Here is a 107,676-nt window from a genome sequence, read left to right as displayed (position 1 = left end):
TCACGAGGTCCACGCCATTCACCTCCCTTCATCACGCATTTTATCATCTCATATCCTCACAGGAAGGGTGGGTACAGTGCCATACGGTATTTTGAGAGGGAGAGAGAGGACACATTCACATCTCTTTTATTACAATATATTGTTATAGTTGTTCTATTATAAGTTATTGTGAATTTCCTACTGTGCCTAATTTATAAATTGGACTTTCTCATGTATTCTGGGAAAAGGCATAGTAAAACTCAGAGTATATAGGGTTTGGTACTATCCGCAGTTTTAGGCACCCACTGCGGGGGGGTCTTGGGATGTATCCCCCACCCATAAGCGGGGGGATAATTGTACTTAAAAAACAATAAACCCTGGGGTGCCTGAGTGGCTCAGTCAGTTAAGCGTCCTTCAGCTCGGGTCATGATCTCACGGTTCGTGGGTTCGAGCCCTGTGTCAGGCTCTGTGCTGACAGCTCAGAGCCTGGAGCCTGCTTCGGATTCTGTGTTTCCCTCTGTCCCTCCCCTGCTTGCTCTCTCGCTCTGTCTCTCAAAAATAAATAAAAAACATTAAACAACAACAACAACAAACCCTGAAGAAAGCCTCTGTGCACACAAGCTGTGGCACAGGACATTCCTGGGAGTGCAAAGCATTCAGTGTTCAGACCCTGAAGGATCTAGCCAAACTGCATTCTGGAAGGACGTGGGTCAGCAGGCCATAAAACTGGCCCAGAGCACCGAGCTGACACCGGCCGGCCGGGCAGGAAGGGCAAGTGTCTGCGTCAGGGAGGCAGAAGCCCGGGGCCCACGCCCACGCCTCTGCCCCATCTTGGCGGCTCCCAACCTCCTTCTAGCAGACTTCACGACTTGGGAGATTCACGCTCCCACCAGCCGTGCCGGCTGTCTGTGGCTCTCGACACCTACCTGTACCGCGCCGAGAAGCTGTCACTTCAGTGTCAGCTGAGGGGCCACCTGGTTCCTTCACGAGCCAGAATCTACCTCGAGAATTGCCTCTGAGCTAGCTTACGAGGCACGCGAGGAAGGCACTTCTCGAACTTTGGTGACAAAGGGCCCTTCCCCTTCAGATTTATGTGGCTGGCGGGGCCCAAAAGGGCGCTGGGGCCCAGGGGTGGGGGCTGGAGCTGCCCACCCAGCAGCCTGTAGGCCAAGGCCACTGCTCCACCTCCGGCCTGTTCACCCTAAAACGGAGGCCTTCAACCTGGCACATCGCATATGTCTTACGCATTTACATTTTTCAGAAGTCAATTTTTCTTTTGTAATCAGAAAAAGTTATTAAAAAAAAAAAAAAACAAGCAAACCCCAGCAACACGACCATTTGATTGCACTCGCTTTGTTGAGGACGCTAAGGCTGTAGCGGACGAAGCCCACATTGTACCCCAAAGACGGGCTCCCGGGACGCTGTTTTGCGTCCTTTCTGCACTCCTGCCAATTTCCTGGGACAGCACAGTCCATCGGGCCGCGCCTTCAGGCCGGTGGGAAGGCCAGACTCTCCAGCTCCTTCAGTCGTGACCTCGCAACCCGGAGCCCCGCTCCCCCACCATGAACACGGCAGTCTGAGGCGGGGACGGGGTGCACACATCTGACCCCGGAAGGGACGGCCGGGGGGGGGGGGGGAAGAGTGGTACCACCTGGCGCGCTCGCTGAACCTGCACCACTTTGTATTCTAGTCCCGGGAACTCGAACACCACGCGCGATTCCCGGGGTCTGAGCAGCTGACGTGTTCCTGGGAGGAGCGTGGGCTGTGATTCACCCCAAAGGGCTGCAGCGTCTCCTGCCGCTGTCCCAGGAGCTGGTGCCCAGTGTGCCCGGCACGCGTGGAGCGGCGGGGGGCAGGGAAGGGGACTCATCTGTAGTTTCCAGCTGCTCTAAGACCAGGAAGCTTCAGAGATGGATTCTGTGAGCCCGGGGCAGGCAGACCAGCTGACGGGGAGGTGTGCGCGGCACCAGCCAGGCTTCCTCTCCTCCGAGGGGCGGCAGGCGGCTCGCCCCGCAGCGTGGAGAACAGTGTGGACTCTCCCAGAGCTCGGAGGTGCAGGCATGGCAGCCGACTTCAACTCCTGCTTGACAGCTTCTAGGGGTAAGCAGGTCCCCATCCGGGGAGATCCGCGATCTCCACCATCAGCCGGGCAGCAGCCGCTGCCTTGCAGGGAGGCTGGGAAGCCGATTAACACGGCGCGTGATCCGCCTGGCCTAAGTGCTCAGCTGCAACCGGGACTCAGCGAGCTGGGGTGGTCTTCGCCTCGGCCCTGCACCGCACAAGCTGTGCGTGGGGGTCCACACGGGGGTCCAAACCTTTCCAGTCACCATTAGAGGGGGACAGATCAATTTCTTGTTGCCTGAACGCTGCCAGCCTGAGCAGGCCATCAAGGGACCTGGAAAACTCCCCCGCGGGTTCTGTCGGTGACGTTCTCACTGCAGCCAGTCAGGCCTGGCTCTGACCTCCCGCCAAAGAGCCCCCAGGTGCGTACCATCACCCTGTTACGGACGAGGCCTCTCTGGCTCAGCAGTTAGGGCACAAGTCCGGGGAGGCAGCGCAGGCTGGTGGAGAGTCAGCACCCCAGCCAGGTCTGACCCGGGGACAGTCCAACCCGGTAGTGGCACACACGGGAGTTACCTGTGGGAAGATTAAAATCCGCAGATACGCACGTAAAATCTAGAACCTATAAAGAACTCTTACGCAACAACAACAAGACACAGCACACGAAAAGATGTGCGACGTCGACGGCCGTTCGGAAAATGCGCGTCAAAACCACAGGAACACTTCACACCCATTAGGATGGGTAATAAAATAATTATCCAAAGGAGGAAAATACGTGCTGGCGAGGATGCGGAGAACTCCCTTGTGCGCTGTTGGCGGGAACGTAAAATGGGGCAGCTGCTGTGGAAAACCGCTGGGCGGTTGCACAGAATTACCCGGAGAGCTGGCAGGTCCAGTCCCAGGTGTGCACACCAAAGAATTGAGAACAGGGGGTCGTGTCTTTTTTTTTTTTTTTTTTTAGGTAGGCTTCATGCGCGGAGCGGAGCCTAAAGTGGGGCTCAAACTCGTGACCCCGAGATCAGGACCTGACCTGACATCCAGAGTTGGATGCTTAACCAACGGAGCCACCCAGGCACCCCACGATGTTCAAATCTTGTACCTGAGCGTATAGTAACGCCATTGATGAGAGCCAAAATGTGGAAACGGATCAAATGTCCGTCAACTTCTGCCCGGAGGGACATAGTGTGGTTCACCCACATGACGGAATATCACTCGGTCACGAGTACTGACGCGCGCTTGTGGATGAACCTGGAAGACGACGCGCTAAGTCGGAAGAAGCCACAGAAAGTCGCATGCTCTGTGATTCCGTTTATAAGAAATGTTCAGGACAGGGAAAACCGTCAAGACGGAAAGTAGACTGGTGTTGCCGAGGGCTGGGGGGAGGGGAATAAAACACAACAGCAGGGCCGTGACCCACCCCGCCGCCCGGACGCGCCACGAGCAACTCTGGGCCACCCGCTGCTCTTAAAAAACGCTGCCCACTGCCATCCAGGCAGGGAACGGAGCTGTCGGTCAAACCGAACGGTACAGGGCCAGGAGTCCAAAACCCAAGGGCAGTTCACTTCGTCACCTACTAGCATTGCAACTCCGGGCAACTCACACCCCGTTTCTGCTTCTCTTCTAACCAGTGAAAGAAACCACACGGTTATGTATCATTCAGAGGGTTTTGTAAAGACAGACCAGGGACACGGACACCTCTGCGAAGCGTGGAAGCATCCGGAATCTCGTATCGTGTCTCTGCTCTGTGGGGCAAGCCGTTTGTGGGGCTGGGAGCGCTTAGGCTCGCTGCCTGCCGTGTGGACAGGGAGGACGGGCAGGGGCCGGGAAGAGAGGCGCAAGGGGCCAGAGACAGGCGAGAGGTCCCCCCGAGCACTGGCTGGCATCTGTGGCTGTCGTTCCCGCCACCGTTCACCGGACACTGCACCACACCCACCAGAAGAGAGGGATGGAATTCTTTATTAAGGCACACAAGCTGTGGGAGCCGCTCCCACGGACACAATTCTAGAACAAGAGCCGCTCCCATCCCCTTCTCAGAATGTCTGTGGGCGAAGCCCCTTCCAGGCTGCCTGGAGCCACAGCGCGGGATGCACCAACCCCGCTGGTAAATGCTTTGCGGCGCCAGCAGCAAGAAGCCCAGGCGGGGAGCCACCGTCCACCAGAGACGGACTTCTCGAGACAGCGGTCCGGATCCAGACTCCCGAGCACGACAGGCGGCGAGACTCCAAAAGCCACCACTTTCCGCAAAGCCTCCAGGGCAGCGCAGGGCAGCCTGGTCCCGGTGAAAACAGCTTATTCCTGAGACGGAAGGGGCAGGGGCAGCTGTGAGGACGTGGCCCTCTCTCCCCTCCCCTGCCTCATGTGTTCTGAGGACAGAAGGGACGGGTGTGTCCAGGCTGGTGGCAAACGCTGCATTTCCGGGGCTTCTTGGCCGTGGAGCCCGTGTCTGAGGAAGTGGCCCGGGCTCTTTTGCTTCTGGCCTCTGGCCCCTGGATTCTGCCCCTGCCTCTTGGCCAGGTCTGGACTCCAAGACTCCCTGTGGGAAGAGTCAGGGGAAGGCTGACTTTGGAACAGACACACAGAAGTGGCCAGAAATACAGGTCCCAGCACTGGGCGGAGGGCGTCCCTCCGGCCTTTGTATGGTCACGTCCGCCCACAGGCCAGGCTCCCTTCCCTCCTCGCCGCACACGGTGTGTCCCCCCCTTCCATTGCCCCGACACCACTCCCTAAAGGACCCTGTGTCCTTGAAGGCCTTGGCCCACCATCACTATCCTGACAAGGAGGGCACTATTGTCACTTCACACAGGCCTTCTTTACAGAAGCAACATCCTGCCAACTGGCCTGAGGCCACACGGAGAAGCAGCAAAACCCAGCAGGCCTGTGACCAACAACCTGCTCCCCACTGTCCGTGCCAGGAAACGGGAGTTCTGGATTCCTCCAGCCCTCAAATGGCCCTCTTAGTTTGGACCGCCCTGTGTCACCCGGGACAACTGATCAGCTGGCCTGGACGTCAGACACCACTTCCTGGACCACCTCTCACACACTGCAAACCGAGTCTGTCGTGGCAGTGGCTGCCTCCAGCCCCCTCGGGCACTGGTAGCCAGCCCTGTGCCTTCCCCAGCCTTCTGGGTTCTTCCTGTACAAGCAGAGCGGGCAATGTGTGTTAGAATCACCGTCTGAGACTTAACTAAACTCTTCTGAGACAGGAACCCTAAGGAAGGTAGGCAAGTGCCCAGCTCACCGAGGAAACTGAGGCGGTGAGGCCGGGCCCTTTGTTCAAGGTTCTATAGCTAGACTTTGGGACCAGCTCTGTCCGACAACAGGCCTTTTGGCTATTCTCAGGTACCAACTAAGCTTCTGCTGCGCACTGGGGTGGGCGGGGACCGCTTCCAAGTGCCTCCGGGCGCGTGATCTGCCTTGCTCCAACGTCTGGGTGGTGGTTCTCACCAGACCCAGTTACCGGGCCCAAACCATGTAACTCTGGGCAGGTTCCTAGACATCCCCAGGGCCAGGCTCCGCAGCTGAAGACAAGGACCTTGCGAGCCTACCGAGGCTAGAGGAGCGCAGAGCCGAGCGGTCCGGCTGACCTCGGGCTGTGCTGCGGTGCGACCCCCGGCGGAGGCGGTTCGCTGGGACTCAGCTGCCCCGTTTGTACAACTGTGAGCACGTGCTGAGCTGATGGGGGCGGAAGACGCACAGATAGCGTGTCTAGCGTAGTGCCGGGTGCGCAGTGGGCAGCTCTGTGGGCCTTGAATTTGGCATGAAGACCACGCGCGCACCTGCCGGCCCCACCGCTGCCCCGCCCTCCCTTCAGGGGCCGCCCTTGCTCTAGGAGGTGGACGCCATGCGAACCGCAGCAGAGCCCCGGCCCTGGCTACACACGTCCCGTCTCACCTGGGGCCACGTTCTCGTCCGCCCACTGGAAGAAGCCGCACTGCTGCTCTCTTGGCTTGGCGCATGTGTGGAACTGGCGCCCCTTGTTGGGCCCGTCCTTCTGCACCGTCCGGGTGACGGTGGGCTGGCTGCACAGGCACGACGTGCCCCCTCCGCTGTCATCGCCAGGTCTGCCGAACCCACCCCGGCGATGCCCCGGGTCAGGCGGGCGTCCTGCCGAGCCCCCTGAGGGTCTTGGTGCCGAGGGGGGGGGCCCCCCTGCATCCGGGGGGCTGCTGTCGGCCCACAGGAAGAAGTTGCAGCCGCCACCGTTGCACTTATAAAATTGCCGGCCCTGGTTGGGACCCTCTTTCCGGACGGTGAGCAGCACGGCCTCCTGGCCACAGTTGCAGGTCACAGAGTCACTTTCACCAGTGGCGGCGGGTGGTGGCAGGGCCCGGGGGGCGCTGTCGATTCTGTTCAGGGACTGGCTAGCCTGCAGGTGGTTAGAGGGCTGGCTGGCTGGCTGGCTGGCTCTGGGGGCGCCCCGTGAGAGTCTTAGGTCCAGGAGCTCCATCAGGGTCTCATCACATCCTCCGACGCAGCCCACAAACTCCAGAGGCATGGTTGGGGGAAGGCTGCCACGTTTAAACTTGAACTTCAACCTAGTGAGGCCAGAAGGTGAGTGGAAGCATAAACCACCAGCTGTAAGTCTTCTGGTCCGAAAAGGGCTGCGCCCACCCTGGGCCTCCCCTCGGTGCCCCAGGAGCCCACGCCAGCCACCTGCCAACCGCTAGCCCGTCCAGCTGTCACGAGGGCAGAGGGGGAGGCAGGGGAAATCTAAGATCCCAATTAATCACCAAAATACAGAAGTCTCTGAAAGGTTCACTTCCTGTAACACCAGCGGCTCTCAGGCTCCTGGAGGCTCCCGGGCCCTTTCAAGGTATTTTGTTACAAGGCTAGGAAGTTACAGCGGTCATCCTTCCCTGCTGTAGGCATGCGACTCTGCCAAAGGCCACAGCCCATGCCACGGGCCCAGCACACTGCCTGGGAGCAGAGGCCGGAGTCCAACAGTCTCCTATCTAAAGCCAGACATTAGACTTAGAGAAATGGGAAACAATGCATTGTTTGGTTTGGTTTGGTTTGGTCTGCTTTGGAAGTAAGTAAAAACATGCCATTTATGTCAGTATGCAGTGTATGCATTATAAAATTAATACATATGTCTTTAAATGCCTCCACTTTAATTTAGATGGTTAATCTAAATCGATAAGCTTATCGATAAGCTTAACCTAAGTTAATTAGGTAAGTTGATTAATTAGATAAGTTAATCTAAATTGATAAGCTTATTGATGAGCTTAACCCACAACGAAAGCTCTTTGGGCTCCTCAATGATTTTTACCAGTGTAAGGGGTCCTATGGCCAAAAGGTCTGAGGACCGGTTCTACACGAGGGCTCTGGGCCTTTGGGAGGAGCCTGGAAGCCACGGCCGACACACAGATATTCTCTTCCCCATGCCCTACTTGGCAGCAATCTAGCTGGAAAGGGAAGGGACACAGACCGATTTAGGACTGCCAACCCAGCTGCTGCTGAGAGCACCGATTCGCCCCCGGCCACGCAGCGGTCTAGGAATGAAAGTCCCGGGAGATTCCCTCCCACCTGTGCTCTTCCTGCAGCCGACTCAGGGGCCAGCTCACCTGTAAACAGGGTGCGGCTGACAAACCGGACACACAGTCCCATCCCTGCTGGCCTCCAGCACAGAGTCAGGGAACCACATGGCCGATCGGCATTCTGGGAAACCGGTGCAGCTGAGGTAGAACCTGGAGGGCAGAGGGAGCGGGGTCAGGCAGGAGCCACCAGACTGCATGCAGGAAATAAACATTCCTAGACTGTCACCCATCTGGCAGGGAGACTTTTCCTCAGTTGATTAAGGGAGATCTTGATTTTTCCGAAGGACACGTAAATGGATACACAGTCGCTGGTACTGAATGAGAAAAACTAGCCTGCGTTTATCTCCCACCTTCCTGAAAAAAAGAAATACGTATTGCTGACTCTGCTTTCTTTAGAAGCACCAAACCAGGGTGCCTGGGGAGCTCCGTCAGTTAAGCTTCCGACTTGGTTTCAGCTCAGGTCTTGATCTCACAGTTCGGGGGGGGTCGAGCCCCGAGTTGAGCTCTGCACTGTCAGTACAGGGCCTGCTTGGGATTCTCTCTCCCCCTCCCCCATGCTCTTGCACACATGCCCGCGCTCTCTCTCTCAAAACAAATAAATAAAACAAAACCAAAAAACAACCCACTGACCAACCCGGGCCATAGCAAGGCCACGACCTGAGGGTTCTGCTCAGGTTCTGGGCTGTGTGCCCTCAGACCTTCCCCAACTTCTCCACACGACAATTCTGATGGAAACCGTTGACACTCTCAGTTTACAGTGGGGCAAACTGAGGTGGGGAACAGTCTGGAAACCTGCCCAAGGATGCACATGCGGTGAGTAAGAGAGCTGGGAATAGAACCCTATCTGTCTGATGAAAGGGCTTTTACTCAGGACACCTGCACCACATCATTCTGAGGTTTTTATCTATTTAAGTAATCTCTACACCCAATGTCAGGTTCAAACTCGCGACCCGGACATCAAGAGTTGTGCGCTCTTCCGACTGAGCCAGCCAGGTGCCCCTTGGCCAACAATTCCCTACAGCTTCCAGCCACGAAACTTTAGGGCTGGACTAGCCAACGTGAACACAGTTTACGATGTCCTTTGAGCATGCCTGGGTACGACCAGACCAGCTAATCCACTGAGAAACGGCAACTATCAGATAAGCCCTGGAGTGGTAAATTCCACAAGACAATCCCCAGAACCCCCCGCCTCCCCCCGGTGACTCAAGCACTCGGAGAACTTCAGAGTTCACAGCACAGCACTTACTAAGCCCTCGCATGTGGCAGTCCGCACTGGGCGAAGCCTGTACCAGCACCGGCTCGTATGTGTGCACCTGCTGCCCACTGCCAAGTTGGGCCCATTAACCTCTGGTTTCTGAGAGCCGGCCTGGCCTTCTCTTTGCCCAGGCCAGTGACGGGTCAGTAGTCGGGGATGCCACCTGCTCCCGTGGCAGCACAGAGGCGGCACACGGCTGCAGCCCAAAGGGGGCAAAGGAATGAAGGGCCGCGAAGACCTGGGATCAAATTCTGCCTTTCCCGCTCCCCAGGGCTGCCTGCTGTAGACAAGTCGCTTCGGCCCACGAAGCCTCAGCCTCCACTCCGTACGAAACTGAGGTAAAAACACCACCCTGCTGTGTGGTTATGGAGTCCAGAATGTACATCGAGGACCGTGCATCGTGCCCCCCATAGGGATGGCACGTGATAAATGACGGCCACCATCTCCATTCCCCACTCCTGCTGTGAACACCTGCCAGCGGCCAGGGGCCGGCTTGGGGAGCCTCGCAACAAACTGCCTACCCACTGCTGCACTAAGAGTGAGAAGGGATGTGGCTCGTCCAGGTCCAAATCAGCGCCAAAGCCGGAAGAAGACAAGCAGTGCCGCTGAGTATCTCTAACACGTCACGCCCTGCGCTACTAGACTTCTGACCCATGACGCCAAACCCTCACCCTTCCCAGAGTAGACCCCGCCGCCCCAGGTTTATGGAAAATTGGCGCTTAGTAGTTAAGTAACCTGCTCTGGGGCACAAAACTTGTGTGTGGCAGAAGTGAGATTTGAACTCAGACCCAACGGGGTCCTCAGCTCATGCTTCTCCACCATCCTCCACACGGTGAGTGGGCGGCGTCGGATCCACAAGGGACGCAAATCTGCCGTCATCTCCCACCTCCTCTGGATCCCAGGTCATGTCACGACTCCAAGGCCGGGTCCCTGTCAGCTAGCCTTCTACCTCCAATACCTAGTGCAGGGGCCAGCAGCAGCAGGCCTGCCTTTAAATAATGACACAGAGGGGCGGCTGGGTGCCTCAGTCGGTTAAGCGGCCAACTTCCAGCTTGGGTCATGATCTCGCGGCCTGTGGGTTCGAGCCCCGTGTCGGGCTCTGTGCTGACAGCTCAGAGCCTGGAGCCTGCTTTGGATTCTGTATCTCCATCTCTCTCTGCCCCTCCCTCACTAGTACTCGGTCTCTCTCTCTCTCTCTCAAAAATAAACATTAAAAAATAAATAAATAAATAAATAAATAAATAAATAAATAAATAAATACACAAACAAACAAAGACAGACACAGAAGTGAAATGACAGGGCCCTGCAGGGGGCTGTATGGCCAACCCAGCAAGTGCTGGGTGAGCACCGGCGGGGACAAGTCTGGCACTGACCCGCCACTCTTCTTGGTCTTGAGGACCATGTCCTTGTTGCACTGCGGGCACTTCTTGATGGGCTCTGGCATGGCTGGGTAGATGGCTTCTTGCTGGGCCACCTCTGCCCCTTCCCCAAAGTACTGGGATAAGGCCTCGTCCAATCTGAAGGAAGAGCAAAACATTTACGATATTCTTACATGCGCACAGCATGAGTGTGACCAGGGGAACCGGCGGGCTGCTCGCCGCAGGCCTGATGCGGAGAACGGAGGCAGACGGAGCTGTGTTGGCCAAGTGGCCCTGGCTCCTCTCTGGCTCCTGGCAGCTCCCGGGAGTGATCCAGCTAGAGGCAGGTACTTTTGCCTTGTCACCAGCCCCGCACCAAACAAAACTGCACAGGGTCCTAGCATGCACTCCAGAAGTGTCTGTCTGTCTGGATTTACATTTAAATGAGCTCGTCCTGGGACCCCTGGGTGGCTGAGTTGGTTGAGCGTCTGACTTCAGCTCAGGTCATGATCTCGCGGTCCTTGAGTTCGAGCCCTGCGTCGGGCTCTGTGCTGACAGCTCGGAGCCCGGAGCCTGCTTCGGATTCTGTGTCTCCCTCTCTCTCTGCCCCTCCCCCACGCATGCCCTGTCTCTCTTTCTCTGTCAAGAATAAATAAACATTAAAAATAAATAAACTAGCTCATCCATTTCTCTTTTTTTCTTTTAAGATTTTATTTTTAAGTAATCTCTACACCTAACACGGGGCTCGAACTCAACCCTGAGATCAAGAGTCACATGGTCTACCGACAGAGCCCGCCGGGTGCCCCGGCTCATCCGCTTCTTTGCCGAACTGGCATGGGGTAGAAAACAGGTTTGCATCTAACAACATGCACACGTGCCGCTTGCTGCGTGGCCACCTCCAAAAAATACTCCACAGAGCAAACGTGTCCTACACCAGGACTAGGTTTCCTGCCCCACGGCTGTGCTGCCTGTTAACTCAGGACAATTAAAATCAAGAGAATGGCATCTCTATCTGGCGCCAATAGCCTGGCATGACCGGACCAGATCTTTCCGATTACCGTTTGTATGCTGGCGAAGCTCTAGGGGAAGGGGAACCCTCGGGAGGAAAGCCCGAAGGGGTAGGAGCTGCATGGGGACGGCCCTGCCAGGCACACCGCTGGCTGTGATGAACTGGCCGGAGGACATCTAACCACCCGTGGCGCACACTTCACGAGGCGCGAGGAGCCGCGCCGCCCGGTTTCTGCTGAATCACCCCCACCCGCTCCCGCTGCCGCTGCCCAAGGAGAGGTTACGGCCCAGGAAGCAGAGCTAAATGATCCCATGTGCACACAAGTAGGATCCGGACTCACTTCTTTGCTTTGGCCACTGCTTCAGTGAAAACCTGTTTGTATTTCTGGACTTGCTGCCTCAGAACCACCAACTTGTCCTTCTTCCCCTCACAGATCAGCTTCAGATCAGCTTCCAGCTCAGCCCGGAGGTTGGGCTTGGACATCTCATAGCCCATGGAGTCATAGCCTGCAGGGGCAAGAGCGGTGTTCTACGTGGCCCTGGGTGACACCTTCGGGGACTTTGGTTACGCGGCTCCGCCGAAACCCCCGCAAGCTCCTCCTCCTTACCTTCCACAAGCCCCATGCCTAGATGCCCGGGCAGAAACCGCTTGTCCGGGGTGAGCCCGACGTACATCCGGGCTTTGATGGTCTCGATGTGCTCCGCATGAGTGGCATCAGTACCTGAAAGCCAGTCCTGGTTACTCGGGGTGATGCAGACCGTCCCCCCGCCCTGGTGTCCTGTGGGCACCTTCCTCTGCCTGGACTTCTTATTCTCGGTAAGACACCTCCCTTCACATCCGGCCCACGCAGAAACCACATTTCTCCCTCGCATCCACTTCCTCACTTAAGCTGTCAATGTCAGCTTCGCAACTCCTGCGTCTCTGTCCTCTGCTCCATGTGGCAGAGCCACGGCTGGAGCCCACGTCATGTCATCTGCATCAGTGCAATGTGCTCGGTCTCCTCCTTTCTGGCTGCTTCCTCCACCCACCCCTTCTTTATGCTGTGGCCAAAGGGTTCTCTGCAAATGTAGCTCTGGCATCAGAGAAATGCAAATCAAAACCACAGAGGTACCACTTCACGCCCACTTGAATGGGTATAACCAAAAAGCACCGATAGCCACAAATGTTGGCGAGGGCACGGAGAAACCTCAAGCCTCAAGCGTTGCTCCCAGAGCGTAAAACGGTGCAGCCGCCACAGCAAACAGTCCAGAACTTCCTTAAAAGGTAAACACAGAGTTACCTTAGGACCCAGACATTCTACTGCTAGGTTATCTACCCTAGAGAACTGAAAACTGTCCACACACAAACCTGGACACGAATGTGCACCGGGACAAATGGGAAGGACCCAAAAGTCCATCGACTGAGGAATGGATAAACAAACCGGGGTGTACCTGCACAACGGGACAGCACCAGCCAAGAGGGAAAGAAGTACTGATTCCCGCCACAGTGTGGATGACCCCTGAGAACACGCTAAGTGGAAGAAGCCGGTCACAAAAGGCCACACGCCATATCGTTCTAGTCAGAAAGATGAGTGGTTGCCCAGGACTGGAGGGACTGGAGAGAAGGGGGGATGGGGTGTGACGGCTAATGGGCACGGGGTTTCTTTCTGAGACAATGAAAACGTTCTAAGTTTAATTGTGGGGAGGGTTGCACACTTTTGTGAATATACTGGATGCTGATTTGTACGTCTTACATCAGTCAAGTGTGTGGTATGTGAATTATATCTCAATAAAGCTGGTAACATTTTTAGGTTTTTTTTTTTTTTTTTTTTTTAAAGCTGGTAACATATTTAAAAAAGTAGCTCTCTTGAGCGCCTGGGTGGCCGACTCTTGGTTTCGGCTCAGGTTGTGATCTCAAGTTTGTGAGATCGAGCCCCGCATCAGGCTCCCTACTGACAGTGTGGAGCCTGCTTGAGATTCTCTCCCTCCCTCTCTCTCTCTGCCCCTCCTTCACTCTCTCTCAAAAGAAATAAAAATAAAAAAATAAGTCTTTACTCTTTTCCTCAGAAATCTTAAACTGCGCTCTGCTAGCCACAGGCCAACACCCAAGCTCGTTAGGCAGGCACGCCGGCCCCGCAGTGAGGCTCAAGTCATCTTCCCAACCTCACCTTCCACGCACACCCCTGGCCACAGTGCCATGTGCTTCCCTGTGCCTCTGTCCTCCTACAGACTCGGCCGGTGCCTGGCTTGCCTTCACTCGCCAGGAATCCTTCCTATGAGGTTTAAGGCCCCTGCCCGCTCCCTGCCAGAGCCCATCGGGCTGGACTTAAGTGTTGCTTTGATTTCTTTCTCCCGCTGGATAAGCCCTTGGGGGAATGGAATGACCAGGCTTGATTCCTGTCTGTGTCTCCGGGGCCTAGACCAACATCTAGCTGTGGAAGCCTCAGATTTTTAATGAGTGAATCCTGATGGGTGAACTAACTTTAATTTTAGCGAACCCCGCAACTTTGCGGACAGTACAGCAATGGCCAGAGGACTCCAGGAGGACACTCCTTCCTAAGTCCCAGGACTACAAAACCCACTGTGTAGTGAGGCGGCTGTGCCCCAGGGCGGGCAGCTGTGCCCCAGGAATACGCCCAGGGAACTCCCACTTCCCCTCCATCCACTTCCCTCTCCATCGTGCCGCTGCCCCTCTGAACTAGGTTTGCCGGAGACCATGACAGAGCCGTGACGAAAACTGACGAGGGGTGGCAGATCTGTCCCGAGGGACCCACCTGTAAACCTTGGGCCACGGGGCTTACCGGGAAAGCCAATTCTGGCCCAGTTTCTTTTTAACCTAATTTCCAGTTCCCATACTGTTACGAGGAATGCTTTAAGGAACACCAAGGGCACGGCCGCGTGTGGCAGCAAACTCAGACTCCGCAGGGGCCTGGCAGGTAACGAGCGGAGAGCGGAGCCAAGTGTGAGCGTTGGGGAAGGGACAGCCACCACTCCAATTCAACTCCAATTCCATTTCTGGGCGCGAAGGGGCGGGCTGCCAGACCCGACGCCTCGCAAGACGAAGACACGGATTTTTTATGTGGAATCTCTCAGGCCTTAAATGTTGGTAACTTATTCAAAATAGAAGCAAATCCCTGTGTGGGCCAAATATCCTAAGTCCACGGACAGGACCTGGCCAGGGTGCTCCCAGCGCACTGCCCCCGAGTCCTGGGACACATCGATGTCCTCATTCGGCTGCTGTAAAGCAGTGGTTAAGAGCACCATGTGCGGACTTACTCAGACCAAGGTTCTTAACCTCTCTAAGCCTCACTTCAGCTACAAAGGGGGTGAAGAATATAATGGCCACGTTAGAGCTGTGGCAAAGACCAGAAGAGACACGGTGCCTGGCCCGTACGGAGTGTGCCAGAGCCGCCAGCTACCAGGACAGCAAGCTACTGACCAATGCCGTGCTTTTCCATGAGGGCGATGAGGTCGGCTTCGGTGAGCAGCTGGGGGGGACTGGTCTCTCCGTCCACCATCTCCACAGTGCTGGGCTGAAAGCGGGAGCCTCTCTCGTAGACGGGGAGGGTCTAGAGAGAGCAGCAGAAGCGTCACATCATTCCGCGTGGCACTTAGGCAAAAGACAACTTCCATTTCAAAGAATGTGGCCCCGCTCCATCAGACGGCACTGGGGTTGGGAACACGGCTGTCTTCCCCTTTCCCCGAGGCCCACGGGGTGAGACGTGGCCTCTGGCCTCTGACCGGGCCTGTGCTTTAGTACCTTCTCACTCCAGCGGTCATATGGGTACACATCCAGGTAGTTTCGGGCCAGAATCATGAGGCCATGGGCCACGAAGCGTTCCTGAGCGATATCGATCTCCACAGTGGTCTCCTGCCCCTGAGCATCCTGGGAGCAGCAAGCCAGGAAATGACGAACGATGAACTCATACAGTCGCTGCTCATCTCCCTAGGAAGAAAGAGAAAGGGTCTGAAAATCCCTCCAGAAGATAGCCTCTCAAGTATCGCAGCACCACCAGTAGTCTGACGTGGCCGAGGCCACCTTCCGGCCCAAAGTTCCACATGAAACAGGGCACGTGGCTCCCGTAGCCCCCGCAGCAGCACGGAGTGCTGGGCATACCCGCTGTGTGCTGTGGACTTAGACACAACCCTACTCAGGTGAGGATAAGCAAGGAAGGCATCCTACCTTCCAGACTGAGAGGTGCTTCTTTTGACATAAACCCCACCAAGGGAGGAGACAAGGTAAAAACATAATAAACTAATAAGGGATCCCTTGTATAGAAGACACAGTAAAGTTACAGCCAGCAGCCCTACACCATCACGTTCACAAGGTTCATGGAACTTTCTACCAGTGAAGTAATCAAGGACTGAGCGAGGCTCAATCTGTCAAAGCCCGTAAGATGCTCATACTCATAGCCAATAATTCTAAGAATGGATCCAAAGGAAACGAAAGGTCCACACAGATATTTACACAAAGGTCAATGGTTATTATGTCTCAGAAAGTTGAAAGCAATCTTAAAAAACAGGTTTTGCAGGGGTGCTTTCTGCAGGGGTGATTTTGCACCCTGCAGATGAGCAGGGTGGCTCAGTTGGCTGGCAATCCGACTTTGGCTCAGGTCATGACCTTGCGGTTTGTGGGTTCAAGCCCCATGTCGGGCTCTGCGCTAACAGCTTGAAACCTACTTCAGATTCTCTTTCTCTGTGCCCCTCTCCTGCTTGTGCACGTGTGCTCTCTCTCTCTCTCTCTCTCAAAAAAAATGAATAAATAAACAACAAAAAAATAGATTTGGCAAAAGAAATTATGGTACATCTATGCAATCATTAAATATCATACTTTAAAATATTTCAGGGGCACCTGGGTGGCTTAGTTGATTGAGCGTCTGACTTCAGCTCAGGTCATGATCTCACAGTTTGAGTTCGAGCCCCCCACTGGGCTCTCTGCTGTCAGCACAGAGCCGGCTTCAGATCCTCTGTTCCCCCTCTCTCTGCCCCTCCCTCGCTCAGACACTCTCTCTTAAAAATGAGCAAACATCTATTAAAAAAAAAAAAAATTCGGCATATGAGGAAATGGCAAATTTTTTTCTTCCTCATATTCTTTTGAATTTTCTAAATTAAAATGGACCTGTATTACATTTAGGGCCAGAGAACAATGTGTGTTAACAAAAAAAGGAAACAAGGACCAAATGTGGCTCAGCTCTGCAACGAGCCTGCATCTGTCAAACAAGCCTAACCAGCTTGGCCCTCAGGGCCCTCCTGGAGCTCATGCTCCAGCTGAGGAAGGACAATAGGCAAGACACATGGCAGGGCAGGGCTGTCCGAGAGCCCTGCAGCCACCAGACCAAAGACAAGAGGCCGGTGTCACAGCATCCAAGTGTCAGGATGGCGATGGAAACCCATCGAGTCTGGGGAGGATGGGGGCCGGATTCCTCCAGTTAACGAGGGGCCAAGAAGGCCAAGCGATTCTGTGGGAGGCTCTGTGGGGGTTGTGCAAGGGCACAGGGCAGGCGAACCTCCTAGTCCACGTGTGGGGGGCTTGGCAAAGCTGCAGGGGGTCTCACAGAGTGGGAAGTGGGCTGGACAGCAGAGCCTGCTCTGGGGGCGGGGATTCACGGACACCAAGCAGAACACTGAAGCAGCAGAATTCGGACACTGACATCTCTTTGCTAAAATGGAGAGATATTTCAAAATCACTCAGTTCCTCAAGTAAGAGCCCACAGAGTAAATTCAAGTGCCGCTAACCCTTCACTTCCCCCTGGGTTCTAGGAGGCAGTAGTTAGGGAAACCAACCTGCAAGCTGCTAGTGTATTTGGTGGGGTGGATGGGAGGGTGAGCTTGGTCAGACTTGTTCCCATTGCGTGGAGTAGGGCCGCCCTGTTCTAGAATGCTCTGGGCAAAGGCCCCCCAACGTGGATCCGGGGTCTGCTGCTCTACGAGCACCGTCAGGTTTAAGTCTTTGGGGAAGATGTTTGTCTCAGTTCGAGGATAGCTGATGTACCTAAAACAAAGGCAAACGAATAGAAAAAGAAATTGCTAGAATTGCTCTAGAAACAACCGAATTCGATTGAAAGCACCTGGTGGCACCTGCAATGTCCCATCTGAGCTAGCCAACGCAACTGAAGGCAACCTAGCTTACCTACGTTGACAAAAGTTCTCAGGTGGGACCCCCTGATGGGGTGAGAGACAGCAGGCTCTCTTGATGAGATGCCCCAAGAAGCCACAAGATAAACGACAGGGGAAGCACAGGCGGGGAACACAGTAGGCTCAGCCTGCCAGCCGTTGTGTGGCCAGGACACAGCCCTGGCCCGATCTATGAACGGTCTGCCAGTGACCCCCCCCCCCATGGCCTTGAGAGCAGCAACAGAGTGTGCTTCTACGAATTTTTTTCAGGTATAGAAAGCGTAATGCTGCCTAACAAACCATCATGTGGACCCCACATGTAATTTACCATTTTTTACTAGCCACTTAAACGGCATTAACGAGATCATTTACATCCTTTTGTTTCATACAAGTCTTCGAAACCCAGCGCATATTTTACACTTCCAGCATGTCCCAATTCGCACGACCCAAATCTCAAGTGCCTGACAGTCACCTGTGGCGAGTGGCTGCCACAGCGGTCCACAGCATGGACCACACCGTCACTGGATGGTGCTGGGATGTTCACAACCCCTGAAGCGTGATGATTTATGATGGCAAACGACTACTAAAGGTGTGGTCTGCCACCTGCCAAGGCCCTGGCGGTGGGGGGGGACTGTTGAGAGGTCAACACTGAGATGTGAATTCACTCAACGGGCTCTTTTCCTTATCAGAAAAGTCAATGTCAAAATTCTTCTACTTCAGAGCTCAGGTGATATCTAGACAGTCTGTATTTACCCATAAGCTCTAAAATATTTTCACCCTGGCTCAGTGGGTGGAGCATGTAACTCTTGATCTCAGATTGTGAGTTTGAGCCCCATGTTGGGTATACAGATTACTTAAAAATAGTATCTTTAAAAGAAAATGAAGCAAAATAAAATACTTCACCCTGACAAAGGTGCACCAAATTCTATTCCCAAATATTTACCCTTGAGTGTAGAGCTTTTCAGCAATCCTCATGGTTTCTTTAGCATTTATTCTCAACTTTCGAGAAGCCAGCTTCTCAAGCTCCTGTTAAATGTGTCAATAGGCAAGTTAGAGTGCAGTGTGGGAGTCAGAGGGCACAACACAGCCACACAACTCATCTTCACAAATGTCTGGCCACTGTCACTCCAGCGGCTGTCACGCAGAGGGAGAAAGACTGTAGCAAAGAAAGCTTTCTGGGCCTGCCAGGCAGAGGCAGATTCCAACCCAGTGGTTCTCAGGCTCTGATGGGCAGAAGCAAGAATCACTTAGGAAGAGAAAAGATTCCCGGGCCCGGAGCACTAGGGATTCTGACAGAAGAGGGCTGGGACAGAGGCCAGAAATCTGCACTTTTTTTTTTTTTTTTTTTTTTTTTTTAACCAGCAAGCCAATACACAGATTCTAATACAGGCAGTCTGGGAACCACACTTTGGGAAAACCACTGGAGCCCTACTAACTTCTGGATGATGAATACCATTCTTCAAAAACTCCTGGGAGATAATCGGCTGTCCTTCCCCCCTTGGTCACATTCCACCGATGTCAGCGGCTCTATGTCAAAGCCTATTTAACCAGTGAGGACCAATACACTTATGCCTGTCCTATGCAATGGGTCTGTAACTCTCCCCTTGTCATTCCTACAAATCACTCCCACGCGCGTGTGCGCGCGCGCACACACACACACACACACACACACACACACACACACACACACACTGGGCCACGCCCAAGGTAAAGACCACACTGCCCACCAATCCCCATGTGTTTCTTAGCCTGTTTGTTCTGTATGTTCAACCTCCAGGGTGAATCCTGACGGCAACTGTACCCTGAATTGTCCTGACTGGTGGTGACTGGGAAGGGGAACTCCTAAGGTAGTTAACTCCAACTCGTGTCCAGCAGGGTGGCTCTTCGTGGGTCTAAAAAGTTGAGAAACCTTGTCCTAAGGTAGGCTCTTAATACAGATTTTAAAAAACGTTTCCATAGATTAGGCACACGTTAAAGAAAAATGCTCGGGTGGAAAAAGACAAGCTATCCTAATCACAACAATGTAAAAATTACGTGTACGAGAAAAAACAGGAAGAGGAGATGCTCACATTGGATCAGAGATTACGTAAGGATGACGGGGGACGTGTCTTCCTCTTTTTGTTTGCCAAACCCCACACAAAGCAGCTACGTTGCATTTATTAACTTAAAAAAGCACAAAAAGACTAAGCAGCCTCTGTTTTGGGGTTTCTGTTCTCCCCAAGGGCTCTCCCGCTTGGCCTTGTGAAGGGTGATGCTTTGTGCCACCGGCCACCGTCTGCCGTAGAAACCTGGTCCCAGCACCAGGCAATCAGAGCGCCCGGTGCAGTCATCTGGAACATACCACAGTGTCCAATGCTTGAGGCCTCCACTTGCTCTTTGCCTTAGACTTGACCTCTACCACGGTTGCCCTGGGATCCTAGAGAGCCAGAAAAAGCAGAGGCCACGTTAACCTCTTTGCACACCTTCTCTAGCTGTCCTGCGGTAGCCTTTGCTCACCATTCTGGAGGACACTCACCACGAGCAGAGGCCCCTGCTCCAGCCACGACAGCACCTCGAGCGAGGTGGGCTCGAAGCCTGCGGTGTGGTGGAGACCTCACCACCTTCCCGCTCAAACCAAGACTTTGAGGGGCAACTTTACAAGCCCCAAGGTGCCTTCCAGGGCCTGCGAAACACGACAGCCTGTGCATCTCCTAAGCACTGTTTCCTACCTACACGTGCACGGTGTTACATTTTAAAACGTCAGGATGATACCAAGTTAGAAATAGGAGAAATCGTACACTACAAGCTGGAAAGCCCAATGTGGAGACCATCTTCACCGCACCCCAGCGAACAGGGGTGTTTCCTTCTCTCGAACAGGTAAATGTACAGTGTCAGAGACGTGCCAGGTAGTTCCGTGACCTCTAGGGTCAAAGGGCAGAGGCGTGGACAGAGTGACTCCTGGACGCAGGGTGGTCTCCGGAAGGAGCTGGAGAGTCAGGTACGCTAGAAGCTAGCTGTGCTGTGCCCCTTACCGGCTCTAGAGTGCGCACAAATTACTTCACTCTCTCCCACCTCATCTGTGAGGCAGGGACAGGATCGCCACCCTCACGGGCGCTATCAGGACTAAACAGGATAGTGTAACATAAAGCGTGTCTGGCACTGCAGCCGGTGCTCACTGGTCATCGTTCCCCCTTCACCAAATCAATTAATAAACCTGCCAGGCCGCTACAGCCGGGAGCACATGTGACTCATCAAAGTAGAGATCTCAGAGTTTCTCTCAGGCACCACTGTGTGCAGCCTCCAGGTTAGAGCCAGCAGTCAGGTACTGGCTGAAAAGCAGCAGCACCACAAGGTGGACGATCAGTATGAGGGTCGAAACTCGGCCACCGACTGGCCTGCGGTCCTCTGATGGGCCGCTCTCTCTACTTCTCTACTGACACGTGTTCTCTACCCACCCCCCCCCCCCCCGCCCCCCGGCCCCCTTGTGGCTGGCTGTCTCCTGCTAATCACTCTGGCCTTCACTCAGATGTGGCCCTGAGAGGCCTTCCGTGACCACCATGCCTAGAACGGTCCCCTTCCTGCCCCCCAGGCTGGTCTCTGTTCCTTCCCCCTACTTTTCCTTCCTGGCATTTGCCCCTGGATGAAGTTAACTTGCTCGTTTGTGACTTTCATCTTTCTAGATCTCATCTAACCGGGGGGAGAGGGAGCTGGACCAGATGCTGTCCAAACCCCTTCCAGCTCTAGGAGTCTACTGTTCCAGACAGGTCTAGAGGATCCTGAGTGACCTCTGCTAACAGCATTCTACTTTAGGGAGAGATTTCAGCTATGTATTTTTTAAAATTTCTGCCTTTATCTACAAGGTCTGCAGCTCCTGTGGTTTCACATCGTTTAGTACCATTTTCATGGAGTTCATCCTACAGGTTCCCTAAAAGTGAGGTCCTGAGATGCAAGCTGAAAGCTACAGTTCAGTGGGAAAAGGGAACAGGGTCACTTCTGCTAACACAGAAGGAGTGGCCTGGGAACTTCCAGAACAGTTTTCCTCGATCATTAAAATTCCAAATATCTCTTACCTCCATGCACAGCTGATAGAGGACAAGACAAGCTGTGTGGTTAAAGAGGCGATGCCTTTTCCAGTTGAATTCTACGACACCATCTTTGTGGTCATGAGTTACTGTATCGGGGACAAACAGGAAGGGCATGACTCAGAGAAGCCATATGATGGGACAGAGAGAAGAAAGCACATTGCACTGAAACTCCAAAGGAATAGGAAACATGGCTTTGGGATTATGGGTCATTCAGGAAACTAAGTGGATTCTGAGCATCGTAATGGGGTGGGACGAAGGGCAGCAAGACTAAAAAACTCACACATTTAATTAGTGCCATTTTTGCTCCTGGTTCTCCCCAGGCCCTTAGGTTCTACACCGTAAACAATTCCTCCGGCCATACCTTTAATTTTGTGGAAGATTTCTGGCACAAAAGCCTGAATGGCTTTGAACCTCTCTACCACGAACCCCAGGGTTGGGAACTGGCAGCTGCCGTAACTGATCAGCTGCTCCGCTAACACCTCGGGAAAAATCCTCTGCAGCCTCAGGGTCTGGAACCTAGTGAAGGCAGCTCCTAGGAGGTGAGGACGGAAGGAAGGAAGGAAGGAAGGAGAAAGCGGTGGACCGTAAGATCAAAGCCAGCTGCACATATCTACACACAAGCCTCATTCTTGGTTCATAACCCAACCCCCAATGTGCCACGCAGACCCCCAGAGGAGTTTGCCAGTGGCTCACCGATCCTCAGGTCCAGCTCCTGCCTCACGTCCACAGCATCGCTCACTCTCGGATCAGGCTCGGTCAGGTTCTCACAGGCCGTCTGGACGGCTCGGGGGGTGATCTCAGAGAAACGGGCCCTCAGCACTGGCAGACTGGGCTTCACTGTGGAACAGAGTCACCAAGATCAAAGTCAAACCACACTGCCTTCCCATCATAAAGGGCTCGCTTTTCTTAAACCACCTTGAATGAAAGATAAGCCATTTTGAGATGTTGTGAGGCACCCAATTTTCTGATTAGGTGAAATTAACAGTCTGCTAGCCACCTAAGAAGGAAACTTTGCTGTAACCGCTAAGCTTAGTTTTGTCAGAAGTAACAGTGGTGTGAATTTTAGCTATTTAAGTGAATTTCAGCTATTCTCCTTATGAGCCTCTCAAGATTCTAATCTCACTCATTCTTAGACGTTTGGGGAAAATAAAATGTTGTCAATTAGAAGGTCCTACAAGGGAATTTCATGTCCTGGCACGGAAATAACATAGGACATACACACTGTCCCTGAAAGTTAACGTACTTAAATTCCCAGCAGTCATTACAGCTTTCAACACAAAAACACTCAGGGAAAATAGAAACCGTCCACTCTCTGAAGCCTGAGAATGACCTGTGCATCACTTCCGCTAAGTTACCTGCAATCTATTAGCCCCGTTGAAGGCATTTAAATTCATCTCAGCGAGTATTTATTAATACTCAGGCAGCATACAAAGAATACGGCAGATGAACAACATTCTAGAATTACTCTTTGTACTGTCCGTACGGCATATGCATTCTCTTGCAAATACTCAATCTATACTTATAAAAGGTATGAGAAGTCCCTGCTCTCAAGCAGATGGCAATCTACTTGGACCTGACGCGAAACAAGCCCTGGGCTGCGGGATCTGTGCCACTCGGTAACTCTTTTAGTCCTCGTGCCACCCTAGGAACTGTGTCAGACTGGCCTGACTTTCCAGAAGGCTGAGGCTCCCATGGGTTCAGTAACTTGCTCTGGACACACTGCTGGTGAGGCCTGACGGATCCAGCGGGGAGAGTCTGTAAGGAGGAACTCAGCCTTGACCCACTCACACAGGGGAACCATCTACTTCTGTGGCCCCAGGGTGTGGAAACCCAGAAGCCACGTCACTTACCAGCCCTGCACACGTGGATAATCTCGAACCCGATATTTTCCCCTTCTCTATCGCAGTCGGTCCAGATCACCAGGGCCTGGCACTGCCGGGTCTCTCGTTCCAGAGTTTTCTGAAATTCCCAGCCAGGGAAGAGCGGTGAGAGCGCAGTCGCCATGAGGTGACACCTTTACGCTAAGGACGTGTGACCAAACCGAACATCAGTGATGTTATCGGGATGCGCCGCCTTGGTGACAGGGAGCGATCTGAGGAAACTGCTCCTACTACCTGTAAGGATGCCGAGGCTGCTACCACAACCCTCCAGCTTAGAATCACGGACCCGAAAGTGAGCTTCTAGAAGATGGAGGGTTTAATGCACCTGCCCTAGCGTGACAAGACCTAAACCTCAGCTCTGACACACACTTGTAACTCTCGTGGTTCTGATCACGTCCTGGTCAAAAACGAAACTGGTCCCTAATTGAGTTTCACCCCAAGAAGATTTCCCAGCTAGCAGACCACTGCTACAGGTGCCCTGAGCACTCATAACTCGCCTGTCACGTGACCATTTACACTTTGTTGTCTCTCCATGCTAATTTGGGATGGAAGCTAGGATTAATGTTTTTTAACTTGTTCAACGTTTCAAGTTTTTTTTACTTAGGTTCTAATTAGTTAACACATAGCGTCGTATTGGTTTCGGGAATAGAATTTAGTGATTCATCACATAGAATTAATCATTTAACAGTGTTATTCCTAGGATTTATTTAAATAACCACTACTAATAAAAAGGCTTATTTTTAGTACAGCTTGTGACTCCTGATCTTGGGGTTGTGACCTCTCCATTGGTGGAGACGTTATTTAAAACTAAAATCTTTGAAAATAAACAAATAAAATATAAGTGGCCTCATTTATACGATGAGTGGGAAGAATTTTTAAATGTTTATTTATTTATTTTGAGGGGGCAGGGAGGGGGAGAAACAGAGGGAGAGAGGAAGAAAGAGAATCCTAGGCAGGCTGTCTGTGCAGAACCTGACTTGGGGCTTGATCTCACCAACCATGAGACCACGACCTGAGCTGAAATCAAGAGTCAGATGCTTAACCGACTGAGCCACCCAGGTGCCCTGAGTAGGAATAATTTTTAAAATCATGGCACTAAGTTTGGTGGGAAACGTGATCTCTAAATTCTGATGCATTCAAAATACAGAAATCACAGTTCAATTATTTTGCACTCTGGAGTTGTTCAACTCCAGTGCTGTATGTCTTCCAAAAGATCCTACCTTGATGTCTACAAAATTCTCTGGGCAGTACTTTTCAATTTCTGCTTCAAAGAGGACAAGGGGATTGCAGCTGTGCCTAGAAAAGAGGATGAAAACACAAAACATCCAACCTCAGCACAGGATGGAAAGTCCTCCATTTTTACAAGAAAAAAATCGCTCAGTGAGCTCACGGATGGATCCCCAACACAAGTCCCACGTGAAAATGCCAGAGAATTAAAAGCAAGGCTATGACCCTCTGCACAAAGCACTTTCTGCTTTCTGTGACAGCAGCAGCTGCTAAGAAGAACTTCTGGAGCCCTTTCACGCACGCCTGCGATAGGATAAACGTAACACGGCGACTACATGAAATAGGTCTGGCTATTCTAAGGAAAATAACACTTCAAAGTGGTTGTTTGTTCTCAACACACGGTAAAAATTCACAACGGTTCAGTTAATCTTAGGTCACTGCCGTGGTCTCCATGGTGTTTGTCCCCTCAAAATTCACATGCTGGAATCTTAATACCAATGTGATGGTGTTAGAAGGCGGGGCCTCTGAATGGGATTAATGCTCTGATAAAAGAAGACGCACAGAGCTCCCTCGCTCCTTCCACCAGCTGAGGACATGGTGAGAGGTCAGCAGTCTACGTGTACCCTGATCTCCTGCTTCCAGCCTCCAGAACCAGGCAAAATCAATTTCTATGGTTTATTAGCTCCCCCACGGTTGATGACATTTTGTTAATACCAGCCCGAATGGACAAAGACAGTCATCTGGGTATTAGAAGTTATACAGTAAGATCAACATGCCTCAAAATCCCGGCAGCATTTCACAACTTACTGTAATAATCAGAAAGTTCTTCCCCCAGGCATTGTACTGACCATTTGCGGAACTGCATCTGGAAATCATGAGCCAGCAAATGTCCAGAAACTGAAGTCATTATCATGGTAACATTCTGAAGGATAACAAAATTCGAGTTAGTCTTTCGGCAATTATATTTTGCCACATCATTCAAATAAAAGGGAGGAACTTCTGTTAAAGAGAAAAAAGGGGTTGCCGAGGGTTGAGGGGAGGTGAGGAGGAAGGAAGAGATGGAGTGCAGAGGACTTTAAGGGCAGTGGGAATAGTCTGCATGATACTGTAATGACGGATGTACGTTCTACTTTTGTCCGAACCCATGGTACGCACAACACCAAGAGAGAACCCTAATGTAAACTAGGGACTTTGGGTGATTATGATGTGTCAGTGTAGGTACAATTGTGATGGTAAAGAATGCATTACTCTGGTGATCTGATGTTGATCATGGTGGGGGGGGGTGGATGTGTGGGGGCAGGGGTCTATTGGAAATCTCTGTACCCCCCTCTCAATTTTGCTCCAAAAACCTAAAATGGCTCTAAAAAAATTAAGCCTATAAACAAAACAAAACAAAACAAAACCTAGTTGGGGAGAAATGAACATAAATGCATCTCTTTGAAGCCAAATACCAAACTAACGACCGTTCTAATTCTAGCACCATGATGCCTTTTATAGGATTTAAAGTTTCCTCAAACTACTGTGTTTTAGTTTCTTTCTTGTTACAAAGAGAAGGGGCCATATTTCATTAAAAAGAGACCTCCTTATAAATTACAAAACACTCGTTTGTAACCAGAGATCTTTAGGTCTTAGCAATTATTCTTGAAAGATAGTGACTTCTTCTATGATGGCCAGGCTTGTTCTTCTTGATCAAATAACTTTTTTTTTTTAATGTTTATTTTCGAGAGAGACACACACACACACACACACACACAGTGTGGGTAGGGGAGGGGCAGAGAGGGAGACACAGAATCAAAGCAGGCTCCAGGCTCTGAGGTGTCAGCACAGAGGCCGACATGGGGCACGAACCCACCAACCACAAGATCATGACCTGAGCTGAAGTTGGACGTTTAATCGACTGAGCTACCCGAGCGCCCCTTGAAATAACTCTTAAGGTACAAGCAGTTCAGCGGCAACCTGTAGTTAGCAGCTTCTATTTTTACAGCCATAACTAAAAACTCGAGGAACATACACCAAAATGGCCCATGGATCTAACAGCACACTTCAGCTGCAGGACAGAAATATTATAGCACCTACCTGGCCGTACAGATGATAATCAAATTCATAGATCTTGTTGAATTTAGACAATCCTTCCCTCTATAACACAAAACAAGAATAAATAAGTTACATTGAAAACAAATGACTCCTCGGCCTAAAGATCAAGCAGAACCTTGATAAGTGGTCATACTGAAAAATAACAGTATTTCCTAAAGATAAAAACTAGGCTAAATTACTAAGGCCAGTTATCAAGAGGATCCTCAAAACAGTTACGAGCACATGCTTGGTACAGTCCATGGAGTTTTTATGCCAGAAGGTAACCCTGAGGTCAGCTAATATAACGACGAATAGATGAGCCTGGACGAGTCCAAGGTCACGTCACAAATTAGAGGCAGAGAAAGGATTAAGACAGAATTCTCTTGCCCACTTTCTCCCTCTTCCCCATATCCTTCTACTACTTTTTGGCTGTACAACCGCACCTGTAAAACTGCTGGGCACAGGCAAATCACTCGCCTTTCTGAACATCAATTTATTTTTGAATAAAGTTACCTCTAAGTGCTCCTCTGGCTCTAAAATCCAGTAACACTACAAGCCCCAGTCAGCACTGGAAGCCAGTCTATAAAGCAATTCTTTAGCTGCGAGCATGGACGAATCAGACCCTCTCTGAATAGATCCCACCGTCCTCCACAGCAGCATTAAAAGTACTTTTACAGGGGGGCGCCTGGGTGGCTCAGTTGGTTGGGCGGCCGACTTCGGCTCAGGTCATGATCTCACGGTCCGTGGGTTCGAGCCCCGCGTCGGGCTCTGTGCTGACAGCTCAGAGCCTGGAGCCTGTTTCAGATTCTGTGTCTCCCTCTCTCTGACCCTCCCCCGTTCATGTTCTGTCTCTTTCTGTCTCAAAAATAAATAAACGTTAAAAAAAAAAAAAGTACTTTTACAGGTGCGTTTCCCCAGTCCAGTCCCAAGTGACTCCTGAGGGGCACACCCATTGTCCCTTGTGTCTCTTGGGAACAGTCTAAAACCACCGTTCTGATCCTCTCCAGGTAAATAACTTGTCTGATAACATGTGTGTGATCCCACAACCAGAGCTCCAGCAGGCAGTCTCCTCTACCAGTGGTAGCCTCGAGGATGTGAAATGTCTTTCCTGACATTTCAAACTTGCGCCCCTGTAATTCCCATTTTGGGGTGGCACACAATTATGTGTGATCCCATGTGTGGGCGAGGTGCTCAGGGAAACTGGATACCCCAAACTTAGAGCAGTTTCGGAGTCTGGGGAAAGAAAAAACACCCGGTTGATAGATCAAGAATGTAGCTTTTGTGATCTCTCCTTCTCTTTTTATTTTAGAGAGAGAGCATGTGAGCGGGGGAGAGGGGCAGAGAGAGAGGGAGAGAGAAAGAATCCCAAGCAAGCTCCAGGCTCAGCGCAGGACCCTGACGCGGGGCTCGATCCCACGACCCTGGGATCATGACCTGAGCCAAAGAAATCAAGAGTCAGATGCTCAATCAACTGAGTTACCCAGGAGCCCCTGCTTTTGTGATCTTTTTTGCAGTGCTGTCCACTCTAAAAAAAAAAAAAAAAAAAAAATACAAGTCCCTTCTCTAAGTAATCTGTAGGAACTCCCATACTGCTGCCACTAAATCTACAGAATTCTTTAAGATGCATCTTTCTGAATATAAAAATAAAACCATGAAAAAAACTACCCAGATAAAGAAGGTCGCAGTTTCCAGTGTGCTTTTGAATGCTATTGTAAATGGAATTGTTTTTTTTTTTTTAATTTTCTTTCCAGATTGTTCATTGCTACTGATTTGTGTACGTTGATCTTGTATCCCATAACTTGGCTGAACATATTTATTAGCACCAATGGTTCTTTGTGGCTCCTTTAGGATTTCTATTCTGTAAGATCACGAAGGGGATTACATTTTTATCAAATGTTTGTTCTGCACCAATTGAGATAAGCAATGTGGGTTTTAAGTGGGAGATTACTGGAGTCACACTTGTGTTTTATAAAGTCACTTTGGCTGCCCAGAATTTGAATAGTGAAAGGTTAGGGAGAAAGCTATCAGAGTTCTCCCTGTGAGGGGCCAGAGGTCTGAACTCTACAGACACAACCTCAGCTCTTGCTCCCACTCTCCACGAGCTAGAAATGGAGGTCTAAGGACCTTGAGATCTTGAAAGAAGAAAAGAGCAGGGAACTTCTGCTTTCTGCCTCCAGAAAACCATTTCGCAATCCACTTTTATTTGACAGATTTTCCTGATCAGTTCTTATCATCTCCATGCCACCTGTTTTACAAATTCTTTTACCTTTCCCTTCCTTTGCACCTCCAGTGTGTCCAGAACAAATTTTCATCCCTTACTTGCCTGTCTCTCGGGAGTGACTTTGTACTAGTAGGAATAGGGCAGCTGTTCCCTCTAATCCCATAGCCTAGGTAGTACCGCCCTCTTAATACGCGTTTACAGACTGTAAAGCCAGTGGGGCCGCAGAACCCAGGGGATGCGCAGTTGATGGGGAGAGCCAGGTTAGCTGGGAATGCTGGGACAGGGCTTGACCGCCAAGTTAAAGTGCTGTGAACAGGGGTTCCCAATAACTTAAAATTTCAAATCACAGGGAATACTGTTAAGACACAGCCTTCCCTGGTCTCACCCCAAACCCACAGAATAGCCAGTGTCCCAGCTAGTACCGATTATCAGACTAGTTTGGGAACCGCGGCTGTGCGCAAGGAGGAGCCAAGGTTTTCAAGCACATGGGTGAAGCGTCTTCGCTTTTAAATGCCTACCAGTCCGAAAAGACAGGAAGCCACTGCAATGACCCAGCAGTGGGAGAAGCGGCCTCCGTCTGTATTCCCAGCGCTCGCCGCGCTGTCTCGCTGGGTGATAGGGACAGCTCCCTCACCCGCACAGCTGATCGGAAATACGCCTCCTTACCCGCCTCATGCGACCGTTGGACAGCAGGTCGGCGATCCCCTTGGCCGCGTCGTTCTTCTCGGCCACACACAGAATTTTCCGCACGCCTCGCAAGGCCACCTCCATGGCAGCGCGGGACAAGGTCCTGGCTCTCGGCCGTTGCAGCCAGCGGAGAGCGCAGCGGGCGACAGGGAAGATCATCCCTAGGCCCCGCGCCCGCTGCCGCCCGCCGGGTGCCCAAGCATGCTGGAAAAGCCAGAGGTGACGCCCACCTGGCGTCCACCCTAAGGGAACTGGGGCCCCCGAAAGCCTCCAGCGCCACCTGCCGCGTCCCGGCCACCACCCCGAAGCCCGCGGGGCTTCGGACCCACGGCTTCGACAGGGAATCCCGCACCTAGGCGTCCGGCTTCCGCCCGCCTTCTCGGGCTACATCCGCCCGGTGCGAGCGCCACGGGACGGCGAACTACAACTCCCAGACGACCCCGCGCTCGGGACCCCTTGTGCGTTTCCGCTCCTCCGCCCCACTTCCTTTCTTTCCCGACAGTGGTTGGTAAATCGATTGTCCTTGGGAGAGGCCGCTGGAAAGTTCCGCCCAGACCTGTCGTTCGCTCACAATCGTTTTCTCTCCCGCTCGGAAGTCTACGCGGACGCTTCCGGGTCACGCGGCGCAAGACACCGCGAGTCATGTGATGCCAAGATGGCGGCGCCGCGGTAGCCTGCTCCAGGTTGTGGCGTCCAAGGAGCCGCGACGGTTTCTGCCCTCGGGCCGTGGGGGCGGCAGGGCTTGACTGGCCCCTGCGGCGGCCCGTAGTCCCGCGTTAGGCACCGGTTCAGGGCTGGGCTGTTGCTGTCGCGGTGGGTTCGGGTGTGCGAGTGACCTCGCTGCAGGTGTCCTGCGCCGGACGCCCTCGCCGGAGGAGGAGGGTAACCCGCCTACCCGGTCTTCTGGACCTGCGGAGTTCATGAGGCCCCTCGGGGCTCTGGAAGAGTTAGCTGTATCTCTGACGGGATTGTGGGAGTTCGAGCCTTCGAGTGTGCGAGAGACAGCCTAGTACCCCTGAGGGCGCAAAGAAGACCGCAAGGACTTTGCTTCCTCTTCCAGAGGCATGGCTTCCCTGCATTGATTACCCCGCATTCTTTCTCACTTCTTCTCAATGTTCTCTCCATACATCTGGAAATATGATCAGCGCCCCTGACGTGGTGGCCTTCACCAAAGAGGAGGAGTACGAGGAGGAGCCTTACAATGAGCCCGCCTTGCCCGAGGAGTACTCGGTGCCACTCTTCCCCTTCGCCAGCCAAGGAGCCAACCCATGGTCCAGACTGTCTGGGGCCAAGTTCTCTCGGGACTTCATCCTTATTTCCGAGTTCTCCGAGCAGGTGGGACCCCAACCCTTGCTGACCATCCCCAATGACACCAAAGTTTTTGGTACTTTTGATCTCAATTACTTCTCCTTGCGGATCATGTCTGTGGATTACCAGGCCTCCTTTGTGGGCCATCCCCCGGGTTCTGCCTACCCCAAGCTGAACTTTGTGGAGGACTCCAAGGTGGTGCTGGGAGACTCCAAGGAGGGAGCCTTTGCGTACGTGCACCACCTTACCCTGTACGACCTGGAGGCCCGGGGCTTTGTGAGGCCCTTTTGCATGGCTTATATCTCAGCGGACCAGCACAAAATCATGCAGCAGTTTCAGGAGCTCTCAGCCGAGTTTTCCAAAGCTTCTGAGTGCTTGAAGACGGGCAACAGGAAGGCATTTGCGGGAGAACTTGAAAAAAAGCTGAAAGACTTGGATTACACCAGGACAGTGCTGCACACCGAAACGGAGATCCAGAAGAAGGCCAACGACAAGGGCTTTTACTCATCTCAGGCAATTGAGAAAGCCAACGAGCTGGCCAGTGTGGAGAAGTCCATAATTGAACATCAAGATCTGCTGAAGCAGATCCTCTCATACCCTCATCGGAAGTCGAAGGGGTCTGCCTTGTGTTCTGCGGAGACAGAGCACGTGCAGGATCAGGCCGACCAGGTAGCCACTACCTCTAACCCTGATGAGTCGGCTGACGCGGACCTTTACACCTGCAGACCTGCCTACACCCCCAAGCTCATCAAAGCAAAGTCCACCAAGTGTTTTGACAAGAAGTTGAAGACCTTGGAAGAGCTCTGTGACACGGAGTATTTCACCCAGACCCTGGCTCAGCTCAGCCACATAGAGCACATGTTCAGAGGAGACCTGTGCTACCTCCTGACCAGCCAGATTGACAGAGCGCTTCTGAAACAACAGCACATAACAAACTTCCTCTTTGAAGATTTTGTGGAGGTGGACGACCGGATGGTAGAGAGGCAAGAGAGCGCGCCCCCTAAGCGCAGTCCAGGCAGGCCGCCTTCCAGGTCTCTGGACGAGTGTCCGATTCCTCAAGTGTTCATTAGCGTTGGTTCTTACAAGTCCAGTGTGGAGTCTGTGCCGATCAAGATGGAGCAGGAACTTGGAGATGAGGAGTACAAGGAAGTGGAGGTGACAGAATTGAGCAGTTCTGACCCCCAGGAAAACTTGGACTGCCTGGATATGGATATGAAAGGGAGCATCAGCAGTGGCGAAAGCATCGAGGTTCTGGGCACGGAGAAGTCCACCTCTGTGCTGTCTAAGTCTGACAGCCAGGCCAGCCTCACGGTGCCATTGAGCCCCCAGGTGGTCCGGAGCAAAGCGGTCAGCCACAGGACCATCAGCGAGGACAGCATCGAAGTCCTCAGCACCTGCCCCTCTGAGGCCCTCATCCCTGATGACTTTAAGGCCAGCTACCCAAGTGCCATTAACGAAGAAGAGTCGTACGCAGATGACAGCGAGGGAGCCATCCACTTCCAGGCGAGCATCAGCCCGCCAGAGCTGGGTGAGGCAGAGGAGGGCAGCTTAGAAAACACCCTGTCCCAAACGGACTCCTCCTGCTGCATTGGGAAGGAGAGTGACAGTCTGCGGGTGCCCCTCTCCACCCCAGCCCACACACACTCTGACCCGGACGGAGTAGTGAGCAGCCCCCCGCAGCGCTACAGGCAGAAAGACCAGGGGTTCCATGTGGACTTTGCGGGGGAAAACGCCAGCCCTTCCCGAGACAACAGTTCTGAAGGCTTCCCTGCTTTTGAGCTGGACCCGAGCCGCCTGCTGGCTAGCCGGGATGTCAGTAAGACCAGCCTGGACAACTACTCGGACACTACCAGTAATATGAGCAGTATAGCCTCCACCAGCTCAGACAGGACTCCCTCCTCTGCTCATCCCACCGGGCCCTCTTCTGAGAGGCATAAAAAGAGGGCTGGCCAGAACGCCTTAAAATTCATCCGTCAGTACCCCTTTGCCCATCCAGCCATCTACTCCCTGCTCAGCGGGAGGACCCTTGTGGTCCTGGGGGAGGATGAGGCCATAGTGAGGAAGCTCGTGACGGCGCTGTCCATCTTTGTCCCCAACCACAGCCGTCACGCCAAACCGGTGAAGCACTGGGTCTCCTCTCCTTTGCACATCACAGATTTTCAGAAGTGGAAGCTGATCGGCCTGCAGAGGTAACTGTTTACCGGGGGTGGGGAAGGGCCCTGTCCAGTCAGAGACGAGGTTTTGAACGTCCATCCCTCTGGGTGAGGTTAACACGTCTGCGTGGTGGGGCCAGAATCGGGAGACCTGGCTTCCAGACCGGACCCCCAACACTCACTCTGTAACTTTAGGCACGTCCTTCCGTTTCTCTGGTCTTCTCTTTCCTTGTCCCTCCCATGAGGGGTTGCAGTTCCTAAGTGGTTGCCAGCTGAGGTCTGCAACCTGTCGGGTCAGAATTATTTAGGGGAATTTGTTTAGACCGTGAATTTCTGGGCCCTATCCCCCAAGAGATTCTGACTCAGTAGGACATGGAGTTCATCTGGTATACAGCAAGCGTTGGGGGACGGCTGACTTCCAGATCTCAGGCTCTTGGTGATCCTCAAATTCACACTATGGTATAAATGATTGAGAGACCTGCTTCTGAGAAAGGTCTGTGGTATTCCTAGAAGATGGCAGCCATCACTGGTGACAGGGACATCAGAGGGGTCCAGTGGCTTTTACTCCACTGTCCTGTTCACCCTAGAAGGCTGTTCCCCCCCGCCCCCCAACTTAGAAGTCTGTCTTAATGAGGAAACGCAAGGGGCACTTGGGTGGCTCAGTTGGTTAAGTGTCTGACTTTGCCTCAGGTCGTGATCTCATGGTGGTTCGAAAGTTCCTGCCCTGCTTCGGGCTCTGTGCTGACAGCTCAGAGCCTGGAGCCTTCTTCGGAGTCTGTGTCTCCCTCTACTCTCTGCCCCTCCCCTGCTCATGCGCGCTCTTTCTCTCTCTCTCTCTTTTTCTGTCTCTCAAAAATGAATAAACATTAAAAAAAATTTTTTTTTAAATAATAAGGAAATGCAAGGCCCAATTCCTACTTTCTCTGTTTGAATGCTCTTTCATTTCTCCAAGTTACTGGAGGTTTAGCAGACTCTCTTTTGTTTTTTTCCAAATACTGCTTGACAGGTTGTCTGGTTTAAGGGTCTCTTTCCCTCAGGGTGTGCCCTCATCCTCTTCCCAGCGGCCCACTTTGGACATCTGTAAAACAGAGGCGCTGACGCAGGCAGCCTGCACCTCCCATGTCACATGGAAAGAGCAAAAGGAATTTCTGCCCCGCTGCAGTCAGCAACCGTTTGTTCTGATTTTCCGTCTTGCCTTTTGCTGAGGTCCTCGGTATCAGTGAGGTCGCCGTGTCCCGAGTTGCCCTGTTCGCTCCTCTTGCAGAAGTTACCCGGCCCTCACTCTAACCCTTGCTGCGTTAGGCTTTCCCCAGGGTCGTGGTGCCGAGATTCAAGCAAGTGTTGTTTCCCCGTCTTGACTTGGCTCGTTGGCCACGCTGGCGGGTGCTGGGGTACCATCTGGGGGTACCTGAGCAAGGACGCTGCCCTGGAAGACTTCGTAGTTCAGGAGCAGAGACGGATGGCCAGAGCCTTGCTGAACAGGGAGGAGAGTTCCAACAGCAAGTGCATTGTGTGTTATAAGAAAACCAACGGGGCAGGTTAGTGAAGTGTGGGAAATGAGGGACAGAGGTGCTTGGGGAAGGCTTGAGGTGTTTGGCTTGAGTGACCAGGAGGGTGGGCTTGCCAGCGTGTCATGGGGACTTGGTATGACATGGCCAAGACACCTGGAACAGTCCCCTCCTTGGGCCACACAGGAAACCACCGAGTTGAGTCCTTGCTTGTGGATGCAGAATCAGGAGTTAGAGGGCTGCACTGGGTGCCCTTGTGGGCTTTGTCCTCCCTCTCGGGATCCCGTCCCTCGGCTGATGCCAGCCCTATGCTCGGGTTTAACCCATCTGTTGCAGGAAGGGAAGGACTTTTCATGGATTGTCTTTGCTACTTGTCTTGGTGGAATAACGCGTCGGTGTCCCTTAAACACACCTCTTCTCCAACTGACCCCTTCACCCCAACCTTTGACCTTTCCACTTATTCACCTCTAAAGATGGAGAATCTAAAACACACATCAATCTATTGACGGCCCGCTTATCCAGGGCCAGGTTCAGGACAGTGTCGTCCTTTCTGCTTTCCCTGAAATTCCCTCCTTAGAATGTGCCAGAACGGCAAAAGAAGTTCATCTCTTACACCAGCTCTGCTCTCTTGGGTACCTGGCTGGAGTGCTGTGTTGAGGATTCTGAGGCCTAGGCTGGTCTGCCTTGGAACACCTGCTATGATCCAGTAATGAAGTCTGTGGGTGCGAGAGAGTAGCTGGCGGACGGGCTCCCCGAGGTGCAAAGGGTTCGAGTTGGTCTGAGTCCCGGGCTGGCCCTACCAGTATTTAGCCACAGGTCACTCCACGCGAGGCTCTGTTCCCTCCTGAGCAAATGAGAGGGTTGGATCACTGAATGACCATTTGCCAAAAGTTTATAGGCGGCTATTAAATGCCGGCCACCCGGCCTGCTGCCAGAATTGTGAGTCAGCCATGGTGCATCCCCGTGATAGGACAGGCGCTGTCTTCATGGGGCCCCCCACGCCAGCCCCAGCTCTGTCACCACTCTGTCAGCCTGACCTCTGAGCCTGTTTGTATCTGCACACGGAGCTGACGAGACCTGCGTCGTGAGAGCAGGTGTGGAAGGGCTCATCGCATCTGGTCTGTACCTGATCACTGTGAGCCTTTCTCGGATAACCTCGCAGGGGCACGTACCGACTCACGGCAGGCGGGCCAAGGCAGCGGCCGCTGAGCGTGGCCCTCCCCGGCCAGGCTCTAGAGCCTTTCAGCATCCCTCTGTGAAGGCGAGGGACCCATCAGAAGTGACAGGCGAGAGCTTTGCAGACATTCCCTAGGGGGGAAGTGCCTCCCATTGCTCTGCTTCTCAGACCTTCTGGGCGTGCGCACACGCTGGGAATTGGCAGTGTCTGCCTCCAGAGGGTCCCGCTCTGGAACGAGATACGGTGGGCAGGGGTCGGAGGCCTTGTTCCCTAGGGGGCACGTCACGGGAGTGGGGACTGGTTTGGCCACCGCTCACCCAAAGAAACCCTGGGAGGTGAGCAGTCGACCCAGTATGAATTCCGAGCATGAAATTCTCATTCTCATTCTGAGATGAAAACCCGAGGAGTCGTGGTTCCTTGTGGTTAGGGAGGGACACAGTGGGCGCTGTGAGCTCAGGTCCTGACGCTGCCACTATCCGCCGTGGGAATTTGGGCCAGTCTTCTCGTTCGTTCGCAAAGCTTGTCGGACACGTCTGTGAGTGGGGCTTAAGATGTTTACCGTGTGCAGTTGTGGGGAAGGTGCACATCCGGAATGTCGCAGAGCCCCCGGGTGGAGCCTGTCCTTGGACACGCTCAGAGTTGCGGAGAGGTGGTGAGTCAGCCCAGCAGGCAGAAGCAGTCTTCAAACTGCGAGGCAGATTGAGGCCCGTCTGAGGGCCAGCATTCAAGAGGAGTAGTAGAAGAGTGGCCATGAAGTTCCTGCCCAGGGATGGGCTGCTCAGCAATGGCAGGGGTTGATCCCCCCCCCGTGCTGGGTTAATCTGGAATCCGAGAACTCTGACCCAGGAGGGTCTGTCCCCTCTCAGGTGCTTTGACTCCAGCCAAAATCAGCTCAGATGATAATCTGTTTTTAAAGACTCTCACCCCAAAACTGCCGGTTTCACTGCCCTTGGATTTTTTTTCCACTGAAGTAGGCTTTCTGCCTGGAAATGCTCATCTGTCAGATCTATCACACGTGGGTATGAGAGATGGGTAAATACTCATGGGTACCAACTCATGTTGGTTTCCCATTTGAAATCAAAATGAGGGATAATTGTATTGCTTCCAGGTAGCAGGAACAAGCGCTGGACTGTTTGAAAAACAGCTCAGTTCTCATGGGAGAGAGTGCTAGTTGTGGGGCGTGGAGGGGCGGGTAGAGGCCCTGGTTGCGTCCTGACTCAGCCACTTTCTAGCTGGGGGACCTTGCGTGAGCCACGGCCCCTCTCTGGGCTTCAGTGTCCACATGTGTCCAGAGGCTGCCTCCGGTGTTGGGATGGGCGGTAATGAACCTAAGACAGGTGTGGGAGGAGCAGAGGACCAAAGGCCTGGGGCTTGCCTCTTTCCGTGCTAGCTCGCCTCCTGACGAGCTTCGTGGCAAACAGGTGGAGGGAGAGTTAGAAGGAGCAGCATCTTCTGAAAAAGTGGTGCCTCTGTAGGTAGGGGTAGGTGGGGGGGTGTCAGAGCTCCTGGGAGTGGCAGGGCCGAGGCAGGGTGTTCCAGCAGGACAGGTGGCTGGAACGGAGGGACAGGAGGACGGGGCGAGGCCTGGCTTTTCTGCTGCGGCAGAACCTCGGGGGGCCGGATGTGCCATGGCTGAGGAGGCATTTGGCCTGCGGCCTGGGCCCCCTTCCGAGGGAGGTAAGGGTGCCTCAGGAGTGGACTGAGAAGGTGGTGTCCCCGAGAAGCCAGTGAGCCACCTGCAAGCCCTGCTTCTTCATCGCCTATGTGATGGGGTCCCCAGCCCACTGCTCTCCTCGTGGTTTTCACGACACATGGCCCATGTGGCTCTGTTTTCCCGTCTCTGTGGTCCTGTTCTTGTATGGTCTGGATGCCCCCTGAGGTTCTCGGAGCCCACCTTTCTTGTAAGGCCCAGCTCCGAGGCCGTTCTTCCAGGATTTTCCTGGCCCCGGGCCTCCCCGTGGAGACCCAGACCACATCTCTACTCAGTGTACCCACCATGTGCCTGTGCTTTCTTCCCAGCCTGACCAGGCTCATTCTTCGTTGCCTGTTCAGCCCCTAGGTCACTGCCTGGTATGTAGTAGATGCTGTTAACTACACGAGAAGATGACAGCACCCAGGAAGGAAAAAATAGGTTACCTTGGTCCCGAGTGATTGTCAGTCCTTTGTCCACAGTATCTCAGGTCTGGCACAAGCCCTGAATTCCAGAACTGTGTCCGCCTATGAAATTTCTGGTCAGCCAGACATTTGCCAGACTGCAGGGTGACTCTCTGGGAAAATTCAACTAGAGGATTTTTTTTTTTTTTTTTACATTTATTTATTTTTTGAGAGACACAGAGAGACAGAATACAAGTTGGGGAGGGGCAGAGAGAGAAGGAGACACAGAATCCAAAGCAGGCTCCAGGCTCCGAGCTGTCAGCACAGAGCCCGACGCAGGGCTCGAACTCACAAACTGTGAGATCATGAGCCAAAACCAAGAGTCGGATGCTTAATTGACTGAGCCCCCCAGGCGCCCCTGATCTAGAGGATTGTACAGAGCTACTAGGGTTGATCACTCTGACCCCTTCCCTCACTGAACAAGCCCTGCCTGCCTCTGATGTATGGGCACAGTAGTGGGCAGTGGGGCAGGAAGCCAAATCAGATGGTCCTGGGTCTGCAGAAGCCTTGTCCAGTGGGAGAGACTAGAGCTAAATGGCAGTCCCCACGCTGATCATTGCTGGGCTGGTAATACTGAGGGCCAGGCACTCTCCTAAGCACAACCCATTTTGTCTCTGCGGTGACCGCTTGAGGCAGGACCAGTGATCTCTGTTTTACAGAGGGGGCTCTGAAGGGCTAAGGAACTTGGCCAGGGTCACAAAGCAAAAAAAGCAGGGAAGCAGAGGAGGGGATCAGGGATGGCTGAGTAAGGCTTGAATTGCCATAAACCCAAGTACCAATGGAAGGGAAGGGCATTCTGGGCAGAGCACGAAGGCCGGTGATTTTGAGGCCCTTCTGAAAGCTTGGCGTGGCCACAAGGAAGTCGTGGATGTAACAGATGGGGCCTCAGAGGCCAACAGGAAGCAGGGCCTGTCGGCCATGCCAGGGCACTTGAACTCGGTCACGAGGGTGGCGAGGAGCCCTTTGAAGAGCATCATGACCAGATTTGCCTTCCAGAAAGAGCTAGTGAGTATTGGCCGGCGGAAGCCGGCCTGGAAACGGGAAGACTCCCCCGCCCCGCCCCGAGTCTTTCCTCCTGACGTTGGCCTGTGTGTTTCAGAGTGACGTCCCCAGCCGGCGCCGGCGCCCTCCACACCCTGAGCCGCTACAGCCGCTACACGAGCATCCTGGACCTGGACAGCAAAACCCTGCGCTGCCCCCTCTACAGAGGCGCCCTGGTGCCCCGGCTGGCCGACCACCGCACTCACATCAAGCGGGGCAGCACCTACTACCTGCACGTCCAGAGCGTGCTCACCCAGCTCTGCTCCAAGGCCTTCCTCTACACCTTCTGCCACCACCTGCACCTGCCTGCCCACGACAGGGAGACCGAGGAACTGCTGGCCAGCCGCCGGGCGAGCTTCCTGAAGCTGAACCTGGGTCTGGTGAACGAAGACATGAAGGTGGTCCAGTACCTGGCTGAGCTGCTGAAGCTGCACTACGTGCAGGAGCCTCCCGGGACCGGCCACCCCACGCTCAGGTTCGACTACGTCCCCAGCTTTTTGTACAAAATCTGAGGTCAGTCCCAGCCACTGTGACCAAGACCTGTGACTCAGGGTACGGGGAGGGGAGGGGTTGGCACGAGCAGGCGGCCCTCTGAGCCGTCTAGGCTGCTGGTGACCTGAGTGGCAAGGAAACCAAGGTGGCGGCGCTGGTTCCCACGTGGCTTCAGGCGGTTTGGGAGTCGGGACTCTGGCAGAGGCGGGCGCCTGGCTCTCCGAAGGCGTCAGTAAGGACGGTACTAGGTCTCTCGGCCCCCCTGGCGAGGAGGGGGCTGCTTGGCTCCCTGAGGACTGGTAGCCAGGCCAGAAGAGAGCCAGCGCCCTTTTGACGATGCGGGGGGTGAGGGTGGGGGGCGTGAGGGGTGGAAAGGTGAAGCCCACGCGGGAGGAGCAGGCTACGCATTCAGCTCCCAGACACATGGGCAGCAAAATGAAGGGAAGCGCCCCGTTAACTGAAATGGTTTGGTGGGAAACTGGACAACGGAACATCCATTGCCCCATTCAGACCCCGGCTAGGGTCTTTTACTCGGCCCCCTAGAGCCCATCATCCCAGAGAAAGCCCCTGAATGAGTGACATGGAGGGGAGGCAGCCGTGCCTCAGTTGGGTGGTGGCAGATGCGTGACCTGCGCCCCAAGGCTGCAGGCAGAGCGAGCAGCACCCTGTCTGGTCCTCGCTTCCCCACTAGGCACAGAAGTGCCTGGGGGAGTGGGGGGGGGGCTCGTACCTTGCTCCCCCGGGTCAGCAGGAGGGACTAGCGTTAGTCGCTAGTCCCTGCTTGTGAGTGAGAACTGCTCTCGCAGCTGGAGAGCCTGGGGCCACAGTGCCATCGCCCCCGTGCAAGTGACAAGAGCCGGCAGGCCTCTGGGGCCCAGCCCACCAGCCTTTCTGGGAGCGAGTCCATGCTGTCCTCTTGGGGAAGGTCTGCAGACATGCTGGCACTCGGCCGAGGTCACACCCCAGTCCCCCACCCACAGCAAACCTTTGCGACCACTTCACTACCTCTTGCGGGTCTTGTGGGCACGGTGACGGCGCGGTTCCACCCGGCTGCTTGGTCCGGGCGGGCAGCCCAGCTGGTGAGAACCCACGGGCAGGGTCTCCCCCAGGAAGGAGAGCCTCCTTGTGTGGCTGGCTGTCTTCGTGGATCTGTCCCCCGCGGGCCTGGAATACCCACACCTCACCGCTGTTCACTCCTGCCCCCACGCGGGCCCTCCAGATACACGCACCTCACCACTGTTCACTCCGTCCCGCGCGGGTCCCCCAGGTGTGCTTACCTCACCACAGCTCGCTCCCGTCCCCATGTGGGTCCCCCAAGTACATGCTCCTCACTGCGGCTCGCTCCCGCCCCCATGCGGGCCCCCGGAAGTACATTCACCTCTCGGCAGCTCACTCCCGTCCCGTGTGAGTCCTCCCTTCAGGGAAGGAGACAATCCCCGACTCACCCACCATGACCCCCCTGAGGCTCCTTACTCAGTTGCTGTTGGTTTCTTGATAGAGTTTCTTGCAACCTTGAAGTTTTTACACTTTTTTTTTTTTTTTGTATGGCTGCTTTTTTTTTTTTCTCCAACTAGGAAGAACTCTTAATATTTCTGCTTTTTAATTCGTTCCAAGAAAATTGTGATAAAACAGACCCGAACCAGCCACGGGCGGTTGCTCCTGAGCACACGTGTGTGCACCTGCCGGTGCCGTGTTCCAGGTAGTTGGGGTCTTGCTGTCGAGACTGGTCTGTCAGCTTTGTGGCCTACCGTCGAGGTCAGGTAGCGGAGGCGGGAACCCAAGGGGGGTTTGCGTCACATCCCTCCCGTGGCCCCTTCCTCGCCCGGGTCCTCCACACAAGGATGTGGCCCGTTGGCTCCTGGCCGCCGGCTTCCGGTCAGGGTCCACGTTCCTGGCAGAGGGTGTGTGATTTCGCTCCCGAGGCTGGGACTGAGGACCTTTTAAGGTAGACGGTCTGTCTACATCTCACGGGTGTTCTTTGTACCCGTGCCTGTTACTTTGTTCACGCACAGAAGAGTCGCCAGGAATGTTTTGGCAGCTTTTAAATGTCAAGCGTGTGTTTGCATGTGGGGAAGGCTGCGTAGGATGCCTGTTTCTCTCCATGGGCTCCCCTCTTCGTTGCCGCCTCCCGTGTCCCTCGTGTTCAAGATGCTGCTCTGTTTTCTAACTGGGTGGCTCACTGCTGTCTACTCAGGCCTCCAGGGACATGACCTTACGACACTTTATCTCCAAGGGAAAGAAGGGTCTGTGGGGTCCGTTTGACAAAGTTGAAAGCGATCGTTGGCACCACCATTGCTTTTCATCCTGTTCCACAGCATCACGGACTCTACAGTTAACATTGCTGTCACCTGGGAAACTGATCAAGGCAGAAGGTCAGTCACACCTGGCCTTCTAGAAGCTAAGGCCAGGCAACACGGTAGTCTGAAGTAGAAGTCACTTTGGAGGGTGTTTGCTTGGAAGCTCTGCCTCGAGGATGGTTCCAGAGGCCCCAGGATTCTGAGGCAAGAGACCAGTCGGGTGTGAACAGAACGGGTGTGCCCTGTCCTGGGGCCAGCCTCAGAAAGAGTGGGTGAGGAGCGTCTCCCTTGAGTCGTTCCTCCGTGAAAGAAAGCTGGCTTCCCTGACAAGTAGTTAGACTCCAGTTTTACATTTTGGTAAACACCTAGCTTTTCAGTGTGGCAGTTTCCGAGGATTGCTTGATGCCAAGAATGTTTCTTTCCAAAGGGATTTTAAAGTGGCCGAGGGACTGAGCCAGTGTGGGCAGGCACTTGAGACTGTGGGACTGCCCTTCTCAGATCCCCTCCACTTTGGAGAAGCAGAACCCGCTAGAAGTCCCGCGTCTGCAAATTTTAAGGCTGGGAGCTCTATGCGACAGGGCTGTCTCTTTAAAAATATTCGTTTCAGGTTTGCCTCAGATAAAACATCTTGAAAACACTTTGCAGAGAACAGAGGCCATCCGTGACCCTTGACTTTGTCAGTCCTGACTCATTTTGAAGGCCCAGGCACCAAAACTGGGTTTATTTCAACTTCACTTCCAATCCGTTACCGCTCCCCTGCCCCCAGCCACCCTTTCTCAAGCAGTCCAGGTTGAGAGCAGCCTGATAAGGTTAGCAGTTACGCAGTCGTGGTTTCTAGAGGCCCACGTGTGGCCCTTGGGACGCTCCAGCCTGAGCTGTTGCCTCACACCTCACCATTTCCCTAGGGACCTTGCTCCATTCGGTGGAATCTTGGGGTGTTAGAAATTGTGACTTTTCCATGATTAACTTGCAAGGGCTGAAGTTACACAGATTGCGCTGGAATTTGGAAATGAACCGCGACAGCCCACCTGTCATTTCCCATCTAGCTTTTTGCTTCTCCGTTGCTATAGTCAAGGTATTGTAGGTTTCAACCTCAAATGACATATCCCAGCTCAAATCCTAGGAAGTCCAACAGTTTCTACCCCAAGTGCCAGGGCTGCTACAGTTCAACGACATGTTTCTGGAGGCTGGGAGCGGCACGCACGGTGACCACCCACTTCCGCCAGTGCGAGACGCATGTCCCGACCTCCCCGGACCTGCTGTTGCAAGGCAGGTCAGCTTCTCCTCTGCGGTAACACTCAGCCGGCAGGGAACCCGTCGGGGAGTGTGGACGATCTTCCGAGGAGCTGATCTCCCAAGCCAGCAATCCGGTTTTACTTCCCATCTCCCTAGAAAGCTCGGAAGAAAGTGCCTTGGTTTGTGCTTTAGAAGCAAACCCACTGGCTTTCTGGCTTTTCCCCAGTACTGTGACAGAAAGTGACAAAACTGGAATCTTTAAAAGAGGTACAGTATTAGCAGACTGCAAAAAGGAGAAAGCATCAAATTGCTACTTCTGGCCGGAAATAAAACCAGTCTCAGCTGATAGGGCCTGAGACACCAAGTTTTCCTGAGCTCCCAAAGGAGAACGCTGTGAGCACTGACCTAATCTAGCCTCCTCTGTTCAGGTTTGGTATGACCATAGCGGGGAGGAGGAGGGATGGGGGGGGGGGGGGAACGAGCACTTTGCAGTGAATTAAGCCACTGGTGTGGAGCCCACGCCTCCTGGGAGTCCTTATCTAGCTCCAAAGTGGAGGCTACACAGGAGGGTCTTGGAGATGCCCTGGCCGGGGGAGGAGCCAGGCCCCCGAACGGAAGACTGTCCCGGCAGCATGATGGCTCCCAAACTGAGGCAGAGATATGGGGACTGCTGTGTCACCCACACCCTGTGGAGTCTGTGGCCGTTGTCCCCACCTGTGCTGGTATAGATGCCAGTAACGTGCTGGACCCTCGACCCCAGGGGCGCCTTCCGGGCAGGACCCACCGACTGCCCCACGCTGGCTGGCTACACAGGTTGGGTTAATATAAGCGCCACCTTTGAAGACTACGGTGAAAAGCATAGTCTGTGATGAATTCGTGTTTGTTATTTTGGGAAAGCTATTACCGCATGTCCCTCTGTCCACACGTGTGAACGTGAGTCCTCTACCACCACGTGAGCTGTGGTCGTCACCACGCGAGTACTTCAAACACGCGTGTGACGCCGGCTCTTGGGTCTGGCCGCACCAGAGTTTAACCGGAGTAAATGCCAAACAAATAGTATGAGAAGTGTACTTTTTAAGAAATTAATTTATTTGAGTTCAGATATTTTTGAAATATAAAAATTGGTTGTATTTTTTAAAGCTCTTATGATTCTTGTAGACATTCTGTGGTTACACATTCGATTGTGCTTATTCAAAATGGTCATCTATGTTTTGCACTTTGGCTCTGTGAAAAATAAAGTTTCTCTGGGAAGGTGACGCTTGGTCTCCTGATTACAGGGGGGAGTTGGTTATCTGGCACAGGGAAGGAAAGCCATCTCTCCTCAGCCAGTGCTTACACCTGATGGGCCCTGGTACCCTCCGGGGGTGGGGGGCGAACGAGACCGTTTCCATGACACCCTGAGTGCCACGGAGAAACTCCCACCATACTGGTAGTCCGGACCTAGCTTCAGGATTCGCCTTCTCATTTGTAACGGTCATCAGTCAGTGCTGCAGCAGCCCGCCGCGTAACAAGACATTAAGAAGAGGCAGCTTTTAGAAGCTCCGAACTTGGGTGTTTCTGTACTGCAGAGTCTGGAGGAAGCCCGGGAACTCAGAGAAGGGCGAGTGCAACTACTGGGGTCTTTCCACTCATCTGCCCTGGACCCAAGCTAAATAATTGCAATTTTCCAGAAGAACTGAGAGAAAGGATCAAATTTAAACTCCTCAATAACCTGTCCCAGAATTACTAACAATGGGTCTTAAACAAATTTTGATTTCTGGAGATAATGTGAGGAAAGTCCAAAAGAAACCCCCTCAGAGGGCATGAAGTTGACCCAGCCTGGTCCTGTGTGGCGCAGCTCTCCTGTCTCCCCACGAGGGCACCAGGTCCTCGAGCAAGCGGTCCCTGTGCAGTCCCGACAGTCGGGTGCTGGGCAGGTGCCCACGGGCAGGTGGGGGCTGGCAGCTCCTCTAAAAGGCAGGCAGGCCAGGCAGAGGGAAGAGAGCCGCGAAGCTCTCCACTTCCTCCCTGAGAGCCCTGATGGCCCTTTGGTGCTTCTCGTCCCCGGCCAGTTTCTCCTTGAACTCCTTCAGGGTGGCTCTGGCACCAACGTCGTCCTGAATCTGCAGAGTCAGTTCTATCCCTGCGCCCGCAAGAGACAGAATGGGTCCCCTGTGGGCTCACAGTGCCAGTGCGGCAGCCCCACTGGGCCCGGGAGACACTCCCGAGGCCCGGGGGCGTGACAGCCTTAGGTGTTCACGTCCCCCTCGGAAAGGATTCTCATGTGGCCCCCTTCCTTGGGCAGGACAAGTTACAAGCCTCTCAGACTAGATGGGCTGCTAAAGTGATCTTTGCCGTCTCTCGTCCCCAGCGCTCAGCCCTGCTCAGCCACAATCAGAAACTACACACACACACACACACACACACACACACAGTCTAAAGTGGCAAACCTCCAACCCTTTCTCCTTACCTCTGTGAATAAACTGGGCCACTTTTTGGAACTCTTTTTCCAAAAATCCGCGGGATGTCAGTGCCGGAGTCCCCAGACGCAGTCCGCTGGGCCGCAGTGCGCTTTTGTCACCTTCAAGACAAACGGGCTCTGTCCTTTGGCTGCACCCAACTCCCCACTGACCCCTGTGCATTTAAGAAGACAGCTGGCCAAAAAACTGGCCTGTGAGTGCCCACTGTATCTCGGAAGCAGAGCGCTGCTGATTTAAATGCCAGAGGTGGGCACAAAGGCACAGGAGATGGCCGCACATTGTGGCCACTGTGATGAAACAGCAAGGAGGTTGCCTTCAGTGGCATGACCTCCCAAAAGGGAGGCTAGCATCCTTGTGAGTCAGGGATGCATCACCCACATTCTTTTTACAACCCCCTGAGAAACCCAGCCTGTTCCAGAGGCCCCTGCTTCCCTTCTCCAAATGCCTGTAGCCCCTCCGAGCAGTCCACCTCAGTCCCTCCCCCTCTGTGCCTAGCAGGGTTAGAGCTGTGTCAGAAGGAGCAGGCCAGAAGAGAGCCAGGATTTAGCCCCATGTCATACGGTGTATGTGCCCCTTGAAAATCCCTTGATGTCTGTCCCCAGAGCCAAACTATCCTCGGCTACAACTCTGGCCAAAAGAAATCTAAGACAGGAGTGGTACAGAAGAGAAGACCAGCAAAGATTCTTACCTGGACAGGTGTTCTTGTTGCAGGCTATAGAGCAGGCTTCTAGTACCTTCTCGGCCCTGCCACCATCCGTGCCTTTGGAACGGAGATCCACGAGGATCAAATGGTTGTCAGAACCACCTGGAAACCAAGTTGGACATGTAGGAATGTGGAAAGCTGACTCCCAAGTGAAGGAATCTCTCTTCCTAAGAAATGAGGGTACGGATCAAGGAGGCTAAAGCAGATGTGATGAGGAAGGTGAGCACCCCCACCACGTGTCCTGAGAGACTTTAGTCCCATGCTAAACAAAAGATGCCCCAGGACCTAAGAGGTGATAGTTTACAAAGGGTACCTGGTGACTGGGAGCAGGTCCTTGAGCCCGAGGGGAACCAACGGTAGCTTTCCCAGCTTAGGCTGCCCAGCGCCCTGACCCAACACATGAGGATATCAAGGCCACTAGAACTTTCTGGAACTGGACCAAGGCCACCAGGGCTCTTCCAAGCACCTGGATCTTTCCACTTTGAAATCTCATTAATCCCGGGCCCTTCACTTGGACAACAGCAATGACTTCAAAGGTGCGGGATCCCACAGTCCAGAGATTAAGCCACGCCCCCACGCTTGCTGTGGCTTTAGGCAGCTCAGCATCTGGGGACCTCAGACACCCATTTGCAAAATAAGAGCAATGATTCACGAGGCTGTCGCGAAGTTTAAATAAGGTGCCACGTATGGCACTTTGCCCATACCAGGCACAAAGCAGATTATCACGAACGCTGGCTCCTGGGCTTACGGTCGCCACGATCTGCTTCGGCCATCTACACCATGTCCTCAGAGGAGAGTGAACTGGGGGTGAAGGCAGGCCTGGGAGCTCAGGAAAGTGGAGACCTCTCCCGAGATTGACGTGAGACTTTGGGCCTCGCTGGGCTAAGGGGCTGCCGTCTGCTGTCTGTAGCCACAGGGACATTGGTCTAACTCCTTGTAGTGCCAAGTGTGTGTTCCACGCCAGCTGGATGGAAATGCAGGACACCCCCCCACCCCCAACCAACCTAGACCTGCTGAGTCACAAGCTGTATCTTTTAAAAATTTTTTTTAAGTTTATTCATTTTTGAGAGACAGAGAGGGAGCAGGGGAGGAGCAGAGAGAGAGAGAGACACACACAGCATCCGAAGCAGGTTCCAGGCTCTGAGAGGTCAGCACAGAGCCCGACACAGGGCTCGAACCCACGAACCGCGAGATCATGACCTGAGCCGAAGTCGGACGCTTAACCAACTGAGCCACCCAGGCGCCCCTTCACAACCTGCATGTTAACAGGGTGCCTGCGGTATTGGTGTGCACATCCATGTCTGACAGAGTGACCTAAGGGACCCTGAAGGTCACAGCCCACACTGAGATTTCTAGGGCTTTCTAACTGAAAGAGGCAGAGGATGAAGGAGAAAGAAAGGGAAGAGGAAGTGAAGTGAAACGGAAAACGGGTGCTCCCGAGACCTGCTGAGGAGACAGCGTTTGTCCCAGCTCTGCTGCTCACGAGTAGTCTGGTGGGGAGCCCACTCCTCAGGCCGGGGCCTGAAATCCCCGTAAAGGGCCGCGGGCAGGGAGTAGGCACCTGAGTCAGTGGCCTACCAGGACCCGCTTCCCTAGTCCACCCCACTGGCAGCATCCACAGCGGCCTTGTGAGCAGAAGTCTGCCAGAAAAATGCCATCCTAGCCGTGAAACCCGCGGTGAAAGAAGCGACCGCACCCCCCCAAGCGGGCCCTCACCCGGAAGGTCCATCTCATGGGGGTTTACTCAGCACCACCAGCTTTTGTATTCAAGCAGACATGGATATAATACTGCCATGAACTCCTACTGGGAACGCCTGTTGTACCCGGGCCCTCAGGGGTGAGTGGAGACACCCCCATGGGATGGCGTGGGGCATCGCCGGGGAGACTGCTCTGGGAGCCTGCTGTGTTCCAAGCTGTGACTGTGCCTTCCACCAGCCGTGTGACCACTGGTACCAAACCTTTCCCAGTCGAGCCTCAGGTAGGCCTTTCACAAAGGTCTCCTGAGGACCCGTCGCATCACATGCCAGTGACAGATGATGCACAGCCGTGGCTGCAGCGCCCAGGCCTAGGTGCGAGGTTTAAAGTGCCACCCCAAGGAGCAGGGGCATCCCCGTCCCGGGGTCGGTGGGGGGGCCATCCAGCACTTTCTGTTGGTACCTGTTACCACTTTGTAGCCCAGCTCCATCAAGGTCTCAGCCAGAGCCCTGCAGTTGGCCACCACCTGGCGCTGGTACACCCGGAATTCCGGAGTCATGGCTTGTTTCAGGGCCACGGCGACCCCTGGCGGGAAGAGAGAAGGGGTCAGGAAGGCAGGAGGGGACCAAGAGACCGACCAGGAGTCCAAGAACACCGCTTGCTTCCACTCAGGCCTCCTTGCTTTTCAGTATCACCAAAGAGGGGGTTCACAGTCCCCACCTCCACCAGATGGTATGTAGTTTTTTAATGCTACAATTACCTGGCTGAACCCACAGGCCTCTCCTCTTTGAGGAGGTGCTTTTGAGGTAGCCTTTCTCCAGGCCTGGGAGTCTTGTGCTAGTAAGATCACCACAGGAAAGCAGCTCTTAAGCAAGATGGGTTTTACGGTCCTTTGCGAACATGAAAACTCAGCTGCCCCAAAAAGCTTTTGCTCTGATGCCAGATCACGCAGATCCGAAAGATCAGAGGCCCGGTGAGAGGTGCAGGCCTGTTTGCCTGCACGTGCAGACTCCTCCGGCACCTTGGTCAATCCCAAGGGCTGTTCAAGGGGGCACAGAAGGTGAAGGAGAAGGCAAAAGACGTGTGCCTGAGCGCTGGCGCAGAAGCCTCTAATCGGTGTTGGCGGAAACGACAGGAAGGGCCCCGGAACGCCTGCAGGGTGGGTCATCCCATCACCCAAGAGTTGAAGAGACCACGGACGTGGAGAGGTGTAAAGGGAGAAGGGAAGACACCAGTGGAGACCCACCCCCTCCCTACTCCCAGGGGCCTAAAACTCTGATCATCACACATTTCCTAAGCTGTCTGTACAGGAACGGAATGGCTCGATGACAGCCTGCTGGGTGACCGTGCCATCGGACCCAGGCGTTTCCCATGCGGCCTCAAGGCCAGCAGTGCAAGGGTCAGGATGTCAGCAGACAGGCAACGTGCCCTTGCCCGGTTTGGGTGCTAATCGCCCACTCCTTTTGCCGTGCCTTCTTCTCGTTGCTAAATCCCCTCCCCGTTGTTTTTTTTTTTTTTTTTTTTAACATTTATTTATTTTTGAGACAGAGAGAGACAGAGCATGAACAGGGGAGGGTCAGAGAGAGAGAGGGAGACCCAGAATCTGAAACAGGCTCCAGACTCTGAGCTGTCAGGAGAGAGCCTGACGCGGGGCTCGAACTCACGGACCGCGAGATCATAACCTGAGCCGAAGTCGGACGCCCAACCCACCGAGCCACCCAGGGGCCCCTCCCCGTTATTTCTTAAAGCGGGCCGCACCCACTGTACAGAAGCTCACCCAACACGGTTCTGCCTACGGGTGGCCGTACGTGTGGAGTGGTCATCGCTCGCTCCCCTTGTCCCTGACTGACACCCGTCGCCAGTTTCCCTTTTCTCGCTCGTTAGCATCTCCTGGACAGAGATGTTCTAGTTTCTCCCCGATGTGCAAGTCCTGGTACACACTTTGGGTGGACAGGTGAGGTGGGAACTAGGGGCCACGGAAGAGCAAAGTTAGGAGGACCCCTAGCTTGCGTGGGGCTGCCATGGATGAGGGCGCAGCCCCAGGTGCCATCCAAGGGCTCCGGGTGGGGTTTGGTGGCATTTTACCAGCAATGGCGTGGTTGTGGGGACCTCCCTGCAGGCCCGGGAACACGGCAGAGTTGATGAGCGACTCCAGGTTGTACAGCGTCTCTTTGCCGGTCTTGGGATCCACACTGCGCACTCCTGAAGAAAAACAACAGAATGGGAACGTGAGACGGGCTGTCCCCTCTGTCTTCTCCCTACCGGGACTCAAACCCAGAGTGCGCTAAGCACAAGCCTGGCCTCTAGTGCTGGATGGTACAGAGCAGAGGGGCCCCTTGCTTCCGGAGCGGGGGCAGACCACCCTCTGTACATGAAATCAAAGGACAGAAACTTCCCTCCACAAAGGGGTGCCAGGCTGGCTCAGCCAGTACAGCATACGGCTCTTGATCTAAGGGTCCTGAGTGCAAGCCCCATGTTGGGCGTGGAGCTTTACTTAATTAAAAAAAAAAAAAAAAAAAAAAAGAACTGTTAAGGATCGAACTCCCATCATTCCTCTGGCATCTGGGTGACTCAGTCGGTTAAGTGTCTGACTTAGCTCAGGTCATGATCTCACAGCTCGTGAGTTCTAGCCCCGCGTCCGTCTCTGTGCTGACAGCTCAGAGCCTGGAGCCTGCTTCTGAGTCTGTGTCTCCCTCTTTCCCTGCCCCTCCGCGGCTCATGCTCTGTTTCTCAGTCTCTCAAAAATAAACATTAAAAAAAAATACAATTAAAAAAAAAAAAAAGGAAATTTCCCTACACTGAGATCTTAATGAAGAATGTGCCTTGGGCGTATTTCCTCAAGTGTCCAAGAGAGCAGTCTTCCGAGACGACTATGTTGAAGGACAGAAGACTCGTTTATATAATGATATATATTATATGATAATGGCTCTAATGAGGAATAGGATTCCTTTCTGAAACAAAGTTAATCATCAGTTGTAGGAACTACTGTCTCTACAGAGCTGCTTGTGAGCCAGGAACCGTGCGAGGCACTTTACATTAAGGTTAATTCATGTGCTCCTCCCAAAGGTAGTCTGAAGGGACGGGTGCTACTATTAGGATCCCCTCTCTGGAGGTGAGGAAACGAGGCACAGAGAGGCTGCACAAGCAGCCCGGGATCACAGAGGGCGTCCGTGGCAGATTCAGGAGTTGTTCAAGGTGCAGCAAATCACATCAGTGCTCAGTGGGAAGAAAGGAACAGTTTCTAGGCAGGTGGGATTGGCCACCTGCCTTGAACTGTGGGTACAATCGAAGAAGGTCCTGAGACAGCAGGACCTGAGAACGCTAGCAGGCATATGGGTGTGTCCAGTCCTGGCCAGGGGGCTAGGCAAGGAGGCCGCAGGGGAGAGAGACCCAGTCACCCAGGGGCTGGTTTCTCTGCAGGTGCGTGAGGATCCGGTCTCATCATGGGCCAGATGATCTGATCACAGATCTGGTTTTCCCAAGCACGGGGATCGCCAAATAAAAGGAGTGCTTACATGTGGGTTGGAGGCAGTCAACAGAAATTCCTAACTAAAAGGACTAAAGTGGTAACTATGGTTTATACATCAGTGTCTCGTGCTTTGATTACTGTGAGTCCTTCTCTGGGATAGGCGTCCTGGACCACAGCGAGGTCACCAGAATAACGCTGCACCACGAGGCCTTCTGGTAGCCCCTGGCCAGCCTCGCACATCTTGTTTTTGCTACGGCGCCTGCCCCTTGTGGGTAAGACTAGTCGACCCACGGCACAATACCTTTCCTCCTTTTCCAGGACCCAGATGCCCAAGGAACGAAGCAAGAGCCGTGCTTAGGGCTTCTTTCCAGATCTTTTCTGCAGACTGATCGCCCCCTCCTTAAGTAGTTTTTTTTGTTTGTTTAAGTTGATTTATTTTGAGAGAGAGAGGTGGGGACGGACAGGAAGAGAAAGGGGGAGAGAGAGAATCCCAAGCAGGCTCTATGCGATTAGCGCAGAGCCCAACGTGGGGCTCGATCTCATGAACTGTGGGATCGTGACCCAAGCTGGAACCAAGAGTCAGACGCTTGACCGACTGAGCCACCCAGGTGCCCCCTAACTAGCTCTTTAAGGGACCCTTCAAGGGACCCTGGGTTTTCCTAGCTTCCCGAACCGAGCGTGCACCCCAGAGGAGAAAGGCCAACGCCAGCAGCCCGCCAGTACCCCACGCCCCGGAGCACACCTCTCCTGTAGAAGATCATGCCGGCGCGGCAGCCTCGCAGGGTTTTGTGGGTGGTGGTGGACACCACGTGGCAGTGCTCAAAGGGGGAAGGCACCACGCCGGCAGCCACCAGCCCGCTGATGTGCGCCATGTCGGCCATGAGATAGGCCCCGTTGTCGTCTGCGATCCTCCTCAGTCGAGCGTAATCCAGGTTTCGGGAGTAGCAGCTGGTCCCTGAGACGGCAAAGGTACAAAGTCGAGTCAGATACCCACGGCCAGATATCCTGGAGCGCAAGCCTGCATGTGGGCCTCGCCATGGGCATATTCGAAAGCTTAGAGATTTCTCCCTCCAAAACCCTGAGAACGGAAATGAAAAACACCCTCAAAAAACATCCTTGTGGGGGTGCCTGGGTGGCCAAGTCGGTTAAGAATCCGACTCCGGCCCAGGTCACGATCTCACGGTCCGTGGGTTCGAGCCCCGCGTCCGTCTCGGTGCTGACAGCTCAGAGCCTGGAGCCTCTTTCGTATTCTGTGTCTCCCTCTCTGTCTGCCCCTCCCCTGCTCACACTCTGTTTGTCTCAAAAATAAATAAACATTAACAAAAAAATAAAAACAAAAAACATCCTTATGTGCCGAAGGCAACCACTCTGACCTGCCTCTTCAGGTCATGTGCCTCTTCACGGTGGTTGGGATGGCCCCTAACTATTATTATTTCCTCCATCAGTTAGTCAGGGATTCACATTTCTAAAGTTTTTATTCATTTAAGTAATCTCTACAACCCAACACGGGGCTCGAACTCACGACCCTGAGATCATGAGCCACGTACTCTAACTGAGCTAGCCAAGTGCTCCAGGCGTTAACATTTCTGGATGCTTCTCTGACAACAGCCTCAGATCTTTTGCCACCTAGTACTAAAGGTGGCAAAACAGATCTTTGTCCTGAAAGAATAGAATATACTTAGATCCAAGAAACCTGGCTATTCGAGGCAGAGATAGCGAGCTGGGGAACATCACATCTTCGTTTTGTAATAGGCAAGGGGGCTGCTACGAATACGGTGCCTTTACCCCCCAGCTCATCACCTGCAATAATCAGCTTCGGGTGGAAGAGGCGGGCATTTTCCTCCAGTTGGTCATAGTTGATGTAGCCAGTGTCTGGGTTCACCTGTGGAATGTCACGGAGACAGCAGGCTCGGGCTGCGTCCACCACACCGGGCCTGTCCTCCCACCGGGACTCGTGCCAACTATCAAGGGTAAGAGGACTTCCTCCACCTGCCCAAAGCTGTTCGCTCCACTCCACCATGGACACAGGAAAGACGTCCCAGAGTGTGACTTGAGGGCAAGGTGGGGTACCGATGTATTTGGCCTGTGCACGTGGCGTGGACAACCAGGTATCGCCTATGGAGGCAGGATGCCCTGAGGGGTCCCGAGAGGAAAAGTGAGCCCCCGCCTCGGGGTTCTTCCGGGAAAGAGAAGGAACTAAAACGCCACTGCAGAGTGCAACGGGAGCCACAAACATGCACCGCACAGGGCAGGTGCTAAGACACTGTTACCTTCGGGAATGAGACGAGATGCTGCTAACACCTCTTCTAGTCCCAGGTACACAGAGGCAAGAGGAAGAAATAAGGACACCAGGATTAGGAGACGCACAAAGCTGACATTACTCACAGACACGATGACCGCCTACCTGGGAGATCCAAGCCTCTAGGGGCAAGCTATTAGAATTAGTAATTGAATTTAGCAAGGTCACTGGATGTGGGGTCAAAAACCAAAAACCAAAAACCAGTTCTATTCGTCCATATAAGCAGCAAAACATCGGAAAGGAAAATTTAATAAGAATAATATTATATTAAGGGCGCCTGGGTGGCTCAGTCGGTTAAGCCCCTGGACTCTTGATTTCAGCTCAGGTCATGACCTCAGAGTTCCTGAGATGGGAGTCCCGAATCAGGCTCTGCACTGACAGCGTGAATTCTGCTTGGGATCCTCTCGCTCCCTCTCTCTTTGCCCATCCTGGCCCCCCCCCAAAAAACAAACATTTAAAAAAATAATATTAGTGGGGCGCCTGGTGGCTCAGTCAGTTGAGCGTCCGACTTCAGCTCAGGTCATGATCTCGCGGTTCGTGGGTTCGAGCCCTGCATCGGGCTCTGTGCTGACAGCTCGGAGCCTGGAGCCTGCTTTGGATTCTGTGTCTCCTTCTCTCTGCCCCTCCCCTGTTCATGCTCTGTCTCTCAAAATTAAGTAAATGTAAAAAAAAAATTTTTTTTAAATAATATCACATTAGTTTCAAAACCCATAAAATATCTACCAAAAGGTATTCCAGACTTCCATGCCAAACGTTACTGAAAGAAATTTTAAAACACAAAAAATTACAGTGATTAAGGCAGCACGAGCTTGTGGAAGGACAGTTTGACAGAACAGAAGAAGGCCAGAAACAGAAGCCCTGTGACAGGGGGTCAATCCGATCCATGACAACAGCAACATTGCAGGGAAAGAATGGTCTTCCGGTAAGTGGCGCTAGGTCAGCCGGAAAAAAGAGTGTTATCTGACCCCCACCCGACGGTCCCCCACAGAAATCGATTTGAGATAAACCATGGACCCATCTGGATGTGAAACATAAAACTTTTTTTTTATATTTATTTTTGAGAGCAAGTCGGGGAGGGGCGGAGAGAGGGGGACAGAGGATCCAAAACAGGCTCTGTGCCGACAGCAGGGAGCCCGATGTGGAGCTCGAACTCACGGACGGGACGGCGAGATCGAGACCCGAATCGAAGTCGGTTGCTCAACCGACTGAGCCACCCAGGCGCCCTGCTTGGCGACACAGTTCTTAGTAAATTCAGTGTCTTGAAGTTGTGTTACATCATTTGTGCCAAGGGGAAAGTACAAGTCAAAAGGAAAGATTTTAGGGGAGGGGGCATGGGAGCTCTCTGGGGAGGAGGTGGGAAGAGAAGCCTTGGGTTCTGCACCCCTACCCCGTGGGGGGAGAGACTCGGGGATGGCGGCTGCCCTTTCCAAAGGAAAAAAGCGCTTCCAATTCCAACAGGATTACAGCAAGTTGTGTGCAGCTGAGACATCCTCTGGACAGGCGGGCTGAAGGTTTTGTTTCAAATGGAATGAACCGGTTCTATCTGTTACCTGAACTTGGCAAAGAAACTGTTACCTTGATGAAAATCAACAGCCAACCCACAGTAAAAAAAAAAAAAAAAAAAAAAAAAAAAAAAAAAAAAAAGGACATAATTCTAAAAAATATTTTAAAAGAAAATTACCCCCCCCAAAGTGTGTTGCTATTCTCTCTTCCACGTTTTCCTCTTTGAACTTGCAGGATTTTTTAACAAGGTTTTTCTCTTTTTTTAAGTCTTTATTTTTTTTTTTTTTCAACGTTTATTTATTTTTGGGACAGAGAGAGACAGAGCATGAACGGGGGAGGGGCAGAGAGAGAGGGAGACACAGAATCGGAAACAGGCTCCAGGCTCCGAGCCATCAGCCCAGAGCCCGACGCGGGGCTCGAACTCACGGACCGCGAGATCGTGACCTGGCTGAAGTCGGACGCTTAACCGACTGCGCCACCCAGGCGCCCCTTTATTTTTGAGACAGAGAGAGAGAGAGAGAGAGAGAGAATCCCAAACTATCAGAACACAGCTTGATGTGGGACCAGATGCTTAACTGACTGAGCCACCCAGGCACCCTAGAACATTTTTCTCTTTTTAATTTTTTTAATGTTTATTCATTTTTTGAGAGAGACACAGAGCGTAAGTGGGGGAGGGGGAGAGAGAGAGAGGAGACACAGAGAGGGGCTCAAACTCATGAGCCGCGAGACCATGACCTGAGCCAAAGTTGGACATTTAACGACTGAGCCACCCAGGTGCTCCAGGTTTTCCTCTTTTTTTAAAAACCCTAATCATTCCAACTCTTCAGCTCGGGTCATGATCTCACAGTTCGTGGCTTCGCGCCGTGCATTGGACTCTGTGCTGACAATGAGGAGCCTGCTTGGGATTCTCTCTCTCCCTTTCTCTCTGCCCCTCCCACGTCTGCACCCTCTTCTTTTCAAAATAAATAAATAAACTTAAAAAAAAACAAAACTCTAAACATTCGACAATAAAACAGCTCCAGGGAGAATTCACAGGCATTTGTAAGAAACTTCTGAGGGGCCAGAGAGGTGCAAAGGGACAGGAAGGAAGCTTAGGACGTTTGGAGAGGGGAATGGTCACAGAGGAGAGAGGAGGTGACAGAAGGTTCAAGGTGCTGTTTCCCCTGGAGAGATGAAATGCCTGGGCCCGTGTGAGGCGGCTGCCAGAGGGTGGGAGAGAGCCCCAGGGTGAGGGAGAGAGCCCCATGGCGAGGGCAGGGCTGGGAAAGGCTGGGCAGGGAGGCAGCCTGGTGGGCAGCGGAGGGGCGTGGCAGCTGCTGCTGGAGCCCAGTCAGCTCTGTGTCCTCCTCCCTGCACAGGGCCGGTGCCCACAGCTGGCCAGGCCCCTAGGCCCCTCCTCTCTACACCCCCGCAGGCCCAACACCAGGGGAGCCTCTACCCTCCACCCACAGAGGGGGCTACAGCCTGCACGGTGTGTGTCAAAGACGCAGAGACGGGGGTGATGAGCCCGCTAACACCCAGAAGAGCCTCTTGGGTAATGGAGGACATTACGCTAAAGAGTCAGGCTGCCTAAGGCCGCACATGAGACCAGAACACCAGCCCGGGGTTCTGCTCCACCACCGCTCTTTCCGTAGGGAGAGAAACTGTAGAAACTGGCTTTTGAGTTCCATGCGCAAAGGCGGAGCACCGTCTTCCTCCTGTCACGTTTCAAAATCCACCTTCGAGGGGTTGTCCACTGTTGGCCAATGAGGACACCCCTGGTGCGAAACACCTCAGCTTTCCATGAAAACAAGCGGACCGTCACCTGCACCCCAAAAGCACCCGTGCGACGACTAGGACTGAGCCAAAGGCTAACACACGGTGAACAGTCAAGGGCAAGCAACAGAGACCGCGAAACGCCAAGATGAAACACTGGCTTGACTTCTATGCGTCTGACACTCAGCCGAGCATAATGAGGCACCACGACCTTCGCTCGCCGTGGGACACGTGAACCCGCCTGGAGCGGCCCGCTGGGCAGCGGACGCCACGAGGAATTGGCTCTGGGACAGGAGGAAGAGTCACCACGTGCACCACCCCACCACCCCACAGGCACGCGTGCTGGTTACTGCTTTCCTCCCCATCACCGACCGTGAGCCCATGAGCGTGCCATGCACCGTTCGACCAAACCATTTATAATGACAAGGGCCCCCCTCGAATACTCGCCAGTCCCATGCGGGGCACGTGGCTCGTGCAGGCTGTGGCTAGCTGACAGGTGTGTGAGGGGCGGCAGGGTGCACAGGCCCCCTGTTCCAGGATAGCCACCGTCCTGGGCTGGGGCGCGGGGGGGTGCTGCCCTGGGGGTTCCGAGCAGGGCTGTCCCCGGGGGCCCTGGCTGCAGCTGGGCCTTCTCTTCAGCCGCCTCCCTGACCCGTGTCCCTGTGCTTCAGCTGCCCCCTGGATGCCTGAGGAGTGGCTGGGGCTGTGGGGGCGGGGAGGAGGGTGACAGCAAGAGGTGGGGACTTCCTTTAGCGCCTGACGAGCAGACTACCTGTTCCTACAGGTGCAGCCAAACACTGGAGGCTTTCTGAGCCAAAGGACAGCAGAGCTAATGGAGAGAGACCCCCCTCTTACCTTATAGGGCATGGATTCAAAAAAGATGGACGTAGCAGAGATTTTCTTCTTGTCTGTCATGAACCCGTGGGTCAGGTGGCCCCCGTCGGGCAGGTCGAGGCCCATGATGCGCCCGTGGGGTTCCACCAGCGCGGTATACACGGCGAAGTTTGCCGGGGAGCCTGGAACACGAGACCAGACGCGGTATGGTGACTTCTGCCCACGAGGCCCCAAGCAGGGCCCCAGAGCTTGGCCACCAGGCAGGCCATCAACCAGGAGTGGACAGAACAGGCCTGGCCACCACTGTGCACCCCCCACAGCACCACGGAGGGTCCCCTGCAGCAAAGCCCCCGAGAATAAGGGACAGGTGTTGAGGAAGGGTGAGTCAGGTGGACACCAAGGTTGAGGGAGAGAGAGAGAGAGAGATGCGCCGACCCAGGAGGGGCTTATCCTGTTTTTTACTTCGTTTGTGGGCAGAGTCCTTGTTAAGACTCCTTTGGGTGAAAGGCGGCCCTGGGAGACTGGCAGGCAGGGGTCTGCCCAGGCAATTACCTGAGTAGGGCTGGACATTGACCCCCCAGCATTGGGGGTCCAGATCATAGACCTGTAGCGCCCGCTTCTGACAGAGGATCTCCAGCTCATCGATGAACTCCGTCCCGCCATAATACCTGCGGGAGAAAGCAGAGTTAGGCCCCCAACCTCTGTGCACAGTACAGAGGCCAAAGACGCTTCGGGCTGCGACAGAAGAATAAAAGCAGAGAAGCAGTAAGAGCACGTACCCCGAGCCCCCATACCACTCATCTCCTCTCCGTGCCAAGCTGGCTGTGTGACTGAGCAAGCATCACCTCATCTAGAAGGAAATTCCTTGGGTTTTTTTGATGTTTATTTATTTTTGAGAGTGGGGGAGGGGCAGAGAGAGGGAGACAGAGGACCCAGAGTGGAGTCTGCACTGACAGCAGAGAGCCCAAGGAGGGGCTCGAACTCACAAACTGCGAGACCATGACCTGAGCCGAAGTCGGATGCTCAATCCAGGTGCCTCTAGAAGGAAATTCTGACGCAGGCTACGTGGATGAATCTTGAGGACGTTACCCTTATGCTAAGTGAAATAAGCCAGTTACAACTGTATGCTTTCCCTTATAGAAGGTTCCAAGAGGAGTCAGCGTCCTAGTGACAGAAATGTGGAAAGGGGTTTCTAAGGGCTGGGGGGGGGGGGGGGTGTGGAATATTTTTTGTTTTTGCAGTTCTAATAAAATTATACTTGTTTCATAATTACATATGAAAATTTACCACATATTTTTTTATCTGTATATTCATCATAATTTGTAACACCTCTACCTGACAGTCACAGAAACCTTAAAAATTTTTAATATGTATACTGATTTCATCACAGTAAAGGACATATAACAGAATTTAAATCTGAACCATTTTTAAGCACACAGTTTACTGGTGTTAGGTACGTCACACGGCTAGGTAAATTGCTGTTCTGTGTAACAGATCTCTAGAACTTTCTCATCTTGCAAAACTGAAACTCTATACCCGACGAGCAGCAACGCCCCTCCCCCCTCCCCCACAGCTGCTAGTAACCATCATTCCCTTTTCTCTGTGATCTTGACAACTCTGGATACCTCACAGTGGCAGCATGTAGTATCTATATTTTTATTTTTTAGACAGAGAGGGAGAGCATGCAAGCAAGTGGTTGGGGGGGAGGGCAGAGGGGCAGAGAGAGAGATAATCTCAAGCAGGCTTCACACTCAGTGCAGAGCCCGACGCAGGGCTGGATCCCACGACCCTGAGATCACGACCTGAGCTCAAATCAAGAGTTGGATACTCCACTGACTGAGCCACCCAGGTGGCCCATGTATCTGTTGTTCTTTTTTTTAACGTTTATTTATTTTTGAGACAGAGAGAGAGAGAGACCATGATCACGGGAGGGTCAGAGAAAGAGGGAGACACAGAATCTGAAACAGGCTCCAGGCTCTGAGCTGTCAGCACAGAGCCCGACACAGGGCTCGAACCCACGGACTGCGAGATCATGACCTGAGTTGAAGTCGGATGCTTAACCGACTGAGCCACCCAGGTGCCCTGCATGTATCTGTATTTTTAAGACTTTCATTTAGCACAATGTTCTCCTGGTTCATCTTTGTTGTCACACGTGACAGGATTTTCTTCTTCTTTAAGGCTGAAGAGGACATTTTATTATATGGATATGCCACATTTTGCTTATCCATTCATCCATCCACCGACACTTGGGATGCTCCCCCCTCTTGGCTATTGTGAATGATGCTGTGATGAACAAGTCTTGAAACAGAAAGGGGCTTTGCTGAATAATCTGGAAGGTCCCTTCCAGCCCCACATTCTCTGCTTTGTCACCAAAGAAGGGTGCGGTCTCCCCAAGCTTGAGGGACAGCAGGCCATGCCTGGGGAAGCATTGAGGACCTTCAGGAATGTCAGGGCTGCAAAGGGACTTGGCAATTAACCATCTTCCAGGGGAGCAGCCATGAGGATGGCATTCAAGGTCATGGTGAGGCTCCGGCGCCCCTCCTGCCTTGCCTCAGACAGATGAGCCACACGCAGACCCAGATCTGGAGCGTGCAAACCTCATTGTGCCCTTTACCACGGGCCTTGGTGCAGCCTCCTTCACCTACCCAAGTCCATCTCCTGATCTGGAGGGGGGGTGAGAGTGCGGACTTTGCAGTCAGGCTGCAGGACGCACAAACACGAACGTCGCCATGCTTAGCCCAATGCCTAGAACACAGCACTGCATTTCACCCTCAGTTACGAGGCAACTGCTATCTTACTAACCGCCGAGAATTTTCAATTAAACGATGGCTTGCCATCAATCAGTTTCATCCTAGTTTCAGAGATGTGAAAATGTGAAAAAGTGAGTGCTCAGGGTTGATGAAACCCAGCAAGTACTCTGGTTAACGTCAGAGCTGTTCCCAGATGCTGTCCGCAGCTCTGCATGGAAATTCAGCTCTCGGGGCAGGGGATTCAGAAGCCTGATCTGGGCCTGGGATCTAAGCTGTGTTCTTCATGTTGTTTTGTCTAATCTCCCATTTGGTCTTTCTGCATCTAGCGGCCCCACCCTGAGTCACCTCGATGGCATAAACTCAAGTGTGGTCAAAAAGGGGTTATTGAGGGGCACCTGGGTGGCTCAGTCAGTTCAGCACCTGACTCTTGGTTTCAGCTCAGGTCATGATCTCACGGTTTGTGGTTTCGAGCCCCATGTTGGGCTCTGTGCTAACAGCACAGAGTCTGCTTGGAACTCTCTGTCTCCCTCTCTCTCTCCGTCTCTCCCTTGCTCATGTGGTGAGCTCTCTCACACAAAATAAATAAACTTTAAAAAAACCAAAAATGAATATAACTTCCTGTGGTTCTCAGATCACAGCGCAGGTAAACCCAACATTCCATGCAGCGATGACAGGTTGAGTTGTCACTTCCAGGTCACTCCTGGTACAGATTTAATTACTCACAGAGCAGCAACCTTCCACAGTGCCACTCAGGGCACTGACCTTTTTTTCTAGAGGCTCGACAGTGGCCCAGCAGCTCCAGACTCCTTATGGACTGACCTGTTATTCTAGAAAGCCCCCACAGGGACTGATAAAGGACCCTGAGTATAGCTAGCTGTTCTAAGAATATCAGCACTAGAACATGCTGGGAATCGCAAACGAGTTACGACAGGACCAGCGCAGAATAGAAATCCCCACAGTTGAGTGCTTTGCTGTTTTCTGACATGTCCACATTGTTTGGACTCTGTTCAGACTCAGGAGCCCACGTCACTGTGTCAGAAGCAGGCCTTCGGTGACATTCACATACCTCTGCCCTGGGTACCCTTCAGAGTACTTGTTATTTAAGCAAGAGCCCAGAGCCTCCAGAACTGCCCGGCTGGCGAAATTCTCTGAGGCGATCAGCTCCAGCCCAACCCTCTGCCGGTTACTCTCCTTCTTGATGATGTCGTAAACCTGAGGAGATCAGAAGAGACAGTGAAAGTCTGGACATTTCAGGTTAGCATTTTGCTCTGATCAAAGCAATAGCCTATTAATGCGAAGACGCACTATTAAAGATTCGCATTTTACCCCCGAAAGTGGACCATAAACCCCAACAACTCGACTGAGGAGACTCCCATAGAACTTAAAGAATAGAGAGATCTTCCTCAGATTGTAGCGTTCAGGAAGGAATTACTAGAAGACAATGGATCAAGGGAAACAAAATTGAGAGAAAATGATCTTTAAAATAAGTATCCCGGGGCACCTGGGGGGCTCAGTTGGTTAAGTGGCTGACTCTGGCTCAGGTCTTGATCTCATGGTTCATGAGTTCAAGCCCCGCCTCGGGCTCTGCACCAAGAGTGTGAAGCCCACTTGAGATTCTCTCTCTCTCCTTCTATCTCTCTGTCCCTCCCCCAGTTGTGCGCGTGTGCTCTCTCTCTCTCAAAATACATAAATAAAACTTAAAAAAAATAAGTCTCCCACCTTAAAAATCAATAAATAAGTACCCCACCGATTTTTAATTTTACACTATCTCATTATTTTTATCCCTATGTTTCACCAAGTTTCTCCCTCCCTGAACTATATTCCTTGCTCTCCTTCCTTAAAATAAAAGTTGCTTTGGTAAATCCACATGGACAGAAAGGAGACCACTGGTGGCCGAGGGTTGGGGAGTTTGCGGGGAGAGGGCACGGGGGTGACTGCTCATGGGGTCGAGGTTTCTCTTTGGGGGGATAAAAGTGGTCTAAAATTGGCTGTGAACGTACTAAAAATCACTGACGTGTGTGCTTTCACTGGGTGACTTGTATGGGAAGTGAATGATCTCTTGGGTATAAAGCTGTTAAAAAAACACACACACAAAAGATGCTTCTCGGTGTCTACATATACTCCTCTGGCCTGGAAGGAAAGGGCCAAATCTCAATGACCCCTCCCAGGCCCCTTTCCTCCAGGGCAGCCAGCACAGTGCTCTGCACTCTGCAGAAACTCAGAAATCTCCAAATTTATCCACAGGGGAGGACTCTTAGCCACTTTCTCAGCCACTGCCTCTAAATCTGGCATTCTTCTACTAACGGCAAAGCTGTCCCCGAATAAGGTTTCTTTAGGGGTAGAGCTGGAGAATTAAACAAGAGCCTCTGCTTATTTGTTTAAACAAGTTTAAAGGTTTATTTATTTAAGTAATCTCTACCCTCAACACGGGGCTTGAACTCATGACCCCGAGATCAAGAGTCGCATGCTCTTCCTGCTGAGCCAGCCCGGCGCCCACCTCCGCTTTCAGAGCATCAGTGAAGACATCTCACCTCGGTGTCGCAGTCTTTGAGGGGCTGTGCCAGCATCTTCTCATGCGAGGACCACAGGTCAGCATCCTTGTGAGCCCCGTTGACTTGAGTTGTCATTGCACCGGTTCAAGGTTGCCTAAAAATGGAAACGCTGCCGGCATTAAACTCAGTCAAAGCTCACAGCAACCTGTGGGTTCTCCCGAGTTGCCGACGTCCTGACATCTCTATGGCCTTTCCCTCAGAACTGCTTGGCAAACATGAAGACGACATCCTATTGCAAAACAACTGTGCGGTTCCTTTCTGAACTGTGGACATCAGCTTCTTAGCCCGTGAGCAGAGAGAACTCCCCGCCCTCCCGGATGAGGCCTGATCCAGCCTAGAGAGAGCCCAGGACCCTCTTCAAAACTAAACTTTTCCTGGTTACAGGGTATCTCCCCACCTAAAGTAGGTGCCTTGAAGGCAAGAAGGGTTAACCTTTTTTTTTTTTTTTTTTTAATTCCCCACCCAGAACTCAGCACAGCCATACAAGAAGGAAGATTTGCCAAATGCCTGAACAAATGAATTGCTGACTTTGGGGTTTTTCTTCCCATTTTTCAAGTAATGAAAATGAGGCTTAGAAAAGGATTTCAGCCCAGGGCTACACAGCAGGTTGGCCATGAAGGACGGACTCAAAACCCCCAAACATACATTCTAAGTACCCCACAGAGTTCCTACAGAGCTGTAAGTTGAGGCACATGCTTGCTTAAACATAAACCCTCCTGTAAAAACTATAGGTCATATTTGCATGTCTGAAAAATCAGCAGAAAAATGGCATCCCATTAAAATATAGATGACCAGGGGGCACCTGGGTGGCTCAGTCAGTTAAGCGTCTGACTTTTGCTTTCAGCTAAGGTCATGATCTCACGGTTTGTGAGTTCGAGTCCCGCAATGGGTTCTGTGCTGACAGTGCGGAGCCTGCTTGGGATTCTCTCTCCTTCTCTCTCTACCCTTCCCTCACTTATACTCTCTCTCTCTGAAAGATAAATAAATAGGGGCGCCTGGGTGGCTCAGTCGGTTAAGTGTCTGACCTCAACTCAGGCCATGATCTCGCAGTTCCTAGGTTCAAGCCCCGCGTCGGCTCGGTGCTGACAGCTCAGAGCCTGGGACCTGCTTTGGATTCTGTGTCTCCCTCTCTCTCCCTCCCTCCCTCCCCCACTCACACTCAGTCTCTCTCAAAAATAAACATTAAAAAAAAGTTTAAAAAAAATAAACTTAAAAAAAATATATATATATGAATGACTGGAAAATGCAAGTTTCTTAACCTATGTTTCTGCAAAGAACGAGAATTTGTGAGCAGTAGGATATCCTCCAGTATTGAAGTGTAAATATTCACAGGAACTAACCTCCCTTAATCAATAGTTGGTGGCTTTTCAGCACTTTGCCATTCATTTGGTAAGTTTTGATTTCAGTTCATTCATTTGCCAAGTATTTCTCGAGGACCTTCCCTGTGGCAACCACAGCGTTGGTACTGGGCCTGCCTCCGTGGGGCTCCCCTTGTGGGGAAGCCCAGCAGCGGACAAGATGGGTGCAGCTGGATAGAACAAGGAAAATGGCACGGAAGACAAGGCTGACCGCTGGGTCAGGGACCTATTGGTGGAGATAAATCTAGAGGACGTCTAGACGGGGAAAGCCAGTCAGGAGGAGAGAGCCCGTTTCCTGAGAGTACTGTGAAATAATAAGAAATAGATAATTAATCTCTGCTCCTAAAACCCTTGTGATGGGGGGGGGGGGGCGGTGGATGAGTGCCTTTGTCCTACTTAGGTGACTCTGGGTGGGCTCCTGACGGGTCACCAGAAAGACCAAGCCATGAGCAGAAGCTTGGAATTTTCCATCCCACTCCCCATTCTCCAGAGAGGGGAGAGTTGCTAGAAAGTGAGCTAGTAATTGATCAGGCAGAGGTGAGGAAGCCTCGGTGAAAATTCCAAAAGTATGGGGCCCAAGGAGCTTCCACGCTGGTGAACACATCCACGTACCCGGAGGATGGTGCACCCCCAACTCTAGGGGGACAGAAGTTCTTGCACTTGGGACCTTCCTAGACCTTACCCTAAGTATCTCTTCATCTGGCTGTTTATCTGTTTCCTGCCTTTATGGCATTTTTTATTATAGAATGAACTGGTAAAGGTAAGCAAATGTTTCCGAGTTCTGTGAGCTTAGCAAATGACTGAATCCAAGGAGGGTGATTCACAGGAACCTCCAATGTGTAGCCAAGTCATACAGAAGTTGTGGGTAACCTGGAGACCTTCTACATCTGTGACTGGGGGGGCAGTCTTCTGGGACTGAGCCCTTAACCTGTGAGGTCTGCACTAACTCCAATTAGCATCAGAACTGAATTGAACTGTAGGACCCCCCCCCCCCCCCCCCCCCCCGCTGGTGTCACAGAATTGCTGATGTGTGGAAAACCCATGCATCTGGTGTCAGGAGGGTGGCAGCAGGGGGAGAGGGAAGGGGGCATGTAGCAGAAGAGTGTAGTTTTCCTATGCAACCTCACACATGCTCTCATTTGCTAGACAAGCATTCCCGCTAAATAAAACAGTAGTCCCAAATCACAAGGATCGTCCCTAACCTCCGGTAGAGCCAGCAAGAAGAAACTACCAGTAATTGTTAACCAGGAAATTCCTAACTGGGCTTTCAAATCAGTCATTATTTTAACCCAAGCACCAGGGGATTAGAAATAAGCCACGTGAAGGGATGGCTTAGGGCACCGTGTCCAGGGAGGGCTTCTCTGTGCTGATCCCCGCACTCAAGCACCGCCAGCAACCCAAGACCCTCTGCATCGGGTCAACACACATGCCCTTGGCAGGTGGTAAACCCACCAAAAACAGCACAAGAGTCAAAATAGGCCCTCTGGTCCTAGAATCTGGAAGAGAAAAGCTTCTTTTACATATTGACTACTCAAGGTTAAAAAGGACTCGAAGGTGGCAGGCAAGCAACACAGAGAAACTATTGCTCAACCGCCAAATAACTAAAGTCCATTTGGGGCCCCCCTCCTCCGAGGCAGGTCAGATCTACAATCATTCTGGGAAAGGAGTTCAGGTCCATTGTGCTCAGGACAAAGAACAAAAAGTCCCCACCCGCATCTCTGCTCTCACTGGCTTCCCTTCAGCAGACCACCTGCAGTCCCGTGCCCTCACTTCAAATCTTTTCCTTACTGGAAGATGCTAATTCCAAGTCAGTTACCTCTGTAGCTTTGGGGGGCGGTGGGGCTGCATGTGTGGCCCCACCCTCCAGCTGTCACTGCCCACCCACCTGTATCCTATACCACTCAGGATCAAGCCATCCCCCATATGGGGTACTTAATCCACACCCTTCTTAAACCCATACTCTTGAGTCCAAGCTAAGCCTTTTTCTTTTAACCATGAAGAAGTTTGAATGCTTTATTCAAACACAGAGATCAAGATTCTTTGTTTTGTTTCAATTAAATCAATTACACCTACTATAGATCTCATCTGTGGTATCTTTGAAGTCAATTAGACCTACTATATCCTGGGGCAATCTGAATTACAGTAAGGAAGACAAAGATCTTGAATGTAAATAGCTAATTTATGTGTCAACTTGACCGGGGAGGACCAGATAGTTGATGAAACAAGAAAGAGATCCCTCTTTTAAGAGGCAGAGGGAAGGTCATCCTTTTTAAGCTAATATTATATTTAGAAAAGACACGTATTTTAGAAAAGAGCATATTTTCTTGAGGTTTGGAGGTTGCCTGAAAAATAATATACCTTGAACTTTTTCCTCATTTTTTTAACTGATAAAATATACATAAGATTTACCATTTTAACCATTTTTTAATTAAAATAATTTTTATTTAAAAAATTTTTTTAACGTTTATTTATTTTTGAGACAGAGAGAGACAGAGCATGAATGGGGGAGGGTCAGAGAGAGGGAGGCACAGAATCTGAAACAGGCTCCAGGCTCTGAGCTGTCAGCACAGAGCCTGACGCAAGGCTCAAACTCACGGACCGCGAGATCATGACCTGAGCTGAAGTTGGCCGCTTAACCGACTGAGCCCCCCAGGCGCCCCTAAAATAATTTTTATTTAAAAATTTTTTTTTCTATTTCACCCATCCCCCCCCCCAGCCACCTCCCCTCTGGCAACCATCAGTTTGTTCTATATTGAAGAGTCTATTAATTTCTCTTTTTTCTTTGTTCAGTTGTTTTGTTTCTTAAAATCCACAAATAAATGAAACCAAAATGGTATTTGTCTTTCTATGCCATTTTAACCATTTTTTAATGGGGTGTTTAATGTTTATTGGGGTGCCTGAGTGACTCAGTCGGTTAAGCTGCCGACTTGGGCTCAGGTCATGATCTCAGTGCTCGTGAATTTGAGCCCCCCGTTGGGCTCCGTGCTGACAGCTCAGAGCCCGGAGCAGGATTCTGTGTCTCCCTCTCTCTCTCTCTGCCCCACCTTCTCCCCACCCCGCCCCCATGCTTTCTCTCTAAAAATATATTTTTTAATGTTTATTTATTTTTGAGAGAGAGAAACTGCGAGTCGGGGAGGGTCAGAGAGAGAGGGAGACACAGAATCTGAAGCAGGCTCCAGGCTCTGAGGTGTCAGCACAGGGTGCAACATGGGGCTTGAACCTGTGGGCTGCGAGATCATGACCTGAGTGGAACTCAGATGCTTGACCTACTGAGCCACCCAAGGGCCCCTCTAAAAAAATTTATTTTAATGTTTTTTTTTTAGAGAGAGAGAGAGCTTGCAAGAGAGAGCAAGCAAGCAGGGGAGAGGCAGACAGAGAGAGGGAGAGAGAATCCCAAGCAGGCTCCACCTTTAGCACGGAGCCCAACTCGGGGTGAGATCATGACTGACGCCAAAATCAACAGTCACACTCAACCGACTGAGCCACCAAAACGCCCCCATTTTAACCACTTTTAAGTGCAATTCAGCGGCATTAAATACACGGGCTTTGTTGTGCAACCACGTCCACCATCCATCTCCAGAACTTTTTCATCATCCCAAACTGCAATTCTGGGTACCCACTGAACACCTCTCCAAGATGGTGGTCACAATTATTCCATTTCTATGAATTTGACTATTTCAATTACCTCGGTAAACGAAACCACACACTTGCCCTTTTCTGTCTGGCTTATTTCACGTGGTGCAAGGTCTTCAAAGTTCACCCATGCTGCGGCACGTGTTGAAATTTCCTTCCCTTTTAAGTCTGGATAATATTCCACTGTATATAGATGCCACACAGTATATAGTTTATCCATTCATCCATCAGTGACACTTGGGTTGCTTCCACCTTTTGGCTACCATAAGTGATGCTGTTATGTGCCGTGAACATGAACAAATACCAAGTCCCCGCTTTCAATCCTTTCGAGTCTAGACCCAAAGTGGAATTGCTGGATCATCCGGTTAATTCTATGTTTAGTTCAAAACAAGCTTTTGATACTGAAGACATCTACCCTACTCCTGTTATTAGCCCGCAATTAGTTCATTCATTCCTGCAACAAATATTTATAGAGCAACTCCTGTGTCCCAGGCACTGAGCTAGGAACTAAGAATACGCGGGTCAATGAGACAAGGGCCCTGCTCTTATGAGGAGCAGACTAATAAATGTGGAAACAAGAAATACACAAGATAATCTCAGCTGGTGATGACTGCTATGAGGACTTAGACTGTGGAAGGCGCCTGAGCTGAGATCTCAAGTGCAAAGGAGCCAAGCTTATGAGATCTGGGATAAGAACAAACACCTTACCCTCTGAAAGTGTTCCTCCCCTTATCGCCTTTAGTGCAAAAGCCCTAAAATGGTAAGAAATTTGACTTGTGAAGGGCCAGAAATCAGGCCCTTGTGGCTGAAGCTGGGGGAACAAAGCAGGGGCCCAAGAGATGAGACTTGAGGACCACGGGTGAGAGCAGGGACTGGAGAACAGATTCTTCACCTTGACAGTACAAGTTTCAAACTGGGTCCTAGAAATCTGGTCTTAAGCCATTTCCTCAATCCATCTGTGAAATCTGAAAGTAACAACTACAGAAACCCATCTGGGGGAGATCAAGGGTATGTAAGAGCAGGTGGCAGACATCTCACAAGCCAGACCCCTCCAATTCTCCCACTCCCCACCCACACCCGAGGAAACTGTGAAGGCAGCCTGCCGGGTTCAAATTCTGCTCTCCTCTTCCTAATGTGCAACCCCAGTTACTGACACCTGTGTTTCTCAGTCCCCTCATATAAAACACAGGAGGGAAGACAGTTCTGAACTGGGAGGGAGAGTTAAATGAGCTACAAGACCTACGTAGAGCACGTAGAACAGGCCAGGCACAGAGTAAGTACTGAAACCTACCAGCTACTATGGTTATTAAAGAAACCTGGGGTCCTTAGGGCCATCTTTGTCACCACTCAGGAACCTGGGCTGAGCACCCCTGGAGAACACAGCCCACTGCAGCCGTTACTATCATCAAGTGCTGGATATTTCTGTTGGGGAAATAGCACTCTGCACGTGTAGCACGAGCCTCACCTCAACCTCACGGAAACAGACCTGGTAAGCGAATTTACTTGCCAAGGTCCTCAGCCTCCCCACGCCTACAAATCTTCCCTGGGCCTTTGCAAGTGGAACTAGCCAGAAGTCTCCTGAGGGAACTACCCTGTTGAATGCCATCTGGATGTCCCACACACAGATTCTGTGTTTCCTACTTTATAGAGAAGGAAACCGAGGCTAAGAGAGCTAAGTGGTCTAAAGTCCTACAGAGATAAGAGCCAGAATCTGAACTCAGGTTTACCTTTAGTTCCAAAACATGTTCCCAGAACACTGCACACTAAATGAAAGCACAAGCTGCCCACCTCCAGTGTGTGTTCCCTCAAGTAAGAAATTTAAAATGTGATTCCATAAGAACCTGAACTGGTGTTTCCAGTCTAGCAACTGCCTAAAGACACATGTTTGTGCTGGTCTCAGCGGACCAAGGGTCACTTAACTTCCAGGACCATGAAGCACAGGGCACCAGGCCAAGAATCCTACAGTGCAACGTTTGTCTCCTAGAACAGGGGGTGACAGACTGCAGACAACAGGCGCAGCCTCTCCCCCGCGGGGATCTGTTCACACTCCAAAAAGCAGAGCAGGCCATATATGCAATGGTTGAACGCACAGCCTTTGAGAGCTTCCGTTTGATTCCGGGCTCTGCCATTTTGCTATCTGCAAGGTCGCGCCTAAGTCGGCTCTTCTCTTCGAGCCTCACCTTCCTCATCTGTAAAATGGGCCACGTGATAGCACTCCACTTGCAGCGCTGTTGAGAGCATATTGTAGCGAGGTGAAGGGCTGCGCTTAAATTTAAAATGCTCTACAAGAAAACTGCTCAGCAGGGAGCGACTCCTCTAACAGCAATAAGCCGTCGCATCTGTGTCAAAGGCCGAGCCCACCAGTGACCAGAGACCGGGCATCCGGGCTCGCCGCCGTCCCACCCCTCATGCCAGGCACTAGTAAAGCCCTCCTCACCTTTTCCGGCTTCTCAGAGCCGCCGGGGGAAGCGGGGCGGAAAGGCGCACACAACAAAGCGCCCCGAGAGCGTTGGGCACACCAAGGTCCTGGCACCCAAAGCCGCCCACCTACCGGAGCGGTGTCCCGCACACCGGCCGGGCAACCCCGAGGCCCCACGCTGCTACCGCCTCTGCCACTCGGAGACCCGCCGACCCGCGCCCGACAGTGTGCCCGCCACGTGACACCTGCGTGAGAGTCCGGAACCCAGAACTTGGCGCGCCGCGACTCGCACACCAGTCGGTGCCCTCAGCTCCCTGCCCGGCCCCGCCCCCAGAAGTGCCCAATCAGAGTTTCGGCCCCGCCCCCAAAGGCCCAGGCGCTATTGGCTGCAACGGAGCGGTGGGCGGGGCTTCCCGTCCCCGCCCGGCCGGGAAAGGCTGCCGGGCGCAGCTGTTCCCCTCGTCTCTGGCTGCAGGCTACGGGCGGGGGTGGATTCCTGGGCAACAGCGGAGGGCCTTTCCCTGTTAATTGTTAATTAGGGTAGGCCATAGGATTAGGGATGAATTTTGTGGTTTATATTTGACATTTACATTGTCCTATTTACAGTTTAGCAGTGTTCATTTAACTAATCATTTAACTAGTACAAATGTGGGGTTTGAATTTTTTTTTTTTTTATGTTTAATTTTGAGAGAGAGACAGAGCGTGAGTGGGGAAGGGGCAGAGAGAGAGGGAGACACAGAATCCCAAGCAGGCTCCAGGCTCTGAACTGTCAGCACAGAACCCAAGGCGGGTCTCAAACTCAGAATGGGGAGGTCCTGACCTGAGACAAAGTCCCACGCTTAACCCACTGAGCCACCGAGACGCGCCAGGGTTCGAACTCTCCATGTTTGGAGTCCTAGACCAGTCAGTTCACGGGAGTTTCATCTTCGGCAACTTTGAAGTGGAGATAATCATATCTGCCTGACAAGAGGATTAATAAGCATATCTAAAACACTTAAAGCTGTACATGACACATTATAAGGGCTCAACAAAAAAAACCAAGGGGCTGCACGGTATAGGGAAAAGAACTGACAAATATGTTCTCGCTGACCAAACTCCAGTCACACTCCCTGACCTTCTTTTCAGCTACTCTTTTTGGACTTCTGTATTTGTCCAATTTTAGGAAGAATTCAGCTAGGGCAATTTAAACAGAACCTCTCCCCACCCCCCCATATCTGGTTGCATTCCTTATCCACCATCCTTGATGATGTCCCATCACCCTGGCCTGGTCAATTTAACCAGAATCCCCCTTTTGGTTTCTGGTAAGGGCCCTCTTCCTGGCTTGTATATGGTTCCCTTCTTACTGTCTCCTCCCATGGCTTTTCCTTGTGTGTGTGCACAGAGGGAGAGACAGCAAGATCTCTGGTATCTCTTCTCATAAGGACACTAATCCTATTGGATCGAAGCCCCACCTTTGTGCCCTCACTTACCCTTAATTACCTCCTAAGGACCCTATCTCCAAATACAGTCAAATTGTGGGTTAGGCATCCAAGCTATGAATTTGGGGTGGGGGAAGGAGGAATGACACAGTTCGTTCCATAGCAATGTGAATGGCCAAAAATAAGAAAACCAGTGCTGGGGCACCTGGGTGTTTCAGTTGGTTAAGCGTCTGACTCTTGATTTCAGCTCAGGTCTTGATCTCAAGGTGGTGAGTTCAAGCCCTGTGTTGGGCTCTGTTCCCAGCATGGAGCCTACTTAAAAACAAATAAAGAAATAAAAATAAGGCTAATGCCAAATGCTGGAGAAGAAGCTAAGGAACTGGATCTCATACGTTACTGGTAGAGATGTAAAATGGTACCCTCTGGAAAATAGTTTGTCAGTGTCTTAACAAAGTAAACATACACATTCCATATCACCTAGCAATCATACTCCTGGGCATTTACCCAGAGAAATGAAAACTTTAGTCCCCATAACCTCTATGTATGCGTTCATAGCAGCTTTATTTGTTATACACCCAAACCGGAAACAACTCAAATGACCTTCATCAGGTGAATGGTTAAACCAGCTGTCATGTAAGCTTTTCGTTTTTCCAATCCTCTATTTACACAAGTCAAGATTCTAAAACCAAGAGGCCGATCCAAAATGGTAAGATAACCTTGTCCTTCAGAGAGCGATATGATAACCTAAAAAGCAGCTTAAAAAGGACGAAGAGGGTCAGAAGGAAAAAGATAACCAAGAAAAGAGCTGGACAGCCCAGAGGGAAACACAAAAGTTGAATCAAAAGGCAGAATTTCAGCTAACACAGGGGTCACGTGGAGCCTCTGATTCTGAACAAGGAGATGATCAAGGAGGTGAAAAGAAGAGAAAAGGTAGAAGAAAATTTTCAGACTCCTCATAGAAGGAGTGTTTTGAAAGGTCAACATGAGAAAGAAGCAGCAAATAGAAATCACAAGCAATTGGCCCCCGCCCCCGGCCCCGGGTGGCTCAGTCGGTTGAGCTTCGGACTTCGGCTCAGGTCATGATCTCACAGTCCCTAAGTTCGAGCCCCTCACTGGGCTCTGTGCTGACAGCTCAGAGCCTGGAACCTGCTTCAGATTCTGCATCTTCCTCTCTCTCTGCCCCTCCCCCACACACTCTGTCTCTCAAAAATGAATAAATGTTAAATAAAATTTTGAAAAAAGGAAAGAAAACTCAAGCAAGACAACAGGAGCAAACACTAAATAACATGTAATCTACTGTGATGAAAAGAAATATCCTTTTGGTCTCAAGGCACTGATTCAGTTGCCAAAAAGAGAATACAGATAGAGGCAAACAAGGGATGAAGATTTTGAGGCAAAGCCCTTGGACTGAATATTCCAGATTCTGAATTGACGACTTCATTGTTAATAGCTTTATTCCTGTGTTATAATCATTTAAAAATGTGTCCCCTAAGATACACGCTACATATTGAGGCAGGCTATCATCCTGTTAAAAGTTTTTTACCAAGCTTAAGATGAAGCTTTTTGTTTGGAAGTTATAAGGTCAGGTGAAGATAGCGATGCCACATTATGTCACTTAGAAAAAATAAACAATGTATTTCGTTTTGTTCAGGGGTTAAGCTGAAATAGCTGATGTATTCCCAGAGAATGGGGCAATTGTGCCCTCCTCTTGACATTCCTTTGTTGTGTAATTCTTTAGAATCCTAATAGGTTTTTCTTTTTTTCTTTTAATCCTGAGAGATTAAACAGTAGACTTGTAAGAAAAAGAACTGTAACAAAACGTAGCATTTTAAAAAATGTAAATAAAAATATAGTTACGGCTTGCTTAAATGGTTAAACAAACATCCATACCATGGAATACTAGCCAGCGACGTATACGGTACTGAGCTTTTGGACAGATCTCCAGGGCACGGTGCTACACGAAAAAAGATAGTCTCAAAGGTTACATACTGTATGATTCCATTTATATGACATTCTTAAAATGACGTAAGTAGAGAAATGGAGAACAAATTGCTCATTGCCAGAGTGGGGTTGGGGCATGAACTATGAAGGGGTACAATGAGACAGAACTTTATGGAATGGTTTTGTTTTGATTGTGATGGTAATTACATGAATCTATACACGTGATAAAATGGCATTGAACTATACACACATATTTTATCAATGTAAATGTCCTGATTTGGTATTGTACTGTAGTTATGGAAGATGAAGCCATGGGAGAAACCTGGTGAAGGGTACATAGGCCCTCTTTGTGCTACCTTTGAAATTTCCTGTGAATTGCAATTATTTTGAAATTAAAAAAAAACACTTTTATTTATTTATTTTTTTTTTTAATTTTTTTTTTCCAACGTTTTTTATTTATTTTTGGGACAGAGAGAGACAGAGCATGAACGGGGGAGGGGCAGAGAGAGAGGGAGACACAGAATCGGAAACAGGCTCCAGGCTCCGAGCCATCAGCCCAGAGCCTGACGTGGGGCTCAAACTCACGGACCGCGAGATCGTGACCTGGCTGAAGTCGGACGCTTAACCGACTGCGCCACCCAGGCGCCCCAAAAAAAAAACTTTTAAAAAGTTTACTTATTTATTTTGAGAGAGAGAACGTGAGGGGGGGTAGGGGTGGAGAGAGAGGAGAGAGAGAATCCCAAGCAGGCTCCATGCTGTCAGTGCAGGGCCCAATGTGGGACTTGATCCCACAAACCATTAGATCATGACCTGAGGTGCAAGCAAGAGTCAGATGCTTAACCGACTGAGCCACCCAGGCACCCCTAAAAACAACTTTCAGGAGAAGTCTCAAGGAAATCAAACAGATCCAGAAGTAACTTAACTGTCTTCCAGAACAAAGTCCAACACCTTTAAATTGTTTTTTAATTTTTTTAAATGTTTATTTTTGAGAGAGACAGAGCACAAACAGGGCAGGGCAGAGAGAGAGAGAGAGAGAGAGAGAGAGAGGGAAACACAGAAACCGAAGCAGGCTCCAGGCTCTGAGCTGTCAACACAGAGCCTGATGTGGAGCTCGAACTCACAAACCATGAGATCATGACCTGAGCTGAAGTTGGACGCTCAACCAACTGAGCTACCCAGGCGTCCCTGGAACAAAGTCCACACCTTTAAAAGAAGACAACAAAGTCTAGCTACTCAACAAATAACATCTACAGCATCCTGTATCCAATCAAAAGTTAGTGGACAAGCCAAGAAGCAGAAAAATGTGACCCATAACGAGGAAAACCCATAAATGAATAGAAACAGATGCAGAAATGACAGAGGTGTTGAATCTAGCAGATAAGAATATTAAAACAGCTTTCATAATTGTGCTCAACCATTTAAAGAAATACATGAATATAGTGAGAAGGGAAATCAATGAAATCAAAAGCTGTAGAAAAATCAATAAACTTGATGAGACTCTAGCTGGAATAATCAAGAAAATAAGAGAGAAGATATAAATTACTACTATCAGGATGAAAAAAGTAGAGACATCCCTACATATCATAAAAGCATTGAAAGCATAATAAGAGAATTAAAATGGACAAATTCCTTGAAAGGCACACATTATCAAAACTGACTTGGAAGAAATAGAAATTATGAATAACCTTATATCAAGTAAAGAATCTGAATTCATATTTTTAAGAAGTTCCTACAAATAAAACTCCAGGCCCAAATAGTTTTCCTACCTATGAAAAATTTAAGAGAGAAATAATGCCAATTCTATACAAAGTCTTTCAGAAAAATAGAGAAGTAGTAAACACCTTTCAACACATTTTATGAGCCCAGCATTATTTATTACAAAAACCTGACAAAAATCATTAGAAGAAAAGAAAACTACAGACCAATACCCCTCATGGACAGAGATGCAAAAATCCTTAATGAAATCTTAACAGACTAAATCCAGAAAAATATAAAAATGCTCATATATTTCATCAAGTGGGGTTTATCCCAGAAATGCAAAGTATATTGCAATATCTGAATATCAATCAATGCGATTCACCATATTGATAGAATAAAGGTGAAAAAAATATGATCATCACAAGTGCAGAAAACGCATTGGTCAGAATTAGCACCCAATCTTTTTTTTTTTTTTTTAATCTTTTTTTAATGTTTATTTATTTTTGAGACAGAGGGAGACAGAGCATGAACGGGGGAGGGTCAGAGAGAGAGGGAGACACAGAATCTGAAACAGGCTCTGGGCTCCGAGCTGTTAGCACAGAGCCCAATGCGGGGCTCGAACTCACGGACCGTGAGATCGTGACCTGAGCCAAAGTCGGCCGCTTAACCGACTGAGCCACCCAGGCGCCCTAGCACCCGATCTTTTACTGTTACAAACAAAACTGCTATAAACATCCATGTGCAGGTTTTTGGGTGACCATATTTTCATTTCACTTATATAAATGGGAACAGGATGGCCGCCTATTATGGTAAGTGTATGTGTAACTTTATAGTTAACTGCCAACATGGTTTCCAAAGTGGCTGTATAAATTTGCACTCCCATCAAAAACATCTGAGAGTTATAATTATTCCACATTCTCATCTCTAAGTCTCCTCCTTGTCCCCAGGGAATCTGTTCCAAGACCCCGTGGATGCCTAAAGCCACAGACAGTACCACCCCCTATGTTTCTTCCTAAACATACATACCTATGATAAAGTTTAATTTATAAACTAGGCACGGTAACAGATTAACAACAATTACTACTCGGGGTGCCTGGGTGGCTCAGTCAGTTAAGCGTCCGACTTCGGCTCAGGCCACGATCTCGCGGTTTGTGAGCTCGAGCCCCGCGTCGGGCTCTGTGCTGACAGCTCGGAGCCTGGAGCCCGCTTCGGATTCTGTGTCTCCCTCTCTCTCTGCCCCTCCCCTGCTCATGCTCTGTCTCTCTCTGTCTCAAAAATAAATAAAACACTAAAAAATTTTTTTAAACAATTACTACTGATAAAATAGAATAATAATGCACTATAATAAAACTATGTGAATGTGGTCTCTCTCTCTCTCAAAATATGTCACTGTATTGTATTCACCCTGCTTATGATAACATGTCTATGTGATGAGATGATGTAAGGTGGATGACACAGGGCATTGTGATGCAGTGTTAGCTACCATATGTCAGGAGGAGGATAGGATACAGAGGAAGGAGGGTCATGGAAGGAGGGTCATGCTTCTGGACAGAGGTTGACCCAGTCCCTGGGTAACTGAAACCACGGAAAGTAAAATCATGGATAAGGGGGGTAATCTACTGGATTTGGTTTTGTCAGTGTTTTTTTTTGTTTGTTTGTTTGTTTTTTCAACGTTTATTTATTTTTGGGACAGAGAGAGACAGAGCATGAACGGGGGAGGGGCAGAGAGAGAGGGAGACACAGAATCGGAAACAGGCTCCAGGCTCTGAGCCATCAGCCCAGAGCCCGACGCGGGGCTCGAACTCACGGACCGCGAGATCGTGACCTGGCTGAAGTCGGACGCTTAACCGACTGTGCCACCCAGGCGCCCCAATGTCAGTGTTTTTTTTTAAGCCATTCTACAAGAGTAAAGAAATGTTACTGTCATTCTTGTTTTCGTCTTCCTACTGACTCATGACGTTGAACATCTTTTCATATGTTTACTTGCCTTCTATGTATCTGTTTTGGGGAAGTGCCTGTTGAGATCGTCTACCATTAAAAAAAAAAAAAAAACAACCCTTAACTGGGGTATAAATGACATATAATAAACTGTGCATATTCACAGTGTACAATTTGATAACTTTTGATATATGTCATCCATAAATCAATCAGCACAATTAAAATAATGAAGATAAATATCATCTCCAAAAGTTTCTTCATCCAGAAACCCCATCCATACACCACACAATGAAAAGCAAGAGAGAGAACTTCTGGTCCCCCAACAATCTCTCAGAACTCTTGGATTCATTTTGATCGAGTCAGCTTATCTCATGTGTTGTCTATAAGTGGACCAATCGGAGCTCATCCTGCGAGCTGCGGACAGCGTCTGTCTCCAGGCAACTTCCTGCTACACAGTGGGGGGCAGGAGGCGATGAATGACTTCCATGTCAGAGCAAGAAGGCAATGATCGGACTTTCAGCAGCGATGGAACTCGGCTGCCTGGCATTTTGAAAATAAATCACTCTGCTGTGGAGGACAGATGGGAGAAGGGGCAAGTGACAACTGACCAATTAGGAGATCATTGCTATTAAGAGAAATTATCCAGGGGCCCCTCGGTCAATTGAGCGTCCGACCTTGGCTCAGGTCATGATCTCATGGTCTGTGGGTTTGAGCCCCGCATCAGGCTCTGGGCTGACAGCTCAGAGCCTGGAGCCTGCTTCGGATTCTGCGTCTCCCTCTCTCTGCCCCTGCCCTGCTTGTGCTCTCTCTCTCCAAAACGAAAAAACATTAAAAAAAATTTTTTTTTAAGTTTTTCCTTTGTTTTTAAAGAACACATTTATACTGTTGACTCTGTGTCTGAAGCTATTTAAAGACTGTACATGCATCAACTCATTTAAACTTATAACAACCCTATGAGGTAGGCCTATTTTTTATTCAGTATTTACAGATGAGAAAACCGAAATGGAGAGATAGTAACTTAGGCAAGGTCAATAGCTAATAAATATTACAGCTGCATCCTGGGATGGGAAAAATGTAGCAAGAAAAAGATCAAACAGACTAGGAGCCACCTGGGTACCATAATTCCACTGAGATACTTAGGTATGTAATGTGTTGTTAATATCCGCTAAGATATGGCATTCCTCAAGGCAGGAGCTGGGACTGTTCAATGGAATTCTTAGCGCCTGACACAGGGCCTACACACTCAGTAGTTACTGTTGGAGTGACAGAATGAATCCGTGATGAAAACTGTATCAGTGTACAGATAATTTACAAATATTTTATCTGTAGGGGCACCTGGCTGGCTCAATTGGCAGAGCATGTGACTGTTGATCTTGGGGTGGTGAGTTTGAGCCCCATGTTGGGGGTAGAGTTTACTTAAAAGTAAATAAATGAATAAGTACATAATAAAAATAAAAATATTTTATTTGTAAATAATTTCTAATTTACAGAAAATTTCCAAGAGTCAGAATAATAGGACATTTGTGTGTCCTTTCCTTTACCCATAATTTCAAATTGCTAACATTTTGCCCCATTAGCTTTAATACATAATAATACAACTATAATATATAATATTATATATATTGATGTAGTATAACATCTAATAATTATTATAATATAATTAAAAATTATAGCTTTAATAATAACATATAACATAAAATAATTATAATGTATATAATTATATATTATAGCTTTAATATATATAATATAGCTATAACATGCATGTACTAATTTAATATAATCTAGTATATGATATATATAATTGTATATTATGTATTATAGCCAAATATAGTTTTATAATTTAACCACATAATTATATACAATACAATTATAATAATATAGAACTGTAATATATGATAATAATATATATATGTGTATATATATATATATATATATATATATATATATATATATACACATATATATATATATATTTGACCCTTGACAATATATGGGTTTGAGCAGCATGGGCTCATGCTTTTTTAATTAATTAAAAATAATTAAAAATATTTTTTCAATAAATACAGTACAGAACTATAAATATATTTTCTCTTCCTTATGATTTTTTTAAAAATTTTTTAATGTTTATTTATTTTTGAGAGAGAGAAGAGACAGAGTGTAGGCAGGGGAGGGGCAGAGAGAAGAGGAAGACACAGAATCCAAAGCAGGCTCCAGGCCCCCAGCTGTCAGCACAGAGCCCAACACGGGGCTGGAACCGATGAGCAGTGAGATCATGACCTGAGTCGAAGTCGGACGCTCAACCGACCGAGCCACCTAGGTGCCCCGCTTCTTTCTTTTTTTCAATAGAATTGTCCTTGTTTTGTGTCTGTCTGTTTCTTCATTATTAGGTTCTGGTTAAGCATTCTCTGCCAGAATGCCTAGTGTAAGTGATGTTGAGTGCTTCTTGGGGCATTACATCAGGAGGGGAATGATGCCCTTCTGTCTCTCATCAGTGACATTGATTTTGATGACTCAGTGCAGATGACGTCTGATTGCCTCACTGCACAGCTGCTATTTTCTCCCTTTTCATTCATACGCGATCACACTCAGATTTTCTAAATACTTTTTTTCTTGTGGTAAAATGTGCAGAACACAAAATTAACATTTTAACCCTTTTTTTTTTCATTTTAACCCTTTTTAAGTGTATATGTAGTGCCATCAAATACATTCATATTGTTGGGCACCTGTCCCCACTATAGATTTCCAGGCCTTCTGCGACGTCCCAGACTGAAACTGTGCAGCTCTTAACTCCCCCTGAAATGTTTTCATTCCCTCCACTTCTGACACCAAATGTGTGGGCTTTCTCCACACCAAACAATTCTCCAGCCCTCTAGCCACCAGCTGGGTACCCTACAATTTATTGCGATTCTGACACGGCCTGGAGTTTGTGCAGACCCCACAGGTTGAGGGCTCTGTCCTAGAAGACTGCCCCCAACTGGAGACACCAGTCACAAGTTCCAGGATACCACTTGTCCTTCTGACCAACCGGCTGTAAACCAGGAGTTCCCACAGCCCTTACCTCAAGTCCAGTAATTTGATGGAATGATTCACAGGACTTAGGAAGCCTCTTTACTTACTGGTACCTGTTTACGATGAAGGATATAATTCGGGAACAGCCAAGTAGAAGAGATGCGTAGGTCAAAGAGTGGGAGGCGTCATGGAGTTCCCGTGCCCACTCTGGCCATGTCACCCTTCCGGCACATCTATGTGGTCACCACCTCAGCAACTCTCCGAAGAGGGTTGTTTACGGGTTTCTATGGAGGTTTCATTACGTAGGTGTGGCTGATGAAATCACCGGCCTTGGTGAGTCCTTCAGTCTCCAGCCCTTCTCACCTCTGTGGAGATTGGGGGTTGAGGCTGAAAGCCTTCCTCTAATCATGGCTCGGTTTTTCAGGGAACTGGCCCCCATTCCAATGCTGTCAGGGGGCCCACCAAGTGTGGCCTCGATAGGACAGAAGATGCTTCTACCACCATGAAATTCCAAGGGAGGTAGGAACCCTGTGTCAAAAACTGGAGACAAGGACCAAACATACATTTTTTAAGCTATAAAATAGACTCTCTTTGGGGCGCCTGGGTGGCTCAGTTGGTCGAGCGGCGACCTTGGCTCAGGTCATGACCTCTTGGTTCGTGAGTTCAAGCCCCACATCGGGCTCCCTGATGCTGTTAGCGAAGAGCCTGCTTCAGATCCTCTGTTCCCCTCTCTCTACTCCTCCCCTGCTTGAGCTCTCTCAAAAATAAATAAAACATTGAAAAAAATTGTAAATAAATAAATAAAATACACTCTCTGGGTCGCCTGGGTGGCTCATCAGGTCATGATCTCATGGCCCTGAGATAGAGCCCTGTGTCAGGCTCCTCACTGGGAGTGGAACCTGCTAAACGGTTTCTCTCTCCCTCTCCTTTTGTCCCCTCCTCTGCTCACCTACTCACTTATGTGTGCACATGCACATGCACTGTCTCCATTCTTCTCTCTGCCCAACTCTGGTAATCACTATTCCACCTTTTTTTTTTTTTTTAAGTAATCTATACCCAGTGCAGGGCTCAAACTCACAACTCAGAGGTCAAGAGTTGCATACTCTATTGACTGAGCGAGCCAGGCACCCCTCAGTCCTTTTGTCCCCTAAGTTTATTTATTTTTAAGAGAGAGAGAGAAAGAGAGAGAGAGCGGGACCGGGAGAGGGGCAAAGAGAGAGGGAGACACAGAATCTCAAGTGGGCTCCAGGCTTTGAGCTGTCAGCACAGAGTCTGATGTGGGGCTCGAACCCACGAGCCGTGAGATGATGACCTGAGCTGAAGTCGGACGCTTAACCGACTGAACCCCCCCCCCCCCCGCCCCAGTGTCCCACATCGCTTAATTTTCTTATGATGAACCACCATTGTATTCTTGGGCTAAATCCCCCATGTTCATAGTGTATAGTCATTTTCACATGATGTTGGATTCAGTTTGCCAGTTTTCTGTCAAGAAGTTTTGCATCTACAGCCACAGGATTTTGGTTTGTAGTTTTTTTCAGGGTTTTTTGTTTTTGGGATTGGTCTTGGTTTTGGCTTTGGTTTTTGTGAGGGTTTTTGTTTTCTTTTGGTTTTTTGTTTTTTGTTTGTGGGTATATCCGACTGGATTTGATGGGGAAATGCTGGCCTCATAGAATCAGTTAGGTAACGTTTCCTCCGCCTCTATATTTTGGAAGAGTTTGAGAAATGTTTAATGCTAATTCTTTAACTGTTTGGCACAATTCACCCGTGAAGCCATTTGGTCCCAGACTTTTCATTGTTGGGAGGTTTTTGATTACTGATTCAATCTCTTTAGTAGTTATCGGTCTATTGAGATTTTCAATTTTTACAGTCAATTTTGTTAATATGTCTCTGGGAATTTTTCCCAATTCATCAAGGCTGTCTAGTTTATTGGCTGCAATAATATTTGTGGTATTCTCCTACCGACTGTATTGATGGACGGATGTTTGTAGCGTCCTCACTTTTATTTCTGATTTTACTTATTTGCATCTTTTCTTTTGGTCAATCTTGCTAAAGGTTTGTTAATTTCGGTGCTATTTTCAAAGAACCAACTTTTGGTTTCACTGATCCACTTGCTTTTCCATTTTTTAATTTTTATTTATGTTCCTAATGTGTATTTCTTCTTTCTGTGAGACTTAGGCTTCCGGTCTTTGAATTATTTATTTATTTTTGAGAGAGAGAGAGAGAGAGAGAGAGAGAGAGAGAGAGAGAGCACGAGTGGGGGAGCGGCAAAGAGAGAAGGAGACACAGAATCCGAAGCAGGCTCCCGGCTGTGAGCTGTCAGCACAGAGCCTGATGCGGGGCTCGAACTCAAGAACAGTGAGATCTTGATCTGAGCTGAAGTTGGAAGCTTAACCAACTGAGCCACCCAGGAGACCCACCTTTTTCCCTTTTTTAATAAAGACTTTTACGGATGCAAATAGCCTTCTGATTCCTGGCTTTACTGCATGCCGTAAGTTTTGCTATGTTGTGTTTTCATCTTTCCTCTCAAAGTATTTTCTTTTCTTTTCTTTTTTTTTTTCTTTTTTAGAGAGAGAGACAGAGACGGAGACGGAGAGTGGGGGAGAGGGTGGTGGGGAGAGCGAGAGAGAGAATCCTAAGTAGGCTCCATACTCAGTGCGGAGCCCGAGGCAGGGCTCAATCCCATGACCCTGGGATCATGACCTGAGCTGAAATCAAGAATCCAGCACTCAACTGCCTGAGCCACCCAGGTGCCTCTCAAATAGACGCCCCTATTTTCTAGTCATTGTGCTTTCTTCTTTGGTCCATTGCATGTTTAAGAGTGTGTTTCTGAATTTGTACATATTTGTGCCTTTTCCAGTTTTTCTTCTCTGATTGATTTCTAGCTCTGGTATTGTGGTTGGAAAAGATACCTGGTATGATTGCAGTCTGTTTAAATCTACTGAGGACTATATTGAGGCTTATCATATGGTCTGTCCTGGAAAATGTCATTTTTTTGAACTTGAGAGGAACACATTTGCTGCTTTTGTTGAGGGAGTGTCCTGTGTATGTCTGTTAGGTCCAGTCGGTTTATAAAATTGTTCAAGTCCTCCACTTCCTTGTTGATCTTATGTCTTGGTTTTCTATCCATCATGGGAAGTTGGGTGTGTTCAAGTACCTAACTATTTTTGGAGAGCTGTCTTTTTTTTTTTTAATTTTTTAATGTTTTATTTATTTTTGAGAGGGAGACAGAGCACAAGCAGGGGAGGGGCAGAGAGAGAGGAAGACACAGAATTCGAATAGGCTCTAGGCTCTGAGCTGTCAGTACAGAGCCCAATGGGGGGCTCGAACCCATGATCTGTGAGATCATGACCTGAACCAAAGTCAGACGCTTAACCGACTGAGCCACCCAGGCACCCCTGGAGAGCTCTGTGTGTGTCTCCCTTTGATTCTCTCTCATTGTTTGGTTCATATATTTTGAAGATCTCATGATGGTGCGTATATATTTGTAGGTGTTATATCTTCCTAGTGAATTAATCATTTTATTATTATATAACTCCCTTTTGTCTCTTGTAATTTTTTCATAGACTTTATTTACTTGGTATTTTTATAGCTACTTCAGCTCTCTCTTAGTTACTACTTACATGGAATCTCTTTTTCTATCCTTCCACTTTCAACCTATTAGAGTCTTTGAGCCTAAAGTAAGTCTCCTATAGGTGGTATTGAGTTGAATTATGTTTTAAAAAATTTATTCTGGGTGGCTCAGTTGGCTGAGCATTCAACTCTTGATTTCAGCTCAGTTCGTGGGATTGAGGCTGAGCATGAAGCCTGCTCAAGATTCTCTCTTTGTCCCTCTGCCCCTCTCCCCTGCTCACTCTGTCTGTCAAAGATAAGATAAGATGAGATGAGATAAGATGAGATGAGATAAAGAATAAAAAATTTATTCTGCCAGCCTGTTTTTTGATTGCTGTGTTAATCCATTTACATTTAAAGATTTAATCCATTTACATTACTGTTAAAGAAGTATCTACTTTAAATATTTTTAAAATGATTTCCTTTTAAGTAATGTCTACACCCAGCATGGGGCTCAAATTCACAACCCCGAGATCAAGAGTCACATGTCCCACTGACTGAGCCAGCCAGGCAGGCACCCCAAGAAGGACTTACTTTTGCCACTATGCTATTTTCTGTTTGTCTTATGTCTTATTTAAGTCTCAAATCCTCAAATCCTGCCTTTTTTTTTTTTTTTTTGCATTTGATTTTTTTTCCTAATGTACCATTTTGATTCCCTCCTCATTTTCTTTGCAGTTATTTGCTTCGTGGTTACCTGGGCATTACAGTAACACCCTAAATTTATAACAGTCTAGTTTGAATTGTTATCAGCTTAGCAACAGTGGCATATAAAAGCTTTGCATCTGATCTAGACAGCTCTGTCACCGTTTTCAGGTTGTTACTGCCACAAGTCGCATCTTTACAAGATGCTCATTAACATAGATTCGTCATTATTTTTACCTTTTAAGATTTTTTTGAGGGGGGAGGGGCAGAGACAGAGGGAGAGAGAGAGAATCTTAAGTAGGCTCTCCGCCCAATGTGGAGACTGACACAGGGCTAGATCCCGCCCCCCCTGCCCCCCACCCCGGGATCATGACCTGAGCCAAAATCAAGTCAGTCACTCAACTGACTGAGCCCCCAGACCCGTAGAGGCATTTGCCCTTTAAATAATACGAGATACCTGGGACTCCTGGGTGGCTCAGTCGGTTAAGCGTCCAACTTCGGCTCAGGTTATGATGTCCTGGTCCGTGAGTTTGAGCCCCCTGTCGGGCTCTGTGCTGACAGCTCAGAGCCTGGAGCCTGTTTCAGATTCTCTGTCTCCCTCTCTCTCTCTCTCTCTGCCCTTCCCCCGTTCATGCTCTGTCTGTCTCAAAAATAAAGAAATGTTAAAAAAAAAAATTGAATAATATGAGATACCCAAAGAAGAGTTGCAAACCAAAAACATAATACTGGTTTTTATACTTACCTATTAATTTATGAAAGTACTGTATTTTGTTTATGCAGAAATGTCTTAATTTCTCCTTTTTTTTTTTTCAACGTTTATTTATTTTTGGGACAGAGAGAGACAGAGCATGAACGGGGGAGGGGCAGAGAGAGAGGGAGACACAGAATCGGAAACAGGCTCCAGGCTCCGAGCCATCAGCCCAGAGCCCGACGCGGGGCTCGAACTCACGGGCCGCGAGATCGTGACCTGGCTGAAGTCGGACGCCTAACCGACTGCGCCACCCAGGCGCCCCTCTCCTTCATTTTTTTTTTTTAATTTTTTTTCAACGTTTTTATTTATTTTTGGGACAGAGAGAGACAGAGCATGAACGGGGGAGGGGCAGAGAGAGAGGGAGACACAGAATCGGAAACAGGCTCCAGGCTCTGAGCCATCAGCCCAGAGCCCGACGCGGGGCTCGAACTCACGGACCGCGAGATCGTGACCTGGCTGAAGTCGGACGCTTAACCGACTGCGCCACCCAGGCGCCCCTCTCCTTCATTTTTAAGGAGTGATTTTGCCAGATATTGTTTTCTTAGTTGAAAGGTTTTTTTTTCCCCCTTCCAGTACTTTAAGTATATTCTCCCGCCACCTTTTGGCATCCATGTTTCTTAGGAGAAATCAGCAGTTAATTTATTGGTACCCTTTGTATAGGATCCATCACTCCTGTCTTACTATTTCAAGATTCTCTTTTCGTAATATGCCTATTATTATGGTGAGGGAGTTTCCTTCTCTTCCTAGTTTTCCTAGTGTGTTTTCTTTTTTGTGATGAAAAGGTACTTAGTTTGGTCAAATGTTTTTTCTGCATCGACTCAGATGACCATGTGGGGTTTTCCTTCATTTTGTTGATGTGGTGTATCACACGGATAAATTTCTGTATGTCGATCGCGTTGCATGTCAGAAATAAATCCCGATGGTCACGGTGTATCATCCTTTTCATACGCTGCTGAATTTGCTTTTTTAGTATTTGTATTCTATTGGGAATTTTTGCATCAGTATTCTTTTTTTTAAGTTTATTTATTTATTTTTTGGGAGAGAGAAAGAGAGTGTGAGGAGTAAAGGGAGAGGGAGAGAATCCCAAGCAGGCTCCGTGCTCTGCACAGAGCCCGACGCAGGGCTTGATCCCACAGCTGTGAGATTATGACCTGAGCCGAAATCAGGAGTCAGATGCTTAACTGACTGAGCCATCCACTCATCCCCCAAAGTGAATTTTTATATATTAAAGCAGACTTACAGCATCCTGCCTGCCATGGTGCTGATGGGTAGGGAGTGAGTACTACTAATCTGCTAAGACCTAAACTTGACTGAGATTAATAATCACTCTTTTCTTTTTGTATATATATTTTTTAATTTTTTAAAATATTGTATTTATTTTTGAGAGAGAGCACATGATCAGGGGAGGGTCAGAAAGAGGGAGCGACACAAGAGCTAAAGCAGGCTCCGTTCTAACAGCAGTGAGCCCATGTGGGGCTTGAACTCATGAACTACGAAATCATGACCTGAGCTGAAGTCAGATGCTCAACCAACTGAGCCACCCAGGCGCCCCATCACTCTTTTCTGTCCAAGCCTTTCCTCGGAAGTTACAAGCCTTCCATAGACTCTGAAGTCCCAAAAGAGTTACACATCTTGTCAATCTGCCAGTGCAATTCTTGTCTGAGCCCGATGCGGGGCTCGAACTCACAAACTGCGAGATCATGACCTGAGTCTAAGTCAGACGCTCAACCAACTGAGCCACCCAGGTGCCCCTAATTTGAATTGTTCTACCTTTAGGTTTGTGGATTCTTTCTTTTACCTGCTCAACTCTGCCTTTGAACCCCCTAGTGAATATTTTTTTTTCAACTATTGTACTCTTTAGTTCCAGTATTTGATATGGTTCCTTTTTATCATTTCTACCTTTTTCTTAATATTCTCTATTGGTTCAAATATTGTTCTCCTCGATTTCTTTAGCTTTTTGAGCATACTTAAGAACATTGGTTTAAAGTATTTGTCTAATAAGTTCAATATCTGGGCTTTGTCAAGGACAGTTTTCTCTTAATTTTTTTCCCTGTGAACGGGACACAAATTTTTGTTTCTTTGCATTCCTTGTCATTTTTTGTTGAAAACTGGATATTTTGAATATTATAATATGGTAACTCTGAATATCAGATTTTCCCCTTTCTCCAGGGTTTGTTGTTCTTGATTGCCGAGGGCTGATATTTTCTGTGTGTGTGTGTGTGTGTGTGTGTGTGTGTGTGTGCGCGCGCGCGTGCGCGCTAGAGAGAGAGAGAGACAGAGAGAGACAGAGAGAGACAGACAGAGATTTTTTCAAAATATTTTGCCAAAACTGTATTCCTTGCCATGTATCATCACTGAACAATGTGTTCTGTTATCTCAGTAGACAAAGATTTCCGTAACTTCCTGGAGCCAAGAAAAAGAAGAAGAAAAACCTTTCTCAGGGCCCCTGGGTGGCTCAGTCGGTTGAGTGTCTGACTTCAGCTCAGGTCATGTTCTCAGGTTCATGGGTTCAAGTCCCGCATCGGGCTCTGTGCTGGCAGCTCAGAGCCTGGAGCCTGCTTTGGATTCTGTCTCCCTCTGTCTCCACCTCTCCTCTGCTCTCATTCTGTCTCTCAAAAAATAAAATGAAATGTTAAAAACAACAGCAACAACAACCTTCCTCCTAGTCTTCACAGATTGGATCTGACCTCAGGTGCTCCTACAATGCTTAACCAGGCCAACCCTGTCTTAGCCTTCAACTCCTGCTTGTGCAGAGACCAAGGATCAGCTAAAGTTGCAAGCCTAGAATCCTCTGAGATCTTTTCTATGTGTGCATCTGGCCCTGGGCATTCTCTTTGTAGACCAAATAGCCCGGTATATGCTTCAGTCCTTCAAAGCCCTTATTTCTCCCGGTATCTTCCTTCCCAGCCTCCTTCCCAGGACCTGGGGTCCACCTGCTATCCTTGACTACTGTCCCTTGCCCAGATGGCTAAGGTTAGCCTAAGTCTTTAAATGCTTTTGAAAATCACTGCCTGGGGGCGCCTGGGGGGCTCAGTCAGTTGAGCATCCGACTTCGGCTCAGGTCATGATCTCACAGTTCATGAGTTCGAGCCCCGCGTCGGGCTCTGTGCTGACAGCTCAGAGCCTGGAGCCTGCTTTGGAATCTGTGTCCCCCCCCCTCCACACACACACATCCCTCTCTGCCCCTCCCTCACTTGTCTCTGTTTCTCAAAATTGAATAAACATTAAAAAAATTTTTTTTAAAGATCTGTTTCTTGGTTTGTCTCTCTCTTTTTTCCCCTTTGTTCATTTGTTTTGTTTCTTAAATTCTGCATATGAATGAAATAAAAGTCATATGGTGTTTGTCTCTGACTGACTTATTCCACTTAGCATAATATTCTCTAGCTGCCTCCACGTTGTTGCAAATGGCACGATTTTGTTCTTTTTTTGTCACTGAATAATATTCCATTGTATATGCATACCACAACTTCTTTATCCATCTATCTACCAATGGGCACAATCCTTTCTTACTAAAACTTAATAATTTTTTTCCTTCACTAGAACTTCCTGGTTGCTGTAAGCTCCTGATTGGATTCCAGAGTCTCCCCCCACCCCCCAAAAAAAAATTGATTCTGTCAGTTTTTGGTGAATGAGTGCTTCCGGGGAGGGACTGACCCTTTGACTTCCTACACTTGCATTTTCTGTTGCTATCTTGCTCACTTCCTCTCCTTTTTCAAGATTTTCTTTTTTATTAGTCAGGTTTGTTTGTTTGTTTGTTTTTCCTAGTTACTTCTTATCATGGATAGTGCTATTAAAAACAGCTGCAGAGAAATTACATGTTTTCCCTTTGGGAATAGATTTCCTTGGAATTTATTCCCAGAGGGGGAAATTCCAGGCCAAAGAAAATAACAGTTGTACAACTCTGGTTAAATATTACCAACCACTGTAGAAAGATTGGCTTGACTTGCAACACACACACACACACACACACACACACACACACACACGCCTCCAATGTTTGTTTTTCTTTTGAAGCTGTCAGCAACTGTCTTATTTTTTTAAATACCTATTCTTTTAAAAGTGTATTTATTTTGAGAGAGAGAGAGAGAGAGATTGAGAGAGAGAGAGAGCACATTCATGTGGAGGAGGGGCAGAGAGAGGGAATCCCAAGCAGGCTCTGCACTGTCAGCACAAAGCCCGACCCAGGCTCAAACTCGGGAACCACATGATCACGACCTGAGTGGAAATCAAGTCAGACGCTCAACTGACTGAGCCGCCCAGGCACCCCTGCTGTTGCTTAATGCATCTTCTCAAAAGTGAGTGTTTGCGTTCACTAAGGAAGAAACTTGGAAAGTTCAAGTCCCTTGAGGTTATACAGCAAAAAGGCTGACTGGCCAGAACATTCCTACAGTTTCTATGAGCCCTGCGGGTCCCACATTGGGTCATGACCTGTATCACCTCAGGAATGAAGAAATTAGACAGATCCAAATTAAAAGCCAGAGGGAAGAGTCTTGGATGACGGCGGTGGGGGTGATGGTATAGTATTTCAAAATCCGCAAATTCCTACATAAAAACAGTTCAACTAGGAGAGCCCACCCAAATCTCACCGACTAGATCCACAACAAAACCGGTGACAAGGACTCAAACTCTCACGAAGGTGCACTAGGCTGTCTGGGAGCCCTCCCTGGGGAATCTGTCAGAACATTTTTGGAGGATTAAAAATGGCCCCCGATCTTTTAAAAATCCGTCTCACTAGGGTTATGTTATCTTCCCTTGAACTAGAGTGGCCTCTGTGGCTGCTTCGATCACTAGAATACCAAGAAATGATAATGCGCCAGTCTCTGGGCTCAGGCCTTAAGAATCTTGCGGTTCCCCCTTCCTGTCCCACCCACCCTGAGCCCACGCCAATATCAGAAGTCAGGCTACTCTAAGGAAGCCCACGCTAGCCACAAGGAAAGATCGCATGGAGAGAGGTCAAGGCCTGACCGGCCCCTGGTGGGTTGAGCCCATCCTGGTCCAAATACTGGACAGGTGAGCCAAAGCCAGTAGCCTTTGGAAAATTCCAGCCCCAGCCACCATCTGACTGCAACTATAGGCGAGATCCTAGGGGAAAACCACCCAGCTGAGCCCCATCAACTCACGGAAACATGACAGTTTAAAAGATCGATTTATGCCTCTGTGTTTTATGAAGCTTTGTCATGAAACCACAGATAACCAGAAGTACCTTGCAGCAAGAGGCCGGACCTCCAGCAGCCGGAGGAACTTGATAGAAATTCTGATTCCTTGGGCTAGACCCTTAGAGTCAGAATCTGCGAGAAAGCTTGACCCTCCAACCGTTGTTCACACAGTTCACTTTGTGCCGCCTTGCTGCTGCTCTGAGCGGCACTCACGGTCAACCCTTGCATGAGCCACGCCGGATGTCTGTGTTTTTTTCTGTCACTCGCCCTGAGTACGTTCCTACTCCTGCACACAGGAGGGTGGTTTGTTTTTTTTTTTTTTCAATTGAGATATAGCCCACCTGCCATAAAACTCGCTATTTTATTTTATTGTAATTATTTATTTTACTTTTTATTTTTAAAATGGTTATTTTTGGGGCGCCTGGGTGGCGCAGTCGGTTAAGCGTCCGACTTCAGCCAGGTCACGATCTCGCGGTCCGTGGGTTCGAGCCCCGCGTCGGGCTCTGGGCTGATGGCTCAGAGCCTGGAGCCTGCTTCCGATTCTGTGTCTCCCTCTCTCTCCCCACTCGTGCTCTGTCTCTCTCCCTCTCTCAAAAATAAATAAACATTTAAAAAATAATAAAAGAAATCAGATGTGGAAAGAAGGGGAGCTTCAAACTAAAAATGTGATCACATTGGCTTCTGTGTTTACCTATGTAGTTACCAGGATTCAGAACAATGCGGAGAGAAGGGTGGAGAATGAACGGGTCGGGAAGGGAAGTGCACAGCACACAAAGATTAGTTGCTCACCAGGATGATTTGTGCTGAGCTCAGGACCGTTACCCATGGTTGCAGAAACACCTTTGCACCCCAGATTGCATGAGGAAGGTTGTCGCCCTGGTGACTGCTGGCAGTCAGGGAGGAAGCCATTGTAAGGAAGAAGGGCAGAGCAGACAAAACGGCAGAGCTTGATCAAACCCCTCCTGAAGCTCATTTCACTTGATCCCATAAATCTCCTCAGGATTCCTGTCTCCTGAGTCTGACAGCACCCTGACTGCACCGACTTCTCTCCCTTCACTCTTCTCATACACCAAGCCTTTGCACCTGGCCCTCCCTCTGCTTTGAATGCCCTTCCCTCATGCCCACCTGGCGCGAACCTAGGTATCCTTCAATAGCCTTCTCAGTGAAGCTTTCCCTGAGTTCCCAGTCAGGGCTGACTCTTCTGCAGCACAACCAGAGGTCCCAGGGCACGCTGCTATTGTGTAATCACTGCGTTGCCGTGATTAGTTCTTGATCCGTCCATCCCTGGAGTGCAGACTCCTATGGGGAAGGGCTCGGTCCAGTTTTCTCTTGACCCTCAACCTCCAGCACAGAGCTCAGTCTACACTTCTGCGACTGATTTACCCATGTTGATAAATGTAGCAGCAGCTGCCTTTCACTACTTCACTGCTCCGTAAGATCCCATGATATCAGGCCGCAGTTTCTTTGTCCGTTCTCCTGTTATCAGCTGATCCCTGAAGTCATTTCCATCTTTTTTGCTATAACCAATAAGGGTGCCCAGAACACTCTTTCACAGGCCTCCTCTCTTTTTACTAGGATTTTGTTTCAGTGCTAAGTACTAGGGACATGAATAACAGTGGCGTAGTTGGCCGGACCACGGCCCCCAAACGCTAGCTATCAACTCTTAATCCCCGGAACCTTGGAAGTATTACCTTATTTGGGGAAAGGGTCTTCACAAATGTAATTAAGTTAAGGGTCTTGAGATAAGGATCTCCTCCTCGTAGAAGCAGAGGGGGAGTTGACGCGCACACAGAGAAGGCAGTGTAGATGGAGGCAGAGATTGGAATGATCTAGTCACAACCAGAGGAAGGCTGGAACCCGGAAGAGGCGAGGAGCAAATTCTCCTTTAAAGCCTCTGGAGGGACTGAGGCCCTGGTGACTCCTTGATTCTGGCCCAGCCCTACTGATTTCAAACTTCCAGCCTCCAAAACTGTGAGGTGATAAATGCGTGTTGCTTTAAGCCACCCATGTGTTACAGCGGCCACAGGAAATAAACACAAACGCTTGAACAGGATAGAAGATGACACCCGTGGGGTGCCTGGCTGGCTCCATCAGTAGAGCACGCAACTTGATCTCGGGGTTGTGAGTTCGAGCCCCAGGTTGGGTGGAGAGATTGCTTAAAAATAAAATCTTAGGGGCGCCTGGGTGGCGCAGTCGGTTAAGCGTCCGACTTCAGCCAGGTCACGATCTCGCGGTCCGGGAGTTCGAGCCCCGCGTCAGGCTCTGGGCTGATGGCTGATGGCTGATGGCTCAGAGCCTGGAGCCTGTTTCCGATTCTCTGTCTCCCTCTCTCTCTGACCCTCCCCCGTTCATGCTCTGTCTCTCTCTGTCCCAAAAATAAATAAACGTTGAAAAAAAAATTAAAAAAAAAAAAAAAAAGAAAAGAAAAAAAAATAAAATCTTAAAAAAAAAAAGAAAAGAAAGAAAGAAGTTGGTTTCTCTTATGCATATAAGTCTGAGCGCGGACAGCCCAGGGTTGCCATGGTGTCTCCACAGACAATGATGATTCAGGCTGACTTAGCTTTCTGTTTTCCCATCCCTAGGGTATGTCCCTGTCCTCATGCTCCAAGAAGGCACTCCAGCACCACATCCTATTTTTTTATTTTATTTTATTTTTATGTTTCTTTATTTTTGAGAGAGAGAGAGAGCGGGGGAGGAGCAGAGAGAGAGGGAGACACAGAATCCGAAACAGGCTCCAAGCTCTGAGCACAGAGCCCGATGTGGGGCTCAAACCCACAGGCTGCAAGATCATGACCTGAGCCAAAGTCAAATGTGTAACTGACTGAGCCACCCAGGTGCCTCCACATCCCATTTCTAAGTGTGTGTTTGGCGGGGGGGGGGGGGGGGGGGGGGGGAGCGAGGATGGGCACCCTTGAGCTGTCTTTTCAGAAAACTTCCCAGAAACTGTCATGTAACACTTATGACTCATCCATTGGCCAGAAGTTAGCCACATGGCCACCCTAGCCACAGGGAAGCAGAAAAGTGGGAAATATAGTCTCTCTTCCAGGTGACCAGCTGACCAGCTGAAAATCAGGAGATTTAAGAAGGGGAAGACAGGGGCGCCTGGGTGGCTCAGTCAGTGAGGCGTCTGAGTTCAGCTCAGGTCATGATCTCGCAATTCACAGTTCATAGTTCGTGAGCTCGAGCCCTACGTTGGGTCTGTGCTGACAGCTCAGAGCCCGGAGCCTGCTTCAGATTCTGTGTCTCCCTCTCTCTCTCTCTGCCCCTCCCCTGCTGGCACTCTGTCTCTCTCTCTCTCTCTCTCTCTCTCTCTCAAAAATAAATAACAACATTAAAAAAAATTTTTTTTAAATACAAAGAAGGGAAGGACAGATACCCAGGTCAGCAGCTGGCTAACTCTTTGTGCTATTTGTCTGTCATTCTATAAATTTTTGAAAAAGTTAAAAAAAATCACCGTGAATAATTTGTGTATTTTTTAAATGTTTGAAATGAAAAGGGAAAGAAATGAAAAACTTTTAAACGTTTAAAAAATATCATCATGTATTATTTAATACGTAACGAAATGTTTGAGTTAAAAGGAAAACAATTGTTTTTTTTAGTTTATAAAAATCACCATGCACTATTTGCATATTTTTTTTAATGTTTGAAGTAAAAAAAAAAAGAGAGAGAGATAGAAGGCAGGATGTAGTAACTTACTGTGTCCAGGGCCTGGCCATCCATGGGGAGCTGGTCTGGAAGCAGGACTGGGGGAATGATTCTAGGAGAAAACAGACTGAACACCCAGAAAACCATTGTGAGCAGGACATATGGTCTGACAGATTCCTGGAACAGTCCCCTCCCCAACCCCACTAAAGTGACTGTCACACCAGAGTCAGCAGCAAGTTCCTGGGGGAGCATCAGCTCAGAGCACGCAGAATGGGATTTCCAGCAGAGTCCTGTTGAGTGCTGTATTGGGTTGAATAGTGCTCCCTCCTACACACACACACACACACACACACACACACACACACACACGCGCGCGCGCACACAAATTCATGTCCAACTGGAACCTCAGAATACAGGTGTTCTAAGTTAAGATGAAGTCATACTGGGATGGTGGGAGCCCTAAAGTCAATATTGCTGGTGTCCTCAGAAGAAGAGGAGAAGGATGCAAAGACACAAGCGTGAAAATGCCTTGTGAGGACTGATGTGGCAATGCTGGGGTTCAGAGAAAATGTAAAAGAAAGAATTTTTGAAAGGTCTTCAGTACAAAAAGCTGATTTTATTAAAGCAACAGGGACAGGACCCGTGGGCAGAAAGAGCTGCACTGGGGTTGTGAGAAGAGACTGATTATACACTTTTAAGTTGGGAGGGGGTTAGGGATAGCGTTAAGTCTCCAAGGAATTTGGAAGCAGGGTTTCTGGGACCTTGAGAGGCCTAGGTGTCATTAGGAAAACGTTGTTCGTTACTGTCTAATACAGCCTTAGTCATGAGACCCTTCAGACGGATATCAGTGGGCCATACGCTTGGCGGATGATTGCCAGCATATATCTCGGGGGGTAGAGATAAAGGAAGTTTCCAAATGAAATTGTTTAAAGTTTATTTATTTATTTTGAGAGAGAGAAAGCATAAGTGGGGTAGGTGCAGAGAGAAAGGGAGACAGAGGATCCCCAGCAGAGGATCCTCTGTGCTGATGGCACAGAGCCCGACGCAGGGTCGAGACCCATGAACACACTGAGATCGTGACCTGAGCCAAAGTCAGACGCTCAAGTACTGAGCCACCCAGCTGCCCCCCACAGGAATTTTTTAAATGCTTATTTATTTACGTATTTAGAGAGAGAGATCGGGAGACGGAGTGCACGTGCACAAGTAGAGGGGAGGCAGAGTGAGGGGGAGAGAGTGAATCCCAGGCTCCACGCCGTTAACGCAGAGCCGGCCGTGAGGCCGGATCCTACAAACCATGAGATCGTGACCTGAGCCAAATTCAAGAATCAGAGGCTCAACCGACCGGGCCACCTAGGGACCCCCCACCAAAGGAATTTTTATGTGTTAAAGTAGACCTATAGGATCCTGGAGGTCAGGGTAATGTTAAGCTAGGATTGCCTTTTGCCCTTAGCAAGGTGTCATCATCGAGGCAGCTGAGCTCCCAGAGGAAGGCTGCTCTGCCTGTCTCAAGGACTTGTCAATGGGCTGTAAATGGTACGCATATTTTTTTTTCTTTTGCCTTTGTTTCTCACGTGAGGACAAGGCGGAGGTTGGAGACATGTATTACAAGGCGAGGACTGCCAGCAATCACAGAGGCTGGGGGCTGGCCTGGTTGGGCTGGAAGGGTGGAAGGCTGCAGCCAAGGAAGCTCGGAGGGCGGTGGGGAGGGCAAGACGTGCGGAGGCCTGGGCCCAAGTTCATTCTGGGCTTGCCTGTTTGTGTGTTCGGTTGGCTCTGGGATGGCTCTCTGGGAGGAGACGGGCTTGCCGTTTGGGGAGGCATAAAGTTCTGCCTTAAGCCACATGATGCTTCAGTGTGACTCTTTTCTACCTCTATGCTTGCTCAAGTGATGGAGACTGGGCTGTGTTACACATAAATCATTTTCTTGTTGTTGTTATTGTTGTTAAAAAAAAAAAAAAGGCCAAGAAGAATCCTGCCTTAGAGACTTCAGAGGGAGAGGGACCCTGCCCACACCTTGACTTCTGACTTTGAGCCTCCAGAACCATAAAAGAATAAATTTCTGTTGTTTCAGGCCCCCAGTTTATGCTATTTTCTTATGGCAGCCCACGAAGCTAATACAAGCACCTACTATGTGCTAGACATTGTGTCAAGCCCTAAACACAACAGTGAAAGAGTGAGCCGAGACCCTCGTCCTTAAGAGCTCTCAGTCTAGTGGGGGAGGCGGACTTGAGCTGAAACCCAGAAAGCTGTGGGTATAAAGGGCAGAGTCCCCTAATCAAGCCCCTGGTTGGGAAAGTTCGCCAAGCAAGGCCCGGAAAGCTGAGCTCTTCTTTGGAGGGACATTTTCCCCCAGGTGGTGGCCAAGCTGATTCTCCTTCCCTGTCATCCCCACCAGGTGCAATCGGGATCCCTCAACCTTTTCTGGGTCACTACACATGCCATGGTGCTCTGTGCTTGCCCTGAATCACGGTAATTGGATTCCATGTCTGTCTCTCCCTAGGCTGCAAGGACCAGGTCTTACTGATTTTTAAAATCACTGATATGCTTAGCCAAGTGCCTGGAACCAAGGAAATGCCTAAGGCTGTTGAAAACAAGGAGGTTAAAACCCAAGCTAAAAAGGACATGAGAGATCTTTTTGGAGTGAAGGAAGTTTTCGATACTTGGTTCACGATGGTGATTACACAACTCCACAAATTTACCAAACATCATTGACTTGTGAACGTTACAGTATATCAGCTATACCTAATAAAGCTGTTAAGGGGCGCCTCGGTTGGCTCAGTCGGTTAAATGTCCGACTTGATTTTGGCTTAGGTCTTGATCTCCTGGTTGGAGGGATCCAGCCCCGTGTCCGGGTTCAGCGCTGACAGTGCAGAGCCTGCTTGGGATTCTCTCTCTCCCTCTGTGTCTGCCCCTCCCCCGCGGTCTCTCTTTCTCTTAAAATAAACAAATAAAGTAAAAAAAAAAAAAAAAAAGCCTAACGGATTTGAATGGCCACAGTGGAAAAGACAGAAAATACCTGTGCAACTGGAACACTGTTGCACCATCGATGGGCATGTAAATCAGCTCAACTGTGTTGGAGGCAGCTTGGCAGTAGCTGCCAATGCTAAACAAATATTTATATAACCAACGGTCCAACAATCTCATTCACAGGTATACACCCAACAAAAATACATATAATCTCCGTGAAGTGAAAGATTCATAACAGCGCTACGCTTAATGGCCCCAAACCGGAAATTACCCAAACGCCCATCAACAACAGCAAGGACAAGCGATGTGGGAACTACAGAACCATAATGAACTGTGTTCATTCAAAAATACAACCACAGGGGTGTCTGGGTGGCTCACTCGGTGGAGCATGTGACTCTTGATCTCGGGGTTGTGATTTGGCGTCCCTCTTTGGGGGTAGCATTTACTTGACAAAAAAATAAAATAAAACTGGGGCGCCTGGGTGGCTCAGTCGGTTAAGTGCCTGACTTTGGCTCAGGCCACGATCTCACAGTTCTTGAGTTCAAGCGCAGATCGGGTTCTGTGCTGACAGCTCAGAGCCTGGAGCCTGCTTCCGATTCTGTGTCTCTCTCTTTCTGCCCTCCCCCACTGACACTCTGTCTCTCAAAAATAAATAAACATTAAAAAAAAAAAATACAACTACACATGACAACATGGATAAAGCTCACAAACGAATGTTGAATGAAAAGGCCAGACCCAAAGGAGCACATACGGTATGACTGTATGGGTGTAGATGACAAAACAAAGATTGATGAACAGAGAGCTCTGTGAGTCAGGACAGTGGTGATCTTTGCACGCAGAGGGAGGAGTGGGTTGGCAGAAGGCAAGAGGGAGGCTCCCGAGGTGTTGGTCATATTCTGCCTCTTGAGATGATTGAATGCTGGTTACATTCATTTTCTCTGTTTGTGAGAATTCATTGAACTGAATCTGTAAGATGCACTTTTCTATATGTATTTTATACTTCACTAGGAAGTAAACAAAAACCGAAGACTAGCGACAGGTTTCTCGCCTCTCTATCTCCACCTCGTGGTCACTTTGTGAACTACGACACCCAGCCAGTGCTGGCTCCAGACATGGGCTGGGCTGAGCGCGAGGAAAACAGGTCAATTAATACTTGGGGGAGAAGTAAAAAAATCCGGCCAACCAGCCAAGCGCACACCGTGTCCAAAAAAATCACTGTGGGGACCTACAGGTTGAAGAAGTACTCAGAACCAACTAAGATCCAAATGTCCTCTGAAGTGGGTTGGGACCTGGTCACCAAGTCAACTCCCTCTCGGCTCTCATCTCCGACAGCTGCCTCTAACCCCACCTTCCAGAATCCAGCCACACCCAGTCGTCCCCTCCCCCGCCTCCATTCCTAGGGCTCTTTGCCCCTGCTGACTCCACCCTAGATCCAGGTGTGGGGCATGTGACTCAGGGTAGGCCAATCAGGGCTAATATTCCTTGGCTTAACTGATTGGCTCAGGGGTGGGACTGTGACCGAGCCTGTCCAATCAGAGTGAGCCTGGGACTTTTGCGGCGAATGCGAGGGCAGAGGCTGCTGAATGTCTTTCTGGAAGGAGACAGCTCCAGAAGCTGTTAACCACCGTCTGATGAGCTGTCTACGAGTGGAAGCAACACTAAGGATGAAAAGCGAGTGGTGGGGAGAGAAAAATGGGGGCCTGGATTCATCTGGTCTCTGGCACAAAACTTGACTGAAGTGGAATCTAGGACAATTTGCTTATGTGGGAAAGTTTCCCTTTTGGGAGGGAGGGGGCGGGTTGAAGGTAGTTTGTGTGTGTGTGTGTGTGTGTGTGTATTGTTTTGTTATTCCTGGCATAACGTGTAATTGACTGTAGCTTTACGGAAGAATAGGAAGGAGCCTCTTAACCTTTACAGGGCAACTTGACTAGCAAGGGACCCCAGAGCCAGTGGCTTCCCTTTGTTGATGTTGCCTACAGCTAGAACACTGTTCATTGCAAAAATTAAGGACAAAAGAAAGCTGTTTGTGAAGTCCACTTTTCCTGTTCCATATCTTTTCTAAGGGGCTGGGTGAGCCGTTGGGCGCAGTGAGTTTGATGGTCAGCCCTCACCTGAAACCCACTCCTGTGGTCTTGTAACTTTTCACCTGTAAATACTTAAGCATGTACCTCTTTAAAGGAGAATATCTTATGTAACCGAAAGATAATACCACATGCCAGAAAACTTAAGATTTTTAAATGTTTATTTATTTTGACAGAGCGCAAGTGGAGGAGGGGCAAAGAGAGAGGGAGAGCGAGAGAATCCCAAGCAGGCTCTGCACTGTCAGCACAGAGCCTGATGTGGGGCTTGAACTCACGAACCATGAGATCATGCCCTGAGCTGAAATAAAGAGTTGGACGCTTAACCAGCTGAGTCACCCAGGTGCCCCAGGAATTTTCTGATAAGCAGCAATGAACTCATCTGTTCTTTCCATGCCCCCCAAAGAAAGATGAGGTAATCCACCTCATAAGATAAGGAGGTGATGGGAGGAGGGCGGATTCTGGCTAGACTGACTCAGCAAGATCCTTGCCCAAATTGGACAATGCAAAGAGGAGCACAGAAATCCAAAAGTCATGCCCTGGTCGAAAGAGAACTCAGAGGAGCCTGAGGAGAACTTGGTCAAGGAGAGTACCTTTGTCCAACGTGAGGAGAAGTGACACATGCTATTTCCCAGCGGAAGCGGTAACGGTTGATGCACGATTAGCCACAGATCTCTTTTTTCTCTCCGCTGGGAGGGGGACAGTGGCCCACGTGGGGGTTGTGGCTTCAGGCTGGCGGGAGCGTGGGCCATATGGATTAGAGCTTCTAGATGACCCACGGTGGACACATGGCGTCAGAAAGAACTCTTTGTTGATATGACCAATGATTATTTGGGGCTTATTTGTTGCTGCAGCAGAACCCAGCCCATCCTAACCTACAGAGGTGTCTCTGTTGCCATTCCCAGTGGCTCCTCCCCGGTCAGGACAGGCCCTGTGCTGGCAGCTCTGACCAGCTTCCTGAGGCTGAGACGAAACCGGTTTCCTGGCCGTTCCTGCCCTGACTCCGTTTGGAGCCTGGGTGAGGAACAGGGCCCAGCTGCTCCCTCCCCTGTGACAGCCCTGCAGTGATTTCCAGGTGGGGAGCCTCTCCAGGGTCCATGTCCAGGATCTTCAGTAGAGCTTCCACTTTGTTTGGCAAACTTCTTTGGCACCAAGCCTAGGGATTAGGACTATTTCAAGGGCCTTCATTTATATTTGAGATCTAGATCTTTTTATGTTTATTTATTTTTAAGAGAGAGAGTGAGAGAGCAGGGGAGGGCCAGAGAGAGGGGAGACAGAGGATCCAAGCAGACTCTGTGCTGACAGCAGCGAGTCCCTTGTGGGGCTTGAACCCCCGAACTGCGGGATCCTGCCCTGAACTGAAGTCTGATGCTCAACCGATTGAGCCACCCAGGCGCCCCAAGACCTAATTTTTTTTTTATTGCATCCAAAACATTTTTTTTTTTTTTTTTAATTTTTTTTTTTCAACATTTATTTATTTTTGCGTCAGAGAGAGACAGAGCATGAACGGGGGAGGGGCAGAGAGAGAGGGAGACACAGAATCGGAAACAGGCTCCAGGCTCTGAGCCATCAGCCCAGAGCCCGACGCGGGGCTCGAACTCCCGGACCGTGAGATCGTGACCTGGCTGAAGTCGGACGCTTAACCGACTGCGCCACCCAGGCGCCCCGCATCCAAAACATTTTTTAAAGCCCTGCAAAACCAATATTAATAAATGTGTTTTTATTAAATTTTTTTAAATGTTTATTTATTTTTGAGAGACAGAGAGAGACAGAGAACTAGCAGGGGAGGGGCAGAGAGAGAAGGAGACACAGAATCCGAAGCAGGCCCCAGGCTCTGAGCAAGCTGTCAGCACAGAACCCGACGCGGGGCTCAAAGCCACGAACCATGAGATCATGACCTGAGCCAAAGTCGACACTCAACTGACTGAGCCATCCAGGTGCCCCAATAAATGTTTAATTAAAAGTCCACAAAGTGTAACATTATACTCAACCTCTTCATCATTAAATCTAATGTCCACACAATTTTCAGGACAGTGGAAAACATGGGGCTTAGATTTTCTCACTTTGTAAGGATTTCCCATAAAGTAAGATGAACGCTGATTGCTTAGAAATCAGTCAGTCAGAGGTTGAGGGACTCACCTATGGCCAAATGATTTCAGAAGCACCATCATAAAACACCCTTCCAAATTTTATTTTATAGCAAAGAGTTTAATTTTCCATGATATGCGGATGCATTTTCATATATTTATATAGAGGATGTGGAGGAAGTGTGCAAAGGCAAAGCCTTGGAAGGTCTTAATGCTGTGAGCACTCCTTCGTGGGACACGGTTCAGGGCCCCTTCCCATCTGTGATGGGAACGGCTACTAGCTCATCAATATCCACTCTCTCCTTCATCCTTAGAGCTCCCAGAGAGTGGCCGTCGGAGCATGACTGCTGGACGGAGGCATCGAGAGCCCATGGACACTTGTTAGAAATGCAGAGGCTCAGGTTCCACCAGACCTCATTGAATCAGCAACTCTGGGGCTGGGCCCGGCATTCTGTGTTTTCACAATCTCTCCAGTTGATTAAGATAGGCATTCCAGTTTAAGAACCCCTGCTTTTCACATTTGTATGCAAGTATGTGTTTAAACAACTGTTTTGGGGGCACTTGGGTGGCTCAGTCAGTTAAGCATCCAACTCCTGATTCCAGCTCAGGTCTTGATCTCACGGTTTGTGAGTCGGGTTCTGTGCTGAGAGTGTGGAGCCTGTTTGGGATTCTCTCTTTCCCTCTCTCTCTCTCTGCCTCTCCCCTGTGCACCCTGTGCCCCTCTCTCACTCAAAATAAATAAACCAAAACCCCAAAACAACCCTTTAAAATTCTCTTGGGCAGACATTTATAGATGAGCAGACTGAGGGAGAGAGAGAAGTGACTTCTTAGGTCCTGTGGCTAAACATGATAATGATAATACTTGATATTATCGTTTTATGTATAATGATAATGTTATATATACAGTGATGCAATATCATTTATACATTTACAAAATGTATATTCTGTGTTTATTTATAAAGGTCTCACTTAGATAGTATAGCTTCCCGGGTGCTAAAGCAGGCAGTTGCTAAACACTTAGCATGCAGTGGCTCGCCTACTCCTTGGCCATCTCATGAGGTAGGTGATTTGTCATTCTCTGCTGCAGCCCAGCTCTCTAACTGGGCCTGGCACGTGGTAGGTACTCAATCAATATTTGTGGAGTGAACGAACGGAGCTGAAGGTCAGCTAGCAAGGTGGCCAGGGGAGCTACGGGCAGCTTGATGCGGATGAGTAATTTTAAAAGCCCAGGAAACATTGACAATCCACTGGACCAAGTGAAAAGCAAAACCCAAAAATGATAGTGCTCGGTGTGAGCGGGGATGAGGAGAAATGGACACTCCTCCTGTTTTTGGCGAGAGTGTAAATTCGCACAAAGTTTCTTGGGGACAAAATTTGAAAAATTGCATACCCTTGGACCAACAAGTTTACCTCGAGTAATTGACTGTGAGAAAACACTCGGGCAGAGGTGCAAAGACAGCTTGTGTATCTTAATGAAAAGTGCTCAGATTTAGAGACGGGTTAAGACCGGCACAGTCCATCCGTATCACCGTAGTGCAGAGTAAGTGCAGCGAACAGAAAGTGGTTGGCAACAACATGCCAGGTAATAACTCACTTGGTCACCACGACAACCCTATGAGGCAGCCGCTGCGATCATTCCCCTCTTACAGCTGAGGAAGCAGGTATGGAAGGGTGAAGATCGCAGAGGAGAAGGACTTTAGACATAGGCTGACTGGGTCCCAAGTCTATGCTGTTTTTTTTTTTTTAATTTATTATTATTTTTTAATTTACATCCAAGTTAGTTAGCATCTAGTGCAACAGTGATTTCAGGAGTAGATTCCTTAGCGCCCCTCCCCCGTTGAGCCCATCCCCCCTCCCACAACCCCTCCCGTAACCCTCAGTTTGTTCTCTATATTTAAGAGTCTCTTCTGTTTTGTCCCCCTCCCTGTTTTTAAATTCTTTTTCTTCCCTTCCCTTATGTTCATCTGTTTTGTGTCTTAAAGCCCTCAGATGAGTGAAGTCGTAGGATATTTGTCTTTCTCTGCCAAGTCTGTGCCGTTTAGTCCATGGTACACATGATGATGACCTTGACTTAAGTTCATTAACGTGAACTATGTCTGCAATAAATTGTTAAGTGAAAAAGGGAGATTAAAAAAATGTCGGGAGTGACCATCTGTCCATGGTGAGATAATGGCAAATATCTTTTTTACTTTTTTCTCTTTGTGTGTTTGGATTTTTTTTACATGTAAATATTAATAATCATGAAAGATAATGAAGTTTTTTTCATTTTGGGGGGGAGGGGGACTAGAAAAAGGAGAAAATCCAGAGGATGAGGGAAAGGGTTCAATGATGGAAACTTACAAAGTTCCCTTGACTAGCGAGCAGGCCCCTGGTCCCTGCTGCCTTCCACAGCCAGGCCAGCTGCCATCCTCCTCCACTTGGAGAAGAAACAAAGCCACTGATGGCCAGCGATGCAAGAGTGGAGAGACAGCTGCCAGAGAGCTTCCTCTGGTGGCCTTTTAGTCCTGGATCCCTCGGAGAAGTCATTCCCTACCCGGAATCCCCATACGACCACTAATCTTAGTATCCATTTTTCAGGTGAGCAAACTGAGGCTCAGAGAGGTGCCCTCACCTCTCCGTTGGGGGTCATTTCTGCAATGAGGGGGCAGGAGGCAGACCCTGGTTTTAGTGACTGATGGTCAAGTCCCTGAGTTCTCATTTCAACATGTATTTGGAGACGCCTGTATTTTCTGCTATGCCACTCTGCTGAAAAACTTCTCCAAAACGATAGCAAGTTTCCTCTCCCTTTAAAAAAGAGTTTCCTTAAAAAAAAGTTTGAGGGGGAATGTTTTAGGTGTGGGTGTCTTGATTCATATTTTACGTGCAACAGTTCAGCCCTTGAATGTGGTCAACAATGTGATGCAGGCAAGGTGATCACTTCTGTAATACATACAGACTCAGTAAACCTCCAACTGTGCAAGGGATTATCAAGGCCTAGCAATACACTAGCCCAAAACTGCATTAGGGTGGAAATGACCATGGCCTTTAAAATTTTTTTTTTAATGCTTATTTTTGAGAGTGAGACCACGCGCATGAGAGGGAGACACAGAATCTGAAGCAGGCTCCGAACTGTCAGCACAGAGCCCGATGCGGGGCTTGAACCCACAAACTGTGAGATCATGACCTGAGCCAAAGTCCGGGACTTAACCAACTGAACCACCAGGAGCCCAACTACGGTCTTCATAAATTTTTTTTTAACATTTATTTATTTAAAAAAAATTTTTTTAATGTTTATTTATTTTTGAGACAGAGAGCGACAGAGCATGAGTGGGGGGAGGGTCAGAGAGAGGGAGACACAGAATCTGAAACAGGCTCCAGGCTCTGAGCTGTCAGCACAGAGCCCGACGCGGGGCTCGAACTCACGGACCGCGAGATCGTGACCTGAGCCGAAGTTGGCCGCTTAACCGATTGAGCCACCCAAGCACCCCCAACAACGGTCTTCAAATTCTGGCTCTGCTCCTTTCTCTCTCATTACCCATAGCTGTGTAACAAGACATCTCCAAACTCAGTGACTTAATACAAAAGTTGATTGTTATCGCTCAATGTTCTGTGGATTGATTGGGCTCAGCTGGGTGATTCTCGCTCGAGGGTCTCTCATACAATTGCAGTCAGGTGGTGACTGGGGCTGCAGTCACTGGTAAGTCATCTGGGCCGGATGTCCACCACAGCTGACTCCCATGACCTAAACCCCAAGGATAATGAGAATGGGAGATGAGACATCAGCTCCCAGGGCTTTCAAAAGAGTCTTTGGAGAATGGAAGGCAGATGGACAAGGGACACTAGAAGCTAAGTGCTTGCAGTGAGGGGAACTGAAGAGAAACTAGCCATTTCACTGGAAGCCTGGAAGCAATGCTATGTGGGAGCAGCCCATACTTGGCTCAGGAAAGCGGATCTGTAAAATTTCCAGAACATTCTCTTTGTGTTGTGCAAATACTATATAATTCTGTACTATTGCCCAACTCCTTTCTACCAAGGGGCTAAGTCTCAGGTCACCCATTTTAGAGACATTTCTTGAGTACCATGCCTGTGTTCGACACTGTTCTGGGTACTGGGAAATACTGGTCAGCAGAAGACACAAACAGCCTGCCCGCATGGGGCTTACAGGCTATGGGGCCTAGAATAGGGATATTTATGAAATAATCATCCAAGTAAATGCATGATTAGCAATAATTGGCAATCATGATAGGCTTAGTGAAGGAAAAGTACATGAAATAGGTTTTTTGGTTGGGGAGGGGACGGTTTGGGGAAGGCTTGAAAATGACAGTCGTGTTGAGATGCAGGGGGAGAGGACTGCAGGAGGAAGTGCCTTCTGGGAGGCAGGAACAGCACGTGCAAGGACCCTATAGTGCGGAGAGGGTGGACCAGGCTGGTGAGAAAAAACAATACAGAAGCAGGGGGAGAACACGCAGGCCCCTGAGAATGATAGAAACCCAATTCACGCTGGCTTAAGAGGGTGGAGGGGAGAAACTTACTGGCTCCCATAAATGAAAATCCAGGGAACTCCAGACTTCAGGCTCAGCCTAAATTCGACTGAGCCCGTCTATCTCCCTCCCGCTCTGTTCCTCTATCAGCATTTTTTCCCGGTGGTTCCCCTCTAGGTATCCTGACAAGCAGAGCAAGAGAGCGAGCCACCCGCCACAGTTACCCACGCGGCTCTGGCTTGTGTCTCTTGGGCTCCCATTGGCTCAGCGGCCTATCCTTGGAGCTGAGAGGGATGAGCTGTCCCGATCGGTCCGATCCATTCCTACCGTGACATGTGACGTGAAAGGTGGATCCCATGCGGCTGGTCGAAGCAGGCAGGTGAGGTTGGGCAAGGGTTAGATTGCAGCGCAAGAGAAGTGACGAAAACCCAACGATGGGCTGCTGGAAGAGGATTCAGTTTTGTCCCGCGAATGTATCAGTGGGCTCACGGGTCGCGCCCTTTGCAAGAAGTATGTCCCTGTAAAGTTGTCAGGCAAAGGAACTGTCTTAACGCCATTTCATGAAGGATCACACAATTTATAACTCATAAATCGAGATGCTTGTATTCCCCAATTGTAAAATAAGAGGGTGGCTGCTTCTGGCTAGCTGCCCAACCTTTAATGAATGATTTCATGCCTCACGCTTGTGAAAAATCCAAAGCAGAATTGGAGATGCAATGTGGTATAGGGATCAGCATAATGCAGAGCTTGGTGCCAGGCCTCCTGGATTGCAATTCTCGTCCACTTAGTCATTTGTCAAGTCATTCAGTGTGGGTGTTTCAGTTCCCATAGGTATTAAAACGGAGAAGGCAATAATGTCTACTTCACGCCCTTGTGAGGACTAAATACATTATGGTTAATATATGGTAAGGACTTAAGAGGGCTTGTTTTGATACAGGGTAAGTGCTACATATGTATTTGCTTTGTTTGTTTGTTTGTTTGGTTAGGTAGGTTTCACACCCAGCGCAGAGACCAAAGCAGGGCTTGAATTCAGGGCGCTGAGATCAAGACCTGAGCTGAGATGAAGAGTCAGAACTTCATGACCAAACCACCCGGATGCCCCTGCATTTGCTATTATTATATTTAAAATTAAAATAAACCATATAAATATGGTTATATTTACATTATAAAGAATTCAGGCAATGGATACCAAAAGCAACAATTCCTTTACAAAATAAAAGAAGAGGGGCGCCTGGGTGGCACAGTCGGTTGGGCGTCCGACTTCAGCTCAGGTCACGATCTCACGGTCCGTGAGTTCGAGCCCCGCGTCGGGCTCTGGGCTGATGGCTCAGGGCCTGGAGCCTGCTTCCGATTCTGTGTCTCCTTCTCTCTCTGCCCCTCCCCCTTTCATGCTCTGTCTCTCTCTGTCTCAAAAATAAATAAAAACGTTAAAAAAAAAAACAAACAAAACAAAATAAAAGAAGAAAGGTTGGGGTGCCTGGGTGGCTCAGTCAGTTAAGTGACTGACCTTGGCTCAGGTCATGATCTCACGAGCCCTGCATCGGGTTCTCTGCTGTCAGCGAGGAGCCTGCTTCGGATCCTCTGTCTGTCTCTCTCTCTCCAAAATAAAAACAAACATTTAAAAAATATAAAAGAGGGGCGCCTGGGTGGCTCAGTCGGTTGAGCGTCCGACTTCAGCTCAGGTCATGATCTCACAGCTCATGAGTTCGAGCCCCATGTCGGGCTCTGTGCTGACAGCTGGGAGCCTGCAGCCTGCTTCAGATTCTGTGCCTCCCTCTCTCTCTGCCTGAACCCACTCGCATGCTGTCTCTGTCTCTCTCAAAAATAAATAAACTTCAAAAAAATGAAAATTAAAAAAAATAAAAAATATAAAAGAAGACAGGTCAACAAAGGAAATAATGATACCAACTGATTGTTTACTGCATGGCAGGAACTGAGCTACAAAGCTCTGCAGGTGTTAACTCGCTTAATCCTCATAACCCTATGAGATAGATGTTACTGTCATTTTCATTTTTCGGATGAGGAAATTGAGGCTCAGA

General features: G+C 49.9%; 3 protein-coding genes across 4 annotated transcripts; 1 reads left to right on the top strand and 2 right to left on the bottom strand.

Moving 5' to 3' along the window:
* Positions 1 to 3,978: 3,978 nt before the first annotated feature.
* On the bottom strand, positions 3,979 to 29,944 carry TOP3A (DNA topoisomerase III alpha). Of its 2 annotated transcripts, XM_025920362.2 has the most exons (19): positions 29,423 to 29,944; positions 26,539 to 26,598; positions 25,311 to 25,384; positions 24,456 to 24,531; positions 23,206 to 23,314; positions 22,049 to 22,192; positions 21,717 to 21,887; positions 21,341 to 21,441; positions 19,633 to 19,707; positions 18,235 to 18,317; positions 16,962 to 17,169; positions 14,938 to 15,123; positions 14,617 to 14,746; positions 11,807 to 11,920; positions 11,540 to 11,705; positions 10,206 to 10,349; positions 7,605 to 7,727; positions 5,932 to 6,575; positions 3,979 to 4,573 (listed from the first exon to the last, which is right to left on the bottom strand). In XM_025920362.2, exons 1-19 carry the CDS (start codon positions 29,600 to 29,602, stop codon positions 4,395 to 4,397), a joined length of 2,967 nt encoding a protein of 988 aa, XP_025776147.1. In that variant the 5' UTR covers positions 29,603 to 29,944; the 3' UTR covers positions 3,979 to 4,394. The 2 variants fall into 2 exon arrangements, with proteins under 2 accessions (XP_025776147.1, XP_086542307.1); XM_086686181.1 differs by lacking the exon at positions 19,633 to 19,707.
* Positions 29,945 to 30,023: 79 nt separating this feature from the next.
* On the top strand, positions 30,024 to 44,065 carry SMCR8 (SMCR8-C9orf72 complex subunit). Its single transcript, XM_025920443.2, has 2 exons — positions 30,024 to 32,940; positions 38,843 to 44,065. Exons 1-2 carry the CDS (start codon positions 30,581 to 30,583, stop codon positions 39,294 to 39,296), a joined length of 2,814 nt encoding a protein of 937 aa, XP_025776228.1. The 5' UTR covers positions 30,024 to 30,580; the 3' UTR covers positions 39,297 to 44,065.
* Positions 43,878 to 70,543, bottom strand: SHMT1 (serine hydroxymethyltransferase 1). Its single transcript, XM_086686182.1, has 12 exons — positions 70,257 to 70,543; positions 62,808 to 62,922; positions 61,343 to 61,488; positions 58,079 to 58,194; positions 57,548 to 57,708; positions 52,936 to 53,017; positions 51,878 to 52,090; positions 49,752 to 49,868; positions 48,129 to 48,251; positions 45,957 to 46,073; positions 45,259 to 45,369; positions 43,878 to 44,931 (listed from the first exon to the last, which is right to left on the bottom strand). Exons 2-12 carry the CDS (start codon positions 62,901 to 62,903, stop codon positions 44,759 to 44,761), a joined length of 1,455 nt encoding a protein of 484 aa, XP_086542308.1. The 5' UTR covers positions 62,904 to 62,922; positions 70,257 to 70,543; the 3' UTR covers positions 43,878 to 44,758.
* Positions 70,544 to 107,676: the final 37,133 nt, after the last annotated feature.

This window comes from Puma concolor, chromosome E1 (assembly GCF_028749965.1).
Source record: "Puma concolor isolate L17-30 chromosome E1, mPumCon1.1.hap2, whole genome shotgun sequence".
NCBI classification, from domain to species: domain Eukaryota; kingdom Metazoa; phylum Chordata; class Mammalia; order Carnivora; family Felidae; genus Puma; species Puma concolor.
This window is presented reverse-complemented; position numbering and strand designations above follow the sequence as displayed.

Coding starts and splice junctions, on each gene's coding strand:
- TOP3A (XM_025920362.2), bottom strand. CDS start 29,602: ATGATCTTCCCTGTCGCCCGCTGCGCTCTCCGCTGGCTGCAACGGCCG. Junction 24,532..25,310: donor CAGATGCAGTTCCGCAAATG/GTCAGTACAATG, acceptor CCTCTTTTCTAG/GCACAGCTGCAATCCCCTTG. Junction 17,170..18,234: donor GAAAAGCTCTACACTCAAGG/GTAAATATTTGG, acceptor CCTTTGTTTTAG/GTACATCAGCTATCCTCGAA.
- SMCR8 (XM_025920443.2), top strand. CDS start 30,581: ATGATCAGCGCCCCTGACGTGGTGGCCTTCACCAAAGAGGAGGAGTAC. Junction 32,941..38,842: donor AAGCTGATCGGCCTGCAGAG/GTAACTGTTTAC, acceptor TGTGTGTTTCAG/AGTGACGTCCCCAGCCGGCG.
- SHMT1 (XM_086686182.1), bottom strand. CDS start 62,903: ATGACAACTCAAGTCAACGGGGCTCACAAGGATGCTGACCTGTGGTCC. Junction 48,252..49,751: donor CCACAACCACGCCATTGCTG/GTAAAATGCCAC, acceptor TCTTCCCGCCAG/GGGTCGCCGTGGCCCTGAAA. Junction 45,370..45,956: donor CAACAAGAACACCTGTCCAG/GTAAGAATCTTT, acceptor TTTGTCTTGAAG/GTGACAAAAGCGCACTGCGG.